This window comes from Alligator mississippiensis, chromosome 1, assembly GCF_030867095.1.
Source record: "Alligator mississippiensis isolate rAllMis1 chromosome 1, rAllMis1, whole genome shotgun sequence".
Classification (NCBI taxonomy): Eukaryota; Metazoa; Chordata; order Crocodylia; family Alligatoridae; genus Alligator; species Alligator mississippiensis.
Genome location: NC_081824.1, coordinates 264,504,633 through 264,648,811, shown reverse-complemented (window position 1 = coordinate 264,648,811; position 144,179 = coordinate 264,504,633). Strand labels below are relative to the sequence as shown.

At 42.1% G+C, this 144,179-nt stretch overlaps 1 long non-coding RNA gene across 1 annotated transcript; it reads left to right on the top strand.

Annotated features, from left to right (window-relative positions):
• The first annotated feature begins 45,271 nt into the window (after positions 1 to 45,271).
• On the top strand, positions 45,272 to 111,901 carry LOC102561150 (uncharacterized). The gene is made up of 4 exons (XR_002086637.2): positions 45,272 to 45,558; positions 102,330 to 102,500; positions 103,386 to 103,442; positions 111,763 to 111,901. It is a non-coding gene; the product is annotated as an uncharacterized LOC102561150 (long non-coding RNA).
• Positions 111,902 to 144,179: the final 32,278 nt, after the last annotated feature.

The following is a 144,179-nucleotide window of genomic DNA, read 5'->3' as shown; positions in this document are numbered from 1 at the left end:
GGGATGTGAGGAACAAACCACTTAGCTCCAAGAATTTCTCTATGGGAACATAGCTCTCTAGGAGATCAAATTTAGAAACTGCTGTGTACTGGTAAACAAGGAAAGTACATAGACATAAACAATACACATCTGTGTGTTTATCTGTATCTTGATTAATTAGCCTGCTTTATTATTAGCCTCTACACAAAAGCATGATCTACCATGCCAAGGTCCTAATTAAGAGAAATCAGTTCTTCTCTCCTTACAGACCCAGCTGAAGAAAGACATTTTTAATACTGATACTACCTAAGTAATTATTAGGCAGAAGTCAGGGCAGGGTGGCACCTTAGAGACTATGGGTACATGCAAGTGTTACATTTAGATTGACCTAACTTTGGTTAGGTCAATCTACATGCCTGCTGGGAACGTTTACACAAGGGCTTAAATAGCCCCCAAAATGGCACACCTGATCCAAGTTGGTTCACCTCAGGAGGTGATCTAACTTTAGACTGACCTGGCTTAATCTAATCTAAAGTGAATTAACCCAGTCTAGTGAATGCCCGAATGTATTCACAGTACAGCCCCAGGGCTGGGAAAGCCCAGCCACGCACCCCAACACTACAGCTGTGCTTTTCCTACATCCCCTGCACCCCTGATCCTTACTGGGCTATTTTTAGCTCCTAGACTAGCCTTCTCTGGACCAGACAACACCCCTACAGGCCCCCCTACACCACCCACCAGACCCCCCCTGATCCCACCAGCCCATTCCCCTGCTCACAGGGCGTGACTTATTTTGTGCTAACTGCATAGCTCCTGGCAGCTGTGAATGCCTGCATTTACCATTTCCAGTTTAGCTTTAGTCAGCTTAAAATAAAGCAAAGCCTAAACCTAAACAAGGTTCTGAAAACACTTGTTTCCACCCTGTGAAAAGCATCTTACAAAACAACCTATTGCCTACAAAACCGTATTACTCTCTGAACCAGTTAGTCTCTAAGGATGCCTATATATGAGCACAGAAGCTGCTCCAATTCTGCTGGAGAATGGCAATTGCCATGCTTCAGCAGCTTCCTGCATCTCTTGTATCAGAATTCTCATGCTTAAAAATGGTGGTGGGGCTGCTGGAACTAATGCTCATTCAATGTCATTTTTAAGTGTGGGGACACTGATACAGGACACACAGTGTCATTTTAATTAGAGCAGCTCTGAGAGCTGCTCTAATTGAAGCCCCCCCCTCCCCCCCAGCAACATACACACACATCCATGGAGCACGTATAAAAGTGCCCTAATTGACTTTAGAGTAACATAGCTACCTTTCTCTATGCAATGATTAAGAATTGAAAAATCTTACATTTTAAATGTCTGAAAAGATGAAGAGATGAACTCCCCTCTGTAAGGCAGATTGACTTCATCCCTGCTTCATGATATAGTTAACTTTTCACCATCCCATCAGTATTCCCTGCCATTCTTTTGCTTGGGTAAATTTCATATGTTTAGCCTCATCTAAGTACAATCTGGCAGTGATGAAGGAAAAATGGTGACTGCATCATTTGGATTCATTGAAAATTGATGAGTGCCTGAACCACTACTAAGATTATCACACTAGAAGGACAATTTGGAACAAATCAAGTTTTTGTAGGGAATTTCTGTATTGGAGGTGAGACATAAATAGCACTGATAATCTTTTCTCTGTCTTTCTTTGGACTTAAAATATTTCCCAGTGAGTGCATCTACAGGTGTGTATTTACTGCATAGTAACCAAAATTACTAGAGGTGCACCAGTACATTGGTTCGATGTTGGATTGGCACTGATATAAAGAAAATTGACTGTATTGGAAATCAGCCTGATATGGCTGATAATTTGGTCAATAAATGCCCGTGCATGTATGCATCCGCAAAACAGCACATAGGCAGCTAGGCGCACAGACCAACAGCATGGAGAGCTGTGTACAGCTGCTAAGGCTGTTGTGATGGAAGGCGAAGGGGGAGGGAAGGGGAATAGGTGGGTAGATCAATGCCCCTATGCAGTGATGGAGGGAGTAGGGCGGGGGGCTGGGGCAGGCATTGCCTAGCTGGGGTGGGGCATGGGATGGAGCTGCAGCTCATCTGGGAGGGGGGGTGGCTCCCGCCACTGCATGTGCATGGGGGGTGGGGGGGCGTGTGCCCCCAGATCTGCGCGGGGGTCTGGTGGGGGCTGCAACTGCAGGCTGGGGCTGTGGCTGTGCCGGGCTCTTCCCAGCAGATGGGAGCTGTGCTCAGGGCTGCGGGGCCACACTCAGGGATGCACTCCTGGCTCTTTGAATAAGAGTCTATTCAAAGATTCTAGCACATTATCTACTTACCTATTTTTCTTGGAAATGGACAAAGACTATTACATTCTTATGTACATGGGCACTAAAATATGGAACAAATTAAAAGGCATAGTTTTACTTAACACTGTCTAAATAACAGAAACCATTGTTCTTTCATAGGGAAAGGAAAAAGTCCATTAAGACATGGAATAATTAGTATGGGTTCCCTCAAGCACTTTTAGGATTTTCAGGAAAAATAAACTAATAGGCATTTTCTAAACATGCTATTATTAGAGTGGTATAAAAAGGCTACCCTCTATTGTCTACATTTTTTAAAGTTTGTGAAAATTTAAATATCTGTGATTAGGGAATAAGGGAGGATGTGTACATTATTGAATAATCTTTTCTCTGGGACTCCAGCATTGCGCACATTTTTAGCTTTTAATATCCTCCTTTTGGGTCAGAGTTTTCTGCATACAAAGTTTTTCCTACTCAGATTGTATGCACATAGACATTTGCAACCCAATGGAAATAACTTGCTTGCTAAATTACTTGCATGATTGTTTTGCACAGGAAATTGTGTGTGCAAATACCTTGATTAAATTCAGATTTCTCATGCTAAGTTCTGAAAATCTATCGTTGGAAAAAGTAAATTTACATTTAAATGTACTCCTGCTTGAAGTTAAATCCCAATTTAGCCCTGTCAACAAAAATTAAGCTTATATATACAAAGGACTAGTCTGATAGATTGACAATCAGGTATGATGCATATGACTTTGAATCTGATGTTAGTTAATGCTGTCTGAATAGGCAAATAATTATAAGTTATAGACTGAAGCCTTAGGAACCTGAATGCTATTATTTAAAAAGTTACTAAATTGAGTTTCCCAAGTTTGAGATGAAAAAGCTGCTTTTGATTAATAAGTGAATAAGGTGATGTTGGGGGAGGAAGAGTTATAAGGTACAAGAACCAGAGTATCAGCACCAAATACTTATGATGGTAATTCTGGAAAGCAAGCTAACAGATTAGAAAGTGTTATAAATTGTTTAAAAATATGCTTTAGCATTTCAGATTTCATTTGGGCATCACACCCAGCTTGATTACATTGTCACTGAATCAGCATGCTAAATATACCTAGACAACCTGCATTTTTTAAACAATAGCTTTAAAATCTGCTTCTCTTCCAGGGTTTTTTTTTCAACAGCTTTTAAAATCAGGGGTCAAACAGAGAAGTTCTGGGGAAGTGTTTTCTTAACTTAATCCTTGAAACCAAGCTTTGCCCACTTGCCAAAATAAGGTAGCAATACAAGGGGTGTCTCGGTGGATGCTCAAGATCATCAAAATATTAGGCTCTTCTTTTCATTTGCTTCAGTCAACAACAAAATTCTTGACTAAGTTGATACTTAAATCACAAACATTAAGCTTATCATATCTCTGAGACTGATGACATCATTAGTGTTAAGCTCTGTTGATATCTGTGCTTTCCTTTCTAATTGTGATGACTAGTGACTGTTATTTTTTTATTATTGAAATTTTAGATTCTGGAGTAGTCTAAGAAAAAGGGTGTTTTTTCACCAAACCACAGTGATTGGGTCTATTAAACAGCTGCTTAAAATGAAGATTTTTAAGTTTTTGAAAGGTTTATGCTGAGACTATTTTTATCTTTTTACTGATATTTAGACTACAGGCTGGATAATAATTTTAATATTAAATTGATCAGAATTAGAATGTATTGAAATCAGTGTTTCAGAAACAGTCTGTGAGAAAGTTTCATGATTTTTTTTCCAACAAAAAGGTGTGATTATTAATAGACCCACTGAATGCAAATAGATAAACTAGGTTTTATGTAGGCTGCTTTGCACAAATAGGTATTTAGGATCTGAGTGATCTACTTGTAAATTAGGTGCCTATCTTCCCACCTAACTCCTATTTTTGCTTTTTTGAAAACCTGCCAAGGTCCTGTTTCTTCAGTGTTGGCAAAGGCTAGGAAGAAATTTCTAGACCAATTACTGGTGGAAGTCATTAATGTTTCCTAAAGGAAGGTGAGCTAGCAGCAGCCTCTAAATATGTAGGAGTTAAGGCTTTTCTTAAGAAACACATTAATGCCTTTGTCAACTATCACCAAGTCTCTAATTTCTTTTCAGTGGCAAGAACTGGTAAGAAGGCATTGGTGAAACAAGTACAGTAAGGACTAGCATCCTCCATCTACTTAAGCATTAATGGACCAAGTATCTAACCAAGGTATGAAGCAGCAACAGCATTAAGCTTGCTGAAGGCAGGGCAGAGTGGCACCTTAGAAACTAACTCATACAGAATGGCATAAGTTTTTGTAGGCAACAGCATACTTCATCAGGTGCTATGTTGCTCAGAGTATCTGATGAAGTAGGCTGTTGCCTACAAAGTTTATGCCTTTCTAAATAAGTTACTCACTAAGGGCATCTATACATGTGCCAGACATCTGTTCCGATGCATGCTAATTAGCACACAATCAAGTCTGCTGAAGCGTGCTAATTAGCACACTCCTGCAGCCTCTATGTCACGTGTATTCAGCGTACCCACGCTTAAAAGTAGAAGTGGGAGCGCTTTAAATACAATCTCGTCAAACAAATACATGTGGTGCTGTCGGTGCTTTAATTAGAGCAGCTCCATTTAATTAAAGTGCCCCCCCCCAAGAATGTGTAGACATTCAAAGGTGTCATCTTGTCCAGCCTTTGTTTGACTTCTGACTAACATAGCTAATTACCTCATTAATCATTCTGTTAACAATTTCTTATGGTAATGAGAGAGAAATTTCTATTTTGATTTAAATCTCAAACCAAAAGACTGTGTTGTAGTTATGGGAGAGGTATGGTGCCACAGGGATGCCTGAAGAGTACCCAGTTTAAAGACTTGCCTGGATCAGTGACCCCAGGAGGCTGGGACTGAGACAGAGCAAGACAGGGGCAGGGGGTGAGCTGAGGCTGGGGCCTAGAAGCCAAGGTCTGTGGCAATGGACCTAGGCCAAAGAGGCATAGACAGAGGAAAGGGGCCAAAGCTGGGAAAGCTGAAGCCCAACAGAGGTGTGAGACCTGAGGGGTCAAGCACTGTGTTGGGGCCAGATGGCCCCTCCAAAGTGACTGTAAAGGAGGATGGGGACCACAATTATAGCCTCTAAGGCACAACTAGGGTCATCTTAAATAGAATTACCCCATGTAGAATCTGAGCAGAGGAGCCCTGCAGACTGGGGTTTGGAGGCAGAGGAATTTTTATTTTTCCCCTCTAATTCTTCACTTCATTCTTCACCTCAATCCCCCATACTTTGGTTACTTCTAGGATAAAACTCTAAACATTAAAGACATCAGCAAAGCTCAGTTTCTGCAGAAATGTCTCCTGAGAAGAGTAGACTATTAAGAATATATTTTACATGTATGGACTGGGTTACAAACACATGTAATCAGTAATTAGAAAATGTGTATATAGGAGACGCATACTTGCTAAAACTTGCAAAGAAACCAGATGCTAATTTAAATATACCTGCATAAAGCTGCTAGTCCTGAAGGTAGATGGGAGACCCCTGCACAGGGCAATGTTTCCCAATCTAGTAGGGCAATGTTTACTGGAGATATCTTCTGCTTTGGAGGTCAGTGACATCCACTGGCTGAAGACAGTAGAGAAGTGGCCATCAAACTCCCATTACACTGCTCAGGCAGAGATTCAGGTGGAGGCATGGAAGGAGTAGAGTTGTGGGTGCAGGTTTTGTCAATATTGACTCTTGGAAAGCGGACATGCTGATGGATGACATAGCAGCAGTGGGAGGAATGGGTCTGAGCAGTGATTCTAGGGACAAACAGTAGCAGTGTAAAAAATGGGACAAGCAGCAGCACCACAAGTAGGAGGTGGCCTTAGGGCAGGACAAACTGCAACAGCAGCATAGCTAGTAGAATAGCATGGCATGGGCATGAAAGGGACAGGGGAAATAGAAACCACTTCATTGAGAGTTAAACATTTCAGGAGAGCTTTGATTCAGTCTGCTCACTGAGGGCTAGAAAGAGAAGCTGGGACCTAGGCGTTTCACTGGGGCTTAACTCTGTTTAGAAGGTTTAAAATGGGGGGTGGCAGGAACTCTGCCTGCCACAAAGGCTAAAAAATCAGATACTCCATCAAACTGCATAGCAGTTCTAATTGGCTGTACTATATTTGGACCTGGAGGATACAAGATAAACAGAGGGGATGGCTTTTAGAACGTGGTCTTAAATCTTGCAGTTTGTGGGGAAATTCATAGGGTGGGAAGTTCTAGATAAAAGGAAGCCAGAATATATTTCACATATATATGTCTAGGATTTTCACGCATGGTTTCAGTCGGCACTCTATCCTGCTTTGAATAAATTGTACCAGGGCTGACCAGCTGGCAGCTTACATGAGGCCTAGTAAGGGTTAAGTTACAGCCCCAGGGCTCCCATTCAGCTGCTACCTCCCCTCCTCTCCCCTGCTCCCCATTCAGCCGCAACAGTACCCAGGGGCTCTAAGCATTCCCTCCTTCTCCCCTTCCTCTGCTGCTTCCTGCCACTGCCCTAGGAACAGGGCATTGTGCATTGTGGCATATAGTGTAGAATGAAGGGTGAGTACAGGGTCATACATAGGTGTGGTACAGTGGTGAGAGGGCCCTGTGTGGGTGCCCATGGCTTGCCTTAGTGTGGTCCATGGGCAGTGCCTGAAACTTGGACAGCCCTGAACTGTACATATCCAAGCCAAGTGTTTTTAAAGCATGGCTGACAAAGTTAAGCCCCTCAGACCTATACTTAGGCTCCACAGGAAACAATTTACATATTTAAAAGTACTGTTCCTCCAGCAGGTCTGGTTGGCAATTTTTGCTACTTGATGCATGTTTTGTTTTAGGATTAGGGTGTAATGAAAATATGGCCTATTGTGTTCCCCTCTAGAATGAATAGGCAAAAATTAGGGATCTGAACTCTAATTATGGACAGAGCAGATATACCCTGGGAGGTCCAAGCTTTGTTAGGCTGTTCTGGCAATATGCCCCAACTCCAGAACCCTGCTCCTGATGGGTTTGCTTCTAGGATGAGAGAGTTGTTCATTCTCTTACCACCATCTCAGTTCATATCGGCTCCCAAACAGCTATCAAAAATAGCTGTGAATCATTAATGATCTGGGTTGAATTTAAAATAATAATAGTTCATAGTGAAAGACTCCATTTACTTTTCTACAAGTCCAAGCAAGCAAAGCACAGTTTAGTTGCTGGTTCTCAGTTTTTCTGTTATCAGCCATAATAAAATTTTCTTTGAAAACATGAAAGTGGAAATGCACTGTAATTTGTCTGTTCCCAGTGCTATTAAATGCCTAAAGACTGGATCATATTTACACAAAGGAAGAACATTTATTTTTCATATAGTGTTTGAGTATTTTATACGCTGTATTTTTACTTGCATTTACGTTAGTGCCATTACTGCTTTTCAGGTACAAAACCTGCCTTTAAACTTGAAATGTATCATTGCACATTGTCAAGGTGTGGGGTCCCCAGGGATGGATGTGATGACCCTAGGGCTCCATGACAGTGCCTGTTCCACCCTGAGGGCACCTTCTAATCTTTCCTGCCACATCTTGTTGGTTGAAATAATAAGTTGGGAGGCTGCCCATGAGTTTGTGGTCATGGTCCTGCTGAACCCCATTAGATCCTGCTGATCTTGGATCCCTTACCAGGTCTTGCTCAAAGTCAGTGCCCCCTGAGACAGCCTCAGCCTTATGGCCAAGATGCGTGGCTCCAAAACCAGCCATTTACCCCATGCCTTGAAGATGGTATTCACAAGGTGTCTCTCGGAGGCCTTGATCTAGCTTGGTCTCCTCCCACCACAGGTCTCTCTGCAGCCCTGTCTGCATGCCCTCACTGGTGCTGGGCTCTGTGTAGCCCCAATGAGGCCTCTTCCTCCCCAGTAGCCTCAGCCCGGTCCACTGGATTCAAATAACAATGTACATACAAGCCCCTAGGCTATAATATAACAACAACAGTAGCATTGGAGGTCACACCCTGCCCCTTTAAGGAGTCAAGCTTCCCCCTCAACAATGTGTGCCTCCAAGCTCCAGATACTTTAGGAGCTCCTAGACCTTATTAGTTTTAACAGCAGCAGAATAGACAACCAAGCATCTTAGAGTAGCGTTTCGCAAAGATCTCTTTCCCCCTGGCTGATGACAGAAAACTAACCTTTAGCCAGCCCCCAGCCCTGGGGTTTATATATGCCCAGGGCCCTGTTTCCTTCTGATCAGCTGACTCAGTAGAGATGCAAGCTAATACCCTGATTAGCTCACTGCCAAGCCAACCTGCAGCTGTGGAGCCCTGCCTAGTTCTCAGGGCTCCCTAGCTAAGCTGCTTCTGCTCTTGAAGGAGCAGGCACACCTGAGTGCCCTGTGACACATGTATTTATTAAATGGAGAAGGAGAAGTTTCAGTTCTGTTGTTCTATTTGCCCTTTGAATGTTCATTTTGTTCAACATCATAAAATATAGGTATCATGATGTAAATTGACCAATAACAACATTTTTTATTCTAAATTGTAATGTCAATAAAATGGCTTAATTTCTACAATTCAGAAAATGCTATGGATGGCTATATTTTTGTGAATAAAATATTCAGTTGTAAACAGCACTTGGGATTGTCTTAATGTAGTTTATGTGCAGAATTCCATGCATTTAGGTTCTCAGATAGGAAAATAACTATCGATGGACAGCTACATAATTCACACACACAAAAAACTGTTAAATTTTGCCTTCAGTGTTTATAGAAATTTGTCACAAACAAAACATAAAATTCTTCAATATAGTTTTTTTTTTAAGCAAATAACTCTTGCTTTTCAGTTATGACTCTGGTTCTCATTTTGAAATTTACTGATTGTAAGAGTGGCTTTCTTTTTCCTGACCTGTTAAAAAAACAGAAGACACCACAGATAAATGGTGAATACATAAACAGAACTGAAATGGAATTCACCTTTTGTTAAATATTTGAGTTTGAATTTCTCTCTTTTTGTGTGACTATTCATCATAACAAGTTTTATGTACTTGATTGAGGACAGGAAATGTAAAACTAGAAACATGTTAATACAGAGCAAGAAAAACTTGCTTTCAAATTTGCCTGAAACCTGAACTTTTTCACAATTTTCTGAAGTCTGTGAGAAATATGTGGAAAATATAGCCTACGAATAAAAAAAACAATGTGTATGAGTGTATGTACTTATGCACACACACACCTGGCTTATTGGACATAGAAGTAATAACAAAAATGTTACTTTATTATAGAGAATAATAGGGGGAAATTATGCCTGATGAAATGGTCAGCACAATGTATTTGTTCTATGTACATTCTGTTACTATTTGAGCGTACATAGGACTCCTGTTACCCCTTTGCGTGGGTGAATTGTACTTTACATTAATACAAAACATTACTGAATGATGCACATTAAGATTTTAAAAGTGATCACTGTATAAAAGATAATGATTTAGGCTTGATACCATGTATACTATGATGATAGGTGCTTCTTACAGCCTTGGGGTAGACAACTAAAACTCTCTTAGGCAATGGTTTGGAACATTCCCACTGATACAATATTTTAGTAACTGTGATTAGTGTGAGGGAAAAATAACCAAGCCCAATAAATACCATAAAAAGACATATCACTAGGATGTCTTGGCTTGTGTTAAAGAAAATGTCTGAATAATGCACCTCTTGCTTGAGAGCAGCAAGGAGTGATGTATCAAGGTTATCAAGAGAAAAATGCCTAGGCAACTTATTTCAGATAAGGCATCTATAGCAGGAACCTGAGTAAAATTAAAATGTAACACAGAGTAATGGATACTATTTTCATTATTTTTATATTCGAATTTGGCATACAACGTTGTACACCATGCTGCTTATTTACGATACACCATTACTACCCCATCAAATGCACAGAATATTGTTGTAGAAGACTGTGGAGCAGGTGGAGCTGGACAGTTGGGGACAACATTTTGGTATATGACAATCACCATGAGAACATCAGGGGAATCTAATTATTCTAGAGGAAGCTTATATTAAATGAGAAGAACAGGCTATTAATCAGAATGTCAACATATGCAAAATCCTCCTCAAGAGAAATGTGTCCACAAGAAGAAGAGTTTGGGTTATTTTGTTAGTTTAACAAAATATGTTAAATTAACTAAACTAAATGAAAGAGAGAATATGATATTTGAAGAAGGACCCTGCCAGCATCAGAGAGAGAGGACAGACATAGAACTAGGAGCTTTGGAGACTAAGATTAGGGGATGGAGAAAGGTTGCCTCCATTCTCCAAGGGTTGTGCACTTTGTTTTCTAGATTCAGCTCAGCTCAGCAAGAACAGCGCCAATGATTGGCAGTACTGCTGGTAATCAAGATAAGTCTCTGATTGGTTGGGGCAAACTTTAACAGTTTATCTAACTCATCTGTGAATTAAAGTAAATGGCAGTGCACTGGCACCACCCAAGCTCTCTCTTTACTTCAGCTTCACTGGTGTTATCACTAGTGGAGCTGTCCTCAGTGAGGATAATAAGTCCGAAAAATTCTAATTTAGACAAACATTTTAATTCTTCCTTCTCACTCATTTCACTTGGCTAGTTAAGTTTAATGATGGGTGCAGGTTCTTAGTTATCCACTGAAACTGCTTTGCATTTCAATTCAGTAGATTCTGAAATAAGGGACAGCTTTCAACAACTTTTGAGTAAGTGTGCACTTTTAGGTAAGGATATTTTTTAGGGTGATATTTGTTATTGGACCAACTACATAGTTGGGAGAATTTTAGACAAACCTTAGAGCACAAAGTACTGTTCTTCAGATCTGTAGACCTTAAGCTTTTTTTAATATAACTTGTTAATTTATTTGCTTGTCTTTTCTCCCATTTAATAACTCCAAAAAGTGGGCACTTATTGAAACATGGCCTTCATTTTATATAATATAGAAAGTCCAGAATCATTTTTATATTCGTATTAAAAAAGTACTTCTTGCTATTCTCCTCTTGGGTGCTCTCAAAAGATAACTGATTGGACATTTCTAGCACCCATTATATGTGGGTCCCTGCTATAGTATGATGCATTACAGTTTCCATTACCCAATATAGCTTGGATGTAGCTATATGGTACTGTATTATGTTTTGTACACAAATACCGTGTTTGTCTTCTGCAGGTTTCAATTCATGCTGCTTCAGTTCTACTTCTCACTTTGCTGTCTAATGCCTCCTTGGAGGCAAATATGTGGATCCACTGGTTCAAAAGGTTGATGGTGATTTTTGTCAGCATCCATTGGTTTGATTTTCTGCAGGGGTTGGTTGATGCAGCAATGGAAAGTGGAAACAAAATCAGTGCTTCAGTAAAGAGACCTTGGTTCCTGTTTTTGCCCTTACATACACAGTCTCTTGGCATTTCAGAATAGGGATTTTAAGAACATCTTGACAAGTCATAAAAGCTCTGGGTTTTCCATATGCATTATAATTTCTGATTTCTAACTAAAAGGCCACGTAAGTAAAAAGTATAGTCCTAGTATATTCTTTTCATTCCTTGAATACATTTTGCATTATCAAACAACTACATATTTTTGTAGCTCCATTTGATCAAATTTGCCAAAAGAAAATTAATATATAAAAAATAATCCTTTGAACTCTGAAGGATCTGACAGGGGCTTAGTCTTTATAATATTGAATTTTTAATCTACTAATGCCAACATAAAAAGCAATCAATAAAGGCCTTCTCTATAAACCAAGAAGTTTGTTATGGTCCTTGTTTCCTTTCTGGAATTATACCAGCAGAGACATATTTTTGACAAATGTTCTCTAAGATAATGTTACTTACAACAGCCTACCACCAAATCTGGCCCTTGTATTTTTATAGGGGAGAGAAGAGATAAGGATATTTTATAGCAAGCAAATTCAGCCTTAGCAATTAATTCCAACTCTGAATCTGCCTTGTGACAAGTGTTTATAAAGCTGTCATTGTAGCACAGTCTTGGTGTACTACTTCAGTAATTCTTTTCCCTTTTTTATTAAGGTATGAAACATAATATGATGAAGTTATCACTTATTGAAATTCATCACAATTTGGATATTACAGTAGTATGCACTTGGAACCTGAATTCAGTCATCGTCAAGACAATTGTTGTGGTGCACTGTGACCAGTGGGGTTTCTCAAGGCTCTGTCCTTGGGCCTATACTATTCAACATTTTCATTAAAGATGTGGACACTGGTATCAGAAGTGGACTGGCCAGGTTTGCTGATGACACCAAACTTTGGTGTAAAGCATACACACCTGAGGAAAGGAGGGCAATCCAGGCTGACCTTGACAGGCTGAGGAAATGGGTGGATGAGAACTGGATGGTGTTTAACACCGAAAAATGCAAGGTTCTCCACCCTGGGAAGAAAAACCTGCAGCATGTTTATAGGCTCAGCAGTACTACGCTGGCTAGCACTACGGACGAAAAGGACTTGGGTGTCATGATTGACCACAAGATGAACATGAGCCTTCAATGTGATGCTGCAACTAGTAAGGTGAGCAAAACACTGGCTTGCATCCATGGATGCTTCTCAAGCAAATCCCAGGATGTCATTCTCCCATTGTACTCGGCCTTGGTGAGGCCGCAGCTGGAGTACTGCATCCAGTTTTGGGCTCCACAATTCAAAAAGGATGTGGAGAAGCCTGAAAGAATGCAGAGGAGAGCCACGCACATGATCAGAAGTCAGGAAAACAGGCCTTATGATGAGAAGCTGAGAGCTATGGGAGTCTTCAGCCTGGAAAAATGCAGGCTCAGGGGTGATCTGGTGCCCACCTATAAGTTTATCAGGGGTGCTCATCAGGACCTGGGGGAACATCTTTTCACCAGAGCACCCCAAGGGATGACAAGATTGAATGGTCACAAACTCCGCCGCGACCGATTCAGGCTGGACATAAGACAGAACTTCTTCACTGTCTGAGCCCCTAAGGTCAGGTATAGACTGCTGCTGGAGGTAGTTCAAGCACCTACTTTGAATGCCTTCAAGAGACATTTGTCTGTTTATCTTGCTGGGATCCTATGACACCAGCTGACTTCCTGCCCTTGGGGCAGGGGGCTGGACTCAAAGATCTTCCGAGGTCCCTTCCAGCCCTAATGTCTATGAAATCTATGAATTGCATGGAGATGTGAATCTTTTTTAAAGCTACAAATTCTGGGAAGCTTTGAAACTCAGATTACTTTTTAGGTAGGTGCCTAAATATGTATTTAGGATCCTAACTTTAAGTGTAAAAGTTTGCAGATCTTGACTTCATCATTTAAGATGGGAAGAGTGTGGTTTGGTTGTATTATCTTACATTAGGGGATCCTAACAAAGCCATGATTAAGCAAATGATCATGAAATGGCTATTTTCAAAAGTTTTAAGAGCAATTACTTTGATTCTACAAAATGTGCTAATGTATAAAATAGTTCAAGCACTTAAAAATGTAATACACTAGATAGCCATGCCTCTTCCCTATTTGTTACCCAAAGATTCTTCATGTATTTGAATTTTTAAAGTTTCCTTGACCAAGAAGAAAAAATTCTAGTTAATCTGTTTATAATTTCAGCAATTATTAAAATGAAGTTATCTCTATAACCACAAGTATTAATCTCTACTTTGGCACTGAGTCAGAACAATAGCACATTAAATTATACCATCTAAATGTACTTCTTTCTTAGCTGAATACAATGGAAATTTAACTTTCAAAATCATTCTCGCCAGCTCACTGGGATCTGGTAAATGAACAACATGTCTGGTTTGCCATAATGAATGACAAACTGACAAATTTCGCAAAACCTTTAATTTTGGTTTCAGTTACAGATGTGACATGCTATCTTTTGTTCCATCTTAAGAATATCTGACACTCTTAGATGATGATTATACTATCCACTATACTACACAGAGCACAATCCTAATGTCATAGTTTGTTTTTTTTTCACATTAGGAATGAGAGTTCTATACACTGAAGATTATGAAAATATTTCCTCTGTATTAGGGCTCCGAAGACTTTTCAGTTTCAGGGACCTCAATATCTCATAACTCTAATTCCCTGAATTGCTCCATCATTGGATTATTTGGACTTCAGGCCCTCTATTAGCTATCTGTCCATCTGTTTGTGTATGTTGTACAAGAGAGGGGAATAAAATCAAATCTAGGCATGCAGCAGATACAATAATCTATGCCATGTACAAAAGTTAGCAGGGGAAAATTTCTCTCTCTAGAAATGATTCAGGGAGAGGGAGCAATACAAGTGTTCTGCCTGTAACTAACCCCTCTACCCTTCCCCTTGTGTTTTCCTGAGACTAGGGTGATTCTCCATCCCAGGAGCTAAGTGGAGGGAGCAGCAGGGCAAAGCTGTCCACTGCTTCTTACACAGGAGACTCTGGCGTGTGAGGAGCTGGTGGGGAACATCTGGTAGGCTGCTCTTCCCTTCCCCTCCCATCCTGGTCTACAGGATGGGCAAATGCCTTCTCCAGACTGAGGTTACTGTGTTCTCAGGAAGGCATGGGAGCCTTTCTTGGTGGCTCCCTGTGGTCCTCCAGAGAAGTTAAGCACAGGGGGCATGTCCAGACAACTGTGCACATGCCGGTTGCAGTATCTCAAACTAGTGCCTGTTTCATTTCAATCATGGAAAAACACAGATTTTGTGGTATTTTAAAGAGTGAATTTGGGAGTTTTTATCAGAGAATTTGCAGTCTTCAAACAGGGAGCACCAAGATTCCTGCTAGTGGGCCAAATGGCAGGACTCAGGCAGAGCAAGCCTGCCCAGGACTGGCACTGGGGACTTAACTGGAGGGCAAACAAGGTGGCTGATTTCCTGGCCATTTGGGGCCAGGAGGATATGCTTTGACAGATGTGCCACCACACTGAGCACATCTTCCCAGTAATAGTTGCCCAGATGGCACACCGGGGGCACAAAGGCCAACTGTGCAGCCACAGCCCACTGGCACCTGGCCCAGAGGTGCAGACAGCTCTGCTGCAGTGCCCATACCACAGCCCAGGTGGCCATGTGGTCCCTGTCCCGGTCTGGCAGGCATGCAGACATGGGGCTGCAGATGGATGGTGTCTTAGGTGGCAGTAGGTCACAGCCATGCAGCAGCCCCTGCTGCCAGACTGCTGCAGTCAATAGTGGGTGCAGGAGCTACTACTCTAGGTCAGGGCTGCTGCAGCAGTCCAGATGGCACAAGGGGGATAGTTTACTTATATGTCAACTGGGTGGGTCTCAAAAGCTCCTGAAAGCAAGTAGTTCTGAGCTGATCACCAGGGAAGCATTTTATACTGCTGGGGCCAGTATAAAAAAAGTATACTGCTGGTGCTGGCCCCAGTCTTCAGCTCCTCCTGGCTGCAGATCCAGGAGAAGCTGGGCAGGGCCAGTGTGCCCCAAGTGGCACAACTTGCTCCACACTAAAGTGCATGTTCAGGCACATGTGGTGAGTTACAAATCTCCGACACAAATTTGTGCCGCTGCTATTTGAGCTGCTGCAAGCGCATGTGCCTGCAAGTGTACATGCCTGCAAGTGTGGACGCACCCAGGAAGTCCAAACACTCATTCTCCTAGGATAAATTCTCCTGGAAATGACTTATAACTAGTTAGAGTTGGATTATTTTTCTTCTAGAACTGTTGTTTTTGCTGTGGATGAAACAAATGGAACATCTGTACGCTCATGGTTTCTATGAGGAGCGTGGTGATTCTCTCTGTAGAAACAGAACATCTGTAAATGGCCTTAGTGTAACTGTTAGTTGTAAACCACTTAAGGTTTCAGTTCTCCAGCCGTGGAAAGTACTGTCTGGTTTCCAGATATGCCTGATGTGCACAAAAGCATGCCCAGAAACCATGCCTGAAACTTCAACATAGGTATTCAGAGGGTAAACAGACAAGCTGAGTTATGAGTTTTGCAGCTTCTTGGGCATGACAGTTTTACTAGATTTTCTCTCTGTGGAAGATGATAGGGACATCACAAGCATATAATTGTATGCCTTTCTGATGCTCATATCTTACCATTTTCTAGAATATGGAGCCAAGACTAGGAGTCCTGGAAGAGGGATGACCAGTGGAGGCAGTCTCTTTTTACCTACTTCTAAATCAACAGCAAGGTTCCAATTCTGCATTTCCAGAGGGTAGTTAGGAGGCAAGGAGTGTTAGTGGAGAGGCAATGCTCCTAAAGAAAGGAGCACAATGCCATAGTGAAGAAAAATGCCTCCATGTCACAGGCTCTGGTAGGGGAGTCAACAATTAATCGCAAAGGCAAGCCCCTGTTTGTAGGCATAGTTGATAGCAAATGCTGAGATGTGAATGTCTTAAAGCTGTTATTTAATAGGGCAAGTGAACACCCACTTGTGGGAGAAAAAAAATGATTTTACCTTCCTGAGCATGACGTTCTATTTTCTTTATGTTCAAGTATTTACTATTTATTTACACATTACTGGATGCCTAGCTCCAAGAAGGAATGGATACAGCAATGACAAAAAGGCAGTTGCATGGATTTATGTGTTGGATATATGAATTATTCATAAAATGTTTGAAATGGAACATGTATGATTAACTGCAACCAGAACAGCAGCAACTTGCAAGCTGTCAGTTTATACAAGTTTTATAGTTATTTACTATGCAGCTAGTACTGTTATTTACAAAATAGAGGTTTTTAGCAACTGTCACATTACATGGTACTTATGATCTCTTTAGCTATGTGATATGATTATGGGAGATAAAAACAGACCAATTCTTTTTTTTTCCCCAAATGGAAGTGTCGAATAATGTTAATCCACTTGGCAAGAGACTAAAGGTATAAAACAAGTTATTTTATAGAGTGCTTCCGAACACTCCCACAATTCAATCACTGTGCACTTAACATAGACATTTTACACAAACAAAATCTCAAATAGGGTATCACTGTTAACACTGAATTGTTAAATCATCACTTGTCCATTAGGAGTGATGCTCACTTCTATGCAGCAGGCCCTCATGTACCAATTCAACTGAGTCATTTAGTTGGATAAAAGTAGAGTATAGGCATTGTCCTCAAAGCACTTAAGCACATCCTCAAATTCTTTGTTGAAATGAGCCTAAAATATTTTCTGAGAAATAAACTACTGTATAAAGCACTTAAAAATAATAATCGGGGTTTTTTCCCCCCTAATATTTACATGCCTGAAGGACCAACAGGGATTTGTTTTAATTAAATAGTTGAATTCAATATTCACTTTTTTCTTTGATGGATATTATAGCATGTACATTTATCTGCTATAAGCTATGGCGATCCTAAATTTTACCAATTATGTTTCAATTGTCTTACAGAATTTCTCAGTTGCCTTCCGCCAAGATTCAGCATGATGTTCTTAGTTATTGTAGGATTTAGTAATTTCTGCATCTTTTCTACCGCATCTCTTCCATTTCTAGAATAATTTCAGTAAAGACTGGAGTTCTAATCCTGCAAAGTCTTGTGCACAAGCTTAACTTAACATCTGATTGACATTCATTGGACTACTCTGAAATGAAGCGCATGCTTAAGTCTTTGTAGGACTGAAATTAAAAAAAAAAAAAAACCTTCAGGTTTTTTATGATTGTATAAAATGATTATTTGTTCTGGTGCCTACACATTTCCTGGCTCACATTACTCACATCTTTACCTGAATGCACAATTTAGCTAATTTTACATTTCTGTGATGTACAGATACATTCAGACAGTTATCTAAAATATCCATATTGCTTTATTATTTGTACTAAAATTGTAACCCTATGTGGCCATGAAAGTTCATCAGTAAAACAAGGAGGCTATTCCTTACTGTTGCACTTTAAGTTGACTTTAATTCAGAAAAGGATTAATGAATGTGTTTAACATTGTGAGATTAGTTCTCTCTCTTTGAATCTTGATACAGCTCAGAAAAAAGCCTCAATTCTACAAATTTGGGCATGAGAATAGAAATCCAAAAGTAAAGGTAGTATGTTGAAATTCTTTATGAAGGAGAAAATAACTGAAAATACTTGTATTTATATCAAAATATATAAATTCAGGCACATAAAAATATACAAAGACAATAAAACAGTGGTTAAGAAACATTCATGTATTGAGTTTAGATACCATTGTCTAAATTCTAAATCCAAATTAGCATGGCAAAAGATAGTAAACTGTCACTTTCAAAATAGAACCAGTGACTGCATCCACACAAGATGCTGACTGCACAGTAGTCAGATACTACTGTGCAGTAGTGTTTTGTGGCAACAACCATGATGCAACACTGCTGTGCAGTAGCTTATACAAATTTATACAAGTACTAAATGACTGTGCAGTAATGACTGTGCAGTCAGCATCTTGTGTAGACATGGCCAGTGTAAAATAACTATATATTGGGAAATGAAGTATTGTAATTTGGAGCCCAAATCAGATCCGGGCTAAGTGTCTCATGTGAAGTGGTAGGGATCATCGGTATGAATCAACCATCCATTGTAGCTTGTTTTACAGAATATGCTTCAGATTCAGTAAGGGTTTCAATAATAAACCCTGCACAGATAATCTTCACATGTATGTCTTTTATAAACAGTCAAGAAGCAGCATAAAGTCTCTGTGACTTTTTCTGGGACTTCAGGAAAATAATCTCAAGCAGGAATTTTCTTCATTGCCAAGGTTTTTTTGGTTTTTTTTAAATGAAAAATAAATTCAAGGGAGGGCAAGCAGGTCAATAAACAAATAAGTGTTAAAAAAGTAACAAGGTCACAGCCCGTAGGCTACCTCCTACTGTCTTCAAGAACATTTAGCCTTGTGGAAGCATGAAAAGCCACCAAAAGTTAAGATCTTAAAATTAAGAAACATGGGGGGGTGGGGGGGGAATGGAAGGAAAAGCAGCAAAATAATATCCCACTAAGAATATTTTTGTACCCAATACATATGCACACCTTTAATACAGTGGACTTTTCTCCATAAAAAATAACTAGCATGGTTCATGTAATTTATCCCAAAATGTATCTGTTAGTGGCAGAATACATACCAAATGTGTCAGAAAGTATGGTTAGGATGCCACAAAATTCATCAAATCAGAATGTGTTTGTGAATTTCACTGAGGGAGGAATATTTTTAGAGTGAGTTAAGATGTATTTTTTTGCTATGGAAATTCTAGTTCAGTGTTTTCAACTAGTTCATATTTAGCAAGGTCTGGGGACAGAACTACAGGTATTTTAGATTACTATATTTCACATTTCCCTCAAAATGGTTAGCAGTAGGGGTGTGCGAAGTGGGCCCTATCCGATTCTGATTCGGCCCAAATCAAGGACAGTGATTCAATTAGTTGATTCAGATCACTGTCCTTCATTCAATTCAGCTAAATCTGAATCTGAAGATTTGATGCTGATTCAGAGAATCAGCAATTCAGACACAGACACAGCCTTTAAATTTTTTTTAAGTCCTTAAAAGTCCTTTGAAGTCCACTTCTGGGTCTGCCAGGGAGCATGCTGGGTGCCCCCCCCCCCACCCCTCCGACTTGGCAAATGGTGACAGGGGGACCCCAGGTGCCCACCCCCAGACCCAGGAGGCACTACTCACTGAGCCAGGGGGACGTGCCCCCCTTCCCCCCGTACACTCCCTGGGAGACCTGGAAGTGGACTGGAAGTGCTTTCGGTCCAGTTCCGGGTCTGCTGCCGAGTGTACTGGGGAGTCCAACTCCTGTGGTGTGCTCCATGCACCTCCACATCGCAACACTCATGAGCCCCTGCTACCTAGAGGTACATAGAAAAAAAAATTAAAGATGTGTCTATGTCCGAATCTCTGAATCTTTTTGAATCAATTTGAAGGATTCTGATTCAATTCTGAGAGATTAAAGGGTCCTTTGATTCAATTCTGATTCAGAGATTCAGCCACCGAATCAGGCCAAATCAAATCAAGGACCCAAGCTTCGCACAGCCCTAGTTAGCAGAGACTAGAGAGAGGTAGCTAGGCATATTAGTTTGAACTCAGATAGCAGGCAGAGTAAAGGTGTTTATTTATCCCCGATTCAGTCTGTAAGATTTAACTCTACCTTGCCTCCTCCTTAATTGTTACTAATGAAAGGACATCAGTTGAAGGACTATAGTAGAAAAATTCTGTCAACTTCAAGTTGATGACTTCCTCAATGCAGGAAGTGGGAGCCCTCATTACATAAAGCTGTATTCTAGCTCAATTTTAATGTTAACTGTGCAATTTTTGCTTTCAAGCTAATTCCTTTTCATTTTAGCCCCTTATTTTTTTTCAGTAATATGCATGTTATGGTGACTAATTATTTTGTTGTAACAGCATAATTTTTATTGAAGGTTCAAAGAATTTCATAAGCCTGAAGGCACCACAGAGAACAATTTTCCCCAGAGGTCATATTAATATTGAATAAACAGTATGAGAATTATTATAACTCTTTAAGGTAAAAATTAAAAAAAAAACCATGGACTGTACTTGGGATCTTGGGATTCAAGGCCCATTGAAGTAATTGAAAGGGCATCCATCAACTTCAGTGGGCTTTGTATCATGCTCTTGTTGACTAATATTAGTATTAAGATGTCCAACTGAGCTTTAGAGACTTGCAAATTCAAACATAAAATTAAAATCAATAATAGCAGAATAATTAGCATAGAGAATTAATAATTACAGAGACCTTTTTGTAACCTATTTTTAAATAGGTTAGTTAGTAAAGAAGTCATACTCCATAATGTGCTCCATAATGTAAAAGCAGCTAGGCCCACATAGAAGAAACTCAATGCACAGGAAACAGTGAAAGGAGAACACATGTAACATTAACTTTGCTAAGGAAGGCCATTTTGGACCATACTGGATCTTTTCAGAGAAGCCTACCAAACTTTGGGCCTCTTTCTCAAAACTGAAAAGACTAAAATGCTCTATTAGCTTGCCCTGGGCCATGAATGTGGCCCTCCACAAATTACCATTGAGGGAAAGACCCTGGAGGTAGTTGAACACTTCCCCTACCTTGGTAGCCGTCTCTCTCAGAAAGTGAACATTGAGGAATTCCAGCACAGGATCTGGTGTGCAAGTGCCTCCATTGGGAAGTTGCTTCAGTGTGTTTTTATTCATCATGATCTCTGGAAAGGCGTCAAGATCCAGATCTACAATATAGCCATTATCCCCACCACCCTTTACTGATGTGAAATGTGGGTGACCTACTATCATCATCTCAAAGTCCTAGAGAGGCATCACCAACAATACCTCCAGAACATCCTCCACATCAAATGGGAAGATCACTGCACGAACACCAGCATCCTTGATATACCCCCATGTGTGTTTGTACACAAGTTTGCACCATGGCAGTGAGTGCTTTTAAAAGTGTCCGGCAAAGCAGCACATGCATTTCTATAAATGGCGAAATGCACATCAGCGCCAAGAAAATGGCGGCAGCTTGCTTTAGAACTAAAACACATTGTAGGCATTTTAGTTCAAAAGCACGCTGCCACCATTTTCTTAGTGCTGATGTGCATTTGCCATTTATACAGGTGCATGAGATGTAGTGTCTATTTACTGAGTCTGCTCTGGCACATCAGAGCAGACAAATGCGTGTGTATAAATGCCCTATGCTACCAATATTTAGTCAGTGATCCTCAAGCACCAACTTCACTGTGCCTAATATTTTGTATAGAGGCCTGACTCAACTTCCAGAACCAAATCCTTTACTCCCAGCCTACTTATAGCATGAGATTTTGCGGAGGCCAGAAGAAATACTACAAGGACACACTGAAGGCATATCTCAAGAAAATGGATGCTGACATACACCAGTGCTGCCACAACTAAATGTCAACTCATTTCAAGTTAAAACATCATGTCCTTGAAGCAGAGAAGGGAGAATGAAGGAAGGAGAAAGAGAAAATCTTAGCCTAACCCCTACTCTCCCCTGCGCAAAGTCCTGCAACTTCTGCAGATGGGTCTGTGGCTCAAGGATTGTACTCTTAAGTCTCCTCAAGACCCATCAATGAGTTGCAGTAGAGATCATTCTCAAATTGAAGGATTACCAATGATGACAACTGCCCGTATGAATAATGGCACAGTAGTTCTATACTCATAATGTCATTCAACTTTCTGGAGACTTTTCTAGGAAGCTTCACTTAGGACACATTCAGAAGTTAATAGAAGCCACAGTATCAGTGTGGCAAATGTGGTAGCTCCCCAACTAGCCCCAGTGCTGGTTTCCCACTGCCTCTGGCATGCCACCCGTCTATCTCATCTGCCACACCTTGCTGTTAAGTAATTAAGATCTTAATTAGGCAGCAGGCTGCCCATTCTGGGCCCTAGTGTCTAGGGCCTTGAGTACACACTCCTGACTCCCTTTATGTGTCCCATGTCTCGAAGATGTTTCCAACAACTGTGTAAAGCCCTGGCCTGATATTACTAATGACCCACTAAATGGTGGGGGCAGGAGTTATTAAGGTGCCCCAACCCACCTTTCACCAGGGAGGTTCATGGTCCCAGCATTTGAGTGGGGCTGCTGTGCCACTGGCAGTCCCACCAAGCTTCCCTATCCTGGCAGAGTGCAGTTTTAGGTCATGCCCAGGACCAGAAGCCTCCAAACCACCCCATAGTTCTTGCCCTTACCTCTGTCTTGTTGCTGGAGCAGCAGCTCCACCAGAAGATGTTCCTTTCTCAGTGCCAGGCAGCAACTGCTGTCTCCAGCCCTGCTGGCTTAAGTCTTAAGATGGCCACTCATCAGGACTGGGCAGCACCTGCCAGCTTCCTGGCCCAGTTCTTAAAGTGGCAGAGCACCATGAGTGCTCTGACACATGCCTTCCTCCTTAAAATGTTTCTTGGGGAGGGCTTTCCTTGCTGCTCAGCCCACAAGCTCCCACAGGGCTTGCAACCTCTTAGTGGTGAGCACCCCACTAGTGCTCCACCCCAATCAGCAAAATGTGAAGAAAAACTGCAAGTGTTGTAGCTGTATTGCAGAATGTTCTAGGACCTTGTGCATCTGCTTCTACCCTTGGTATTTTCCAATAAAAAAGAAAACATTCTTCAATAAGAAATATGTCCCTTAAGTCACAGAATAAATTAACCATTAAAATCTTGTATTGGAAGTATTTCTATAAATGCTTCCATCAAATTAACAGTATTAGGGACCAAAAATATACCTTCATTTCTATTAATCTATGCATAGAATATATTAGTATACCTTTACCTTTAAAGACATTTTTGAATGTTGACCACAGGCATCAAAGTGCAAAGAAAACTTCACCTAGGCTACAAAGATACGTATAAGAATCAAATGAATCTCTTCTTGAAAGAAACTTTAGGAAGAAAGTTACAGCTTAGTAAATTGAAGTGAAATTTCTCTGATAGCTTAGGCCCCATGTACATGTTGCTCATGTTAATCAGTTAATTATACCTTAAGTAGTCACCCAGCCACAGGTTCAATCAATTAATGGTGTGATAAAAAGAGGAATAAGCTACAAAGTTATTCCACAAAATATGGTTAATATCTTAGTAGCTGTTTCCTATCATGCCATTAATTGAGTGTGGCCAGGCTCCCTTCTATTTAGAAGCCCTGTCAGCTGATCAGATCTCCCAACTGGGGGGAGGAGTCCACACACACTTCCAAACTTTGGGGATCCCAGTTGACTGGGATCCCAGTAACAAGGGGACCCCACACACCCCTGGAGGTAGGAGACCACAGCTACTGTGAGGGGGCTCCCATCCATGGGAGCTTGCTTCTTTCTGGTGTAGGGGGAGCCTGGGATCAGGCTCCCTCATGCCCTGACAATAAAGCATAATCCAGTTCATGGTCCCACAGTTGTACCTTCTGCCATGCATGTGTGGCATGGCAGGAGGTGCAATTGTGTGCATCAGGCATTAGATCCCATCTCGTGCACATGTAGAGGGGACATTACTGACATATTACTCACTAATAGAGAACTGATAAATGTCAACGTACATTTCCTCTAGGTCCATAAGTTTCACTGTTTTCTTAGGAGTTTCTCATCTTTGTTTCTTTCTGGGCTACTTTCTTTTGTATGTTCTGTAAGGAGATATATATAAACAATATCCATATATATATACATATACACACACACACACACAAACACACTCAAACTGTATTTACCCAAATAGAAAACCCAAATGCAAGAAAAGGCCTTTTATCTTATAGTAACATACAAGGAATTCTCATTAAATACATTGTCTATCGTTAAACTGCTATGAAAAGCAACATATGCTCAGTAATGGAAACCAACTATGAAGTTAATTAAATGCAGCCACTGTTGAGCATGAATTTAAAACACATGGCCCATATTAGGCAAACGTCCTGATGGGTACCCTTTAAAAAAAAATATATTATAAAGCAACTAAAAGAAACTACATTAACATAAAACTTGAAGACCTCCCCTATAACAATATCTTCTTCTTACAGCCTTTTTCACCATTAACATAATCACCTCTCATGAACCGTTCCCAACTCAGGAAGAAGTAACAACTTTCACCCTGTCCCTTTCTCCTTTTGAAATAAACACTGCCATTCTAATTTCCTTCTTATCTTCTATACCTTCTTCTTTCCCATCTCATCCACATCTTGATCCACATAGTATTTCAACTGATAAATTACCAACTCAAACTTATTTTCCTCTGGTGAAAGCCAGTCTCTTGACCAAAAGTGGGTTTCTCACCTTCCATATCACTACTGTTGCACAAAGTAGTATGATTTTCAGTCTCCACATCTCCAGTCCTTTGGGCATTAACCCATACAGCACCATTTCATATGTTAAGTCACAATGCATATTGATTGCCCTGAAAAAATGATGCACTTCCTCCCATACCCTTTGCACAAAAAGGCAGTACCAGAATACATGCAATACAAATTCATCCATCCCACATCCTTCTTTTGGGTACGCCACTTATCTTATCAAGTCCCATCTATGCTAAATGCCCCTCACAGGAAGAATATTCTGTATCATCATCCATGATATCTGTATGTTATTCTTTCACTCTATTATCTGCCATTCCTTTCCACACATTTGCCATCTGTTTTTCTGTCAGATCCCCAACTATTGTTATCTTATCTTTCTTTCTTATATTAATCACCTTCTTATGGTTTTTCAAACACTGTAATCCCACTCCAACTGTAATAAATCAAGTTTATTGACTGTTACAAACTCTCCATCTTCTCACAGTGGGCCAGTAGCTGCCGTGTCCATGGTTTTTTTTTTCTATTCTCCCCCATACATGCCCCATCTTCTTAAAATTCTTCCTACCAACTAACAGCAGAAACATGCAGTCTTCCTCACTCACTCCATTATTTCTTCACAGAACATAATTATAAAATAAGTATACATACAGCTTTCCAAATATGGCATTCTCCAACCTCCTAATTCCCTGGCTGTATATAGCTCCATTCTGGCTACCTTTTCTTTTTTACCCTCCCCCCACCGCAAATGCATATGTGCCTCTGTATCCTCCTTATCTGTTGCCATGATAGTGGATACACCACTCCCATGTAAAGGATGATTGTAAAAAGTACTTTTTTCACCACAGTCACTTTACTCTTGAAAGATAGTGTTCTACCACTTCGTGATCCCAATATCTGTCTCACTCTTATGTTCAACTTCTCCCAGGCCCTCATTCCTTTCCCTTTAGCATCCATTACAATTCCCAAGATCTTGATTACACCATCTACCACCCTGTGGCAGGTCCATGTCACAGGCATGGCCGTGATGCCCCCTGATGGCTATGTAGCCCCTGCCTGGCTCTGTCTCCAAAGGCTCTGTCTCTCTTAACTGCTTGCTTGCTTGCCACACCTTGTTGTTACTGAGGTTAAATCAGGGATGCTGCCCACAGGCCTTAGAGTGATCCTGAGTCCAATCAACTTACCAACAGGTCCTTCCCAATTTGCCCTTAAGGCATCTATAGCCTAAAGGGAAAATTGCATGACTTCTTTCCTTCCCTACACCAGGCCCCAAGCCTCATGGGTGTTAGCACTTTTGATGTTCCTTCCACCTGAAGTTCCTTTCTCTTAGCCCCTCTCAGGACCCTTCGACCCCTGGAGTCACTCACTCTACCCTTTCTCTCTGGGCCCTCAGACCCCTGGCCCCTCACTCAGTCCCTCTCAGGCTGCAGACTGTCTAATACCTTGGTCAGGCCCTCTCTGGCCAGTGGGTCCCCTGTTCCACTTTCAGCCCCCATCTGAGCTAGTGGGCTGTGTTCTCTCGCTCAGCCCCTGCCTGGGCTGGGAAACCCTCTGTACCCCCTGCTCAGCTCCTTCTCTGGACTGGTAGACATACTATGCCTCATTCAGCCCCTTCTCTGGGCTAGTGGGATCTCTATAGGCCTTGAACCTATCTCCAACAGGGCTCAAGGCTTGTAACTCAAACAGTAGTATCAACATAAAACAAAGACCACCAGCCTGCATAAAACTGGGCAATACTCTCTTGTTCCTAAGCCTGCTGAGTTACTATGCCACCCCTACCTTCCTTGGTGCTTCAGCCCTTTTGTCCTGCTGCAGAGAACTTCTTGGTGCTCTCATAGCTACACTATCTGACTGGCTTAGGCTCTGGGCTCATCTAGCTCCTGCCTGGCCCTCTTCTAGTCAGGTGAGTCTCTAATCAGCCTCCACACCACCTCTCAGGCAGCTACTACCCTTAAAGTGGCAGTCACATGGTGTGACTCATACTGTAGCAGAAAGCCCCCTTTTCCTCTTGCCTGCATTTGCTCTCCCCTCTTTGGATATGTTTCTCTTTTTCTACCTTTTCTTCCTTCCTCTCTCTTTCACTTTAAGATAAGGAATTGTGTTTTAAAATTTGTATGTGTGCATTTTGTATCTCCCCTTGTAGTTTGGTATTTTTTATCTATTTGTGTGCCATGGCATTGGTAGCTTATATTTTATACTCCTCACCTTTCATCTTTCAACTGAATATATTTAGTTTCATAAGTAAGTTATACATTCTAACAATGTTAACAAGGGCAGGAATCAAACTGTCCTTCCCTGTATCAGGCTGGCCCCTGAAAGAGCAAGTGAATCAGTGATTGAATGTGTAGCATGGTAGCAGACAGCAATTAACACCTGGGAAGCTGCAGATCAACCAACGGAAGAACTCAATAGAAGACAATGTAACAACCGGGAAATCTCTAAACATCACTGATCAAGGGCTAGAAGCCCTGGCCTGAGTTAATCAACGCTGGGGACCAACTTTTGGGCTGAATATCTCCAGATCGACCTCTCCCAGAGCCCTATTCAAAATTCATCAACAGACTTCCAAACCTGCACTTTCATGCGGATGACCCCTGGGGCTGACAGATGCCATCCAGTAGCCACCAACGGGGGGGAAGTCCCACGAGGGTCAATGACCCCTGGATTGGGCAAACCTGAAAACTGGGGAGTCACCAAAGTCTGCCAAGGACAGATAGAAGGCAGTGAAAAGTGACCCTCAGTGGCGCCCTCTTGATCTCCAACTTGACCAGACCTGGCCAGCCAGAAGGACCAGCCGGCAACCCCCTTCTGGAGGATAACACCACGCTGAAAGAAGCCTCGACTGGCCATCGACAGCAGACTCCAGCGCTTGTAGGATAGGTATACCTGACTCTGTAGCTTGCTATTGTGTGTGTGTATGTGTGTGCATATGTGTGTGTGTGTGTGGGGACCAGTCCCAAGGTTTATGATTTAACTCATTACAGTGTTTCAATCCGCCTAATAAACTAGAATTTTAAGGATCCCAAGTTGGACATTTGTAGCCAACACCACAGTGCCCTGCTACACACCCCCAGACTGGTGCCTTTACATCCCTTATCAGCTTGTCATCACAAATTCTCTGTGCCAATGGCTTCATTATGCACACAAAAAGATAGGGGGACAGTGGGCATCCCTGTCTTCCCCCTGTTTGTATGGGAATGCTTTGCTCAAGTAAGCATTTACCAGTACTCGACTTCCTGCTTTACTGTATAGCACTTTGACCCATCTGATCCTCTTTGACAGAAACCCCATTCACTGCAAAACTTCAAATATGAAATCATATTCAACCCTATCATAAGTTTTTTCCCGGTCTAAATTCATTATTACTGTGTTTCTGTTTTTCTCTTGTATATCTGATATGACATCTTTCATTAGCCATAGGGTCTGGCATATCCTCCTCTCAGGAATGGTACATGTTTGTTCTCCTTATATCACATCTACTAAACAGTCACACATTCTTTTGGACAGTACTTTTGCCACCACTTTGCCTGTATCTCGACTGCTGCTTTTTTCGGAGCACAGACGTGTCTGTTCACAGCGCTCCAGGTGCTATCTTCATCTTCTCTCAATAGGCCTGGGCTAGCCACCCAGTGCTTCTATTGAGCAACTGCTGCTGGTAACTATAGTATCTGAACGGAATGGTTGTTTTGTGTTTGTGTATGTCTGTGTGTAATGATGTGTAGGATGATTTGTGTGTTTCTGTATGACTGGTATGTCCGAACCTTTATGTCTGATTCATGTAATCAATCAATAAACACGGCATTTTGCCTTATCCCCCTCTATAAGGTCTTGCTCTTGATTCAATATATAGGATTTAAAGTAACATTTTGGTGGAGAATGCACGTGGGGGTGAATAAGGACATATGGAGCAGTTATTGGTTGATTCTGTGTTAATTGTTTAGTGAGTTTTGGTTGCCTGTCTAAAGGTGTGCACACCACCCGGTGGTAGATGTGCTGGGTATAGTGGTCTTGGGTTAGACCGACCACAACACAGAAATAGAGGATTGCCTGTAAATAGGCGATTTGTTTGATTTGGAGCCTACTTTGTGTGTTGTGGACTGCCTGTAGAGGGGTCCATTGCATAGTTTTCAAGAGTGTATAAATTTATTTATTCAATGTCTAGCTTCTGAATTAATTTTTATATGTTGTATTTGATTCAAAGGAGAGATGAACGAACCCATATCAAAAATCCTGATCCAAACACCTTCGAGATGTAGATATATAACAAGCACATCATCAAATGCCGCAGCATAGTCCATCTCTAATTATTACCATCTCTAATTGTAGCAGAAACTATGAGGATAAGATTTTAAAAACAATTAAAGAGCACTTTTAATGAAAATGCTGCAGAGAATAGAGCCCTGCTGGCATTTATTGTACCCCAACACTTCAATGCAAACCATTACCCCTTTTGCCAGCATCTGAAATACCCTTCATGAGATCTTATTTCTTTTCTGTGTTGCTGGAAATGAGATGTCAGAGGAGACTAAATCAGAAAAGCTGGGCTTAGGTACCTCTGGATCCAGCTTTCCACAGAGTGTAGCTTCAGTTTAAAAAACAAAATCAAAAAGCAAACAAAAAAACCCCTATTAAATAATATTCTTTGAATGTGCTTCAATCCTGCCCTGATAGACAATTTCATATGTATTAATTCATTAAGCAGGATGCCAGCTGGTGTCCATAGCAGTGATGTATTTTTGCAAATTGGACATTTCTGTATTCCAGATCTGACTGGGAATGTCAATTCATTACATGTACCATTAGCTAACAGTTGTTAGAACGTAAAGGTTTTAATCAGTACAAACCATATATGCTTGTTTATTGATGACCTAGAGACAAAGTACAATGTATTCTATTACCATGTACCCTGAGCTAACTCCTGCTCCACTTTCAATGTGATATGGAAACAGATGGAAATAAAGCTATCTAATTTATCTTGTTAGCATTATACAACTGGCATGAAATTGCTATATGTTTACAATGCAATTAATGTTTCTGAAGGAAACTATCATACTATTTCAACTCGTCTATATTTTTCTGCTTAGGTAATATTTTGTAGTTAATAACATTTACAATTTTAAAAAATACCATATTTAGAAAGCTATTCTCTCCATATTTAGAAACTGAAAATACTTTAATGGTTTTGTATTTACAAAGTGAAGGCAATACATGCCTGTAGCTTTGCTTTGTGTCCTCCTTTCTGAATATAAGCTTCTCAAGTTGAATCAATCCTAGGTAATCATAAAATGTAACGGCATGTCATATTTTCTTATATACCACATGCCCCCAAATAAGATAAGCACTTTGTTTTTGAAAGGCAAAATGAATCTTTCTTTGAAAATACTGATAAATATGGTAGTATCTGGGGAAAAACACAGTCAGCAGTAGTAGGAATGGGGAAAGAGATCGAAACACTATGACTGTTCTATTAAATTGTAGTATGCTGTGGCTGCTATTTTCTGAAGCAAACTGCCTGACCTTTGTTTTCTTCTGAAGCTGAGCAGGTGGGGCAGCCAGCAACACCAGCCAGGTCAACTGAGGGCCTGATTCCAACCACCTGCAGTTAGACAGTCAGCTGTGTGCTCACTCAGCTGATTCAGCAGGAGTCTCTGCCCCAACACCTGGGGCTTGGCTCCACTTTAGAAATACTCTGGAGCTGAGCTCCAGGTGCTGAGGCAAAGGATTTTGCTGAGTTAATAGCAGCTTTTGCAACACAAGACTCTGCTGGGAGAAAGGGAAAGTAATGCTTCACATGGGGATCACAGTGAGTACACAGGGCTCCTATTGTCCATGGCCAGCTGGTAGGGCAGGAGTGGGCAAAATCTGGTCCACAGGCAAGCTTGGGCCAATGGTAACTCCATTTCCCAGCAGCCCCTGCCTGTGTCACTGCAGCCGGTTCCCATGGAGTCCCCAGGAGCAGCCAGGCCATGACAGCGCAGGGCCAAGGTTTCCATGGAGCGTCTCAAGCAGTGCTGGCAGGGCATGGAGTTAATTAAGGAGCTGCTCCAGGCCTGGGGCTGGGATCTTGTGTGACGGTGCGGGCTAGAGCTGGAGCTGGAGCTACTTGGCCCCACTGCACCATTTCAGGGCTGCTACTGTCGCCTACACCCCCATCCTGCTGGCCAGACCCAAGCAGGGATGCTGATGATGGGCTCCAGGATGCCACAACTGGAGCCATCCTTGCCCTCCTGGGCCTCCAGCAGCCCCACCACCTCTGGGCCCACCAGGCCAGGCAGGACTAGGGGCTTCACATTGTCCAACACACTTGGGACAATGAGCACTGGCTGGAGGTGTTCAGGATGATCCAGGCCACCTTTCTGGACTTTCTAGAGCAGCTCTACCTGCAGTATCCCACCCCATACTGGTGAACAAGCTAAGAGGCTGTGATGTGGATGACTGCACAGTCCGGTGGGTGGCGAATTGGCTAGAGGGTCACACTCAAAGAGTCGTGGTGGATGGGTCGGTCTCGACCTGGAAGGGTGTGGGCAGTGGGGTCCTGCAGGTCTCGGTCCTTGGACCGATACTCTTTAATGTCTTCATCAGCAACTTGGACAAGGGAGTCAAATGTACTCTGTCCAAGTTTGCAGATGACACAAAGCTAAGGGGAGAAGTGGACACGCCAGAGGACAGGGAACAGCTGCAGGCAGACCTGGATAGGTTGGACAAGTGGGCAGAAAACAACAGGATGCAGTTCAACAGGGAGAAATGCAAAGTGCTGCACCTGGGGAGGAAAAATGTCCAGCACACCTACAGCCTAGGGAATGACCTGCTGGGTGGCACAGAGGTGGAAAGGGATCTTGGAGTCCTAGTGGACTCCAAGATGAACATGAGCTGGCAGTGTGACGAAGCCATCAGAAAAGCCAATGGCACTTTATCGTGCATCAGCAGATGCATGACGAATAGGTCCAGGGAGGTGATACTTCCCCTCTATAGGGCGCTGGTCAGACTGCAGTTGGAGTACTGCGTGCAATTCTGGGCGCCACACTTCAAGAAGGATGCGGATAACCTGGAGAGGGTCCAGAGAAGGGCAACACGTATGGTCAAGGGCCTGCAGACCAAGCCCTACGAGGAGAGACTAGAGAAACTGGACCTTTTCAGCCTCCGCAAGAGAAGGTTGAGAGGCGACCTTGTGGCTGCCTTTAAGTTCATCACGGGGGCACAGAAGGGAATTGGTGAGTATTTATTCACCAAGGCGCCCCCGGGGGTTACAAGAAACAATGGCCACAAGCTAGCAGAGAGCAGATTTAGATTGGACATTAGGAAGAACTTCTTCACAGTTCAAGTGGCCAAGGTCTGGAACGGGCTCCCAAGGGATGTGGTGCTCTCCCCTACCCTGGGGGTCTTCAAGAGGAGGTTAGATGAGTATCTAGCTGGGGTCATCTAGACCCAGCACTCTTTCCTGCTTATGCAGGGGGTCGGACTCGATGATCTATTGAGGTCCCTTCCGACCCTAACATTTATGAATCTATGAATCTATGCACCTGGAGTGGTAGGACACTACCATGTGGCTGCCTCTCCCTGCAGACACCTGGCTGGTCATCACCCTACTGATGGTGGCCATGCCCACCAGCCTCTGCTATGTGGGCCATGTGTTTGGTGTGAGCAAGGAGACCACTAGGGAGGTCATCCTGGAGGTGTGTAGCACCCTCCAGGACATGCTGGGGCACACCGTGCTCCATGTACACAATTCCCTGGAGCTGGTGGCAGGGTTTCATGGCCTGGGTTTCCCCCTGTGCATCAGGACCCTGGATGGGACCCACATCCCCATCACCTGCCCTCCCACCCTGCATGCCAACTACCATTACTACAGCCAGATAGGCTTTCACTCCACTTTGCTCCAGGCCATCATCATCCACCACAGTGCCTTCACCAATGTGAGACCCAGCTGCGCAGGCAGTGCCCACAATGTCCACATTTAAGAACTGTGCCCGCAAGGCCTTGACTAGTTGTGCCCACACTTCCACATCTGGTCTGACAGCCCTTCATAGATGTGGGTTTTGAAGTGCCTGCCCCACGCAAACGGCTGCTGCACCTCCACCTCATCTCACAGTGCCACAAGATCACCAGTCTCCTCCTGTGACTGGTTGGGGGCCTGGGTGGCAGCGTATGGTGTCAGAGGTGACATCATCAGGGCTCTCACGTCAGCTGTCTGGGCCTCCATGTGGCTGTCCCTGTGTTGCCATGCCTGGGCAGCTGTCTGCAATTCCCAGTGCAGGGGCATGGCATGGGACTAAGAGGTGAGCAGAGAGGCAATGCCTTGCAGAACCTTCAGGGTCTGTTAGGCTGATGGGGGTTGGCCCTGGCCGCCAGGAGCTGGCTGCAGCTGAGCTCAGGTGCTGGCAGGCCTGGAGAAGCCTGAAGCACCCTGCAGGGCCAGATGGCATGGGTCTGGCAGCTGAGCAGCACTGCATTGCCAGGCAGCAGCACCAAAGTTCAGGCAGGCTGGCACAAGTAGCCCATGGCCTGTGCAAGGGCAGCAGAGGCCAAGAACTCCCCCCAATGCCAGGCTCCTTGCTATTGTGCCCCAGGGCTACAAATGCCTGCAGGTTTTTAAAGGGCCTATAACTGGGCCTACCATAGAGGTAGCCCCGCTCTGGGGCAGGAAAGGCTCCCCAAGCCCATGGCCCTGGAGCTGAGCTCAGGCTGGACACTTAGTAGCAGGGCTGACCAGGAGCAACTCTGCTCCTGGCTGGTGTCTATATGTGTGTTACTAAGCATTTGCAGGTAGCAAGCTTAATCATGAGTAGAGAACTTTACTGCATGATAAGTGTATACATGAGTAGACGTGCATACTTACTGTGCAGTAAACTATGCTATTGTGCAGTAAAGTGTCTTGTGTAGACAAACTGTCGCAGGGCCTGCTCCTTTAAGGGCATAAGCTGCCTAGGGAGAGGGCCCTAGTGTTACTTAAAATTGCTAATTGCTCGAATTAAGAGCAAGACCTTAGAAAGGGGGATAAGCCAAATGCCGTGTTTATTGGTTACATGAAACAGATACATAAGCTTGGACTTACCAGTCATATAAACAGACATACACAAGCAGATATATAGACAGACAGAAACAGACATACAGACAAAACTACTCCAGTAAGATGTTATAGTTACCAGCAGATGTTACTCAATATTAGCACTGGATGGCCGGGTCCAGGCTTATTGAGGATATGAGCAGGGGTATACGGGCATGCATGCCTGTGCTCCATGAGGTTGCAAAGATTGGATTCCCCATCTTGGCTTGTCTGCATCTCACTTTTATAGGGATTTCAAGTCTTTGTTTACCATTGGGGTTTTTCTGTGCTCAGTCTTTAATTAGAGGTTGTTTCTTCTGGTTATCTCAATTTGAGGTGATTTCAGTAAAGGTGGTATCTTCATTGGTATCTTTGCCTTGAAGCATTGTGTAGTTCAAATGGCAGAATATGCAGAATTCCTTCTTCTCACTATCTTCTTTGGAGTTCTTCAACCATCCATTAATTAGCTTAATTAGTTTACTGTCTGGTAACTTATACATTGGTGCCTTGTTGCTTACACAATCAGTTAAATCTTCTTCTGTTTTCAAGCAAATAGTTACCATTCTTTCACCATTCACCCTCTCACACAGACACCCATATGTTCACAGGGCATATGAAGTTCATCTACTCACGTCAAGTAGGGAATAAGCACAAAATGGAGTTTTAGTTGTTCATACAATCATAGAGGTTGATCAATTCAATGCTATTATAATTTAAACATGATAACTAATGCAAAAATTCATATTACACTAGGAGCCAGGCAACCCCCACAGGTGCAGGTTGCTCTGGCAGCAGGCAAATGAGAGAATTAGCCTGCATCTGCACTCTGTCAGCTGACTGGAAGAAGGCAGGGCCCTGGGCACATATAAGCCCCAGGGCTGAGACTGGAGGTAGTTAGTGCTCTGGCAGCAACCAAGGGGAAGGAGCTCTTGCAGGAGCTCTGTTCAGAGATGATTGTTGGCCATTCCGCTCCTGAAGACTGAGGGGCTCTAGGAGCTCCTAAAGTATCTAGGTCTAGGGGGTACACATTGTTCAGGGAGCAGTTTGACCCTTAAAGGGGCAGAATGTGACCTCCAATGTTATTGTTGTTGTTATGTTATAGCCCAGGGGCTTGTATTTACCTTATTAGTGGTTTAATTTGGTGGACCAGACGGAGGGTATTGAGGAGGAGGCCTCATTGGGACACATTACAGTGTGGAGAGCCCAGCACTAGTGAGGGCAAGCAGACAGGGGTGGAGAGAGCCCAGCACCAGTGAGGGCATGCAGACAGGGGAGCAGAGAGCCCAGTGCCAGTGTGGGTGCACAGACAGGGGTCAAGGACCGAGTGATGACAGGAGGCCGAGCTAGATTAAGGCCTCAGAGGGACAATGTTTGAATACCACCTATGAGGCATGGAGCCTGGTAAAGGGACAGTTTGGAGCCACACATCTAGCCCATAAGGCTTGGGGTGTCTCGCAAGGCACTTACTTAGAGCAGGACCCAGCCAGGGGTCTAAGAACATACATGGTTTAATGGGGTCCATCAGGACTGTGACTGCGTAGCAACTTGAGGGCAACTATGTACTACCTATTATCTTAACCATCAAGACGTGGCAAGTAAGACTAGAAGGCACCCACAGGGCAAAGCTGGCATGGTCATAGGGGCCTAGGGGCATCATGGCTGTCTCTAGGGACCCCACCCTGTGACACACACCCAGTGATAGCAGGTCAATCAATTCTGTGACTGTTTCAAAAGCTGGTTGATTACAAAACTGATACTTTAAGCCTTCCAGGCAGCTTAAGTGAGTCCTATGAAGCCCCCTCTCCTTTTAAAAAAAAACTTTGTTACAATACCTCGGGATGATCATCATGATAGGTACTTCTATAAACGTATGTTGAATTGTAAAACACTGAAGCAATTTGTCAATCATATCTTTACTTGAAACATATTTTAAACTTGAATTAGGTTTTTTGCATTTGACTAATATGGTAGCTCATTAGCTACAACCAAAATAAGCACACAATATTAAAGAATTAATGCAGTTCTTTATTATGAACAGGAATCAGTTGGTTGATACGCTTTGGAGGGGAAGGGAGGAAATAGCTGTATTGAGGAATGCAGGTATTGTAAAGCTGCCGTCCCTTCCACAGCTGATTTTCTGATGTTAATACTTCAAAACCTATCATATTAAATGACATATACTCCCAATCTCTCCTCCCAAAAGTTCCAGTAGTAAAAAGCATATTTTATTTCCTAAGATGCCTAGTTAACAAGACTTTATTGATCTCAAATGTCAATCTCTACTATGAACCAGCAGATTATAATGTGCTATGATTTAGAACTTGAAGAACAAAAGGGATGTGTAATATCCCTGGAGAATTGCAACAAAGGAGCATTTTGAAATGGCAAAGTAAAAGGCCCTTCTGGTCAATTTTTCTTTAAACTTCCCTCCCCACAAAGTAAGCCTTTTACTGAGGGTATTCCCAATGGGATGACAAGTAAAGAAATATAGTAGGCATAAAAAGAAGATAAAGAGCTGGTTCACTGACAGAGATTGATCTGCCCCTATATACGGTATGTTGTTCTGGTCAATATACTTGACCACCTTTCGCATCTGGAGAACAGAGGTGCCTTAAGACATTTATCATGCAAAATGGTGACCCAATCTAACATGTAACAAGAGGTGGAAAAAGATTCCTGCCAGCCTCTCTGCAGTTACACAACACAACAATCCTTACCTCCCTTACAATTATTCCAGTTAAGCCCCATATGAATCATAGGAATTCATTATCTTTGCCCCAAAGAATATACAGTTTACAATCTCCATGTAGCTTTATGGTAAATACATTGTGGGCTTTCTTTTTAATCTTTGTACATAATAAAATCATATTCAAAAGCAAATGATTTCCAACCATGCTTTGTAATAAGTCCTAAAATACGTTTTTAGTATCTCGTAAAACATTTTTACAAGCTAAAGGAAAACTTGATTTTTAAAGTAGCTCTGTTGTAGGAACTTCAAATTTAGTGAGTTGTTGGGTTTGATTTAGAATGAGGGGATTCTCCTGGGCCAGGTGACCCACTTCTGGACCATGGGGCTTTTTGCCAGGGACCCAGATCCATGGGGCCAGGATGGTATATCCTGCTCTGTTGTTATTCCAAATGCTAATATGAACAATCGTTGAACCAGTTATACTTCTGTAAATCTAGAATAATCCAGATCTCTGTGATATTTTTATTGGTGGAACTGGGATTGTTCTCTGCATCAGTTGGCTATATTATCTTCTTAGAGTCAATTTCAGCTGCTGTAATTGACGTTGATCCATCAACATCAAAAGAACCATCTATGTCCATGGCCCAGAGAATTCTGATGTGCATAAGCGTGTAAATTCCAGCCAAGTTTGTTCTTGTAGAGGGTGATATTAGCAGAATAGCCTAATGAGTTTAATCCCATAATGCTAGTATTTAATCATGTCATGTTCTGCTGTTCATTATATCCTATCACTAGTTAATGTACATCATGAAGTAATGAAACTGTCAAGTTTAAAAATATAACAGTGATAAATTCTAATGGATGACTTCCTGGTTTTAGAGCAAGTTCATTTCTTCTAAAAGAGGAAAAAGTATATATTCTACAGAATGTGTGCAGTTTAGGTGTAATGTTGTGTGTACATCTCTTATTTGGCCAAAATTCTCTGGTTCACCAAACCAGGGTGAGGTTCTCAATAGCACTTAATCTCCAAGGTAAACTACATTTACCAGGTTATTGAAATACTGTAAGGAGAGTGTTATCTGCACCTACTACATGATCCTTTACCATGGCTGCTGTGCTGTGCAGCTCAGCAGAGTGACAAAAACTTGCATTTTACTGAGCCAGTTATCTTAACACCCATTCTAATTAGCATACGGTCATAGGTTACTAACCCATGATTATTTGATGGCTTGTCCTAGGGCATTATAGTGTGTGCCTGCAATCTGGTTCAAAATTGTATCTCTGTAAATAAATAACTATATGGTGTGACTTGTAGTTCATGGATAACTGAGCCCAGTTAGTGTTGTTTTATCTACACATATGGTATATTCTTCTTCAAAGATAGCTGTAACACGTGGAAGCTCCTACTTTCCAAAGTATCACAGAGTACATAGCTGTATGTTTTAAGTAAAACTGACACCTCAATTACTGTTCCTATTTGCAGACTTTTTAACAATTATACAACTAAGTAAGTGAACCAACTTGCTAGTTTGCAGAATACAAGTAGACAAATTGATTGAAAGAAATGGTCTGGTTTCACTTTTCCCAATGGAGGTCAGACCTACTAAATATGAACCTTATCCTACAGGGTTCTGATTGTACATAGCTGCTCTCAATTTCAGGTAAGATGATGATGCCCAATACAATGCCAAAAGACACTTAGCACCTATTAACTTTGGGCCCCAAAGTCTCTAATCCCAAATGTGAGGGTTTATCTATTAATCCCAGTGTAAAAAGAATCATGAAAGACCATTTCCATTCTTTAGGTTCTTTGCTGTAGGTATTGAAGCTCCCTGATTATTATATCTCCTTTTCTAATAGCGTAAAAAAAATCTAATGTTCTTGGCACAACTGAGAAATGATTTACAATATTTGTATGCACCTAATGTTTCCATGGTTATGACATATGATATACTGAAGTTTTTAATGACCAGTTTATACAAGCATAATGGCAAGAAGATGATAAAATATGAGACATCTTGAAGTTACCAATACCCTTAGCATATATATATATATATATAAATGATCTGATGATCTGATCTGCTTCTGGGCCCTCCACAGCTTCAAATTCTTCACATTAAATGAGGGGAAAGAGTTGCTGTTGCTGTGCAAGTACTCTCTATCCTTTGTCACATCAAAGAGTTCTCTTGATGAAATGAAATGACCTCCTCCTTATAGTCCTGTAGTCCCAACACCATAATTTATACCTGACCACATTATATGTTCATTAATCATTTCCTTTTCTTTTTCTTTCTTCTTTTACCCCTTTTTCCCCCTCACAGATGTCTTAAACATATAGTGGAGCTGGCAAATATTTCATGGCTCAGCCAGGGAATAAAATGCATTAGTCTAGAATGTAGAGTGAAACTGTTGTAATTACCTCAATTTACAGCTTTTGCAATGTCTTAGACTATACAGGTTCCAAGAACTACCACAAAGTATTTTTCTCTCTAGATTGTGCTAACCGCTCAGCTTTACTGTAGGCCAAATATATCACAACCTACCACATTGTGTGAGCATATCAGGTACACCCTGAGTTGTCAGAGCATGATAATGTCTACTGCTGTATTCTGGTTCCTATAAGTTGAAAAGGCTGAAATACTGGAAATGAAATCTTTCCTTTATGGTGCAAGCACTTAAGGGAGTTGGAAAATTGCCATGCATCATCTAGATAACCTACTTGGCAATATTCTTCTATCTGTAATTTCTATATTAGTCAGATTCTGTCATTAACAGTTAATTCTTAAATAGGGGGCTTTGTGCAGCAATACCACAACATGAGACTAGATTCACTGTGTGACAGCTTTAGGACAGATGGGAAACCATAGGGAATGTGAATGTGACCAGCCCTTGAGGATAGGGCACAACAGGGAAAAGATGACATTTATTATAACTTTTTTCATTTCAAATAAACAAGAATAATTTCTGCCCAGAATAATATAGCTTCATGAAATCTGCGAGATGCCAAGGTTCTCCATATTCAAAACTATTTTCAAGATTTTCTACACCTAACAAGAACTCTTTTCTCCTTCTGCTCCACTGGGACAAAGGAGAACAAATGCCTACATTTGTTTTAGTAGGTTTCAAGGAGGATGACTGGTGACCAAGGCATCTTCTACTGAGATTTGAAATACATTTTTCCATTCACTGGTGCAGTAGCCCAATCCTTCTGACCTTCAGAATGTTGTTTGTTTTTTTTAACATAGAAAACAAGAACTGGTAAAGAAGGAGATTGGCTCATACTATGGAAGGCTTCATAGAACTGATAATGCTCATCATGTTATCTGTTTTCTTTTAATTGTATAAATGTTTTAGCTGTCTCTGTTTATTAAAAAAAAAGGTATACAAGGTAGTCCCTTAGTTTCATTAAAGGTATGTAAGGATTTAATTGAGTTTGAGATCTGAAGAAATCTGAAAGCTAAATTTGGAAAGGGCTTAAAGATACATTTTTATTCATGGCATTTTAAATGGCAGGGTTTTGTTTTTTTTTACTTTTTAAATAATTTAAATAAGCCATGCTTCTATTGTAAAATTGAAGAAATCTTGGGTCTCACTCCTGCAACTATCCCATGGTCCCTCCTTCACCATAAGTTTTAAAAAGTAGTTAAAGAAATACCTATCAGGGATAAGGTTGCTGCACTTGATCTGGCATCTTTGCAGGAATGTATGTCCTCTTCCACTTCTACATTGCTATGGGCACTTTTCTATATGCTCCGGGGAGGGTGGGAGTGGTGGGGGGGAGGCAGCGCTTTAATTAGAGCAACTCTAAAATCCACTGTAATTGAAGTGCTGCAGCATCTCATGTATCAGAATCCCCAAGCTTCAAAATGGCGGTAGGAGTGCTTGAAATAAAGCTTCAGTTCAAGTGCCCCTGCCACCATTTTGAAATGTGGGGATGCTGATACACAAAACACGGGACGCTGATGGAGTGCGGTAATCGCTGCTGCTGGAGCATGATAATCACTATTCTCCAACAGATTCGATTAATCAATTACTTACTCGTGTACAAGCACCCTTTGATTCTAAGTAGAGTTAGACAACCTGTATAACAACTCAGACTGTTCTCACCAGTAAGGCCTAGAATCACTGCATTCATAGAACCCCGAAATCAACAATGATATTCAGTGACAAATGATCTGGAAATATTAGCACTTGAAGTAAATTAAGGGAAATTATTTGGTAATATTTAACAAATACAAAATACTTTGGATGACAAAGCTTACTAAAATCATATAAGTATACACGTGAGATCATGGCCATAAATTTCTATAGTTTTTTTTTACTATAAATAAATCTTATCTCCATATATATTGAATAAAAAATCAAAAGTTCTTTTAACTAAACCACATTAGTCAATGAACAAGCTTATAAACATCAAGAATAGAAGCAGAAATACTGTTCTATGTTTTTCTACAAGATTGGTTAACAACATCCTACTAGAAGACATATATTGTCTCTGTTTTGATAATATATCTGTATATTTTCTCTTATTTTTGCTCTTGAAAACTGAAAATAAGAACAATTTTGTGTCATGTTTAAGGATCATTGCTTGACTTGCAGAAAGAAAAAGAAATGCTTCAACAGACTAAATGCTGTTGAACAGTTATTCAACATTCAAATGTAAAGGTTTCAAGTATTGGGAGGGATAATTAGGAGAGTATATATCTAGTTTCATTCAGAATGTTTTCTTCCTGCACAACTATATAACTAAGAGTTGAGAATGGGCACATTAGCATGGCCTTCAATAAAAGTCACTACTGCTCTATTATGTCTTTAATACAGTTGTGAGAGGATAGAGAAAATGGCTAGCCCCTGGATTCTTCTCTGCTCCAAAGCCTTAGACTGCTTTTCTCTATGTGCTTTGGAACAACCTACAAAAGAGGTTTTCATGGGGAGCATGGTAGAAGGAACCCCTATAAGCATAACTTCTGTTAGCTTCAAACTATCTCTAGACCCAAGAAAGCAAGCAGAGCTGAAAAGAAATTAATTGAAATAGGACTGTCCTACACTGCAATCTCTGCACATTGAGGAGCTGACAGTGGGTAGCGGGGAGGGATTCATGACTGACTGAAAAGAGGCAATTCTTTCTCCTGGAAGAATGAGAAGACAGCTGTGTATGTCTTCAAGCTTCATCTACATGTTAAGGTATGGGAATCTGATTAAAAAACAAACAAACAACCTTGAAATTTGGCCCTTCAAGTATAAGGTTACTGCACAATCAAACACTGGCACTGGCTCCCAATAAATACAAAAGGTTTTTCAAGTCCATGTGCTCAGGCCATATGCTCTCAAGCATAAAAAGAACACACGCTTAAACTTTGTCTATTGTTGATTTCTTTTTTTTTTGTTGATACATGTCACTCAGCAAGAAATTTGCTTTTACTTTCTTGATTTCCTGCTCTGTGAAAATGTGTAAGGGGTCTACCCTGTTTAGTACAATGCAAGAAAGCAATCAAAAGTCTGCTCAAATCTAGAGGCCCATTACGTTAGTGCAGTTAAGGTATGTTTGTTTCTGTAACCAAACACCTGCATAAGAGGGATATGGATAGCGCCAGAGTTGCCATTCATTCCTCAAGCAGGAACCTATCCATTAAGATGTTAGTTAACTGGTGCGTAGGCTTCAGCATAACCAGTGAGAGGCCAGAACTCTCCTTTCTAGACCTCTTTTATTAGACCAACTAAATAGTTGGAAAAAAAATTCTTAGCAAGCATTTGGGTTTAAAAAAACCTTTGGCAGGCTGAGGAAGCATCTGCAGTTGGTGTGGTCTCTTCTTGGATGGAGTGAATAGTAAAGAGGCCAGAGGCTGGTATTCACGCAAGAAAGCCAGTCAGTGAAAATGTAAATTGATGAGTCAGTGGGTAAGAGAGAGGTTGAGCGGAAGAAGGGGGATGAATGTAGCAGGTGAATAGTAGAGAGGTACCTAGGGAATCAGATGTTAGGCAGGTTATGGTGTGTTATAAATCCAATGTCTATATTTAGTCCATGGTTTTTGTATCCAGAAGTTTGATGAAGTGAAGTTCATAGGCCCATCTGTGACAAGTGTTTTGTAAATTCCCTTTGAGGATCAGGACTGAGAGATCGGAGAGAAAGTGGTTTTCTTGTGAGAAATGTACCCCACCAGTAATTAGGTATTGTTGTCTTTAATAGATTTCTGGTGTGCATTCATTTTGGTGCGCAGTTGTTAATTGGTCTCTCCTACATATTTTCCATCGGGACATTTACATTTTCACTGACTGGCTTTCTTGCATGCAGACCAGCCTCTGGCCTCTTTACTATTCATTCCATCCAGACAGAGCACACACCAACCGCAGATGCTTCCTCAGCCTGACGAAGGGTTTTTAAACCCGAAAGCTTGCTAAGAATTTTTTTTTTCAAACTCTCTAATTGGTCTAATAAAAGATATTAGATTTCCCCAAAGAACCTTGTCTGCCTATGTCCTGAGATCAACATGGCTACAACCTACACCCCTTTCTAGATGTGAGAGATGGCTTAACTATTGTGCCCCTGCATTTTTTGGAAAAAGCAAGAAGCACTGTATATTGTCATTTAAAAAATCTAAATATTAAGCCTTTCAAAAACTGCATGGAACAGACAATGTCTAAAAATTCTGTATTTGCACTTGGTAGTTTTGCTTTAGGACAAAGGTGTGGAATGTTTTTATCTTTCATGATATAAAATACATTCAAATACATGCATTTAAATAATACACGACAGCTAGAGATGCTATCATTTTCTGCTCTTCTGTTTTAATTGGCAACCATACTTTGAACAGTAGGAGCAATAAACCACTTATTCAAGATTTTTGGTCTTTTCTGTGTTTAATGTCATCTTTGGTTTGAACTGTAATGTGACACAGACACTGTTTATCAGCAGTATTATTGTAGATAAAGAATTTAAAGAAGTGGAGTGACTTTTTAAATGAATGGGTTAGCAAGAATTATTTATGCATTCTAAAACACTTAAAATACCAAAGCTAAGTTGGGACTCCTGTGGACTTATATGGGCCCTGCATCACATCCTTTTGTTTCATCACCAGCTATCATGGCCAATCTCTTCACAAACAAATAGTAGTAAAACTCTTCTTTCTCTAATGTATAGTGTTGTTACTATTATACTTACCAGCATGCACTTTTGTGGAGTACAATTTACATGGCTAGAGGATACTTTTCCAACATGGGAATACTTTTTCTTTAGTAATGTCCAATCTTCAGCATTTAGCCTAGGAGGAATGCAACAACAGCCAGGTATGTAAGCTGCCATCATGTTCGTATTTATTCAGCCCACATCATCAGAAGCACTAACAATCCTAACTGACTGCTAAGCAACTCTAAATACTGAGAATGTAAAACAACTGACATTTTCAAAGGTGAACATTGAGACTTTTCATCAGGATCCTCTTCTATCTACTAAGACCTGTATCTGCTGCAGATTCAGATGTCACTTCTGACAGTGACAAAGATGACTGGTGCATTTCTTGACAGTTATGATGGGGGTAAAAGCAGAAGATGAAATCTGCTGGATTTACTCAACTGCTGTGACAACTTATTATTTGACTCAAAAGAATCAACTGACTGGAACAAACAACCAGATAAACTTCAATAGAGCTAGAGCTCATATGTGCGTGGCTCATTCACACCTTGAAAGCTAAATTCTAAGGGATTTTTTTTTTTTTTATTTCCTGAACAACGTTTGTGAAAGTTGCATTTACTGGCAAGTGGAATGCATAAATAGGCTGACGGTGAGGTATCAAATAGGAGGTGAATGGGATGGATTTTACAAAGGAATTATGTGGTAAGGGACAGAATCTAATTCCCCAGGGTCTTTTCCAACTGCCTAAATCACAAAACCAATCTTTATCTACCTGAAGACCCTTGCTCATTCACCCACACAGCTTCCATGATCAGCAACAAATGGGAGGAGAAATCCTGCAGAAAAAGTTTCTTTCACTGCATGACCTACATTCATTCCCAAAGCAGGTCTGTCCTGTAAGCAGAATGTGACAGGGGTCCTCAGAAAAACATAGTAGGTATTAATGTAATTAGACTCACAGTGAGAGCTGACATCATTTGGATAGGCAACCTTGTTTCAGGCATTTGCTAAATTTTGAGTTCTCAATGTTTCAACTTTAACCTTTTCCCCCTGTATTTTTTGACAAGCACACTGCATACACTCTCATTAACATGGCAGCTATCAATAACAGCAGTCTTTTCCTTATACCCATCATTGAATAATTTATCCTCTCCATTGTTTTATCCCATGTATCTTTTTTGCTTCAGCCCTTTCAGTTAGACATAGGAAAGGTTTGGCTGGATTTCTGTCATACTCAGGTGTTGCAAGCTCAGCAATAGGCAGCATTTTCAAGGTGACTGTGTTTATAGCATAAACTCTTATTTTGATTTTTGGAGGAATTGCTGCTGCTTTCTAGTAGTAGAAAACATAATGTATATGTGAGGAGGTATCTCAAGCTCACATAACAATACTCTAGAAAGTTAGAGTATTGTTAAATGAATAGCTCTAGGAGGTAATTACCTAGGCAGCTGTGACCAAGATGCTGATTTGAAACAGCTGTTATGAAAGATTGCAGCCCAGTCAGAGTTGGGTAGGAGCTAGAGGGATTGGAGAGTGGTAAGAAGAGAAAGATAGGCAAACAAGGAAGGTAGGAAGTAGGTCAGAAAAGTGGTGAAGGGTAATTATTAGCTGCTTGCTGTGGAGTCCTTGGACTGGAAGCTAGAGAAGGGAAGGAAGAGGGGTAACTTTCCCTGCTACTTCTCAGGCTGAGGAGAACCTTAACCCTGGATATGCAGTCTCTGGAGTTAAGATCAAGCTTTGCAACCCATGAGAAGAGGAAGACCACAAACTACATCACCCAGAGGTAGGGTGATTTCCCCCCCCCCCTTCCATCCCCCCAAAAAGAGAAATACCTGGTAAGATAGATGTGTTACAGAGCCTCACTGAGGCCTGGGAAAGTGGGAAAAAAAAACTTTTCTAGGACCAAGGGGAAAAAAAACCAAATGGTTGTCCTTCTAAATGACCCTTTTGATGAGACAACTGTCTCATCTGCTCAAATTAAACTACTTTGCTTGCATTGCTGCCTGCCGGTGTGGAGAAGGGGAAGGGAGATGTGAGAAAATGAGTGGAAGAAGCCAGAAATCATGCAGCCCAAACAATGACTCCAAAATGATTAGAGCTGCAGTCTGTGTGGCCAGATTCTGACCTAAACTACTCTGAATGTCCAGCAACATAATTTGATCAGAATCTGACAAAAATGACTCCAGCCACAAAACAGGTTTATGCATTATAATATGTAGTTCTGGTGACCAAAGTTGCTCACCAATGAGGACTGTAGAAGTGAATGCTTTAAAAATGGACTTTTTGCATGGTAGGAAGCATTAAGAACAGATTGTAGAAGCACAGTGTGTAGAAGCACACTGCTACTGAGAAATGCAAAACATCTGGCAATTTGGAAAATGAACCTGCCACAATTTTATCAAGCAGGCTCTTGCTGCAACCTGCATTGCTTGGAAATAAGTCTGATGATGACTTAGACATTAAAATGTTTCGCTGCTTTTGCCCCTTCTTTTGTTTTTTGCCTTATTTTGCTGCTCAGTTTAAATTTATGCTTTGTCATGTGAATTTGGTAGTATGGATGGGAGAGCATTTGATGTTTGCTCTGGTTCTTTGGTTTTCTACTACTTCAAGTGTGTATGTATGTGTGTAAAAATTACTGGCTTCAAAATATTAGTAATCTAAGTTAAAACCAAATACATTCCAAATAAATGTGAAGATGTTAACTTTCAAGTACACATGGCTCTCCTATATCTATCTATATATACTTATATGTCTATACATACAGACAGTTGTTCAGAAATGTACAGTAATGTTGACTGACTCATGTAAGCTAGGATATCCATGAGTACTGCTGATATCACCACGATCTCTATTTTGTCCTCTGCTTTTTTTTTCCCCCTGCATAAATAAGAGACTATCAGTAAATTAATATAAAAGCTGACAACCCTTACAAGCCATGGGCCTGAGCAACTTGGCTGTGGTCTGATGTAGGCTGGGTGGCTTTGGTAGTGTGTCAGTAGTGGGGGGGGGGGGGGGGGGTTCCTCTGTGCCCATGTTAGAGCCAGGAAGTTGGGAGATGTGCTTGTGCTGCTGCTATTTCTCCTTTCCCCTCTCCCTTCCCCACTGCCACACTTATGCCCACCTCCTGGCTGGAAGATGCCAGCCCCAGTGTAGCTCCCCACCAGCTGAAAGCTGTGCCCGTACCACAGCTAGGGAAAGGGGACAGGGGCAGAGAGAATGTCAGTGACATATGCAAAGCTGGAAGCTCTTCATCCCCATGTGACTCCTCATGGCCTGGTGTGGATGCAGGCACTGGCACAGGCAAAACTTTCCAGGTCCAGTCGCATCCAGCCCATAGGCAATATGTTGTTGACTTCTGCCTTAGTATATTATCTTAAGAATATTTTTGTTGTTTATAAAGTGCAGATTTCTCTTGGGTGGCAAAATTGTGGGGTTTTTTTCTCTTAAAAATAATGCACTTCAGCTGTGGATTTGAAAATATTTACAAACTCAACTATATCTGCAAGTGAGCAGAACATATTTACGCCTAATGAGCATAACACATCTCTGCTATTAGATGTTGATTACTGCTTTTGTAAAATGTTTCAACGTTTTCCATTTAGGGGTGTAAACACGTTGCCGAATGAAGTGGGTCAGCGGTGCTGGGATGTGTCTTGTAGATGTGTCCCAGCACCACTGATCTGCTTCACTGGGTGAAACATATCATCCCCCCCCCCCCCCCCCGACCCACAGGCTTGGGCCCCTACCACATCCAGGAGTGGGACAACACTTGGGAAACCTAGAGTGTGCCTCTGCTAGCAGAGAAACCTGGTGTTTCCCCACTTGTAGAGATGCACCCCAAGTTGGATTTCATGGGGGCATGTCCGCTAGCAGAGGATCCTGTAGTTTCTCCATTTGATCTGGACTGCCTGTGCTGTCCTGCCTTAAAGGAAATGGACTAGCAACACAGATCAATGCCACCTATGTCATAGCCACAATTTTTTGGCATTGACAATAAGGATTGTGGATGTCTGTTTGCTTGTCCTTTGTGCTACCATAAAAATGGTTTCTACAGTGCCACGCTGAGGCTAGGAGTCAAGGATGAAGGTTATATTTTGCTATTTGTAATGCATGACATGTATCAAAGTAATAGTCTTTGCATCTAATCACTCCTAATACTTCTAAAACCTTCAGGTTCTCTTGGCCTGTCTTTCAGTCTCCCCACTTTCCAGAGAGCTGGAGTCTTGCTGTTACTGAAGGACAATAGAGGTTTATTCCAAAAAAAAGAACAAACCTTCCCCCCCCCCCCAAAGAATATTCTGGAAAAAGGCATTTTGGTGTAGGGATGGAGTAAGCAAACATGACAAAGGAATATGAAAGGGGATGAAAGACAGTTTTATTGTAAAGGCACTGAACTGGTATTTAATTCTGTAGGCTTTCTTTGATACCTTGAGCAAGTAAGTTGATCTCTGTGCCACAGTGACCAATCTATAAATTAGGCTAATATTACCTTTATGTTCTCTGTCCATCTCATACATCCAAGCTATAAGATCTATGTGCTTATCCATACATTTCATACAGTGCCTCTAAGACCATAATGACATGTACTTAACAACAAAGAGAGAGAGGGTATGGCATACTCCATTATAGTAGATAGTGTTTCTAAGAACGTAGTGAAAACCAATTGTGATGCAAAATGCTTTCATTAAAACTAACTTTAAAGTAAGAATGCAGTATTATAACTTTTGAACTATTCAGCTTTGGATTTTTAAATGTGCTTTTAGGAACTGTGAAGTTCATGAACTAATAAATACATTTTAATCACATCTCCTCTAGCTTTCCCATAAATTCCTGTTACGTCTCTTTACATTTCTGAGTAAACTGTACAAAAATATACAAGGAGCAGATGATATTTTCCTACCATGCCTTAACTCTATATTGTGTTTTTGAAGTAAAAGTATGACAAACAGGGTTGAAAACTGGAGTTCCATTGAATAGCAAGGGTTTCTTTTTTTTTTACATATATTCTTTTCTTTCTGGAGGCTTAGAAGGGCTCTAGTTCAAGCACGTGCTTTCTTATCGTAACAGTGGATGTTCACTTCTATCTCTACAAGGCAACAGCTATCTCATCCTATTATATTCATGAATATTAAAGTGTGTTACCAGTAAGATTCTTGGCATTTGAGAAAATGTCAGCTAAACAAAATGTTTCAAGTATCAAAAGTTTGGATATTTAAATGGTTCTCCTGAACAAAACTACAGTGTTGTGTGAACCCACTAATAAAAATAGACAAAATGACAGGCAGATCTCAAAAGGCTTTGCAGTTCAGTTTGAATAAGCAATCCGAAGTTGCTATATATTGTGAATGTTAATTTTTTTGTGGATAGATTCTTGTGTGCCATTGAGAAGAACAGGGTCTCTTGTGAGACCTGTATTTCACACTGTATCTTTTTTTTTTATTGTTAAAATATGATTATTTTATTTATTTAACTACCACTGTTCAGATTAACTTCCTAATGATGAAATTTAGCATTACTTTACTTGCAGTGAAGTATCTGACCCTGCATGTTTATGACAGAGATATAAGTTTTACCACATTGGCTTTTTTAAACCACTTTATCTGCATCAAACATGAGTATAATAAATGTTTTTATATTACAGTAGTATACAGAGACCTCAATCAAGATTTGGATACTATAGTGGCATATGCTTTGGGGAATGATTTTGTCAGTGTTCTGTGTCTAATAGCTGATTCATAACATAAGTATGCTCATTGATGTGCATATGATCCATTGAATTGATACAGCAAAATGCATACAATTAATTGTTGGCCCATCTGAAAATGTTTTAAGATTCAGGGGGAAGATGCATCTAACTCGGTGGATGCTTAAAGTGTTTTGACTGGGGTGTTAAGATGGGCATTTTTTAATACATTCCATAACCAGAATTGTCATTTGTATATAATATTTGCCAACTTTATTTTGGTTCTTTTGAGTTTTACTCATATGACAAATTTCTCTTATCTCAAATCTTGCAGTAAAGTTTCTGAAAGACCTATTTCACTGAAAGTCACTGCTCAGTTTTTCTGTAATATACTTTCTAACAGATGCATATAACTGAATACTATTTGTATTTCTGGGGTATGCAACTGCCCAAGTATGATACTTTTCTTTGGACTACAGTAATCTGCAAATAGTTTGAGAGAGTCACTGCTTATTTTGTTTTTGCAGCTTTCAGTATGAATGTGTTACATGTCTATTTCACCTATTCTTCTTTATAATGCAATGCTGAAGCTCTTCCAATTTGGAATTTCAGGTTTCTTGCACATTTTTGCAAGAGTTCAAATATGTGCAGTTCTATATTACACATGCATCAAATCCCAGCTGCCTTGTGAATTGAAGTGCATATATCTTTGTGGTGAGGGTTTCTTTTTTTTTTCTTTGTGATGTCTTTTATTGGACAACTGTATACTTGGAGGAGAACTTAGGTAAGTTTCAAATACAATCTGCCCTTTCTCAGATCTCAGGGGAGAAGCAGACGTAGCTTGAGCTTAATAGCAGATGGAACACAACCATGTGTATCAATCACCCCATATGTAGCTGAGAACAGTTTGCTTGAAGGAATGGAGGGGAGCTGTGAACTCAGAAGAAAGAGATGTTATCAAGAATGGTTACAAGGCACAAGAATTACAGTAGGATAGGCACTAATTAGCGGAAATACAAGACCATTCGGGAAGGAAGATAGTTGTTATTACCTGTGTAATGCAAGAAGGCTAGTAGAAATAATTGATAGTTTATAATAAGCCTTTAAGCCATTATCCCGATTTAGTTCAGATGTTTAGGGTCCAGTAAGGTTATACATTTCTGTTCCCAGTTCCATCTCCTGAAGGTGTTTTGTAGGTTCCCTTTGAGCACAAGCATTGTGAGGTGAGACTGGAAGTGGCTGTTCGATGAAAAGTGTTCCCCTACTGGTGTTTAAGTTACTTTTTCTGGGAGTTTTTTTTTTATTTATTTATTTTTTTTTGGTGTGCAGTTTCTGTCTAGTTTCAGCTGCAGTTTCTAGACCAGCACAACTACCAAATACAACCCTGTAGCATGGAGGATGCCAAATTTTAGCCAATTTTAGATTTAAACGTCATTGCTGAACAATGAGAGAGATTTCTACACCTCTCTGCCATCTGACACCACCAGGGAACATAAGTTAAAAGCAAATACATTCCAAATAAATGTGAAGATGTTAACTTTGCAATGTACAGTAATGTTGACTCATGTAAGCTACGATATCCATGAGTACTGCTGATATCACCACGATCTCTATTTTGTCCTCTGCTTTTTTTTTCCCCGCATAAATAAGAGACTATCAGTAAATTAATATAGAAGATGACAACCCTTACAAGCCATGGGCCTGAGCAACTTGGCTGTGGTCTGATGTAGGCTGGATGGATTGCAACTCCCCAAACCCCCCAGGGGCTGGGGGGGGGGGGGGCAAGGGGAAAAAAGAGCAGGAAGCTTGAGGCTGGAGGAAGGGGAGGAGAGATCAGCATATACATGGATCATGGTCAGCCCTACACAGAACAGTGCACAGTGGAGCTGGAGATCTTGCTGGCTCAGTCAGCCAGGACTGTGGAATTAAGCACAGCTTCAGGCTGCTGTTTGAGTACTCTAGGGACTGCAGAGTTGGGGACATTTCTGTATGTGTGTGGGGCTGGGGGGGGAGGGATGAAGGTGCTAAGTGTATGTTACCACAGTGCTGATGTTACCTTTTACCTGTTCCCTCTCTTTGACCCATTGGCTTCTGACTATAACACCTATGACTTTCTGTATAAAACATGGAAACTCCCCCTTGCTGCTTGTGCCCATTCCTGGGGTTGGCACAACAGGTTTTTCATTTCTGATTAAGGCAAGGTTGCAACCTGTTAGGTGCCTATCAATGAGGAGAGTTTTTGCTTCTGATGATAAGCTGATCCAAGTTGAAGGCCAAGTTGTTTGAAGGCCAGGAGAAAATAGGTTTGGAACATTTCTCTCAAGGGCTAAAGACAGACATTCAAAAAGCCTGAGCCTGAATTGATTCAATCTTTGAAGGTTAGTCTAACCTGCCTAAGTTGAACCAGTTTCCAACTGAAAAGGCATTCATTCTGGACTGAAGAAATGCAGTGGCTCAGGCTAGAAGCTGGGGGGCACTAGAGCAGCCCTCCCTTCCCTTCTAGTGCTGAGCTGAGGGGGTGTGTGGCCAGACCCCGATGGGATGATTTGATTAGGGAGGGGTCATCTTCCCCCCTCCCCAGCAGGGACTTGATAACCGTGTTTATCACCCCATTAAGAAAACAAAGGGAGATTACCAGCTACTTGTTGACTCTCCCTTTGTCCTACAACAGCATGGACTGTAGCCAGCATGTGGTCTGTTAGCTAATGCTCAGGTGTCTGTAAGGCGAAGGGGAGGGGAGAGCAGGTAAATGCCTGCTGTCTGTGCTACAGCTCTGGTCAGGAAGCAGAGGGGAGGAGCCAGCCCAGAAAGGATGCTGGGGGAGTCTGGTTTAGCTTAAACCAGCAAAGGGTCTGGGACAGACATTGCATACACTGGTTTGACCCAAATCAGTTAAGTGTGATACTACATTCAACCAGGTTTATCTCAAGCCGGTTTTCAAAATGGTTTATGTGCACTGAACATCTGTTTTGTTACAAATTTAAACCAGTTTCTGATCACTTAAACTAGTTTATATGTAATGTCTGTCCCTAACCAAGGTCAGATCTTTCTTGAGTATAGACAGCAATTGTTTATTGATCCTTCTTATGGGTTCCAGTGTGGGATGCTATATAACAACCAGGGGCTTGTGGTCATGTAGTTGTTTGTTTTTTTTCCACTTTATGAGATTATTTGAATACTAGGTGTTTGAGTGACTCAGAGTGGAGGATTGCATGCATAGTTTTTTCACAAGGTGGTGTGGGAAGGATTTGATGTGTTTTAGTTCATGGGTGAAAATTGGTGTGGAGTCCTCCACTAGTTCTTTATAATAGTTTGTGTCAGAAAGTAAAATGCCTCCCTTGAGAGTAAAATGAGAGACACTAAAAGTGTCCTGGTGAAATCCTTACTTTACACCAATATTACCCATTATCAAAAGTGAATCGGTCATCTTTATTCGCTGGCCTCAGTCATTTCTCTTAAGCTAGAAGGGTAACACATATTTTTGCGTGTGTGTGTGTGTGTGTATGTAAAATATGCTTTTGTTTCCACCCCCCAAAACAATTTATGCGCATCCCAATAATTTTACATAACACATCATAACTTACATAACTGTGTTCATTTTGAAGCAGTTGATTAGATGATGTTATAGTAAAGTACCAAACTCTTAAATGGAAGCTTCTCACTAAAGGATCTCCTCATCCCCCACTTCTCCCCCCCCACAATTCATGCACTTAAATTATTAATTCCCCATCCTTGCACTGACAAGATTAAAGATGTTATAAAATGAAAAAGGACTAGCACATGAGCATTTTATTTTGGCTCATGTATTACTGCAGTGGTCAGTACAGTCAGAAACATAAGTTAATTGATTCTGAAGGTTGCATCAATGAAACTTGTGTTTATGCCACTTTTAACTTTGGTGTCTACTTAAATTGCCTCAACTGACAGCAGAAGTCTTGGGAATGTGGGCTAAATATCGACCAGGTCAGCTATAATTATAAGAGAGTGTTTTAAGCTGTGAAATTAGCCTTACAATGTATATTCACTAAGTTATTACATAAATGAATGTATTAGTGAATCCTTTAAACTTGGTAATATTTTCAGATCATTCCCACACCCAGTCCACTAAGATGATTCATTTGTGGGAGAAGAGTACATTAATTCCTATTACATATTCAGTACTTAAGCACTGTTTTCAGTATCCTTATGTTGTGTTCTCTGGAGTATAATAATATCTATTGAACTGAATCAGACTATAGAATAGATCAGCCCTGGGTAAATAAAATGCAGGGCTTGTGCCCAGGGCAGACAGGATTAAGTACTTCATATGTTTGCCCCATTTCCTGTAGAACATCTTTGCCTACTTTTCCATTTATTTGTCAAAATAGCTAAGCAGTTGAAATGAATGTGGTAATTCCTATTTGATTGGATAGCAGAGTTAATTGGAAGCAAATGCAGACAATAAACGCACTGAACCATTAGTTAACTATTCATCCAAGAAATGCAGACTAACGGAAATAAACACTTCACTCACCTTTTGTCCCACACATCCCATTCCCAATTCCAAAGAGTGCAGGTTGCTGAAGTGTTTGAGCGGTAAAATATTACATAGGTCCCAGTTCAGCCAGGTAGTTAGGTAAAGTGCGTAGTTCACAGACTCCAGTGCTTTAAAAATTATCTAGTTAAAAATATAAAACCAAATGTAACTTTGTGAATATAGAATGCTATCAGAAGAATCAAACATACTGACACAAGGCTGTTGCTAATCCTTTCACTAGTCTCCTGTCTTCTCCTTTCAACTCAGAAAGTACAGAGCAGACTCTGGCTACCAAAAAACATGCCCATGTTTGCTGTTTCTCAAAGCTTCTTAGCATGCAAGATGGAAGCTTCCATTTCCTCTTTTTGAAATAAAGGCTTTTGCTTCCCACTTATTTTTTAGGAGATTTAGGAAAAATGACAAGAGTTAAGTTTTTGGGTTTTTTTTTTTTTGTTTTTTTTTTTTTTTTTATACCCTGATAAGACACCCTACTAGTCTACTAAGATGAGCCCTTAGGCTATGTACAGATGGTCAAAAAGCCTGAGGCTGAATTGACTCACTCTTTGCAGTATAGTCTAAGCTACATAGATAGAACTGATAAACAAGTGAACAGACATTCATTTTTGATTCCAGAAATGCAGCCACATGCCTGCAGTGGCTCAGGCCAGAAGCCAGGGGGGTGCTAGAGTGGGAAGCTTGGCCCAGGACTAGCCCACCCACCCTGCAAGAGTGGGGGGGTGGGAGGTTGCAGGGGAGGTGCAAAGCATCTTGGGATGCTGGGGGACTATGATTTAACTTGAATCTGGAGGGGATCTGGGACAGTAAGTTCAATAAACTGATTTAGGTTAAATCAGTTTAAGTCTGATACTATATCCATCCAGGTTTATCTTAAACAGGTTTCAGCCATTTTGAAAGCAGTATATATGCACTGAACTTCTGTTGTGTTACAGATTTGAACTGGTTTCCAATCATTTATACCACTTTATGTGTAATTTCTGTCCCTAGCCTTTGGGTATTCTGGAACTCCTTTAAGGAGTGCCATAACAGACAAGGGGTATGACATGTATTTGCCTAAGATTAAAAGATCTAATTTTGGACACAGGGATAGAATCAATTTCAAGTTTGTGTCTGGTCCCCCTCCATTTCTCCCCCCCCCCCCCCCAATTCAGGCTCAATCTTTTCTCCTCTGGTCTTTTTGGTAGACTATTCCAGCTACCTGTGCTGTCAATTCTTAACCGTGGGTCATGCTAAAAATCATAATTAAGGGATGAAAGAAAGCTATCATGGAGCCCAGGATAGTGTGTGTTCATTAGAAATGGCAAAACAGGGCTTCAGTTTCAGGAAATTTTCCTCCTGTGAGGCACAAAAGAGGCTGCAGTAGGCAGGTGACGGGGAGAGAAGGGACACCAAATCGGTCTACAGAAAATAATGGAGGGAGAAGGAGAAACATGGAAATAAGTAACTTTCTCAGCTCTGTCTGCTTCTTAACTCTGGCCATTTTTGGCTATCTGTAACAGTGATATCCTGGAGGGGAGCTAAATAACAGCCTAACCCTTTAAGGTATACGCTCCCTCACAAAGAGGAATATTGTCTATACTTGCCAAAAGAATAAGTTTGGATAACGCTTTCTGGCAGCTGAAGTAAGTGGATGAGGCTTGCCATGCTAGAGACCTAGGTCTAATTTTCTTGATTGTGCCAGAAATGCTGAATAAGACAACTGAGGCTGTACAAGGCAAGGTAGGTCAGTTATAACTTGCCAGCTTCCTAAGACAGAGTAAAAAGTTTGTTCTGCAATCAGGGCTGTGAAGTGCACAAAATTGAGAACAACTGTTAAAAAAGGTGAGACTAAGATTCAAGCTTTTCTGATTCCCCAGTAACTTTCCTGCATCAAAGAGGGAACCCACTTCCCTTCTCATTCACTCCTGCAGCATTTTGCTTCAGTGTGGTTGGGTCAATGGAGACTGCAAATAGAGCTTGCTCAGAATTTCTATTTTGTGGGAAATTTTGGTACTATAAATTTTGGTTCTGTTATGAAAAAAAATCATTTTGGAAATACTGGCATGCTTCGATTAAGATAAAGTAATAGGAAAGACAAGGCAGCTATAAGTTTTGACATAGATTTGAGCTAAAGACTGTCTTCCATGACAAAAAGAGTGTTCTGTGGCTTGATATTTAGTATACATTTGTGTATAACAAAGACATAGCAGCTGTAATTTCTTGTGGTTCTCTCACGCTCATTTATTTGCACTACCTAATTGAAGTTAATAATGAATCCTGTACGGTTGACTGTTTTTGGTTTTTTTTGTTTTTTTTACCTAATGATCACAAAGCCATTGTGGCATTGTATGGGTGAGGAAGAATTTTCAGTATTAGGACTTAATAACATCTTCTAATCCATTGTTGTGCATTTACTTTCATACGGACAGTTTCCACAATGATTTCTCTTCATGAGTCAAGAGTATGCCCAGTCATCTTGGTGAGCACTTAGCATCCAGATTTGATTTCCTCCTGCAGAATTTCTGCAACACAATTCCTGCAATCATTCAGTTCCTTCCACTGTCTAAGTACAAGTTTGCCTTTTGTCCTTTAGGTCACATGATTGTCACCTGATTTTTACCCTGCAAGGGTTTCCTGGCCATGCATTTCAAATGTAAGGTGTAAAAACACTCTTAAAATTCCTTGCTTAATATATTATCTAAACTAGAGCTACCACTTGGGTCTTAAAGGCTCTGGGTTGCTCATTTGATCCTATGAAATACCCCTGTGTGTTCCCCAGGGCCTTCATAAGTAAACTACTCCCACTGCAAGTGTAGGAAAGAGTGGCAGGCACAGAATATATTGTGAGCATAAAATAAAACTACATGTGTAATGGTATTAGCAGATTCAGCAAAAAAACCCAACAATCCTAGATTCACAAATGCAGATTCAACACAATCACGCATCTCTCAGAGGTAATCAAATAACTGAAGTATGACATTTTTTCCTATTTTTAAGTTACATAAGCTGAAACATTTCAACTAGAACATATGGTGTATATCCCAGAAATAAGCAATTTAACAGCAGAGAGATTCTTTTCTTTCTCATGTCTTTGTGACAAAGTATTTAGCAGAATTTGCACATCTTTTGGAATCTGGCAGGGCCACACCATGAGTGTTTCTGCTATGCCCTTGAACTTGTGACTTTTGGGCTGTTAGCCATACATCTTAGAACCCACACCACCCCAGCCTCCAGAGGTAGATAATAGATGCAGATGTAAGAACAGTCTCTGAAAGGTGCTTGTAATGTCTTAAAGCTCACAAGTGTCTTAAATGATTTCGCTCGGTATTTAAAAAAAACCCTTGGGGTAAATCCAGTGACTGGGGGGGGAGGGGTAAGTCTCAATGAAATTTGTCTGAGGAACTGGCTTAAAACATTTTTAATGGAAGCTGTCATGTAGCCTACCTGTTCACCATCAATACTCACTATAACAATACATTTACTATGTCCTCTTGGTCCACAGTTTGTAGAAAAATAATACGTTTCCCAAATATGTAGCTTTTAGAATAGTAAAAGATGATTTAGAATCCCTTTAGTAGGGCTGGATTCTATCAGAATAACAAAATATACCAGCAAGTTGTGTGTGTCAGATTTAAGAGGCATAATGAAAATCAATGAGAACACTTTCAGTTGCAGTGTGCCAAGTTGGTGCAGTCTTTGATTTTACTTCTATTTAGCTGAATATAAGATGATCCTGAATATAATATGACCCCTCCAATAAGTAGATTCTATACCTGGAAAATGTATAAATTTTGTTTACTTTTTCCAGACATAGAATCTAAATTTTGGAGGGTGATCTTGATCCTCACCTCCCTCCAAAACTGCTACACCAGGCCATCAGTGGCTGGGTGGGGGTCAGGTGGCCCCTTTGCCCCTTGCTCCACAGACCTTTTCCCCCCTGCAACCTTCCTGCCACCTGCACCTTATCACCACCTGCCCTCCCCAGTTTCTGCCCCTTCCAGCCACAACTCCCCAGTCTCTGCCTTCTGACGCCCAACCCCAAAGTGTCAGACACTGCTCAGTCTGGTCCGTTCCAGAGCACAGCACATGAAAACTGTCCTTGCCTGGACATGAAGCAGTGTTGGTACTCTTGACTGGGTGGCAGACAATGCAGTAGTGTCAGTGCTCCTGATTGGGTAGACAGGGGAAAGAGTTTCCATGTGCTCTGTGCTCATGACACACTGAAGCCAGCTGCACCTCCTAGTAAGGAAAAGGGGGCTGAAGCTGCAGAGGGGGAGGGGCGGGGGGGGGGCAAGAGGCTGCTGTGCGTCTGACTCTGGCTCCAACACAGGATAAGGCCACAGTCAGAGCCGTAGTAGCCACCCGCTCAGTATGTAAATAGGAGGAGCTTTTTTCCCCATGCTGATTTGTGGGGGGAGGGGGGAGCACCCCATTTTATATTTGAGCAAATATGGTATATTTACTCCATGATTTCTTCCTTCTCTAGTGCTGCTTCTGGCAGTCTTTCCTTTGTAGTCCTAGATGTCTCTTCCAGCACGTAATTGATGAAGTCCCCATGGCGGAGGATGTTTTGGAGACTTGCCACCTCTTCTTGCAGGTCTCTTGCCTGCTTCCTAAGGGACACCCCCAGGAGGCACTCGCATGATGGGCACTTTCCCATCTGGATGACACTGGAAGGAAGCTGTAGTTTCCACAGTGCCAGACCAGGACCTTGATGGTGTGTGGTCCTGCCTGGACAGATCTCACAAGTGCAAGCAGAGGAAGAGCTGGAAGTGGTAATGGCTCTGGCATTATAACATCCTCCAGCCATTTCTCTGAGACTGTTAATCCACTGCCTCTCTCTCTTCCTGCCCTTATTTCCAAACGGACCTTCCCTAGCAAGTCCCATGTAAGCTGCCCTTTTTACTGCTTCCTGGTCTCAAATGGTTCCCTTTTCCCTGCTTCCACTCAACAAGCTTACAGTGGACAAAGGTGAGAGAGTTCCCAAGCAAACTCCCCCTCCCTCAGGGTTCAAGTGAAGCAAGGGGTTTAAGTATTGTTTAACTGCTGAGTTTTAACTACTTACACTAAATATACACTTAAGAGGTTATCTACTCTTAATAAAAGATGGGGGCAGCAAACTGACCTATGGACTGACTTGTGAACTGCTTGCAAACTGCCCCATTTGCTCATTCCCCAGTTGCTCAGGAGGTCTCCTTTTATACCCTGCTGGGCCTGGTTCCACCCCATTGTTAGGGCTTTTGGCAGACACAGGCAGCAATCACTCAGCTAGAGCATCAGGGAATTTCAAACATTATACAAAAGGATGCAGTTAACTCCCTCACCACAGCAAATATGAGAATGTACTATATATATTTATACTGTAAAACCTCCGTCACTCAGAGAAAGATACAGTGGAGTTGGTGGAAATATATCTCTTTACTTAGCACTAAATCACTGTAATCTGCACTCCAATCTGTTCCCCTGCTGTGTTCTGTCACAGCAATGGAAAATGAACAATTTTCAGTGGGACCTAGAGTTTCAAATTTGTTCATAAACAAGCCACAGTGATGCAGTGAGATTCACGTGGCCATAATCCTCTGCCAAGGTGAAGAGCAAGTGGAGCTCCATGGTGCTCTTTGAGTCCTGACTAACAGTTGTGGTCCTCTCATTGAAGTAACAAATAGTATACACATATTGTAAACGAAGATAAAAAATGAGCTAAACTCTTGGAGCAGGGAGTATACTTGTAACAAAAGTTACAAGTATAACTAAAGGGAATACTACCCTACTTTCTCACCCCCCCAGGTGTGGATACAGTAATACTGGTAATATTTGCTGTTTCCGCATAGAGATAAGAACAAACTATACCAATATTGCTGCAGCCAGCTTTGGAATTCTAAATGTATAACTGCATTTTTCAGGGGTGGTTTTTTAATATCCTAACAACCCTAAATTAACATAGTTATGCAACTGGAAAAAATTAGCAAAAACCTGGGTTAAAAATGGGACTGCTATTTTATTATGGCTAATAGTTAGTAAAGTGATTAATTCCTTAATAAATGAATCAGTGTTGCAATGGATACTGAAACATCCCCAAATGTAAACACCCCATGGAAGTATTCCCAAAGACCAATGCCGAGACACATTAGCACATCGCTGAGTCTCTCTTTTTCCACTTCATCATTCAGAAGCTCTCTGAAGTTTTAATTCATGTTCTCAGACTACTGGACAACAACAACATGGTTCAGATAGCCAGCATGGTAATACTTTTATTGTGCAATTTATCACTCTCTTCTTTCTGATATATACAGGTTCGATTATGGATAAATAAGCTATGTACCGTCTGCTTGAAAAGTACATCTCTGCAAGTGCGCTTTGCCTACTGTCACTGTAATTCATTTTGCAGACCTTGTTCAGGAGAATGGATGACAGCAACAGAACAAAGGCTATGCGAGTACTTCAGTCATTTTAAGATGCAGAAAGCAAATGCTACTCTATTGGAATTAAAGGAGGAACAGTGAAACTTGGGCAAGAGATGTCAGATTTGTGGTTGGGGTCCTCAGTGACATGCAGTCAGCTACGTAATTTTATTAAAAACAGATTTAGTAACCATCAGGTGTACTTTTAGTTTCACTTTCTATATAACCTCAAACTGAGACCTCCTTTGTGTAGGGTCCAATCCTCTTTCCTTTTCTTGGAAACAGCTAGCTGATACTAGACAATATAATAAACTAACATATAATATTGGTCACCAAAATATGTTTAAATTTTTCTCTCTCTCCAACTCCCCCCCCCCAATAAATTCCAACATTAAATGCATCATCATTCCACTAAATAAATAGGACTCCGATTAAAATAATTATTGGGCTACAGGTTTGGTATCTCAATAAAAGAAATACAAGCAAGTGATTGATTCATATTCGGCGCTCCAGAGCCCAACAGTAAGGGTCAAATTCAGACCTTGCCTGAAGGAGGATTGCTTTATGGAGTGATGGTCTAGTGGCCTTTGCTTATTTCTGGTCTAAATTTGACATTAAGAAATCTGCCATACTGCCATTATTAAATAACATTAACATGTAATGATCCAAAGTGATCTCTAATGAGTGCAGACAAGTAGCAGGTACAAGATGCATGTTTTCTATTGTAATGGAGGATCAAATGTGCCTGGTAGAAATAAGCTTGTGTGAAGAAGCAAGCAAATGCCCTACCCCCTGAAGGGGTGCTTTAATCTCTCTTGCAACCACAGCCCTTTCTAGTACAGCTTGAAATGAGCTTCTTCTAGCAGAAGCTCATCTCTTGCACCATGATTTACTGTGGCTCTGCCTTTTTTCTTATCTCATTATCCAGATTTACTATGGAAAGAAAAGACTGAGGGTTTTAGCAGGATACAGCCTCCTGTAACTTATGTGCACTCTAAGGACTGTGACTTGACCACGAGCCTATTCTGACATGAAAAATGAGTTTTCCCATGACTTCAGTGGGCTCCTGATAGGGTTTTCTAACTGTTGGGCTTCTGTATGACAGGAATAGGCAGGAAAAATTGCTTGCATATATATACATACACAAACATGCACTATATTGTCCTTTGTAAACTCAGCAGCATTCTGGTATGAATTGACTGGTAATAAATATATGTGAAGGGAAAACATTTTTATCATGAATATTTACTATTAAATATCAAGGAATTATGGATGGAAGTTGAAATGTGACAGTCATAGCTCACAGTTTATTTAATTCTTGTGATTAAATGATGTGAATAGTACAGGATTCTATTTGATATTGAAAGCCATTTTTCCTATATAATTTCAGTCTTGTGATAGCACTAAGCAAACAAATGATTCTATTAAATGGAAATCATGGAGATCTGCACCTCAAAAATCACAAAGCTATCAGCTGAGTGTTTGCTTTGTAACAAGTATTGTAGACAGAAAAATTTCCCTCCAGGTAAACAGACCTAAGCTAAATTTACAATCTAGAATTCCATGCAAGATGGGTAACCACCACACTCACTTACAGTGTAATGGTACATGTTGTCCATATACGATAAATGATACAAACACATTTAAAAAAAAAAAAAAACAAGGTCGTAAGCAGCGCCACAAGTGCCTTTGGCTCCTCAGTCTGAATGACTAGACACCTATTCACAGATATTTAACTTATCATTGTATTCGGTTCTTCTTCTCATGAACTATTGTGTGGTTGTTGATGCACAATGGCATCCCCTTGTTAAAAGAACACGTTGTAATAGGACCCTGCCACAGTGCAGGGAAACTGAAGACTAACCCTGCTGTGCTAGCTGAAGGAGCTCCCTGTGCTGAGTGGGAGAGCAATATGGGAGACTGGGAACTACGGGCTCTCCTGAGTCAGCTCAAAGTGGAAGAAGCCAGCAGAGTGGAGGACAAGCTTGGGGTGAGAGCTTAGAGAAAGGCATCCTAGTTGTTATTGATTGTGTTTCTATTTGGCTTTATGTTTGCTGTTTAGGCTGTAAGGCATGGAATTGGCTGAAAGGGAAGAAAGGAGGCCACTGAAGCTGACTCGGAGAGGTGTTTAAATTATTGGGCTGGATTGCTGGGCTACAGAGGCCCAACAAATGGTGATCAGGATGTCATAGTCCTGAGAGGCAGGGTGGAGCGGTAAGAACCCTGAAAAAATGGTACACCACAGTGCATCTAGGACCATGTTCTGGTTCTCTGGAGGCACATTTTTAGAGTATAATAATAATGGTGAAGGTGTGGCAGGTGATGATGGAGTGGAGAGGTGAATCCTGTTACAATATGTATGGGTATTTTCCTTTAATAGCAGTTCCTATGGTAATGGGCAGTTGGTGACAGGGGCTAATGATCCAGCATGCTCGCCCACTCTGGAGAGGGGGCTAGAAAAGGTGTCCTAAATGTAGTCTGTGTTGCATCTCACCTGACTTTAAAATCTCACTCTCTATGGTCTAAATGAAGTAATGAAGTTCACAACTTGGAGTGCCTACACCCTGATAGACAACCCTAAAAGTGACCAACTGGGGAAAAAAAGGACAGCAGTTATGGCCAGAGAACTTACACACTTTGAAATTGACATTGCTACACTTAGATCAGCTGCATAGGTGAGGGGCACCTCACAGAGCAGGGTGGTGGCTACATCTCTTTTTGTAAAAGAAAAGATGAAAAAGACAGATACAAGATGAAAAATCCATGGTATTGGTTTTGTTATCAAGATCAAGATTGTTACTCACATACTAGAATACCCAGCTGGCATCAACAAGCATCTTGTGACCCTTCATCTTCAACTGACCAACAGACAACGTGCAACAGTCATTAGTGCATATGCCTCAACCCTTGAGGCAGATGATGAAACCAAAAAAAAAAATCTATTCTAAATTTGACCAACTCTATTCATCTGTCCCCAAAGAAGATAAGATAATTCTTCTTGGTGGTTTTAATGTTAGAGTGGGTGGGGATCCTGAGCTATGGAAGGAAGGGGTGAAGAAAGTTAACTCAAATGGTATTCTCCTCCTAAGTGTTTGAAACATGATCACATCTTTACAAATTCCTTAGTTCACCAAAGCAACAAATGGAAGATATCATGGATCATTATCACTGGCAATCCTTTGCAATCAAGGATGATTGTCTTCCACGATTGCCTTATCTGCGAGTCCAAAGCTGACTGAAAAAGCCAATCCAGGATTGATGTGCAACTTGGGCACATGTTTCCACTTGAGCTGGGTGGCCCTGGATTCTTGGTTTTGTCTACAGCACACTGTTCCTTCTGCTTCCATTTTTTTGTCTTTGTGCTGTTGTTGTGAGGTTTCAGAGTGCTCAGATCCTTGCAGCAAATTCTTGCTCCATTTGGGGTAGTCCTGGGTGATAGTCTCCCATGAATTGATGTCAGTGTTGCATTTTTTAAGTTATCTTTGAGGATGTCCTTGAAGGGTTTTCTCTGCTCTTCTCTGAAGCATATGCCTTGACTGACCCGGGAGAATAAAACTTGCTTTGGGACTCTGGAGTCAGACATCTGAATGACGTGGCCAGCCCACTGAAGTTGATATAAAATGGTCATTGCCTTGAGGCTCGTGGTGGTTGCTTGCAAGGGGATGCTGACAGTGGTGTGCCTGTCTTCCCACTGGTTTTGAAGGATTTTTACAGGAAGTATTGATTAGTATGTCTCCAGCAACTTGAGGTGTCTTGTGTACGTTGTCCATGTCTTGGCTTTGTACAGTAAGGAGTCATGGATCATGACTGCTTGATAAGCCATGAGCTTGTTTGAAGATCATGACAGATTCATAACCACCTGTTTCCTCACACATCCGAAGGCTGGCTGCACTTGCACATTTGAGGCAATGTTGGATTTCTTCATCAATATCAGCTTTTTGCAAGAAATGGATTCCAAGGTACATGAAATATTCAAGCATCCTATTCAAAACACTGCCATCTGATTGATTACGTGACAGTATGTACTCAGGACTTTCACAACATCTGTATTGCTGCATGAATGGTATAGGTATGGGGTATGAGGAGGGACTAAAGAGGCTAGGCCTATTCAGCTTAGAAAAGAGAGATTTAAGGAGAGACATGGCAAGAGTTTATAGGATGGGAAAGAGAAAGTAAATGGGGATTTATTATTTATTCTCTCAATACAAGAATGAGGTGTCAGAAAATGAAACTAATAGGTAGTAAATTTAAAACTAACAAAAGAAAGTTCTTTTTTACAATTGCATGCAATTAAAGTGTGAAACTCATTGCTACCAGATGTTGTGTTAGCTGACAGCTTTAGTGAGATTCAAAAGGGATTGTACAAATTCTTGGAGGAAAAGGTTATCAGTAGCTATTGAACATAGGAGTTAGGGATACAGCTGCTGAATTAGAACTTCCTAGACCTTAGAAGTGTGTGTGGCCGGGGGAAGGGGCGTGCTTCAAGGAAGAGAGGAACAGTGGAAAAAGCCCTGGTCATAGCCAGTTCTTTCTCTCCCTTTCAACATCCACTCTCTGCCACTGTGTGACACGTGATGTAAACTAGATGGACCTGTGGTCTTACCCAGTAAATGTCAATTCTTATGGTCTTATCACCAGAGTTATGCCCAGCACAGGCAGCTGTTGGATAGATCATTGTTTGCTACAGATGTTCATGTCCACTTGCATCACCTTAAAATTAAGCTAATGAAAGCAACTATTTAAAAAGAGGTTCAATATTGAGTGTTTGAAATATCACTGCTAAAAGTGGTTATCTCCAGTAGTATCGCTGAGAAACTTTCCAGCCTCCCTGATGATCTTGAGTCTGATCACTCAAGAAAGGCATCCATGAGGTGTGTGAAGAATCCTTAGGCTTTTTCACAAAAGCCTCAAGATTAGTTCAATGAGAACTTGAATTTTCCTATCACTCTTGTTGACAGAAAAAGGAGAACCTTCAAAGCTTGGCAAAATGACATCATCTCCAAACAAAAGCAATTTATTGCCTCATTAAAGCCTAGACCCAGAGGAAGATTTGAGAGTGAAAGAACAAGTGGTGGGAAGACACAGCAAAAGAAAATCAAGTTTGCTAATCATGATGTGTAGTTTCTTCAGCACAGCAAAATCTGTCTGAGCTCAGCACACAAGAAGTTTGTCCCTCTGAGGGCTGAGGATGCAATAACACTCTTTAAGACATCTCTGCCATTAACACAAGTTGGAAGGAGCACTTTTAATAGCTCCTGAATGAAGAGTCTAACACTGAAACGTGCCATCTGTCATTCCACAACACTCTACTAAGGACTACCTTGAAGAGGCCTTGAAGACCATTAAGCAGATGGAAAATAATAGAGCAGTCCTGATAGAATACCAGCTGAAATTTATAAGCAAGGTGGAGAGAAGCTTTCTCACTAACTGTACATTGTTGTTATGAAAATCTGGAAACACAAACAGATTTCCAGTGATCTGTGGAATGTTAAAATCTGTATTATAGTCAAGAAGGGAGACCGAACAGATGCAGTAATTATGGTATTGTACTCCTGTTCGTTGCTGGGAAGATATGTCCCCAAATCCTACTCAATAGACTCGCCTTTCTCACTGAGGAGATTCTAAGTCCAAGTGTGGTTTCAGATCATTCAGAGGTAAAATAAACATGTTTTTTGTTGTTAATCAGCTGCAGGAGAAGTGCCATGAGCAACACCTAGATCTTTATCTGGCCTTCATTGATGCAACTAAAATCTTCATTCAATCAAAAGAGAGGCCCTATGGAAGATCTTGATGAGATATGGATACCTGTTAATTTGTTACTTTCATCAGACTCCTTCATGACAATATGACAGCAAGCATCCTAAGCAATGGCTTGGAAATGCTCCCTTCATTATTAGAAAAGAAGTCAAGCAAGGGTGTGTGATTGCACCCATATTCTTCTTCATCTTTTTCACATTTCTGCTGATAGACTTCCATCTGGAGTCAGCATCCAGTATTATATGAATAAGAGTCTCTTTAACACCAAACATTTATGTCCCAAATCCAAGATAAGGAACACTTGCATTCATGATCTTCAGTATGCTGATGATTGTGTCATTGTGTACCCACTTAATTGAAGAGCTCCAGATCACTTCTGACTGCTTCTTTGAAATGTACAAGATTCTTGGACTCACTGCCAACTTCATGAAAATTTCCAACCCAACCCAAGCCAACCAGCTTCTCCACATTCTGCAAGCAGAGGACAGTCTTTGGAGGATGTTGAGTGTGTCCCTTATCTGGGTAGCCAACTTGCTCAAAAACTAAATAGTGGGCACGTTTACACATTGCCATATGGTGACGTTGCTATGGTGCCAGGCTTTAGTACTTCCTTTTGGTACCTCTTGCAAGTACTGCAAAGTGCAGTATGGGTGGCTAGATTTTGCCGCTACATCCCCATAGCTGCTGATCACATGTACACACGCTTGATTGCTACATCACCTTAGCATGCTGTATAGCAACATAGTGTGTCAGTACATCATTGTAGGGTGACATGTAGATGCACTCATAAATGATGAAATGCCTGGAAGCTTTGGAAAATTACGATCAACAATGTCTTTGGAAAATCCTCCACATCATTTGGAAGGACAAGAATTAATGTCCACATTCTGGCAACACTACAAGCATTGAAGCTGTTTATAAAGTACCAGTTTTGTTTGAAAAGATATGTCATATGTTTGCCAGGCATGCATGTCATATACCCCCAACTTATCGAAGGTCACTTCTCTAATGGTGGGAATCCTGAAGGCCAGTCTAGAGAAGAGGTATATTAACATCAAAACCTGGAAGACATGAACACTGAATTGACCCAATGGTGCTGTGTCGTGGTGTTGATCACTTTGAGCAACCTTATCTCGTTGTGGAGGTGAATAAATGAGAGGGACAAAGGGAAAGAGCTGTGACTTAACATTATCTGTATCCTTTCCTTCTTCTCAAAACTATTTGTCATGTCTGCAGCTGAACATGCAGATCTTGGATTGGCCTTCTCAGACACCCCCCCAGATTCACTGATAACTCCCATATGTATCGGAAGACTGTCCTCCTCATATAGAGGGACTGCTGCTGCTGACTTATAGCTGGTACAAATATGGACTAAGTTTATGAACAATAGGATGACTCCTTAAATGAATGCATTAAATGAATGAATAATCTACTACAATTCTCCTTGGTATATAACTGTACAAATGAATATAAATAGTCCTTAAATAATGAAAGCATGACCTGTTTAGATCAAGTTACAAAACAACCAAGAGGGTGGACTGGGGACTTCCTATGGGAAGAAAATAAGGCACTAATTTTCATGAATGGTCATTTAATTTTTTTTTATATTCTTGTAATTTTATGTTGAATCTGATTAGCACAGATATAAACAAATCCACTGGTAAGGTTGGAGGAATGTGTCCCCCAAAGGTAAACCTGTCCCCCAAAGGTAAGCGCGTGTTTTCTACTAGGTTGGCGGATCTCCTCCGGCGGGCTTTAAACTAGGCTCATCAGGGGGAGGGGAGTACGAGGGCAGGGGAAGCTGTGGACCACCAAACCATGTGGCACCCACAAGGACAGCCCAGCCTGAAGAAGGAGAACATTGGAAACCTGAAAGCCATGGGGAGACCAGCACTACAGAGCAGGTAAGAAACAAGAAAGTAAGAAACAATGGGCCCCTTGGGACTCGGAGCGGGGGGGCAGCAAAGGCATCAGTCGCAGGGCTCAAGTGCCTATATACTAATGCTAGGAGCATGGGAAACAAGCAGCATGAATTAGCGCTCCTGCTTGCACTAAACACCTATGACTTAGTGGGGCTAACAGAGACCTGGTGGGATTTATCCCACGACTGGGCGGTACATATTGAGGGCTATAGATTGTATAGAAAGGACAGGTCGGGGAAGAAAGGGGGGGGGTTGCACTTTGTCAGTGAGCAATATACATCAACCCTCATCAAGACAGAATCCAAGGATGAGGAAGTAGAAGGATTGTGGGTTAGGCTACATGGGGGGCAAGGAGACAGGGATTTGGTGGTAGGGGTCTGCTACAGACCCCCACACCAAGGGGAAGAAATAGATGTGGGGCTCCTGAGGCAACTCTCGGAGACCATAAAAGCTAAAGAGGCGGTAGTCATGGGGGACCTAAACTACCCGGACATCTGCTGGGAGACACAAACAGCAAGGTCCCATCGCTCACGCAGGTTTCTAACCTGTGTACAGGACCTCCACCTGACACAGGAGGTACATGGTCCCACTAGGGGGAATGCCATACTGGATCTGGTATTGGCAACGGGAGATGACATGATAGGGGACCTCCAGATGGGTAGCCATTTGGGAGACAGTGATCACCTAATAATAGAATTCAACATAAGACGGCGAGTGGGTAAGGTAACTAGTAGGGTGAAAGTGCTAGACTTTAGGAAAGCTGATCTCAAAGCACTCAGGCGATTAGTCAAGGAAGCACTGCAGAGTAGGAGTTTTGAAGGGATGGGAGCCCAAGAAGGGTGGCTGTGCCTAAAGGAAACGATCCTTCGGGCACAAAGCAAGACGATCCCCGAGCGAGGCAAAAGAGGGAAAGGGGCCAGGAGGCTTCCATGGCTGACCAGAGAAATCCAGGGCAGCCTAAGGGCCAAAAGGGGAGCACATAAAAAGTGGAAACAGGGTGAGATCACTAAAGATGAATATACCTCCTCTGCTCGTGCTTGTAGGGAGGCAGTTAGGTGGGCCAAAGCTACCATGGAGCTGAGGATGGCAACCTAAGTAAAAGACAACAAGAAATTGTTTTTTAGATATATTGGGAGTAAAAGGAAGGCCCAGGGAGGAATAGGACCCCTGCTAAATGGGCAGAAACAATTGGTGACAGATAGGGGGGACAAGGCTGAACTCCTCAACGAATTCTTTGCCTCACTGTTCCTAAGTGAGGGGCACGACAAGTCTCTCACTGGGGTTGTAGAGAGGCAGCAGCAAGGTGCCAGACATCCATACGTAGATCCTGAGGTGGTGCAGAGTCATTTGGAAGAACTGGATGCCTTTAAATCGGCAGGCCCGGATGGGCTCCATCCGAGGGTGCTGAAGGCACTGGCCAACATCGTTGCAGAGCCACTGGAAGGAATATTCGAACGCTCGTGGTGCACGGGCCAAGTCCCGGAGGACTGGAAAAGGGCTAACGTGGTCCCCATTTTCAAGAAGGGGAGGAAGGAGGACCTGGGCAACAATAGGCCAGTCAGTCTCACCTCCATCCTTGGTAAAGTCTTTGTGAGAGCCCGGCAGGGCAAATTATGCTGAGGGGAAACCAGCATGGGTTTGTGGCGGGCAGATCGTGCCTGACCAATCTAGTCTCTTTCTATGACCAGCTTACGAAACCCCTGGACGCAGGAGGAGGGGTGGATGTCGTATACTTGGACTTCAGGAAGGCCTTCGATACGGTATCCCACCCCATACTGGTGAACAAGCTAAGAGGCTGTGATGTGGATGACTGCACAGTCTGGTGGGTGGCGAATTGGCTAGAGGGTCGCACCCAAAGAGTCGTGGTGGATGGATCGGTCTCGACCTGGAAGGGTGTGGGCAGTGGGGTCCCGCAGGGCTCGGTCCTTGGACCGATACTCTTTAATGTCTTCATCAGCGACTTGGACGAGGGAGTCAAATGTACTCTGTCCAAGTTTGCAGATGACACAAAGCTGTGGGGAGAAGTGGACATGCCGGAGGGCAGGGAACAGCTGCAGGCAGACCTGGATAGGTTGGACAAGTGGGCAGAAAACAACAGGATGCAGTTCAACAAGGAGAAATGCAAAGTGCTGCACCTAGGCAGGAAAAATGTCCAGCACACCTACAGCCTAGGGAATGACCTGCTGGGTGGCACAGAGATGGAAAGGGATCTTGGAGTCCTAGTGGACTCCAAGATGAACATGAGCCGGCAGTGTGACGAAGCCATCAGAAAAGCCAATGGCACTTTATCGTGCATCAGCAGATGCATGACGAATAGGTTCAGGGAGGTAATACTTCCCCTCTATCGGGTGCTGGTCAGACCGCAGTTGCAGTACTGCGTGCAGTTCTGGGCGCCACACTTCAAGAAGGATGCGGATAACCTGGAGAGGGTCCAGAGAAGGGCAACTCGTATGGTCAAGGGCCTGCAGATCAAGCCCTACGAGGAGAGACTAGAGAAACTGAACCATTTTAGCCTCCGCAAGAGAAGGTTGAGGGGTGACCTTGTGGCTGCCTATAAGTTCATCACGGGGGCACAGAAGGGAATTGGTGAGTATTTATTCACCAAGGCGCCCCCGGGGGTTACAAGAAACAATGGCCACAAGCTAGCAGAGAGCAGATTTAGATTGGACATTAGGAAGAACTTCTTCACAGTTCAAGTGGCCAAGGTCTGGAATGGGCTCTCAAGGGAGGTGGTGCTCTCCCCGACCCTGGGGGTCTTCAAGAGGAGGTTAGATGAGTATCTAGCTGGGGTCATCTAGACCCAGCACTCTTTCCTGCTTATGCAGGGGGTCGGACTCGATGATCTATTGAGGTCCCTTCCGACCCTAACATCTACGAATCTATGAATTTATCAGTCACAGCAGCTCACTTCCTGGAAGAGCAGCAGTGATGGCTTCTATATTTGCATCTGTCCCAAGTCAATGCCCAAGGCTGGTACTCGAGTAACCCCCCTTCATTACACTCATGTGGAAAACTAGCAAGGAACTGACATGTTTAGAATTCCTTCATTCCAAGAAATTGTACTGCAAAAGAAGGAAAGTCTTGTCATTTGGGCAGTGGCCTAGAACTCTGGTAAACTGGATGTGGTTTCTTGCCATGCTATAAACTTCCTGTGGCACCTTAAACAAGACATTTTAGCATAATTTTGATTAACTTTCTTTCCCATTTTCTAAAATATGTATGATATTCACCTGTATGAAGTAGAGCTGAAAGGTACCTCAGAGGTCATCAAGTCCAACCCCCTGCCTGAGGCCGGATCATTCCTATCATAACAACCCCATACAAACCATTTTCTAAACTCTACATAGGACTGTCTCCAACCCTGATGCAACATAGACCTAATGGCCTAACCTGCCACAAGTAAGGAAGGGGGAAACGAGTAGATAATGTCCTAATTCTATAAAAGGTTGTCAGTATACGCTCAAGAGGTCCTGGGGACATGGCTAGACCCCCTTCTACAGAAGAAGGCAGAACCCCTCCACAGTTCTAAGCAATCTAACTATAGGATAAAATTACTTCCTGATCCCGAATATGGTGATTGGTTTGACCCTGAGCAGGGGGGCAAGGCTCTCTAGCCAAGAACCTCCTGTTTTGCTCCTAGCAGGAGAGTTGGCACACCCCAGTTGAAGTCCCCAGCATTAGCTGTAGCCAACATCCAGTTCCCCTGGAAAGGCTTAGAAACATCCTGACACAAATAGCAAAAAAAAGAGGGGGTGGGTAGGGGGAAGAGCAACCAGAAAAGCCTAGAAGCATGGGAAATACCTGTGGTAGAAAACAGACATAGTTATGCTTAGATTGTCCCCAACCAGTGGCTGTCCAACCTCTTCTTGAACATGCCCAGTGGTGAAGAGTCCACAACTTCCCAAGCCAGTCTATTTCACTGCCTCACTAATCTAACGGTGAAGAAGTTTTTCCAGATATCCAATGTAAATTTACTTTGCTGCCACTTCTAACCATTGTTCCATGTCCTTCATCCTGTTAGCTGTGTTTGGACTTTAAGTTCTTCAGGGAACGGATCATTCCGTATTGGGCTTTGTAAAATAACTATAGAGAGGCATATATGATTGCTGACCAAATAAAACTGCTTCTACTTTTTTAAGAATGTTTGATTCTGCAGAGTCTTGGACTAAGTGATTTCATAAAAATCTCTTCAGGGTTGGAGTTCTAAAAAATCTTTGAGGAATGTAATGGTTGCAGATCATAGTCTTTTTATTTGTATCCCATTCTTTCCACTCTCCATGTCTTGCAAATGGTTTTATGAAAAGATTTTCTCACAGTTTGCTGGTAGTCCATTGTCAGATCTTTCTTTTTGGGCAGCTAATGGCTATCTTTAGACATGTTCTCTTTTAATATTAGCATATCTAGGATACTTGTCAACTGGAAAAGGTGTTTGTCAGAGTTGATTTGGAAAAACAGTATTGAATGTCTATAGCTCTAGGCATTATGATTCAAGACCTTGAAAAAGAGTATGGAACATAAGTAATTCCCTTTTAAAGGTGGACAATAAAGTAAGATACCATTATTCAAAAATATATTACATTAGAGAATATCTGAGAACACATTTTCTTGGGAAAAAGACTTTCTTTTTAAAATTCTAGTAGCTGAAACATTAAACTGACAAGAATAAATAGCTTATTTGTCTCAAGTGTCCAAATGAACTATGTAAAAAATCTGTTTTGGCTAAACAAAGAACAGATGGTAAATAATGTGATTGCATTAAAATGACTATGATAGTAGTCACCACATAAAAATGAGCAGAGAGTTGCATTTTCTGAAGTCTCAATGTTGTAGTCTGGGGAAAAGAAATCTCTCAAGAGGATGAGAGTAAGTCCCATATCATTTCTTTTTATTACCTTCATAGAAATTGGCCTTATTGTAAGCAGAGAGTAAAAGAGAGTCTACAATAAGTCATAACAGGCAAGGATCATTTAGAGAAAACATTGCCATTGTCATTTTCTTTGAAGTCCTAGAATGCAAATGAACACAAAGGATGCTTAATAAAATATTTTAAATGAAAATGTTATTAAGTTACATGAACACACAAGGTCTATTATTCAATGGCTTAATTAACTGACTTTTTAAAAACAATTTTGCACATTGCTGCCAGCACTTGGTGCACTATTCAAATTGTATTTGGGATTGTCTGTTGATTTGCATCCATCCCTTTACTACTCTAAGCGAAGATATTAGCATAATTTCTTGAAGGGGTTTGATAGAACAAAGGACAAAACATCCTGACACCTTCTTAAACCTTCCTAATTTCAGATCCTATTTTATTCCATTTTCAATTTCTGGTGACTTTGTAGGCAACAGTGGATTTTCTTTTTCTGTACCACCCTAAGCTTTAATTGATGAGCATTCTAGTCATTTTTTTTCAGTTAAATGAGTATATTAAATTTACATAAAAGGGGAATGGGAAGGAAGTGTGCTTTATCCTTTTGATCCCAATTTAGAAAGATACTCTTTAGGCATGTGATTAATCAGGCTAAATTGAATGGGATTACTCAACTCTGTTGGTGTGATGAGTTACTTGGGAGGAAGTGATCACAATGAAATAGAATTCCAGGTTGTCTTGAGATGGGGAAAGCATGATGTCAGCAGAATTCAGATGCTAGATTGCAACAAAGTTGGATTTTATCCAACTCAGGGAGTCAATAGGCATTGTGTCATGGGAAGATCAACTGAAGGATAAAGATGCCCAAGAGGGCTGGGAGCTTTTAAAGGCCATAGTATTAGAAGCCCAAGAAGAAACTGTTTCAACATGATGGAGGCAGAGTAAGAATGGCAAAAGATCAATGTGGCTGCATGAGGAGCTTCTAAAATGCCTCAAATGAAAAAGGAAAGCATACAGGCAATGGAAGAATGGGCAGGTCATGAAGGAAGCCTGTGGGAACAGCCTGTGGGACCAAAAATCAGGAAGGCAAAGAAAAAGAATGAGCTGCACCTGGCAAAGGAAGTTAAGGATAACAAGAAAAGGTTCTATAAGTATGTTGGCCAGAAAAGCTGAGGAATGAGCTAAAAAAAAGAGATGGTCAGAGAGCTTTTGTTGGGTCTGGAGGAGGAAAACCTGATCACAAGGAGCCAGAATGGATTTATTAAAAATTAAGTGACAAACAAACTTGATCTCCTTCTTTGACAAAGTAACTACTTGGGTGGATGAAGGGAATGCTGTAGATATAGTGCATCTGGAATTCAGCAAGGCTTTGACAGAGTCCTGCATGACCTTCTCATAAGCAAATTGGAGAAACGTGGGCTAGATAAAACTGTCATAAGGTGGATAGATAAATGGCTCAATAGCTGTTAAGCCAGTGGTCACCAACCAGCTGATAGCGATTGACCGGTTGATCAGGGAGCCCCTAACAGTCAATCTCAGTCTGGGGGGGCTAGCTCCCCCAGACTGGTTTGGACTGTCAGAGGCTCTGCAATTGGAAGTAGTGGGATGCATATGGAGAGTGGCCAGGATGCAGTCCAGGAAGTAGAAGCAGCAGGACCCACGTGACTGGGTAGAGCCATGCCTGGGCCCAGCCAGGTGAGTGGGTCGATTCCCCCTCTATGGCCTGGGAGCAGCAGCTCAGCCCAGGGCGTGGTGGTGCTGAGAGGGTGGGTTGGGTGGGCTGTAGTGAATTTACTGTGAATTTTGTCTGCTGCCGTTCCTGGGCAGCTACTCCATCCCAGTCCTGCCTTCATTCCCAGTGCTGTGTGGTTGATACAGGCTGCCCCCAGCTCAGGACCAGCAGCTCAGAGCAATAAAGCAGCAGTGGGACAGCGGCGGTACTTGGCAGTGGTGTCTTCTGTCCAGCACGCAGCGCAGCTGGGGCCTGCAGCACAAACAGGCCTCGGCTTGTGGCACAGCTCGGGCAAGCCACCTGGGAACAGCCCAAAGCCAACCCTGGCCCAGTCAGCATGCAGATCTGGGGGTACATGCCACCTGTGCTCTCCCAGGCTTCATGTGCCCCCCACCCCCGGTACCCCCAGACAAGTGGCTTGTGACTCTGTCCCACACCCCACCTGTGCAGGGCCTTCCCCTGCTCCAGCCCCGCTCCATCTCTCACCATGGGGTGGGGGGGCGGAGGCAGATGGAGGCCCCAGTGTTGAGGGAGGGAGCAAGGCAGAAGCAGGAGCAATGGCTGGGGAGTGGGGAACAAGCGGAAGCCTGGGGGGCATGTGCCCTGCAGGCCTCCTTTTGTCCCACCACCCAGTCTGGCCAGGGCCCCACCCATTACAGCCCCTGCTCCTGCCTGTGCCCTGCTCCCTCCTTCATGGCTGGGGCCTCAATCTGTATGCCCCAAAGCCCTTCTCCCACAGACTTACCTGCTGGTGGGGGGGGGGGTGCAGCCAGCCTCCAATAATTTTTTTTCTCCCCCTGCCTAGATCTGCCCCCACCCCTTCTTTCCCCACAGACTGACCTGTGTGTTTGGGGGGGAAGGAGGGTGCAATAGGTCTTTGGTTTCTTTTTAATTAAAAAAGTGATCTACTTAAAAAGGTTTGGAGACCACTGCTGTAAACAAAGGGTAATTATTAATGGGTCCATGTCAAGATTGCAGAAGGTTTCAAGTAGAGTACCACAGAGAACTATCCTGGGCCCAGTGCTTTTCAACTTGCTTATTAATGATTTGGATGCTGGCAAAGAAAGCTGCTTGAACAAGTTTGCAGATGACATGAACCTGGGAAGGATTTTGAATTTGTTGGAGGATGAGAGTGCAATTCAGAAGGATCTCGGCCAACTGGAATGTTGGGCTACAGTTAACAGGATAAAGTTCAATACAGACAAATGCAAAGTGTTGTACCTTAAGAGGAATAATAAAAAAACCCACAAATATCCTGTGACACCTGGCAGTACAATTGAAAAGGTTTGGGAACCTTGATATCACAGACTGAATATGAGTCTGCAGTGCGATGCAGCTGTACAAAAGGCAAATGTGGTTTTGGGCTGCAACAATTGAAACAATAGGTGTAATATACGAGAGGTGAATAGTACGTCTCTACTAGGTATTGGTTAGGCCTCATCACTGTATGCAGATGAGGGCTCCACATTTTAAAAATGATGTGGAGAAGATTATAGAAGGTCCAGAAGTGGGCAACAAAGATTAATCAAGGGCTTGGAAGATGAGTCATGTGAGGAGAGGCTGAAAGAGCTAGGCATGTTCAGCTTGTGGAAAAGGCACTTAAGAGGGGACATGATAGCAGTCTTCAAATACTTGATGGCTGCCATAAAGAAGAGGGAAAGCATGTTTTTGCTCTTGCTGCAGAGAAGATGTGGACCAATGGTTTGAAGTTGCATCAAAGTAAGTTTTTATTTGGATATCTGATAATGCTTTCTCACTATTAGAACATGTAGGCAGTGGAATTGAGGGTGCCTTTACATGAGTAGTGATGCTGCTCCAATGTGCTGTAATTATATCATGTCAGAGCAGTCTCAGTTAATTGAGTCTGCTGGAGCTTGGTAATTACTGTGCTCCAGCAGGCTCTGGTGTCTTGCATATCAGCATCCCTGCACTTAAAAATGGCAGCAGGGGTGCTTTAACTAAAGCTCATAAAGCTTTAGTTAGAGCACCCCCACCACTACTTTTAAGTGCAGGGATGCTGATACACGAGATGCTGGGGTCTGGAGCATGATAATTACCATGCTTCAGCAGACTTGATTAAATTGAGTCTGCTCCAATGTGCTGTAATTACAGTGCAGCAAAGCAACTTCACTGCTCATGTATAGGTACTCAGAGTGCCTAATATCCAGGTTATAGCTGTAGTAGTCTAAAGAAAAAGGCAATCGGTACTTGTAGTAGAGATGATATCTTTTATAAGACCAACAAGATTGTTGCAAAAAAAAATTATTTAATTGCAAGCTTTTGGGCACAATCGCCCTTCATCAGGCATTGGAGAAAAGATTGTAAAAGTTCTCCTGGGTACTTTTGGACTCTCATTGCTAGAGGTGCTGAAGAAGAGGTTGGATAATCACTGATCAGGGATGACCTAGGTGGGCCACTGGGTATTGGCCACAGCCAAGGCTGGGGACTTTGACTGGGGTATGCCCATGCTCCTTCTTGGATCAAAGCTGGAGGTTCCTGGATAAAGGGTATTGCTCCTCCAGTCAGGAAGTAATTTTATCCCATGGTAAGATTAGTTTAGACTGTGTTTTCCATTCTTCTCTAGCAGGGGGCATGGCCCTCTAACTGAGATCTCTTGAGCATATATGATAGCATTTCCATAGAAGTAGAGCATTGGCTGCTATGCTTCCCTTGCTTTACTTGTGACAGGTTAGTGTGTTAGGTTTGTGTTGTCACCATGTGGGTTGACAGTAATCTCATGTAGAGTTTAGATTATGGTTTTTGTAGAATGGTTTGGGTAGGGATGATCCTGGCTGAGGTAGGGGTTGGACTAAATAAACTCTGCCGATTCCTTCCATCCCCACGTCTATGTGATTCTATGATTTGTGTGCTTTAAAATAAGGCACCTGCCTACACAAATTTATCAAACAGAGTACAGCCACATTCTTTGTTCTTTAATTTAGCTTCTATACTATAGTTGAAGTCAGTGAAAGGTTTAACAAAATAAGGGCAGGGGGAAAATGAGAAGGGACATCAGGATTTAACTGTAAATGTTTAGTCAAATTTTGCTATTTTTAAAAATTGTCTGTAATTTAATGCAGTTACTTAAATATAAGATGAGGCTTTTCCCCAATCAGCATTGGGGGGGGGGGGGGAGGAAGCTCCTCATCTTACATTTGCATAAAATGAGACCTCATATATTGTCTGTCATTAAACTGTTGCCAAAAGTAACATGTGTTTAGTCATGGAAACCAAATATGAAGTTGATTTAAATCGAGTCAACACTGAGCATGAGTAAAACACAGCCAAAATTTGGCAAACATACTGATAAGAATCTACTTCAAGGATAGGTTAGTGCACCCCCATCTAATTAATATGCATTGTAGTGTCCATTACACTTGTTTCCCCTCAGTACCAGCTCTTTTCCAAGTCATGGTGGGCCCCTACATTGAATATATTTCACCCTCCTCTTCACTTGCATAGCCTAGCTGTGCCATTCTCATTTCCAATGATTCCTATTTCTTCACCAGATTTAAATGTCTGGAAAACATCACCAAATGGTGCCCCAAAGAGTTTGGCCAGAATCCCTCTGTTGCCCCCTCTGACCCTCCATGAAGTGGAGACAGACCCAGTTGACCTGCATCTCATCTACATTAAGTTTTCAGAGGATCCCAGGACTTATGATGACAAGAATACCCAGTTTCAGTTATGGATGGGGGACTAATTGGCACATGGATCCTTTATGTAGGATATCTGGAGTACATACATGCTGAGTAGTGCTGAGTTGTGGGGTCACTGTGGCTTGAAAGGCTGACTCTGCTAGGGCCCAGCTCAATGGACTATATGGTAAATTATGAGCCTTGTGGCTTTGGACTAATATCGTGCATAGTGGGTGTGTCTACACAGGATGTTTGCTGTGGTGTTGCCTAGTTAGCTCCTCATTAAACATCTTTGTGTCTATGCGTGTGTGCCTACTAGACTGCATGAATCTACGAAACTCTACAGCAGGGTAGTACTTGTATGAAAAATTCCACAACAGTGTATATACATGTCAGCATCTACACATGCTGACATGGCTAGCTGGGGCACAAGGGGGCTTCAGTGCAGGGGCTGCCTGCTGGCTAGTCCCACATTGGAGCACCATGGTGTCCCAGCCAGCCCCTCCGCAGTACATTGAACTGAGTCAGAGCAGCTGTGGGCTGGCAGGCTGACCCCCTGGCCTCCTGCCAGCCAGGCCACTTTGACCTGACTCAACATGCTGTGGTCCCAGGTACACATTCAAACAGCATGCCTGGGAGCAATAATCTCTGGCATGATAAATGCTGAAGCTGAAGTTTATTGCTTCAAATTAACTGCATGTGTAGATATATGCCCAGTTTGTACTATACACAGGCAGGTACAAAAATACTGCTTAAAAGTGTGTGTATGGAGTGTCTGTGCTAAAACTTTTAGCAATTTAAAAAAAATGGTAAATGTACCAGTTCTGGACAAACCAAGTCTATGGGTGCCCATAGTAATGTGCCTATATGTAAATTGTTACGGCTAATTTTATTTCAAAGTTAGTGCTTTCTAATTTGCCCCTCACTTCCCAGGGCTCAGGGAGAGAAGGGTCTAAGAGTAAAAGGCGGGGAGGGGCTAAAGGGGGAAGAATTTGTTGGGGCAGGGAGAAAAGGGCAGGGGAGGCATCTGACCCCCCAGATTCATTTTCTCTGCTACAGCAGTGGAGGGGAACAAATTCAAGGCAAAACTCTAATAATTAGATTTTGTTTGTGGAAAATTTATAAATGAGTTATAATGTTCCAGGTATAGAAGCCAATTATTGTGGGTTGTCTTGTATTCGGGTAAATTCTATAGAATAGAGAGAACCTGTAATTGTTACTCAATATATTTTGTCAGAAATAAGGAGTTTGGAACTGCATTTTCAAAAGTTATTAATGATTTTTCGTTCCTCACCTGGACATGCATTAAAGGAACCTCCTGTTCAGAAACATTCTGAACTTCCACTTTTTGACAATCTGACCCTTTAAGGCAGTGGTCTCCAACCTTTTTGACTAGAAGATTACCTTTGGTATTTAAAAACAACCCAAGATGTACTGTATGCTACTGTGCCTCCCCTTCCTTCCCCCCCCCCAAGTAGGTAAGTCGGGGGGGGGGGGCAGATCAAAACAGAGGCAGAAAAAAAAATTTCGGGGCACACCTCCCCAGCATACAAATCCCACCAAGCCAGGGCCCCACTCAATTTACCCCTGCTCCTGTCTCTACGGCATTGTCCCTTACTGTGGGAGCCTTGATCTAGCCCCTGCCCCTTCCCACCCCCACGGACTGACCTGCTGAGCTGGGGCGCATGCATGCATGCACATAAGCATGCATGCACATAGGCACTCAGCCCACCCCCCACCACAGCTTTTGATCAACTTCAAGAAGCTCCAAAATCTACCACAAGAGGCTCCGAGACCTATCGGTGAATCAAGATCCACTGTTTGGTGACCACTGCTTTAAGGTCAAACAGGGTACACAGAAATTCAGCTTCCAAAGACCTCACACAAGGAACTTTATAAAATCCATTAGTTGCATGATTCTTTCTGTCCATTTCCCTTGTAATCAGTTTTTTCCTACTCAAACAAAAGTATTGAGACGTGTATATTCTTTTGGGGGAAAACCACTTTATTTCATTGCTATTTTAGTTGAAAAAGCATTTAAATACTTCTTATTGGAAGGCAGTGTGCTGTGAAGAATCAGGTTATATCAGTCATTTTGCATTATGTTTGCTCCATTACACATCTCTATTCTTTTACCTTGCCTGTGGCCAAAATGATGCTAGAAATGATGGTAATGGAAATCTTAATCATTTGATATGGGATATGCATGGAAGAAAATTCAAGTTCATGTACCAGATTCTCTTCTCTGATACACTGCTGACACAAACAGTACAAATAATATCCATTTGTCTCAAAAGTATAAATTACACCAAAAAGAATATTACTTCATATCACTCATGAAGGGTATATGAAATGAAGAATGAAGAAATTGTTATAGACAAGGCTTGCTCCCTTTAGAGAGACACTTTTTTTGAAAAATTACATTCCAAAATGGAGAAAAATTTTATCAATATTTTTCCCCCCCCCTTAATAGCAACCTTAAACAAGGAACATCACACAGAACTAACCACACAGTCCCCACCAATGCTTCTGGATGTTGTGTTTCCCTTGCTGAAGGTACCCACAGTTTATCATAATGCTACTGCAAACATTTGTCTAGATCCTACAACAAGAGCCTTGATTAATTTTGCCTGTTTAGGCAAATGCTACATGTCTGCCCAACATCTCAGTTGGGTTTTTGTTTGTTTGTTTTTGTTTTTTGTTTTCCCCGAAGAAGGCAGACATTGGCCAGATCCATATCTAGGAAGGTGACTGCTTTATTGTATTTGATTTTTCAAATCAAACATGCTTTCTCATGTCATGTACAAAGAGTATTCTGACTGTTTAAAAAAATATAGTTTCAATATGAGGCCCAAATGAAATGTTCTGAAACCACAGGACTCTTATCCAAAATCTTACATACATTATAGCCACTAATGTATCCAAATAAAACATACCTGTCTAAATTCTACAATATATATGCAGATGCCTTTTGCTGGATTATGTAGGATTGTTCTCAAGGACTTTATTGTAAGGAAGTGACTAAAAGGGGAAATATCAAGTTGGGAAGAAGTTATTATTGGGATTGGTTTTGTTCAATATTTTCATTAATGATGTTAGCACAAAAAGGAGCATGTTGATGAAATTTAGTGATGGAAAAAAATCTCGAAGGCACAGTTAATACAGAAGATCAGAATATCATACAGAAAGACCAGGATTACCTCAAGGACTAGTGTAACGTAAAGGATAATAGGAAGTCAGTAGCAGAAAAGGCAAGATCATGCATTTGGATATCAATAACAATGTAAGTTGTGTGGTTACCAGGTAGAAATGATTGATGATAAAAGGGATCTCGGTGTACTATTTGAAGACAGAATGTATATGAGTGAGCAGTGTGATGCCAGTCAAGATAACCTCTAGTGGAAATAGGAAAGTATTAATGACATTTTACAAGGCACTGGTGAGAGTTGATCAGGAATACTGTGCACAGCTCCAGTTACCCATGGTCAAAAAAGATTAATTCAAATTGAAACAGGTTCAGAGAAGTGCTGCTAGGATGAATAGGAGGCCTGGAGAGCCTACCATAACAAAAAGGACTAGGAGTTCAGCTTGTTTTATTTGGCAAAATGAAGGCTCAAGGGGATTTATCTGTCTCCAGGACAGAGAGGAGTTCATGAAGGTAAAGGATAACAATAAATTGGCATTTCAGCAGGGATAGAGGATTTAGTGCACTACTGTACATTAATAAATTTAATTTGCCTCTTAATTGGTATCAGGATGAGCAGCAGTTTTATTGTGGAGATGCTGGCTATGAGGCAAACTGGAGTTAGCTAACAAAGTATGATTCACTTTGAAGTCAGACAGTGCAAATAGTACACAAGGACATGGAGCAAGAGTAAAAGGAACCAGGTTGCGGGGGGGGGGTGGGGAGGAAGATGCCAACAGGAGGATAGATTACAAAACGACAAATCGGAGTGATCCTTTCACAAGCAGGAAGTTTCAGATACTTACTTAATTCTTTTAATATCTATGCCACAGAAATTTAAGCCACTGGGCCAGATTTTGCGCTCATTAAGGCAATATAAATCTAAAGTAACTCTTCTTAAATCAATGAGCCAGATGATTGCCCACTAGGGCTCCTTTATACTTCTCTCGCATAGCAAAGGAGCCATAAAGTTGCCCTAATTGACCCTTGAGGATTCTCCCTAGGTAGGCAGATGGACTGAATGGCAAAGTAAGCATTAAGCAAGTGAGTGCCAATATGAAATAGAGAATGGATGTAGTGCAGCCGTTCTGTGGCTGTCCCTGTTACTTACTTACAATGAATACTTGCGACTGTGAGCAGTCAGATGCAACTTCAACAGACTTGAAGGCACACAACTACTTCGTAGGACAAGGTAGAGATGCTTTAAATTAACTAGCTCTGGAACCAGAAGTGGTAGAGCCCAGGAATGTAAAGCTCAGTATTGGCTATTTACCTCGCTTTTCAGTCTGCAATGTAGACAAATCCTTTTTATTCCTGCTTACGCTGAATTGATCCTCAACTAATACTTGGATCAGGGAAAGGTGGTTTGAAAACCACTTTTCTCAGGCTATGAGCACATTTCAGTCAAGGGGATGTATGTGAAGGGTTGAAAATAATAGAATTTTCTAGTAAAGGGCAATATATGTTGTTCTTTTTAAAAGATGTAATAGACTAAATACAAATATGAGGCAGAAGCCACTTAACCAGGATGATATTTTCTGATTAAAATGTCCACATAAGCTAGAACATAGTAAGACAAATGGCACCAAATCTGAAAACGTTTTTGTTCCTATCACATGGTAGAAATTTTGGAATATACTTTATTACATAAGCTATGTACAGCCATTTGGTGAAGTTAGCGAGCGGTTAGATCTATTTTAAAATAGCTACCCAATCTAAAGTAAGTCAGGATGGGGGACTTGGGGGGAATTAGGGGACAAGCAGGCTCTGGGGAGGGAATTAGCAGATTCACAGTGGGGATCAGAGGGGCAGGAGGCATCTGCAGAGAGAAGATTGGAGGGGCAAACGGGGTCCACAGGAGAGGGAGGGGCAAGTGGGGTCTGTGAAGTTGAATGGGGGGGGTGGGTAGTGGGGTCTGCAAGGGGATCAGGGGAGCAGGCAGGGTCCAAAGGAGGGATTGAGGGGAACATGGGGGACTAGCAGGGTCTGCAGTGGGATCGGGGGGGGGGGATTGTTTGGGTCCAGGAGGGTTTGGCACAATCACAAGGTCTGCAGGGTGCCTTGAGGTGACAAGGGGCTCTTTCCCTCTTCCACCCCCCTAGGAACAGGGGCTATTTCTCCCCCCCCCCCAGCCAACAACTCCCCATGAAGAACCAAGCTGCTTATCACTCCTACTGCCTCCCCCACCCAACTTCCTAAGCTCCCCACCTCAGTGAACACCACTAAAACTGGTACTGGGAGCTGCATGCTGTATCAGGGGGTTGATGGCTTCATGGGGACTTCCTGGTCCACAGGAGGGAATTGTCCATCTGGGATGGGGTGAGTGGTTAGGGGGCTAAAAGTAGCCTGCTAGGGTACCAGGTAAGAAAAGAAAAGCACAGTCTTGGTGCTGGGGCCAGCAGCTGGGCTTTCCCGGAGCTGTACTGGGAACTGGACAGAAGCTCAGTTAGATCAGTTTTGCCAGACTCAATCTAAGTTAGACTTCCTCAAATATAGGGTTAACTTGGATCAGGTTAACCATTTATAGACTGATCTAACTGTCCTGAACTTCTGTACAGTTTGTTCTTAGATTGATCTAACTAGGGATCTAAGAATAAGGTCTGCATGTAGGTGAACTAAGTCCGATCAGGTGGCCATTTTTAACATGATCTAACCTCTCTGAACATCTATATCAAGGATAGGCAATTATTGCCACTGGAGGGATGCTTAACAAGTTTTGGTAAGCTGTTGAAGGCCACAAAGGTAGCACTGCCCTTTGACAGATGCCCTACCCCCTGGTTGCTATCTTAGGACCTGAATTCCTGCCCCTAACCTTTGCCACCAGGAGTCCCTCCTCTTGCTCCAGAAGTACTCCTTTTTGGAGTGGGGGTTGCCATCTTGAAACCAGAAAAAAAACCAAATCGTACACTAAAAAAGAAAACATTCATAGATTCATAAATGTTAGGGTCGGAAGGGACCTCAATAGATCGAGTCCGACCCCCTGCATACGCAGGAAAGAGTGCTGGGTCTAGATGACCCCAGCTAGATGCATATTCAACCGCCTCTTGAAGACCCCCAGGGTAGGGGAGAGCACCACCTCCCTTGGGAGCCCGTTCTAGACCTTGGCCACTCGAACTGTGAAGAAGTTCTTCCTAATGTCCAGTCTAAATCTGCTCTCTGCTAGCTTGTGGCCGTTATTTCTTGTAACCCCAGGGGGCGCCTTGGTGAATAAAACCTCACCAATTCCCTTCTGTGCCCCCATGATGAACTTATAGGCAACCACAAGGTCGCCTCTCAACCTTCCCTTGCGGAGGCTGAAGAGGTCCAGGTTCTCTAGTCTCTCCTCGTAGGGATTGGCCTGCAAGCCCTTAACCATACGAGTGGCCATTCTCTGGTCCCTCTCCAGGTTATCCGCATCCCTCTTGAAGTGCGGTGCCCAGAATTGCACACAGTACTCCAACTGCGGTCTGACCAGCGCCTGATAGAGGGGAAGTATCACCTCTTTGGATCTATTCGTCATGCATCTGCTGATGCACGATAAGGTGCCATTAGCTTTTCGATTGGCTTCGTCACACTGCTGACTCATGTTCATCTTGGAGTCCACTAGGACTCCAAGATCCCTTTCCACTTCTGTGCCACCCAGCAGGTCATTTCCTAGGCAGTAGGTATGCTGGGCATTTTTCCTGCCTAGGTGCAGCACTTTGCATTTCTCCTTGTTGAATTGCATTCTGTTGTTTTCTGCCCATATGTCCAACCTGTCCAGGTCTGCTTGTAGTTGTTCCCTGCCCTCCGGCGTGTGCACTTCTCCCCACAGTTTTGTGTCATCTGCAGTCTTGGACAGAGTACACTTCACTCCCTCATCCAAGTTGCTGATGAAAACATTAAAGAGTATTGGTCCAAGGACCGAGCCCTGCGGGACCCCACTGCCCACACCCTTCCAGGTCAAAACCGACCCATCCACCACAACTCTCTGGGTGCGACCCTCTAGCCAATTTGCAACATCTACTATAGCTTATTCTAATTATATTTTTAAAAATATTTTTTTCCCGATTCATACGCATGATAGCTTCTTTTTGTATAATATGTGGGGAGGTAATGGCTTGTATGTGAAGGTGTTGTGAGGGAGTGGAGGTATGTGTGGTGGGTGTGGGGCATGGTGGTTGGAGGGTAGGGGGAGGGTGGATGTGAAGGGGTGTGGGGTATGTGGTTGGGGTGATGGTATGTGTGAGGGTGTGTGTATGGGTATGATGGGGTGAGGGTGGGAGTGTGTGGGGGATGTGGGAGGGTGTGGGTGTCTTTTGGGGGTATGGTGTGGGGTGTGCAGGAGGGTGTTGGTGTGTATGTGTAGGGGTATACTGGGGGTGGAGGGGTGGGATGTATGGAGGCTGTGGGTGTGTGGGGGGTTATGGTGGGAGGGTGGGAGTGTGTGTAGGGGCTGTGGAAAGGTGTGGGTGTGTTTGGGGGTATGATGGGGGTGGGATGTGTGTGTGGGGAGGGGTCCTCAGAGTCTCCAGAGTGTGCAAGTCCCTGGCCGCACATAGTGGCAGGGTGTGGAGCCAGCTCCACCTGACCCCATAGCGTGCAACTCCTGCCACACCAGTCCCTGGCTGGAGGTGGTGGCAGCATGTGGCACCAGCCCCATCTGGCCCCATAGCATGCAGCTGCCACCCAAGTCCCTAGCTGCACATCGAGGCAGTGTGCAGGACCCGTCCCACTTGACTCCATAGTGCACAGCTCCCACCTCAGTCCCCAGCCGCATGTGGTTGCAGGGTACACGGCCAGCCCCACCTGGCACCATAACACAGCTCCCATGCTTCTGCCCCAGTCCCCAATTGCACATGGTGGCACTGTGCGGGGTCAGCCCCACCTGGCCCCATATGCTGCAAGAGTGCAGAAGCTGTATGCTGTGGGGCCAGCCCAGCCCCGTAGCACACAGCTCCCCAAGCTCCCACCCTCTTTCCCCCAGCAGGAGGCCCTGGCTCTGGCCCAGTGGGGCCATTAACTGAATTCCCATGCTTACAGACAGGGAGGGCTGGAAAGAGTCATGGGGCGGCCAGTCACAAGCTCTGCCAGGCAGAGACTTCTTGTCTTCAGTGCTCCCTAGCTCAGGGCTGGGGTGGGGTGGGCCAGGCTAGGCTGGTATGGGAGGGTAGTTGCTGAGCAACTGGAGCTGCACCTGCTGCATGGAGGTACAGCTTGTGAGGGGCAGCTCAGGGCCAGGGCTTACAGAGGGGCCTTACAGGCCAGATGGAATTACCTGGTGGGCTGGATGTGGCCTGTGGGCTGTATTTTGCCCACCCCTGGTCTATATGTACCCTAAGCATTAGTAAATGACTCATTGGATATTATGCTGAGTTCTTTAAGTGGATATATACATTCAGCTATTTGTGCCTTAGTTTCCTCATCTACAAAATGGGGATAATGGCACTGCTCTACTTTGTAAAGCAACTGGATCTACTGATGATGGGCTATTGAAAGCTAGCTATTGTAATTATGTTTTATTCCATTATTAAATAATGTTAATGGCATATGGGCTCACTGTATGCGAGGTTGAATTAAATGAAAAGGAAAATATTGCCACGAGCCCAATTTCCACATAATGTTATTCATTTACATAATTGTTTTTTCAGAGCAATTCCAAAGGAAGCAATCTAAAAGTTACTAACACTGAGTTGACAGAGTTGAATATACTCCTCTTCCTATTCTGACTCCTACTCCCTTTTGCTGTTAAAGAAACATGTAGCTATTGTAATCGTCTTTCCCTCCCCTTTTGCTATTGTTCTTGTCTCACAGCCAGACTAAGACTGGTATGATGAGTTTCACAATGCTATTCACAAGTTTAAGGATGCTTGACAACGTATAGTAATTAAAGTCATAGTCACAAGAATACAAATTTATGCCTCTCAAAAATGAGCTGTTAAAACCATAAAACCAGTTGCATCATTTCTACAGAAATATAATTCAATGATTTTTTTTTTTTTAAATCAAGAAACATTATAGAGCTCCTCCTCTGAATTACAGCTGTGCAAATCCACTGAAGTCAGTGAAGCTATACTGCTTTAAAAATCTTGTAAACATTTGGGACTCCAGCTTTATGGGTTCCTGTACACATGCAGGGAGCCTGCTCCAATGCTCTGGAAATCTAGCACATTGAAGCAGACTTGATTAATCAAATCTGCTGGAGCACCAAAATTCATGTGCTGCATCAGCCTTCCGCGTCATATGCATCAGTGTCTCCGTGCATCTCCATGCTGAAAAAATGGCAGTGAGCTGCTTTGAAATAAAACATGTTCAATGAGCTTTAGTTCAAATCACCGCACTGCCATTTTTTTAGCACAGGGATGCTGATACATGTGATGTGCTGGCACTTTTAATTGGTGTGGCTTGCTAATTAAAGGACCCAGTGCCATGCCCCAGAGTATGTATAAAAATGCTGTATGATTCTCAAATCGGGTGAAAGATCATTAAAATGAATATTTTTTTCTCTATCTTGGCTGAAAGTCTCTGAGATTATTTGGGCACTTTCCTAGATTGTTCTAAAAATTGTTGTAAGTTAGTAGTAAAATATAAAATATTCATTATTGGGGGGAGGAGGGGACACCAAAACAATTCATAAAGTCGCTGGCCACAAAGTGCCAGGCCTGTTACTTTCGGGTTGTAGGTTGTAGCCGTGTTGGTGTAAGGACATAGGCAGACAAGGTTCTTTGGGTTAATCTGATACCTTTTATCATTAGACTAACTAAATAGAGCAACATTCCACCTCCCCTTTCTGTCTCACACCTATCGTCTTCCACCCCTCTGAGCCTCACTGACTCACATTTGCATTTTCACAGACCTGCATTTTGCGCTTTGGCTTCTATTCTACCCAGGAGAGCGCACAATTCACCAGCAGACTCTATCTGCCTGAAGAAGGGTTTGTGTGTGCCCAAAGGCTTGGAAAGAAGAATTTTTTTCCAACTATTTAGTTGGTCTAATAAAGGAGATCACATTTACCCAAAGAACCTTGTAGGCCTGTTACTTTGTTTTTAAATGAGAAAAATCACTAATGTTTTAAGTGTCTCAAGTAAGATTTTCAATGAGTAATTAACTGACCTCGACGTACCCAGTTATATCACAATTATCTGATCCTTATTCTTATATGAAACACCTTATTTAAAGTAACTGAAGTTTAGTGTCATAGGTAATCACCAAGAGTTCCAAGTACAAATGTGATGGCTTCTAAAAATGAATATAGTTAGGCATCCTTTAGTGTAAGCATTAAGCATTAATTGGATAGTACAACACACATATTGTAATACACTCCAGAATCTGTTCATAGCAATAAGCCAAATACCTAATGTAAGCCCTGCTAATCACTTGGGTAATGCTGAGGTTAAATTTAGCTCAGTGTGCTCCAAATTTTGCTGATTCTGATCTCATTAATGCATGTCTTTACCAGATATAACCACTGACCACTGAAATTAGTGTAAAGAAAGTTGGAAACAGGCCCTTCTATTGAAGTGAAGACCACAATAATCAGACAGACAAGATTCTATTCTATGATAGTCAACTCCATTGACTTTAGTGTGATTACTTTGATGTATAGTAGTGCAAATGAGAGCAGAATATAGCCTGTGAGTCACCACACAAGACTAGTGTATAAAGAATAGGATACAAAGCCCACTGACCTTGATTCAAGTCTCTCCTTTGATGTCTATAGGCTTTTGATTAGCACTCGTTGATGAAAGCACTTATCGTTTTAGGAAGGATAATTTTCAGAGAGAATTTTTATCATTCTAATCAGAATCATTTACAACCATAATTTCCATGGTATTTGAGAGCTTCCAGAAGTACATTAAACAATGTGACCAGATCATCACATAAAACTGAATCTCTTTCTCTCTAGTTTTCCTACCTTCCTATAGGGAAAATGTTGAGGCTTTTGAAAGATTTATTATTCAGTTATTTGATGCCTTATGCAATGTGTTTGTATTATTGAAAGCAAGGTCAGGGAAGTTCTTCATGCTTTTGGAACAGAAACAGGTAATTTTATTTTAGGTAATTTGTAGATTCTATGGGTATTTTTTTGGAATAGTTTTGAACTGGACTCGGAGAAAATTAATCTGCAATAATCTTTACCTTTCCACAAACAGCTCTGTTTTCCCTAGGGGATCAAGTTGCTGACCATGGTTCTCATCCCAATATTTTAGGTTTCTTGGGCTCTTTCCATTGACTTGATAGTCTGTGAAGAGTAAGTGAAAGAATGGAGAAGTACTGTAATAGTGTATTTAGTGACTTTGGGTAATACAGTTTTCAAAGTGATGGCCCACAATGCTTGTAATTACAAGATGAATAAGAAGTCGCGTTCTGTCCTTAATCTCACAAAATCATCATTGATTTACACTTGCTTATCTGAGGACACCATTTAGCCCTTGCTGTTTCCTGTAGTATTTTATGAAATGGAAGTAAAATAACCATTTTGCTGACTGAGCTCGTAGTGACTGAGCCAAAGAATGATTTGTAAAATCATCATATGCTCTAGTTCTAAATCTAGATCTAGAGCATATGACGATTTTACAAATCATTCATTGGCTCCATATATTGTTTTGGAAATAATATGGGATGAAAATCTCTTTAGACGGTTTTTTTGTTTGTTTGTTTTTGATAGTGTACATGTCGTTGTTATCCATTGCTAGGGATGTCCTTATATCCATAAATATCCTCATATCCAGTGGATTCCTACTGGCATGAAAATAGTATGTGTTTTGTCAGTCATACCCTTAATTGCAAGAGTAACTCTGCAACAAACTCCAAAGGTATCAACATTAAATCAAACATGACTTTATGAACTGTGCATTTTGGTAGAATTTGGGTTTGCTTGAAACATGTAATTAGAAGCCTTATTTGCCACTACAATACATAAACATACATTTTAAAATGGAATTAGAATCTCATACTCATGAACAGGCAGTTTTCAACACTAAGATTAGACTTCTAATACCCAGCAACATCTGAAGTACTGTGCCCTACTTCACCAGATGCTACAGCAGTAAAGCCTTGCATTAAAGGTCTGGATAGCTTATGAAACTGTTCAATATCATTAACCTTTTGGTTTCTGGCTGTAGTTGATACTAGAAAATTTTGTCCTTTTGACAACTTTTTAAAAAGAGCTTGTTCAGTGAAATGAAATTACTACTGTATGAACTCAGCAGCATCAGACATAGGTGAAAATTATAGACCTCCTTACCAGAGGTTTAATCAGGAGTGAGAAAAATGACCTTAATCCAAATTGGTGTCTGGCTTTGAAATATTCTGTGACTGGGAAAGGGAAAGGATAATCTATGAGGAGGACAGATATCTACTGATGATGATAACTTCATACTACCTTTACTAATCTGGTTACCATACACCATTGTTAGCTTGCAGCCCCATCAGCTTTCATTTCTGATTTATAGCAAACAGCTGCCGATAGCAGCAAAGGTAAAGATAGTCTTTCCTATTGGCCTTACACATCCTACCATGACAATCATTTCTCTACGGGTGAGAGAATGTCTGAACATCTATCTTGAGCCCTTTAGCAAACTCAACATCTGATTTTGGGCAGAATGGAAACCTGAGATCCTCCTGGAAAGTACCAGAGTGAATTTTGGAGGTTAGGCTGTCCTAGGTAGAGAGAAAAAAAGTGCTCCTTTTTAATAGTAATACAAAGCAGGTAGTTTAGCACCTGGAGAAATGTCTAGACAAATGTGTGATTCTAATCGATAAATATTTTTGAATCTTGAAGAAGGAATATTAAAGCTACTTTAAAAAACATAACTTCAAGAGGTTCTCCCATGATTCCCTGCACAACTTAAGATCTAGTATCTGTTTATTCCATTTAGTGAATTATATGGAATAGAAGTCATTTAGTTCCTTAAAAAAAAATAAAAAAATCCTAGTTTTATTTTGTTTTTATTTTCCTGCCTTCCCTTATTTTTAATATCATATGATGGATTTAACTGTTTCAAATCATTATAATTAAAAGTTGGTCAACAAATAAAAATCTTCTCTTATTTATATACTACAGATCATACTTGGGCAAAATGAACTTCGAAATAATACAGAAAACTTAAAAAACAAAGGTTAAGACTGGAGTAAAAGCGAAGTGGGTATCTGATTAAAAGCTGATGCAATTAATTATGGGTGAAATGGGGGGCAATATTAGCTAAAAATGAATTGGAAAGGCAACAAATATGAATCTGATGCTTGGAAACATTTCTTTATATAACACATAATTAACCTGTAGAATTCATTGCAACAAGATATCATGCTGGCCAAGAGCTTAGTAGGATTAAAAAGAGATTAGACATTTATATGGATAATTAGAACATCCACACTTGCATTTGATAGTATAAGGGATGTAAGGGCATGAGCCAAACAGTAAAAGAGGGATATCTGGAGGAAAATTAGCATTTGCGTAATATGCTGTAAAAATCTGCTAAAGGGATTTTTTTCAGCCACCGTTCTTCTAGCATTTACGGTTATTCTGAGAGGCAAGATACTGCATTGAATGGCCCACTGGTCTGATTTATTAGGGAAATGTTTATGATCCTATTAAAAAGAAAGGAGGAAAAGTATGCATGCATACTTAGCCCCCAGTGGTCCTGTTAGGAAACGTATCAGGGCTGTGTGAAATTTCACCACCAGTTTCGTTTTGATGATGTTTCAACTTGTTTTGAGCTCAAAACAGCTAAATTGAAACAAAACACAGAGCTTCAAAACAGCCTCAAAACGAAAGGAGGCAAGTCAAAATGTTTCAGAATTTTCAAAACGTTTTGAGTTTCAAAGCTCAAGCTGGGCTTGCCTGCACTAGGGAAACAATAAAGTAAGGAGAGGGAGGGGGAAGAGGGAGGAAGGAGTGCTTTCATTATTAACTGTGTAGCTGGCCAGTGACTGTCATCCTTCCCTGAGGTCCCTTCCAAGCCAGTGTTCTGGGGGAGGGATAGAAAAACTGCATAAAAGGCAGCATTGTTTGAATTGCCCTGTTTTCTGCCTTGGTGTCAGTTAGTGAGTTGTATGTTCCAGCAGCTCAGACAACTACGGCTAGCAGCACTGATCTTCTAAATGATTCCCTACTTGCTAGCAAGAGGGATTTCAGATTCAGAATACCTTTCTTTGAAACGCTTTTATTTTATTATATTCATTGATTCATTCTTTTGACTTCTATAATTATATTGGATAGGATTACTGTAGCATTTAACTTATATAGGAAGCAAAATACACTTATATTTTATTTCTATACATGTAAAGCTTTGCAGCATACATTATAGAATGTATATAGGGACAAAGCCATATTTCTGTTTGCTTTTATACATTTCTTACTTGCAGTACACACCTACCTATGCTCTTGCCCCCACAGTTTTGAATTTATACAGGGGCTAAGCCAGTATTTGCTATTTTGTTTCACGTTTCTTATTTGCACCAGACACCTACTCTTTTATTTTATATAGGAATGCAAATACATTTATATATTTGTAGAAAAGGAAGACATAAAAACACACCATGAAGCATGGTGGAAAGGCAGGTGGTCACACTGGCCAGCCTTCAGGGAGGGCGTAGAGGGAGAGCTGTAAGTTTGTTTCCCCCTCCCCCCCCCAACTGCGACAGCCTCTTTCCTTCAGCTAAAAGGGATGAGGCTGCTACAAGCAGCAAGGAGAAGGGAGCAGTGCCACTGCCATTGCCTGTGCCCAAGACTGCATCCCCTCCACGAACACCAGCCATAAGCCCCCCCCCCCCCCCAAACAGCAACAACAAGCAGCAGCACCAGCACAGCAGCCTACTCCACCCCTATTTCACTTCCCATGCTGAGCCTTCTAGTGCCAGAGGAGGAGCTGGCACTGGATCTAGATCGCAGTGCCCTAGCAAGGGAAATTCTGGGGAAGGAGGGGGAATCAGTTGAGTTTGTGCTAATCACCCCTCAATTTTCCCCTAGAGCCAGTTCTCCTTCCCCAGAAGGCATTTCGGAGAAGGTTAATGTACAGGTGGAGGCAAGTAGCTCAGCTGAGTCTGCTTCTCCTCTTGCTGTACCTATGCCTGCTGAGGAGGAGGAAAGTGCTGCAGCATCCACAGCTGCACCCACACCCCAGAAACGAGCAGGTAGTGTGGTCTGGGATAATTTTGAGCTGGCAGATGATCCCACATACTCTATCTGCCTGCACTGCCAAGCCAAAACCAGATGGGGCAAGGGAACAAAACATATGAGCACCACAGGGATGCTGATGTATCTTCTCAGGCACTACCCCCTTGCCCTTGCTCTTCTTCTTCCTCAGCCTTGCACCAGTGGGAGCATGCCCAAAGGGATGTCCCCCTTTCATTCTAAAGCAGAGGCAGGTCACCCTGGAATAGTGGGGGAAAGGGGACAGAAAAGGGGGTGTGTTCCAAAGGTGAGAGAACTCGCCTAGAGCATTGGGGAGATGCTTGCTGTTGATGGCCAGCCAATCTCCCTAGTTGAGCAGCCAGGGTGCAGGTGGCTTATGGTGCTCGTGGCCCTATCATACCAAGTTCCCACATGCACCACTTTCAGTAGGACAGTGGTGTGATCCCTGTATGAGACATGCAGGGAGTACTTGAGGGAGGAGCTGCACAAGGCAGGTCTGCAGGTGGCCTTACACTTCACCTTGGACATCTGGAGCAACTGGGGTGGAGATCATGCCTACCTCTCCCTCTACAGGGCACTGGTGTGACCAGTCCAGCTGTTGGTGGGCTCTCCTTCAAGCCTAAGTGACTGATTTGTCCCACATGGCAACAGAAATAATGGGGGTCATAAACTGCTTGGTGCAGGTATGGCTTGCTGGGCAGGGCGAGCTCACCCATGGGTTCATGGTCACTGATGATGAGGCCAATATGACCAAGGCAGTCTGTGATGCCAACTTTGTTGGCATCCACTTGGTGGCACACAAGTTCCACTTTGTTGGCAGGGACACCTTGGAAGGGGGTAGGGCTGCTGGTGATAGTGCCAGCACCACCAGCAAGCTAATTTCCAAATGCAGGAAGGTGACAGGCTACTTCCACTGAAGCATCAAGGGAGGCAAGATGCTGTGGGATAAACAAGCAGAACTGAACATCCTGCAGCACAAAATCATGCATGTTGTGGAGACTTAGTAGAACTCCACATTCCTGATGCTTGAGAGGCTGGTGGAGCAACAGAACACCATCCATGAGATGGCCTTGCTCAGGGAGATTGCGATCAGCAGCCCCCTAAAAAGAGCTGAGTGAGATACCATCTCCCAGATCTTGGTGGTCCTCAAGCCCTTCCTCAAGGCCACTGAGAGCATCAGCACTGCTTAGCCAGGTGATTCCTGTAGTGAGGGAACTTCAGAGCCAAATGGGGAGCTTCCAGGGATCAGTGTTCCTGGCTAAGGCAAGCCACTGTCACCAGACATGCAGGCACTGATGAAGCAGCTGTAGGAAGGCACCAGGAAATGGCTTGATCCCTTGCAGTCCAGTACAGTCCATGTGCTGGCCACCATGTATGACTCAAGAGTGAGGGGCATCGTATGCAGCAGCCAAACACTGACTCAGTGGACAGAGGCGCTGATAAAGTCAGGGAGGCAGAATGGTAGAGGCAGGGGGATGTGGAACAGGGGGATCCACTTTCCCATGCTAGCACGCCATCCACCAGCCAGTCTTGTTCTCCACCATGGGTGCTGCCGATATGGCCTAAGGGCATGGCTTCTATGGTGGGGTCCAGAGCCACCAAACCCCACTATTAGGCAGGTAGCACTAATGCCTTGGTGGCTGCCTATCTTGCCAAAGGACATGGGGTCGCACAGCAGCAGCTCCATGTCCTTGGCCTACTGGGCAAGCAGCTGCCATATATGGCTGGATCTGGCCACAGTTGCCTGTGAACACTTGTCCTGTCCACCAACCAGTGTTCCGAGAAAGAGGGTGTTCAGCATCACTGGGGATGTAGTGACAACCCTACCATACCTGCTTAGATCCTGGTTTGGTGGAGCAGCTGGTGTTTCTGAAGATGAACCTCTCACTGCTGGGGTTCCCCAAGCTCCAGTTGCGGACAGACTGAATGCCACCCTCCTCACTCCATCCACACCTATTTCCTTCTTTCATTTTTTAAAAACCAGTTACTGCCTCGCTATCAACTGGAGGGGGCACTCATTGCATCACCAGCCAGCAGGGGAAGAACATGTCCCTGCTGAGCTCTTTCCCCTGCCAGGATGAACTATGAGGTATGGGCAGAAAGCACCTGTAGTTGGTGCGTCTCCTGATCCTGAATAGAAAGAATAGTAAAGAAGCCAGAGGCTGGCCTGGCACGTAGTGTAGACAAGAAAGCCAGTCAGTGAAATGGGAGGCATTGGGGTGAGGGACAGGCCCGGGGGGGGGGGGGGGGGGGCTGGAAGGGGGATGCAGCAGCACAGGCAAAAGTGCAGAGGTACCTGGGAAATCAGATGTCCGATAGGTTCCAGTGTGTCAGAATTGCACTGCCTATATTGAGTCTGAGTTTCTGTACCTACGCAGCTGAAGAGGTGAAGTTCATAGGCCTGGCTTTGAAAAGTGGTTTGTAAATTGTTCCTTTTTGGGATCAGGCCTCAGAGACTGGAGGCAGTGGTTTTTTTTGGTGAGGAACGTGCCCCTACAGGTAGTTGGGTTTTGTTGTCTTCGATAGATTTTGGTGTGACATTTGTGGGGGTACTGGAGATAGTTGGCAGGTTTTGTGTTTTGAGTTGTAGGAAGTTGGCTTTAGTTCTAGTGATGATGAACGTACAAACCACTTTTCAGATATGAACTGCACTTCATCAGCCTCCTAGGTAGTAGGTACAGAAACTCATGGACTCAGTATACACAGTGGAATTCTGGCACACGGCACCTGGCCGGACATCTGACTCCCCAGGTACCTCTGTGCTTTTACCTGCACTATTACATTCCCATTTCTGCTCCCACCCCCACCCCAGCCAGTCCTTCACCCCCTGATGCCTCCATTTCCATTTTCACTGACAGGCTTTCTTGCCTCCATTGCATGCCAGGCCAGCCTCTGGCTTCTTTGCTATCCTTTCCATCCAGGACCAGGAGACACACCAACTGCAGGTACTTCCTCAGCCTGACAAAGGATTTTTCAACCTGAAAGCTTCCTAAGATATATTTCTCTCTTCCATTTTTTCCATAATAAACATAAAAACACAAGATAAGCTATCACATACCACGAGTAACATATATCCACCACATCTTTACTTCTTGCTGCCATTTCCTGTATAAAAAGAAAGACTCTGTAACAGTCCAGTTTGGCTACCTTAGATGCTGCTGGTGCTATTGGTGCGGAGTGCTGAGTCACTATGTGATTTTCACCTGCCGTCGCTTAGTGGTGGACTGAGATGAATCTATAGGGGAGGAGGAGGCCTCACTGGGGCACACTGCCATGTTGTGCAGAGACCCCAGTGCCAGGAAGGGTGCACCTGAACATACACACAGTATCATCCACCCATGTCACGAATTTTACCTGCCTGTGGCCAGAGGTGCAGGGCCCCAGAACTACCCTGCACTTATCTCCTTGACAGCTGGCAGGCTTTGTGGCTGCAGCAGGGCCTAGCAGGCCTGCAGTAGTTTTTCTGACCCCCCTGCACGCTAAGAGAGAGACAGTTGCACAAGCACCCATGTCATGAGTTTTGCCTGTTAACAGCCAGAGGTACAGGGCCCCAGAACCCCCCTGCACCTATCTCCTTGACAGCTGGCAGCTGGCATGTTGTGGAGAGGCCCCAGAACCAGGAAGGGCACACCTGAACACAAATACACATACACACACAGTCACACAGTGAGGGTGCACCTAACAGACATGCACTAGATGCTCCTTCTTGAGAGGAAAGAAGGGCCTGACTTCCATTTCGCTACCCTGCCCCAAGACAGACACAGCTGCATAAGTGCCAATGATATGGGTTTTGCCTGTCAGCAGCTAGGGGTGCAGGGCCCCAGAACCCAAACTCCCCCTGGACCAATCTCTTTGAGAGCTGGTAGGCTTTGTGGCCTCAGCAGGGGCAAGCATGCCTGCAGCTTTCACCATGCTGCACCTTAACACACACAGGGTCACCCATGTCATGAGTTTTGCTTGTCTGCAGATTGAGGTGCAGTTTCCCCAAAACCCCTGAACCTGTCTCCTTGAAACTTGGCAGGATTTGTGGCCTCAGCAGGGGCTAGCATGCCTGCATGTTTCATCCAAATTAGGCCAGAAATGACAGTTATAGGCTGTTTTGACCTTCCCCATTATAGCCTATGGGCAAAACGTTGAAACAGCGAAACTGTTTCGACAAAATGAAATGGAAAAGCAGTTTTGAATTGAAATGAAATGCAGTTCTGTCAAAATGACGAAATGCAAGTCAAAATGGAATGGTGCCATTTTGTACAGCCCTAAAACGTATATATGCATAGATGAGTGGCTCATGTTCCACTAAGTCTACGAATCTGACCCAAAATGCTCCTCTGCAATCTCCTTAGTACATTATTTTCATATGGACTTGGAGGTTAAAATTATAGAGGTTAAAAAAAAAATTGCACATTTTCACAGAAGTTTTCTACCTGCAAATTTCCCTACAGAAGGGAATTTAGCATTTCAGTCTAAAGGAGACAATTGAATTTTGCTATGATTCATTCCTATATGATTTAGGAAATGTACTTCTAGTCATAAGACAGAAATAAATTTTGACTAATCTTTGTCATGACTCTCCTGAGTCAGTGAAAACCTCATAATTAAAAGCAATCCTGCTCATTTTATTTATTTATAAAGCAAGTATTGAATTAAAGTGTATTTCCATAAAATATTTTTTCTTTAGTTCCAGTTGTAATACCTGTTTTAATTAATGCTGGTACTCCATATAGCAGCAAGCAGCTTTTGAACTGCACTGCTAGTGGATTCTAATCCCAAAGATATCAATTGTGTATGTCCTCAGGAGGCAACCTTCCTCTGCAGTGTGATTCATCAGTGGCTTAAAACTGGCAGTGCAGTTTTACATTCATGAACATGAGTTTTCCTGGAAAGATGGGCTATAGGAATAGTCTTTTTGGGGTATTGGTGGGAGCCCAATTGCCTGGCACATTATTTTTAAAGTAGCAGTTGTTAAACCATCCTCTCCTGGCAGGGGAATGGACTCAACTAATGCCTCTTTTCTATGTTTCTTTTTTTACAATTTTTAGTGGGGCAGGGAAGGTTCTAAAATCTGAAAAAAGAACATGTTTTTTTCCTCATGCTTCGCTTCTGAAATTGACTTTAATTTATTTTTTAACTAATATTTTCCGACTGTATAGCTTTTTCTTATGTAGTATACTAATGAACAGAACACACATTCACCATTTGGTAGAGAGGGCAAATGTTAGACCGAGTTTTACCATTTTTAAGCCAATCTGTGTGCATCGTACTCCTGTATTGTTTCAAGTATAGATCACTTTCCAATCACTTGTACCAGTAAAAGTGTAATGTTGTACCTACCCTAAATGTTAATACTTTTGTGTTGATATAAATCAAAATAAAGGACTTGTCGAGGCTTTGCTAGATGTATGCCATCCCTGTCAAATTATTAAAAAAGTTAAATGCTTCTGTGAAGCAAAAGACAGCTCTAATGTATATTTATCCATTACTGCACAAGGGATCATCAGCTTATTAATACAATAAAATGCTTACATTGTCCCCAGAGCTTTAGGAAACTAATTCAAATGCAACTTTGATGTTCTAGTATAACCAGTTGGGTTACACAAGGGATGTATTCGACTCAATTGATCTCTGACAGAAGAACTCTTAAAACCATTTCTGCATTAAATCATTCATGTGACAGACTTGTTCAATGTATTGTAGAAAATGGGCACAACTTGCTCATCTTCTCTAGTTAGCTAAGTTATGATCCTCTTTTCAGAATGAAAAACGGTAGCAACAGTGAAATAAAATAAATCCTTTACTATACACTCAGGGGCATCAGTTATCATAGATTATTTTTTTTTAACTCTGGAGGCGTACACAGTACAGCCATTGATGAAATATAAAAGCTAAATCAGAAGAAAGCATCATTACTCCCCAAGTGCCATTCTACTTCATGCTTGTTTCCTTCTCTACTTGAGGTCTTGAGAGGTAATGTAAGAAAAATTTATAGCTAGAAGTGAGCAAACTCCTGTTATTGTATAGGATCCCAAAGAAGGGTTCACAATAGTATTACTTGATGACAACTGAGGGAATCAGTTCTATACACAGTTCAAGAGTTTGAATGGGATATGGTAAATAAGGCCTCTGACCAGATGGTTTGTAAAAAAAAAAAAAAAAAAAATATATATATATATATATATATATATATATATATATATATATATATATATATATAATAGAGAGAGAAAGAAATACTGAATGACTAGTTATTCACTAACTTAGACAGAAGGTTAATAAAAAATACTATGTAGTCATCTGGAAAAAATGTATCCTAATGCATATGAATAAAAGTTGTACATGGCAAATTTAATTCTGGCATTTTTTAACTTTAGAGCTTTTCTTTCTTTTTTTTTTTTTTTGAAGTGTTAATTGTTTAATATTCTCTTTTTTTGCCTTCAGTATAAACAATAATAAAATAATAATGATGTGCAACTCTAAGATTGCCCTTTTCTTAGAATTATTGTCCTTTTCACATGTGGCCTCCACAGATCATCTCCACTTCCAGGTTGCCATTTTATTCTGACCATGTCTGTCTCAGCATAAGTTCTTTAAATTTTAGCAGATCCAGGAATCTGTAGTCCAAAAGTGAACAGTTTGCAACTGGCTGTTGATTGCTGTCTCATCTGTTTTCTGCCTGTCAATCTCTTTTAGCTCTATTTTTTTTCAAGTACTTTCTCCCTGAAAGGATCATTTTTGTTTTTGAATAAAAAATGGGAGAGAAATCCAGAGCTATATCTAGCTCTGGATAGACATAGATGTGCAATTACCCTTGTTACAGAGTAACTTTTAATTAACTGTGAATCAAAGCTAGCTTAAAATTATTTTAGGTCAGATTACTGTGTTGCTTTACTGATGTATATTGGACTACAAAAATGAGGACTAGAAAAATGTTATACACTAAAGTTATAGGGTTTTGTAATGGAAGCTGGAAGCAACTCTAGCCATGGAAAGATTCCCATTATTTCACATTTGTGCAGTTACTTTTAATACTTATTTAACAATATTAAATTGTTCTTTAGAACAATTTTAAACCTATCACTTTGGCTAGATACAATTAAATATAGTGGGAATTCAATTTCTGTGCTATGTTCTGAAATCCCCAAATGCAGAGTCCAGAATATTAAATTGAAAAGCACAGCACTGGAGCCAGAGAAATGTTTCAGAAAACAAATAATCAGTCATAGGTAATTAATTACAAATAGAAGGAAAACAGAATATCATAATCTTAAATATAGCATTACTTATGTTGTCTTATCCATGTAATTGGATTCTATAAAAGGAGTCTTCTTTTTCTTCCTTCTCCAAAAAAGTCGGTGTAAATCATGATAGATTGTCAGATTGCTGGTATCTATTAAGTGAAGTAGGGACACTTACTCTAGTTATTTCCTAATTGTGTGACAAATACATCCCTTGGACATATTTTATATATTCAACAATCTGGATGGCTGCTATAAAAAAAGTGGACAAACACCTCTTATTTTGTGGTGAAGAAAGTATGATGTGGACCAATGGCTTGAACTTGCAGAAGAGTAGGTTTAGACTAGGTATCAGGAAAAACTTATTTTTTGTTAGAAAAGTAAGGCAGTGGAATAGACTGCCAGTGGAAGTTGTGGAATCTCCATTAGTGGAGGTTTCAAGAAGAGTTTGGATAAGCATTTGTTGGGGATGATCTAGGTGCAACTATTCCCATGTTCTTCTATGGGTATTTCACACGCTTCTAGGCTTTGTTGGTAGCCAGATGGGGCCAGAATGGACTTTTTTTCCCTCTCCTGCTGCTACATGTGTCAGGGTTGGGGTGTTTTAGTATTTTTTTTTTTGTTTATCCATTCCCCCCTCCCCCATCCCCCCCATCTTCCTCAGAAGCATTGGGTGTTAGCTGTACCTGAGGTTAAGGCTTTTGACTAAGGTCCTGCTGGAGCTTAAATGTTCCTGGGTAGGGGAACTTGCCTCTCCATGCAGGGTCAGAATGGTGACCATATTTGAAGTCAGTAAGGTGTTTTACCCCATGGTCACATTGGTATGGACTGTGGAGGTTTCTGCCTTCCTCTGGAGCAGGGTTGTGGCCCTCTTCCTTGGATCTTAAGTGCATCTAACAACCTGGTTGCTGTAAGACATTGGCTACTGTGGTCCCTCTGCTTTACCTCTGTGGCAGGTTAAAGTGTTATGTCTTGTGCTTCCATTTGTGGATGACTGTAGTTTTGCTATACAATGGATTAGGATGGTTTGGATAGGGATGATCCTACCTCATGCAGTGGATTAAACTAAATGACCTCTGACATCCCTTCTAGCCTTACTTTTCTATGATCTTTGCCAAGTTGCTTATTCAGGAAATGTAATCTGATGTGTTCACAATAATATGTAAATTGCAAGAGCTATCCAAACAAAATCAAGGCTCTTAAATTCTAAAATAATCAGATTTAACTAGGTACGAATGGTTGGGACTGGAGTTTACCTAATTTAACAACTGTAAAGAATGCTTTAAAGCACACAGGGAGGCTCTATTTTAAGACACAAGAATAGAAATTAAAATATGCTTCCCATTTTTAGGGATAAAATACACTTCCCTTTTTTAGGGACAATAACAAAAACTGATACAGAGTACTGGTCTCCAGAAAATTGGTAGGGATATTGTCTTCCTGATTATCAGATAAGTCTCAGAAAAGAAGAACTAGACATGTACCATGAAAAATGTGGAAGAATTAACGTGCTGACTTTCTATAGGATTTCTACTTGTGACTACCAAGAGAAAAGCCTAGGAGGTGATCCACTAGCATCCAGATATTTCAACTGCATAATAATAAGTACAAGGGGCACATCTATTCAGGGCCCTGGCTGAAAAGTGCTTAGTCTGAAGATTGTTGAGATCAGTGAGGCAAGAAGACAACTGAAAACGTGAGTGCTTCTGAGAAAGGAGACCTTTCTCAGAGGAACATGATTTCCTTTTGTGTTTCCTTTTTTCTCTTCCCCCTGGCTCTCTCAGTAGTTTAGACTGAAGGATAAGCTCATTATTCATCTGCCTGAGGGAAATTAAACCATTCAACAGCAGGCAGACAAGAAAAACCCAGAAGAGCAAATAGTACTCTTTCTGTGGCGGGATGGAGAAGGGAGTGTGTTGGGCCAGTTTTCTTGAAATATCTTGCAGGATTTTTATTTTGAATCATATAATTCCTCTCCAGAAGGAAGGCTCCAATGACCTGGTTTTCTTTAGTTTTTCAGTTCTGGACAACCTTGGCAGTTTTAAAAAGCAATGCTAACTGCATATGAAATGTAAAATATCAAGACAGTGTAGATTCTAAAGTAAGGCATATTTTTTGCCAAATTTCTATATTATAGAAGTGAGTCTATAAATAAATGCAGATTTATGATGTTGGAATATCTGCAGTATTCCAGTTGGTCTGAAAAGAAAATCTACCTGGGATCTTGTAGATGTCTATGCGTTTCTCTAGCTGGATGTATATTTCTCACAGCACAGTGCCCTACTCCCTCACCCTTATGATTGGACAGTTTGACCTGATAGCCTGAATGTGTAATACTCTCTCCTGCTATGTCTTGATGTTTACTTTTGTATTGAGAGGAAGGAAGGTCTTATGTTTCCTTGCACTGCCACTCAGCTAGGTCAGGCGATGTGTCTTGGGGCTCCACCTCCCCAACACCCTGGCCTAGCACCAACCTGATGTTGAGGTCACAGTCAGGAAGGTAGGTTCAGTTACGTATCTTCGAAGGGCTCATCTCTCACTTCCCCTTTCACTCATGGTTATGTACTCTCTCTTTCAACAGGGTCATCGCTGTCTGGAGACCACCTGATGCTTCGGATCTTCAACAGTGACCCTCCAGGTAAGTCAGCAGGGTCCTCCCAGCCTCTATTCATGGGAGTCAGCCTTGGTTTTCCCATTCTCCCCTCCCAGGGCAAGTTTTGCCTGAATACTGATTCCTTTAGCTCCAGGCTTCCACTTCTGTTCCCCTTTCCTCTTTTGTCTGTGCTGCCTTTATACTGACATCCAGGCTTCACCCAGCCAGTCAGAACCAGCATGCACTGATAAAATGGTCCAGAGCCAGAGCTTCTCTCTGTGGTGCAAGCATTGGACATGCTGCCTTGTCTCGCTGCCTCCATGGCAGCTGGTCTCTCGCTGCCACAGATCTATGCCACCTGAGAGCTCCTCAGGTGGTGGAAAGATAAAGTTTAATTCATCTACAATCTGATGCCTTTGTAAAATGGATGACTCTGAAGAGACTGGTCGGCACTAAAATAATGAAACAAAAAAGCCGTATTTTTTAATAGATGTGCTTTTAATTTATTCAATTATCATTAAGCACCTTGAAGAATCTAATTCCTGCCTTGCTGCCTAAAAGCACATTTAAATTTCAGTTTGAGAGTTAAATTCCCTCCGTTGTCTCTGTCTCTTCATATACTTTAACTTTCCTCCATTTAATATATTGGACATGGGGATATTTTTTGAGAGCAACAGTGTCTCATCTATGATGCAACAGCATTACATTTAAAGGGCCAAAGAGCCAGAAAACAACTTTGTACCAATTACGTTGTGCTTTGGTCTGGTGCAGCTTGTTGAAACTGGTCACATGATATTATACTGGTTTCTTATTGGTTAAAACCATTTTATGTGGTCAACTGACAGACTGTCTCTCAAATATGAGTATGACTACCCCTGATACTGAAATCAGTTTCCACATGTAGTGTTCAGGAAATGTGCCAGAACAAGTTGGTGTCCACATTCCCTCCTACTGTCGCCCAAGTTGTGATGTTGTTCTATAGCTCATTCTGCTTCCTTCATAGCGGAATGCTAAACTCACCTATCATAGGCCATATCCCGTCAGGACATGAAGTCCAGACCAGCAGACTGTATATGATGCTTAATACAATCCTTCTAGTGGAGTTTGGAATGGCCAAGCTTCCTACTGCCTTTTTCAAATACACTGTACAGAATTCTCTTAGGCAGTCAATTTTTGTCCATATGTATCATGCAGCCAACCAAGATGATTTGCCTCTGTGCTAGCATGGCTTCCACACTTGGCATGGCTAACAATAGTAGTCCTTCATTGTTGGTGATTTTGTCAGACCATTTAATCCTGTTATGCTGTGCTGGTGGCATTGTTGCAGGCAGTTACTTTTTTTGATATGGTGATGATAAAAATTTCTAAAGAGTATAGGAGGCAAGAGAGTGCAATAGGTTTGTAAACTTGGGATTTGGTAGACACTTAGACCTGACTTGCCCCCTCCCCCCCACCTTTTTTTTTCCATGGTCCTTTTTGTAGGCAACCAAAAGCTAAGGCAGATGACTTAAAGTGATCTGAAAGTTCTTTGTCAATGCTGGTGTCATTGGTAATTGTGCTACCTAAGTAGCAAAAGTACTTGACATTGTTTGATTGGCTACCATTCAATTTTATTTCTGATGGTGATTGAGGTGATAGGTTTCTGCCAGGAGGTGGTTGGTACAGGATTTTGGTTTTCATTACATTAATACAGAAGCCAAAAAAGGGATGCGCCATGAGTGAATGAACTTAGTAAATGTGCCAGGTCATTCTTAGCAAGGGTGACAAATAAATGCTGAATCATTGGCATACAGTACATACTTTACTTCATTGTGATTTGTTTTTGGCCTTGAATTGGTGGAGGTTTAGAAGTCTGTCATTAAATCATGTCGTTAGGGTGACACTAGTAGTGGTAGTAGTGCAGCAACTTCTAGCACTTCAGCAAGAACAGAGTAAATAATGTAGGGGTGAGCATACAACCTTGTTTAACCCCATGAGCTACAGGAAAGGCATCAGATGAATCAGCACTCACTGATACATGGGCCTGCATGTTGTCATGGAAGAAGCATATGAGGTTAATTAGTTTGTGTCAGCAGCTGAACTTTGCAAGAAGGCACCAGAGAGCAGAGCACTCAACAGAGTTGAATGCACTCAACAAATGCAACGTGCAAGGGTATTTTGTTTGGCAGCTGTCTCCTGTAGCTGGCTAGTGTAAATATCATGTCAGCAGTGCTGAGTGATGAATGAGAACCACACTGGGATTCAGGGAGTACATTATCTGTAATATCCTGGAGCCTTTTCAGCAACAGCTAATCAAGGAACTTTCCAGTGATGGAGACGAACAAAATGCCGTGATAATTTCTGCAGCCATGTCTGTTTCCTTTGTGCTTGTAGATTGTTACGATTTTGGCATCATTGAAATCCTGAGGTAAAGCCTTATTTTCCTAGCAGAAAGTAAATAGGCCTAACAAAGCTTTGTAAAGTGTAGGATCATTGTATATAAGCACTTCAGCTAGTATTTCATCAGCTTCAGCAGCCTCCCTGTTTGCCATTTCCATAAATGTATTCTTAGTCTCCTCCAGAGTTGGTGGATCTTTGAGTTCATGTTGAACTGGTCTTTGCTTAACTGAGTCTACGATTTGATCGTTTGTGCTTGACTCACAATTGATGAGGGTGTCAAAATGTGCTTTCCATCTTTCCAGTATCCTACTGTGCTCAGTCAGGAGGGTGGTGCCATCAGTGGACAAGATTGGACAGGTATTAGCTATTCATGGTCCATAAATGGACTTTAACTCCTGAAAAAACTTCAGGTGTTATGAGTATTAGCAAGAGTTGTAGGTCTGTTGCTTTTTTTTCTCCACCAAGTGCTTTGAGTCTCCTGCAGCTTTTTCTGCACTGTAGATTTTGATTTCTTGACGTCTTCTGCAGCCATGATAGGAGGAGCTGTTCAGTTTAACTTGGTGCATGGCTCAATGGGCCATAAGAAGTGCTTGAATACTGTTGCCATTTGCATCAAACCAGACTACATTTTGTTGAGTTGGAACACCAAGGATTTCATTAGCTGTTCATTTGCACTACAGTTTAAAAAGCGCACCACCTTTCACCAACAGTTCTGCTTGCTCTTGCATTGGCACAGTTTGATAGTGCAGCATGAATGGAAGTTGCTAACTAGGTTCTCCCCTTTTCCATGCAAAGTTTCAAAACATCAACACATTGGTTCAGTTTTTAAGAAAACTTCTGTCTAGGAGTATGAATCCTGATATTCAGCTTAGTATGGATAATATGGTGCTCCAAACAGCATTCTGTGCTTCTCATAGCCTTGGTAATGTAAGCATCCCTCATTGCAATGAGTGATGCCATAGCCTAGAAGGTGCCATCATTTTGACCAAGAGTACTGCCAAGAGTAGAATCACTTTTCTGGCATATTGAAAAAGGTATTCATAAAAGCAAGGTCAAACTGTACAGAGTGTTAGGATTAATTCTCCATTTGTGTTTAAAGACCCATTTCTGAATTTCCCCATGACTTTGTTCCAAGTGCTGCAGTCATCTCCAATTCATGTATGGAAGACACCCTCTAGTGGGATTTTATCATTGTTGAGCTGGTGTGGCTGATTGAAATTGGTCACATGATATTATACTTGTTTCTTATTGTGTAATACCATTTTATGTAGTCAACAGAAAGAGCTAAACTCATTTCTCAGATGGATTAACAAAAACAAGTTTTGGTTCTGTGTTTTTGTTAGTTACAAAATATGAGTTATTTGTTCAGTTTTTCAAGGCTGCAAATAATTGACAGTAATTCCACAAGTTGAAGTGGCCATCCAAGGTGTTTGCTGAATGTCATTAGATAAAATTGATAAATAGCTTTGTGACTAGGGGACAAAACTCAGGAGTGACTCCCTCCTTCCCCCCCAGGACAGCGCCCATCCTCTTAGCTGTGCAGTTAGACATCCTCTTGCATACTCTTCTCCTTACCCTATTACTTTTCCATTCTTTCTGCCTAATGGCCTAGCTTGGACAGAAAAGATGGAGGGTCCCCTAGTGCAGGGGTGGGCAAAATGACAGCTCTGGCCAGTGACCAGACTCCATTTCCCAGCAGCCCCTGCCCACATCGCTGTAGTCAGTTTCTTTGGAGACCCCAGGAATGGTGGAGCCATGACAGTGCAGGCCCAGGGTTTCCATGGAGACCAGCCCCAGCAGTGCTGGCAGGGTGTGTAGCTGGGCAGGGGCTGGGATCCTGCAGCAGTGACCACACTGTCACAACCACAAGATCCTTACCCCAGAGTAGCTCTCCACCCTGCCGCACACCCTGCCAACACTGCTAGGGCCAGTTTCCATGGAAACCCTGGCCCCAAGCTGTCACAGCTCTGCTGCTCTTATGGTCTCCATGGAAACCAGTTACAGTGATGTGGGCAGGGGTTCTGGGAAATAGAGTTTGCTGTGGTCCCAATCTGGCTCACAGGCCAGATTTTGCCTACCTCTGCTCTAGTGGTTAGGGTAGTTTGCTGGGAAGTGGGAGCAACAAGTTGAAACCCCCTCTTGTTGAGTGGGACCTAGAACCTCGTTCTCCTACTTCTTATACAAGGGCCGTAACCACCTGAGCTTATAGGGAAGGGATTTGAAATGCTGCTCTATGTCCACCATTTCCTTTTAGCTAGCTCAAGGCAGATCCTCATTCAGCCTGCAGTTTTTTAAAACTCAGAATTCTGGACTATACACAGGCAGACTTGTGACTGAAAACATTGTAGTACCTACCTAACTCTTATTGGATATAGTCCTTCATGCCCTCAGAGCTTACAGGTGTCAAAGCCCTGGAATGGAATCAAGTTTTAGCAAGGCATTTAATGTCTTTGCCCTGGTCACATTTAACTGAAGATGAGGGGAAGGCATTAAAAATTGGATACATATCTAAAATAAGCCTAAACTACAGATACTTTCAGCATTTGGTTATGAGTATTAACTAGAGTTGCGCAGAAGACTGAATATATGAAAAGGGAAAATCGACAATTTTAAGTGCAAATATTTGTGAAAAATAGTCCCCCTTTTCAGCCAACTTCTACTGGTCAAGTAGTCAACACTAATACAGTAGGCATAGTGCTGTTTATAAGAGCACAAAAGTGCTCTACAAAATTATACATTTTATTAAACTAAACGAGTCAGAGGAGTGTTACTGTTGGATCTCCTTCCAAAAGGAGTTTTGGCAGTGTGAGCATCCTGTACATTTTTATAATTATTAAATTGGGTCATATTGGGCTTCCTGAGATACAGAATGTAGTCCTATGGAGAGAAGATAAATGCAAGGTAAAGCTTAGGGAGCAGGATGCATTTTCAGCCTGGTTACTCCTTTAAACTAGATGCAGCTATGGAATGAACAGCAAATAGAGGGTAAAGGTGATCTAGTAGAGGTGGGTGATTTTTCTCAATGAAACTTTTTATCAAAAAGTACTATTCTGGGTCAATTGTTATGTTTTGTGAATTCACATCATTTTGACAGTCCCCTCCCCACAAACACTTGAAGCCTTTTCAACAGGGGAACATTGCAAAAGAGCAGCAGCTGGTATGTTCTAATTGTCATATGTGAGCAAGCTGAGTACAATTCAAATGAAGCAAATCCACTCGAACTTTAACTGCTTCAACTTTAACTCACTCCAACTCCTGCTGCTGCTCTTTTGAAACATTCTGCTTTTGAAAGGGCTATAAGCATACATGCGTCTCCAGCCTCTCTCCTTTTCAAAATGAAACATTTCAATTTGAATCAATGTCTTGTTTGAATATTGTTTGAAAACCTAAAAAGATCTAAGAACGCATTTCATTTAGCTCCCATATGATTTTCCCCCAACTTTTGGTTCGCTCTAAAATTAAAACAAACAAAATTTTCACTGTTCTGAGGTGAAAATTATATTTTGACTCTCTTTTTGCATATCTATAATATAAGTGCTGTTTAGGTCATTTGCATATGTGAGATATGGTATTATTATATATTTCTTCAGCTCTTTTTTCCCACCTTTTTTGTAAGCTTGTCCAAAATTAGCTATCAAAACCAATTTGTTATATCAACAACACATTATTACAAAGAATGTTTTTGGTGATAGTAACTTTGAACTGAGTTTTCCATTCGTTCATTGCAATCACATGTATGTGCTTGTGCATGTGCATACACAATGCACACCAACACCTATCGCCTATCTTAATGAGATGGATATGAGTGACACACACAAAATGCTTATAGGCAATTGCATTCTCTTCTCTACTGTGCAAAAGAGTCTGTACAGTAACATGATGATACTTAACTGTATAAAATGTGAGATGTGATCAGCAGGGATCCTGGTTTTCTCTGATTAAAAACAAACAAACAAACGAACCAATTTTTGGATTAAAAAAGTAACCCGAAATCCACACTTCCACTGGTGTTTCATTTTAATCATGAAAAAAGGGGATTTTAGGTTACTTTCCTTAATCTGAAAATTGGGGATTCTTTTACCAGAGAAAACCAGAATCCCTGGTGATCAGCAGTGTAACAAGGTGTGAGGAGTGAGCAAGACATCAGCCCTGGTCACCAGTTTACAGAAGGTACAAGTATGGACCCCTCCTTCCAGGTGTCTTGACTGCAGGCAGGGGTAGCCCTGTGCCACCCAACCGCAAAAGTCAGGCAGGCACAGCTCCATGCACAGTAGTGTATCTGGGGGAAGAAGAGGGGGTGCAATGATGCCCTGCAAGAGGCTTTGCCATGAGAGGCATAACTCTCTGCCTGGAAGGTGTGGGGAAATAAACAGGGTACCAGGACTGGCTCCTGAGGAGTCCATGCTTCTTTCTGTCTCTCAGTAACAGCAGCCCAAGCCTCTGCTTCTACAGCCACAGCTGCAGCAGTAGCAGCTGCCACTGAAGTGAGGAGAGCCAGCAATGTAAGACTCCTTTTCTACTTCTGCCTCCACTTTCCACTGGTGAGCATAATTCACTGCACCCTCATCTCTGCGTCAAGAACTGAAAGAGCTTACTATGCCATTTGCCTTGGAACTCAGGTGAAAAAGTGTTTCTTGAAAAGAAACAAAAACCTGCCAGGTGCTGTGGATATCAAAGTATCCAACAATAAATTAGCAAACACACTAACTTTTTTTACATTGCTTACCAATATTTCTAGCTTTAGGAGCATTGCTCATTAAGTATTAATAGGCCATTTTACATAAGCACTAATCAGAATTGACTATTTTTCTGAATATGCAAACAACTGCTCTCAGATGTGTTATCAGTCTGCTCTTCTCTTCTGTGCTAAACTGTGCCTCTTAAGTGAGCTATTAACTTGGTGGTGGAAGTTTCATGATATGAATTTATTTAGCCTTTTTATGTAATCTGTTTCTTTGAAAATTAACAAAATAACTCAGTTATCGCCCAGGCATACCTGAAATATTTTTTCAGCACCAAATACAGTTAATAATTGCCATTGCTAATAATTATATTCTATTTCCTTCAAATGGTAAAATCTACCCTCTAGCAATGGCTTTGTGATTAGATAATATAATTGCATTTTGAACCTATAAATCCAGGAAAAAGACTAATTTACAACCTTGGTTTGTCTTGCATCAGTTATCACCTATGTGGCTGCTGTATAATGACATATATCCTTCCATTTAAAATAAAACAGTTTGAGCTCTTTTTTTCTGAAGATTCCTCTCACTTGACTCATGCACTCAGATTATTCTGATACTAGATTTCTTTTAGTTCCATTAGCCATGTGATGGGTGCTTTTTAAAAAAAATAATTTCCCTTCTTAAATAATTTCTAATTCTAATAGCTGTTGATGATTTTTATGAAATCATAATTTATGGCATGTAGAATGTGGCTATGTCCAATTTCCATATAGACACATGGAACTTATTATTGCCCTTCCTTTATTTCCAAACCGTGTCTCTGGCAGCAAGACAAAGAGTATGGATTTAGCCATCCAGTAAGGAACCCTTCTATAAGTGCTAAAAAGGTTATATTTCACCTAGTTGCTCTCCTTCAGAACTGGTGATGGGCCCATCCAAAAATCTGGTGTGATAAATTAAGTCCCCTGGAGGAAGTGTAGAACCAGGGAGAAATCACAATTTAGTCAAAAAGTGGTACAATGTCCCTAGTACGCTTAGTATAAATGTACGATTATGTTATGAGAAAAGGAATAAACTGTACTGCTACAAGGTACCTTTATAAAAGCATCAATTCATGCAAAAAGGTGGTGGTTTTGGTATAACTATATTGGTTTAAAACAAATAAATTGCATCTGAAAATAAAATAAGTACCTTAGTATAAATACTCATTGTAGACTAGGCCATTGCCACCTTTTCCCCCCAAGAGTCTTCTGGATTAGTGACAAGTCAGTGATGGCTATTTTTTTTTCATTTTAATTTAGGTTAAATTTGAGGGTTCAAGATGGTCTTCAGTGTTTTTTGGAGGAGTATCAGGATATTTTTAATCTTCAAAGCTGCTGGGTGAGCTTTTCAACATGTACTTGCATCTGTATCTTGCTAATAAGTGCTCTTTGTGACTAATAAAGCTATATTAAAATGTTAATAAAAGTGAACAGTTCTCAGGGGAAGAAAGGGATGGGAGGGTCTTATATGATTAAGGATTATTACAGTATTCTGTTCTGGAACAGAAACTCCAGAACGTGCTTTAACTTTGGAGGAGGATTAGCAAGGAGACTGATTGGTGTTACTGTGTTGTCAGGGTAACACCTTAAGAAGAAACCAGGTACCAAAATTACAGTAGATTTCATGGGCTGTAGCTGGACAGTGATGATAAAGTATGTAATGTATAATAAGAGACTGGGACTTGCTGAGGAAATGTGTGTGTGTGTGTGTGTGTGGGATATCAGAGCCTGTTTGCCAGGGTCTCAAGATTCATAGATTCATAGATGTTGGGGTCGGAAGGGACCTCAATAGATCATCGAGTCCGACCCCCTGCATAAGCAGGAAAGAGTGCTGGGTCTAGATGACCCCAGCTAGATACTCATCTAACCTCCTCTTGAAGACCCCCGGGGTAGGGGAGAGCACCACCTCCCTTGGGAGCCCGTTCCAGACCTTGGCCACTTGAACTGTGAAGAAGTTCTTCCTAATGTCCAATCTAAATCTGCTCTCTGCTAGCTTGTGGCCATTGTTTCTTGTAACCCCCGGGGGCGCCTTGGGCACCCAAAGATAGAGTGTCTAGGGTTGGTACTAGTATAAGCTGTCATTATATGACTGTTCATATGTGCTATTCTAGCCATGCAGGTGTAGCAAAACCATTGTAACTTTAATCCAGGCCAAAGTTATAGCACTTTGGTTACTTAAAATGTAAGAGGAGCATGGCAATATATCAGTTGAATCATAACAAACAATGCACATTCCTTTTCGTTTTACAGCAGTTGAAAGTTGTATTTGTCCACAGCCTGTGACACAAAACTATTGTAGGTATTGATCCTTCAGATTCCAGTGATTTCTGAAGTACTTTTATTTATGTTTAACCTCTCAGTCATGCAAACATGCAAGTATTCAGGTGCTATTTTAAGTATGCGAGTAATTTTATTTCAGTGGTGAAATAAATTTCATGCTTAAAATTAAGCAGGTGTGCACAGAGGCACAACTACTAGAGTCTGCACCCTGGGCCACAGGAGCAGCAGCTGCCATTTGTGCACCTCTCTAAATGAGCTCCCAGAACCTCTCCCGATTGCCTACCCCTCATGCTACTATGCATTAGGGGTGTGCAAAGCAGGCCATATTCGATTTGGATTTGGATTCAGATTCAGCCCGATTCAGGGGACAGTGATTTGATTTGTTGATTTGGATCAGTGGTCCGATTCGATTCAGCTAAATCCAGATCTGAAGATTTGATGCTGATTCAGAGAATCAGCAATCAGGCCATAGACACAGCTTTATATGTTTTTTCTACGTGCCTCTACGTACCAGGTGCGGCTCATGAACACTAAGATAGTGGGGCAGATGTAGCATCTCACAGCAGTACAGAGGCTCGGCAGTTGGCCACAGGGGGACCCTGGCTGCCCCGCAAGATCCAGAAGGCACCAGTTACTGAGCTGGGGAATGGGGGGGAAGGAGGTCCCCCCACATGCTCCGTGGTTGACCCAGTAGTGGACTGGAAGTGCTTCTGGTCCACTTCTGGGTCTGCTGCCGAGCGCACTGGGGACCCCCCTGCACTCCCATGGGACGCTTCATTCGTCCTAGCATCTCAGCATTCATGAGCCACCTGGTATCTTGAAGTATATAGAAAAAACATATACAGCTATGTCTATGTCCGAATCATTGGAAGCTTCCGATTCTGTTTGAAGAGATTAATGGGTATCCTGATTCAATTCAGATTCAGAGATTCACTGGCCGAATCGGGCCAAATCTCCGCCAAATCAAATCAGCACTGAAGCTTTACACAGCCCTACTATGCATGTGTTTTCTCAATCTTAGTTGGAGTAAAAGTTTAGAATTCAAACACTAGATAACTAGGGTTGAAATTGTGGCTATGACAAATGGGTCAGTTACAAACCACTACACTAGAACCTGATTTTGAAAATTGCAACTCATGTAAGTAGATCTTAGCCAGAATCCATTGTAGTTAATAGAATGACTCATATAAGTAAGGGACTGTTCACATCAACAAGGATTTGCAGAGCTGGAGCCATTCTGTGTAGTAAAGGTTAATTTCTACTGGCTTATGCTGAGGTTAATTTAAATATTATCAGTTATGGGGTTTTTTTTTATTCTAGTGTTGTATTTGTCCTCCTATGAAGCAAGGTGCTCCCCGATGTACACTCTGTCCTGCAAATTGTTCAAAATACACCAAAAGACTGAAGAGTAGTTGTTAGGTCCTATTATAATTACAAAGCATTTTCAGTACTACTTTGTGTGTATTAGCACCTGTGTGGTTAACCTTATAAAGGACATTTTATAGCCATATTTCCTGCTGCGTATTGCAAAATGTTCAACAATCATGATTGATGCTGTAATTATAAAATAAACTGTTATGTAAGTCATTGCAAAGTCATCCTTCAGTCAAGCGCTAAGTTTAAGTTTAGGAAAAAGTGCAGGAAGTTATTTGTACTTTCAGCTTGGCAGGTAATGCTGGTCTTAAAAAAAAAAAAAAGATTATTGATATGGTTGCCAGGATTAGGAGTGTCATCTCTTCATAGAATATGTAGATGGTCTTGTCAGTCTTTCACATCATCACTTTTGCTATTTCTTCCACATAGTCCCCTTACGTAATTTAAGTTCCCTGCATTAAGTGTCAAAGATCCTAGTCTCTCGAGGAAGTACCTCTTAAACCCACTTTTTTCCTACTGTCCTTAGTAGATTTTTGGGGAGGGGATGGCTGTATACCTGCCATTAAAGTGTTATTTCCTCTCCCCTCTTTATTCAGTGTCTGGAAAGCATCTAATGCTGTGTTGGGTTCTACCAGAAAATAATTAATATCTTTTTTTTTAATTCCAGTGGTACTATTAATAGAAATATGCTAAGCTAAATCACAAATTAATAAGTGTTTTTTCCTAAGTTGACTAGGGTAATGCTGCCAAACATTTTCCAGTCTCAGTAACAGGATGATAGTTAGTTGGGTTATATTTTTTGTAGATTAGCCAACACATAGTACAATTGAGGAATTTCAGTGTGCAGAGGATAGCATTTTCAGAACACTCAGGGTTGGGTACTAGACCATACTAAATCCATGAAATGCTAAGCAGTGTTAAAGTTGGAACATACTGTGCGCAGTTGCATATTAAAGGTGTTTCTTGCCTGCACAGTTCAGACTTGCCACTAGGGGGCTGGTGAGCAGGGTTATGGCTAGGAACCAGAACACCTGAGCTCAATTCTTGCTGTGGGGGGTAGGGGAAACTGCATTATGTGATGCTAGAGGACTGTAAATTGCCTTTTTTTTATCTTCATGAAGCAGGCTGAAGTTACCTTTAGCACGAGCTAGGTAGCATGGCCCAAGGTTAATTCTTATCTGCAGTGGCATAATGTTGAGATGTTCAGAGGGCCCTTAGTACAAGTTTAATGAGTTTTAACGTGTGGATGCTTGCACTTTAAGTGCCCCTAGTATGGTCTAAGTGTCATGTGTAACTACCTTCAGAAATAGTCTCACTTTGCTCCCACCTAAGTAAACAGGTATGTCTATGCTGAAAAAAGGTGTGTTTGTAACATGTATTGCTTTTCCCATGTTATCCCACAATCCACAATTCAAAAAAGATGTGGAGAAGCTTGAGAGAGTCCAGAGAAGAGCCACGCGTATGATCAGAGGTCAGGAAAACAGACCTTACGATGACAGGCTGCGAGCTATGGTGCTCTTTAGCCTGGAAAAGCACAGGCTTGGGGGTGATCTGATGGCCACCTATAAGTTTATCAGGGTTGACCACCAGTATCTGAGGGAACGTTTGTTCACCAGAGCACTCCAAGGGATGATAAGGTCGAACAGTTATAAACTGCTGCAAGACCGTTTCAGGCTGGACATAAGGAAGAATTTCTTTACTGTCCGAGCCCCCAAGGTCTGGAACAGCCCGCCGCCGGAGGTGGTTCAAGCGCCTATATTGAACACCTTCAAGAGCAAACTGGATGCTTAACTTGCTGGGATCCTATGACCCCAGCTGACTTCCTGCCCTTTGGGCAGGGGGCTGGACTCGATGATCTTCCGAGGTCCCTTCCAGCCCTAATGTCTATGAAATCTATGAACTTGATCAAGCTAGTATGGGTAACAATAACAGGAAGAGGTATTGTTACAGACTTAGTTTATGCTAGGAACCTAAATACATACACAAGGTCCTCAGATAACTTGTATTCTGGTTGCTAGTAAGTGGCTTAAGTGCTGCAACTCCCCTCATTTTATTACCAGAGTTTCCTAAATTAAACTTTCACGAGTAAAATGATGTGTTACAATTGTACCTTCATTTTCCATTGTAGACGTATCCATTATTAAAATCTTATTGATTTAAGTGTAAGCTGGTAGGCCAAACCTGATCATCTTTGAAAATTACTCTCATGTATGTTCCCTCATAAATTTTTTGACTCAAATAGCAAACATTTGTAGTTTTCACTTTATAATATTACTTTTAAAATAGTATTCTAAGTGTACACATGAAATAATTGTGTAATTTCTCAGTGACTTCTTGTCAGTGTTCAGGAAGTTTGCCCTTGTTTTGTCATTTCTGTTTTGGCTTTGTCCCAGGGAAAGAACATTTTCCCTAACCTGTTACATTTATCTGTTCCTGCCTAATTCAAAGTGAGGGTGATTTTGTGGTTAAGACAGGTGAAAGGGATTGTTTTTTTTGTTTGTTGGGAGGGTTGGGGGGTTCCTTTAACACAGACTGCTTTCTATAGCATTGACAAGTCACCTAAAATCTGCACCTCAGCTTATCATATACAAAATGGGCACAAAGTATCTCTTTCTTTTTTTCAATACTTTATTTATACTGTAAGCCGTTGGAGCAAAGAGTGTCTGTTACCTGGAGGACACAACCACACGTATAGTGTCCACATAATGGGTACGTCTCCACGTCACCCTATGGCAATACTGTTACTGTGCCGTGCTTTAGAACTTTCTTTTGAAAGTACTAAATTGTGGCTCAGTAACTGCCCATAGTTTGCCGTGCATGCAACACATGGTAAGTTTTTCCCACTACTTCACCATTGTGGTGTGCTAAAATTAGGGGAGTGTGCCACTAGTGCGAAATAGCTGTCAGTCATGTGTAGACTCACGTGATCATTGTCACTGTAGTGCATTACATGGTGAAATAGCGCATCACTACAACCTAGGGCAATGTGTAAACAGAACCAATGAGGCCTTAATTAGTGCTTTTAGACTTTAATACTAATAAAGGAAAATATCTATCTAGTCTTATTTCTAAGAGGTCTGTTTTCTTAAGTAAACCTTCTTAAGTAAGTCCTTTCAATACCTTCAATACCTTTCAATACCTTCTCATATATGCCATCCTCATTCACACTTTTCTTGCTTCCTTGCCTTGGGACTGTCTTCTAAAGAAAGGAAAGTCTGCTGCCTAAACTAGTTTCAGTTCTCTGACTTCAGCAGTTGTTCCAGAATTTTCCTTGAAGCACTTCAAGAGCAAAAGCAATGTATTGAAGTTTTCTATCAAGTGTTTTCATTGTTAAATAAGTTGTGTGGGATCCTGTGGGTTTATGTTAGACTGTTTTTTGTTAGATTCTTGTCAATTTGTTGTCTTGAAATTGTTTTTGAAATGTTTTATATGAGCCCAGAGGTTATAATAAATGTACCCTAACTTATCTGTAAAAAACCAACCCCCCCCAAAAAAAACCCAAAATATGTATTACTAATATTTGAAGGCTTTCATCAAAGAGAAAGAAGCATTGTGTAGTATGATACCAAGAAGTGTAACTAGGAGTAAAAGCCCATTTAAAAAAAAAATCTGTGGCAATTTTTTACAGTGTTTTATTAATCTTCAAAATAATGCAGTCTTTGGAAAACTAAAAATAGTTTTTGTAATCCAAGGTAAGGTTTTTTACCCCAGAAATATGTTTGTGTTCTCCTATTTTCAAGAAACAGGTTTGTTTTAGAAGAAAATAGCACCATATGATTCAGTTGGCCATTAAAAAGGACAATATTTCTTCCTTTTCCTCTCCTCCCAAAAAAATTATTTGACTTCTAATGAAAACCAATTTTCTATAAAAGAAAAAAGTTTTAAAATATTTCCAATGAAATTTCCCCCTAAGAATTATGCATTTCTTCAAGCTATTTCTGTTTTGACATGCCAGGTGAACTTCCTCTCTTCAGGTTTTTTATACCTCTTTCACACTGAAAGACAGGTTTGCGCAAATATGCATGGGCAGAAAAAGCCCTTTGTCTTATTTCATTTGTGAGGTGATAATATTAGAGTTCTGGTTTGGAGCTATTTTCTGTTACTTTAAAACTTATTTGCAAGCAAGATGAATACTATCAAAAAGGAGAAAAAATAAATAAAGTTGGCAGTGAAAACAAGATGCTCTCATTAAGGCTTTCTTTGGCAGCTGATAATCTTATTTTTCTATATTTATGTTATGAAACAGTTTGACTTGAGACTCTGTTTTGCTACTTAATAAGAAATAGTAGTCAATTTATTCTAAGTGGTGTCTAATTTTCTCCACATAAATCCCACACATAGGTATGGGAAATTACGTTCACAAATCTGATAATTGTGAGTTACAACACAACTTACCAGGGCTGGCCCACAATTTTTTGGGGCCCCCTGCAAGATATAATTTTGGGCCTCCTCATCTATTGAAAAATCAAAATTGTGGTTAAATGCAGTATAAACTCAATGAAGTAAAATAGTCGGGGCCGGGCTGTATGTATGTGGGCTGCACTGTGGGAAGAGTGGGATGCGGGTAGCACGTGCAGGGGATGCCTGGGTTCCCTCCCCAGGGCCAGGGCCAAAGCAGGGGCAGAGCAGGAGTGGGAATGAAGCTGGGAACTCCTCCCCTGCTCAGCTGGGAAGGGGCTCCCTGTCTGCAGTGAACCCTTTAAACATGGCTCAGGTGGCAGAGGGCAAGCAGGACATAGCCCCTTGGCTGTGGGGCCCTTTGCAGATTCAGGTTCCACAGGATAAGACAGGCCAGCCCTGCAACTTACGCATACAAATAGCTTTTGGCATACAGAAATATGGGTTTGTGTGTTAAATTTGAGACTTACAGACCAGTTTATGCTGAATCGAACATTTCACTGTAATTTTTTATTTGTGCCATAAAAGCAATGTTTGCACTGCAAATAGAACTGAGTCCGTTGAGATCTTTGCATATATGAAGCTAAAATAAAAACTGAAAAAGGCTGTCAGAACTTGATCTTTTGAAATACATGCTTTAGTTTTTGTAAACTTATAAAATTTTAATTTGACTGTTGTTAAATGAGAGAGACTTGGTGAAACAGATTTTTGGGCTAATCGTTTTATGCAATAAATCTGAGCATGGATGCAGATTAAGCTTGATATTTCCTATATAGATTTTGTTTATCTTGTTAATGTGTTTTTTTAAAAGTACTAGCATAGTTGCCAGCAAAAGTTCCAAATGTAACCAAACAGATAGATGGCTAGTTAACTTTGTTAATCTGGTGATGTACCCTGTGGTTTATAAATAGTTACATAACGGTTTGTTCCTGTCATTTAATTCCTCATTCTAAATATACACTTTTAAAGATTTGAGAACCTCACAATAGTCAAGCTAAAAATGTATTTCACAAGACTTGGAGAGATGATTATTTTATATTGAATACTTAGTGTATATGTACTTAGTATATTATATATTGAATGCTTAGTGTCGCAACAAATACTACCATAACGTGGCCTGGAGATTTAAGCATTAGTTGTAGGAGGAAGGCTTGGCCAGTCTCAGCCATGCCCTTATCCCCCTGAGATAGAGATATGGCTTCTCTGAGCCCCATAGAGGGCATTGGACTATATCTTAATCAGAAAACTTAAACTGATACAGAAATTAACATGCCAGGCAATAAGAAGTTTCTATCAATGGGTGTGTTGCATACTTGTATTCCCTGACCTGTAATGGATATCCAATTGTTTCTTGGTGCTGTTTAAATATACACTTTTAATACAACTCTAAATAGCTTCTACCCTTGCAAATTGAGCCACCCTCTGTCCTTGGAATTTAGAGGACTGCCACAGTTGAGAGAGTGAGCCTCCTTTGTTGGGTGTACTTGCTTGCGTTTAGGGGGCAAGTATCCTTTTGTTGATTCTGTGATATGCTTAAATAAGCTTCATAGTGTGCGTGTCTAATTGCCTAATTAGCTCTGCAGTAAACATTTTGGTGTCTACATGTGTGGTCCTTTAGATCTCAGGAAATTAATAAACTTCATCAGGGTAGAACTTGTAAATACAAGTACTACACTGCTGCAGAGTTTTTTACTTTGCAGCACACATGTGTAGATGCTGATGCAGTTGGCTGGGGCATGAGGGTGTTTTTGTGTGGGGCCTACCTGCCAGGTAGGATGACCCCCTGGGCCCCCTCCCAGCTGGGGCTGCTCTAACCTGGCTCAATGTCCTATGGTCCCAGGTAAGTATGTAACTGCAGTGCCCAGGAGCAATAAACTCTGGTGCAATATGCACTGGAGTTTGTATCATATGATTATGCACATGGAGACACGTCCACTGAGGCTAAGCATCTAATTTCCTCTTCAGTTTAGACTCCTTTGCGATGCCTTTCCTTTAGTTCTCAAAGGCTACCCCCTTCCTGAAATTTAGTGATCCTGTTCTAATTTTGGCACCATTCTTCCCCTAGAAATACTGAAATAAATTCCCCCAGGAATACTGAAATAAAGACAGGGATAGATATGATTATCGTAGTCCCACATGGGAACTATTATCTAAGCTCTGCTCTCAGTACCAGGGTGACTCCCAGGTTTGTGCACCTGGAGAGGCTGGCTTATGGCATAAAAGCACTTTTCCATCTCTCATCCCCTGGGTAGTCACTGTATTGACTACTTAGGGCAACCACTAACCTCTTCTGGCCCTTCCCCCCACACTCCTGAAATGGTGTTCCCATCCTGACCCCAGACTGGACTCCCTCCCACCCCCCCACCCACTAACTGAACCCCTGAAAGCACAGCAACCCTCCCCCCACTGCCACCTAGCTTATCTATAGTGGAAAAATGGTGTTGGAAGTCCAAGGGCAATGCACAACAGGATTCTTCTAAGGCAGACAGGGTCTGAGGAAATCCTGTCTGGTTCAGGGTGTGGCCTGAACATTACATTAATAGCAGTGTCGACCGTGAATTCTTCCAGGGATGTCAGCTCTTCATAGCAGACCCACAGTTAGCAATCAAGATGCCTTCTCATGTTGAGTGGCAATGCATGGTTCCCTAGTGTGCCATTACAGCAGATGAGCTCTCACCAGCTGTTAAGCACCTCCCAGGGGACCATGTCAAGCACCATGGCTTATTGGCTGGGGATCCCCTGGAAGAAACAGAGAAGTGCATCCCTCTGGGTTGAGCCAACTCTCATCAGGGGAAGTTGGGAGTGTAGGCCCAGATCCTCCAGGACTCAGGGCCAAAATGCATATCCTAAAAGGGAAGCACAGGGGTGGGTGGCAGTGTTTACCCAGGCTAGGGCCATCTGTGAGGGCATGGCCTTGAGTTATAATTCCCACACCAATTCCCATGCTCCTCCCTGACAACTTGGTCTAATCTACTGCCAGGTATTTGGAGCCTCCTGCCCCAGGATGGGCTCCCCTCTACTTACCTGCCACTTCTTGTTCATCATAAGTCACTAGTAGGAAGGGAGGTTCCTCTAGAAATAGGGGGGAATTCTCCACCCTCAGGCTGACTTGGTGCTGAGGTGGGTGACTTGGGCCTCTGCTTCCCCTACACCCCATCCACTTGGTAACTGGGTCCAGTCACAGCTGCCATGAGGTAATAGGCTCTTTCACTGCATGCTCTCACTCAATTTTACAATTGTGTGAAGGACGACACTTCCATAAAAACCCTTCAGAAGTCTATACTGTCTGGATTTCACCCCTTGGCATCCCAGTACTCATCTGTTCCCCTTAGTCGGGGATGGAACAGCCAAGTGGTGGGGCCTTTCCCATGCTGGCTGTCACCCTTGAATTAAATTGAGGATGCTCAGCTCTCCTTGCTGAGTCTCTATGGGCCATGCCAGGACTTTTCCACATTGGCTTTCCCTTCTCACAAAATGAAATAAAGGAAACCCTGGAGCGCTTCAAGTGGCGCTGTGCTGGGACAAGGATTCATGTGCCTGTTGTCTGGGCTCAGTCCTGAGGCGGGTCCCACCAGTTGGATACACACTTCACAACTTCTCTCTTCAGGGGCAGGAACCCTTCCAGGTTCCCTTTGGTCTATCTTGGTGTCAGTTCTCTGTTGTCCCTGTCAGGCCTTGCTGGGTCAGTGGAGGAGCTTCCTTCTGCCCATGAAGCTTCTGCTGTCTCCTCAGCAGCTGCTGCTCGCTGAAGCTGCAGATATCTTTTTATGGCGTCATCTTCAGCACGCCCTCCAACACACAGGGAGAGAGCATGCTCTTAAACTGATGCAACAGAAATGCATGTGCCTCTGCTTCTGAGGCTTGGCTAACTGTGGGTAAGTAAAGCTGACCCTCAGCCCTTTCTAGGCCTTGATTCCCCTATCAACCAGGGGGAGGGGACCTACCCTGCTCCCAGGGTACCCAGGAGCCTTGTTGCCCTGTGGGGTGACACAGAATAAGAACCTTGCCATCCAAGCCACATCTCACCCTGGCAATGTCAGGACCTAGGTGCCACTCCTGCAGCGATCCAGTGCTGAAATGATTTTTCTTGCAAGGGAAGGACAGGAGAGGGGAGTATTGCAAGAGCCCCACTGGCATTTCCCAGTGTAGTCAGTCCCTGCCTGCTCAAGGGAAGGTCCAAGTCCCTGCAGCAACCAGGGTCCACTGAAGGTTATTGCCCACCACAGTGCCTGCAGAGGGACTGAGGCCCTACATCCCCAGGAACCTTTTCTGCCCCACTGCATGTGGGCAGCAGCACAGCCAGGACCCATAGTCTCCACTGCCAGGTGGAGGGCAGCTGCATGGCTCCCAGCCCCAGGCAGAGGAAGGTCTAAACAGGGAACTCACCATAGCTCCTTTGGTGTGTCTGCCTGAGTGCCCAGACAAGTGATGAGAGTATCTGAAACACTTCTCTATACCTCACTTTTATTGCCAAAAGTTGCACATAGACTCTGTGTCTCCATTGTCTGCAGACTTCACATCTGTGCATGGGAGCTTAGCACTTGGCCGCCAGAATTGTGGCTTAATGCCAAACTGCTAAACACCTACAGAGTGCATAAAAGATGTGAGTAGGAGTTGCTGTTGAAGTAAGGAAGAAATGCTACAAGTTTTGGTCACAGCCTCTGAGCTGTGGATGTGCACTGCAGACTCCAGGGACCACGAGCTGAGGGACTGGCATGAGGAATGACTTGAGATGTGGAGGGGGGAAATGGATAGGTTGAAGTATGCCTACGCGCATGCGCTGAGACAGGAACAGGGTGTCATTGCCTAGGTATGAGCTGCCAAGGCACATGAATACTGGGGGTCCAGATGCCCATCCAGTGTTTGGAGAGAGAACCCGCATCACTACAAAACTGAGAGTGTACAACATCATGGCCTGTGACTATGAGGGCACATGCCATGGTGAGCCGCTGTTGCATCAGGGCTAGGTTGTCATGTGTGATGTCCAGCTGTCTCTAGCAAGAGTCAAGCAGGGTGACCAGGGAGACCTGCCACAGCTCCTGGGTCTCCCTGCTTGCATGTGGGTGATGGAATGCCTTGGCAGAGCATGGGCAAGCCAGGACACAGACATGTGCAACTCACAACATTGGGTGCTTATGCTCCCCCTGGGGCTCTCCTGGAAGCCTGGAGCTGCTCATGGGGGAGAGTCTGCAATCATGCAGCAGAAGTTTGGGGACATGGTGGCCCATGCACAGCAGGCAGTTAGGGGTGGCTTGCCCATTCAGCTCTGCTTAGGAGTCTTTGGCATCCTGGGCAGCATACAAGAAATGCAGGGAGGCATGGGAGAGTGCCTACCTGCTGGCCTTGGACCTGCTGGCTGAACCCCCACAAGGTCTGTTATGTTCAGTCCTGACCTAACCTAGTGTTCTGTTAGTACAGTGTGATACTTAAAGAACTTCTGCCTTGGGCTTCTTGAATGTCTGTACTTGGCCTATATTTCCAGGAAGACTTACTTTGAGTTCTCTATACTAGTCCAAGGCTAAGTACAGATGTTACACATAATCTGGAATAAGTGATTGGAAATCAAACCAAACCTGTAACCATACAGAAGTTCAGACATAGTCTGGTCTAAAAATGACAGAAACCAGTCTAAGGCAGTTTTGGATCAATGTGCGCTCAGCCTAATTTGAATTAGGTTTGTCCTTTGCATTGAACTTCTGCACCAGATCCCCTATCAAATCATGTTAGATCACTGTCTGCTGGCATCTCAGGTACCTTTGCAGCCCTCACTTACCTTTAGGCATGTTAGCCTCAGCCCATGCTCAGCTGCTCTGGCTGAGCACCAAGGTGGCCTCACCCCCAGGCTTTCACAGAGTGGAGTTAGCACAGAGGAGTGGGTGGGAGGGGTGCTCTGCAGCTCAGTCAAGCTCCGTGGGTCTGTGCCCACTCACAGGGAGTACAGGGGTCCCTGGGTGGGTGTGCAGGAGCCCACCCAAGGACTCCCATGCCACCACAAGGAGTCTTAGTGCTGGGGAGCAGACCCAGCTGCAGGGGATGGGCAAGCACAGTTGCCTCTGCTGCCTGCTTGCAGTTGACAGGTGCTGGCAGTGGGAGGAGATGTGCTTGCCCAGCAGCCTGTGCCCAGCAGCCAATCAGGGGTAGATACTAGGCTGTGCTCAGCAACATCTAGCAGCCCAGTGAGTCTGCAGGGCATGCTGGGAGGCATGTGGGAGTGCCCTAAACCTGATACAGTGCAAGCAGCCTGTATGCTCCCTCAACCCCCCATGAAAGGGTGAACTTGTGTTCTGTTTGCTCCTGAGCTAACCTTTTTACAGAAACCCAGGTAAGTTTCATTGGTTCAGCCTCCTGCTTCTTAAATGTCTGTACCTAGTAGGCCTGTGCAAAGCAGCTAGTGTTTGCTTTGGATTTGGCTGATTTGAGGGACAGAGATTCGATTCAGTGATTTGAATCAGTGTCCTAAATTGATTCAGCCAAACCTCCAAATTGCACAGGCCCGTCCCCCACCCATTCTCCCAGCCCCAGCTCCCAGAGCTTTGGGGGGAAAAAAGCCCCCATTCATCAGCTACTGCCAGGCAAAGGGATGATCCCTGCTGCCCCATGCTGTGTGTGTGTGGGGGGGGGCTCTGTCATGAGCCCCCAGAAGCACTGAGGCCACTGCAGCAGCCGGTGAGTTTGGGGTTTTTTGTGTTATTCTATTTGGCCAAGGGCAGCCATGGGGGGCGGGGTCTGGGAGAGCAGGTGGAGAGTCAGAGGGCACTCAGAAGGGCTGGGGGAGCAGGCAGGGAATAGGTCCTGGCAAGGGTCCCCCCATGGTCTCCTCCTCCAGCCTCCCCTCCCCTGCCCCCTACCTAACAGTATGGAGTCTGGGGCCAGCTCCCTGCTGCAGCCAATGAGGACTCTCCAAATCACTGAAGCTCTCTGAATTGATTTGGAAAGCTTTGAATCAATTCAGATCTCCAGATCCAATTCGATGTGGATTCGGAGATTCAGCTGCCAAATTGGGCCGAATCTGCTCTGAATCGAATCAGCATTCGAAGCTTCGCGCAGCCCTAGTACCTAGCCCACAATACTACCAGTAGCCCGCTTGCTGCTTCAAGCACAAGCTACAGTGTTTAGCCAATATTTATGGCTTTGCAAGTGTTAACACAGGACTCTGCCATCCTGGCAGTTGCATGGCATTCACAGTATCTCCAGGCTTGCTTCTTGTCCAGTGAAGAAAACAGTTGCTAACCTTTAAATGCTCACTCAAATTTAAGGGAGCTGTTTTTAAGGGAAAGGGTTTGTGCCCTATGTGAGAAAATATGGTATAACCCCAAACTTCATAGAACTTCAGCTTCATGTGGGTTAGGAACCTAACCTTGTACATTATTTATATGTATGGTTTAGCGTGAGTTACTCCTTGAATTAAGTTCTTTGTTACTTAATACTACTAGGCACAACTACATGTTTAATGAATACTGCTGAATAAGCTACAGCACAGTTAACACCAGAATGTACTGCTTCTGAGCATTGTTTGCATGTACATCTGGAACTGCAGCACACTGAGTCAGAGTGGAGCAGCCCTGACTGGCAGGGGCTCAAGGGGTCATCTTGCCAGCCTGGTGCTGCTCTGACCTGGCTCAATGTGCTGCAGAGGGGCTGGTTGGGGCATAAGGATGCCTCAGTGTGAGGGCTAGCCAGCAGGCAGTCCCCACACTGAAACAGCTTTGTACCCCAGCCAGGCTCATACTGCCCTATGGTGGAGTTAATTACTTTTACTCCATCTTAATAGCATCATGCATGTAGACGGTAATGTTTTATTGCAGAGCTAATTAGTCAACTCCACAGTAAACTTCTCTTGTAGACATGCCCACTGAAGATTAGTTTAATCTCTACAATGTTCTAGTATTCCATTAAGCAGTCAAGAAATTTTGATCTGTAAGCCATGCCAAGCTGTGAATCTTCAGCACTTTGTGAAAGCAAAGTCAACTTTTACTGTTTGTTTGACCTAATTGACTCTCTAATTTCTTTAAGCATTCTGCTCAAATTCCTTTTCCCACATAATGTAGGATACTTTTATTTGTGTTAGTTGGAATTGTATTCCTATGTTATGAAAGATGATTTGGATCATATAGTCTCCACAGGTTATGTTGGTTTGTGTATATTAAAGGTATTTGGGAATTGAAACTTGCCTTCCCTATAAGATTGTTCATTTTGCCAGGGGAGAGGGGAAAGAAGCATGGGGAATATTCAGTTATGCACTTCTTTTTTTTATGCCAAAGGAATGAGAATTCCAGTTTTGGAAGAACTGAAAGGGACAAACCTTCCAGCAGATGCATGCAGCCCCTGGCTAGCCAATCTGTAGGGGAGCTTGGAAGCTGGGACTTCCTAGCTCCCTGACTCTCCATGTGAGGTGTAGCCAGTTTTCCCCGGTAACAAGTTATGGTAGCCCAAGGTATGACCCTGAACACCAAGAGAATCTGGGAACCTTAGTTCCCTGGAAAACTATATAGGTAGGCTAACAAAGAAATAGGCAAGCTGGTAGGAAACCAGGTGGGCTTCCATAAAAAAAACCCAACCAAATGTGTTTCTACAGACTGTTTGGATTTGAATAAATTGACATTTTCTGGTCATGGAAAAAACGAACATGTTCAGGGATGCATTCTTGAGGTATCTATTGTAGAGCTGAGTGGCAAAACAAGTTTTCTTTTTTTACCATGGAGAAGTCAAAGCATTAGTAATGCTATGCTGTATTCCCTTGTTTCATGTTTTCTGTGCTGTCATGGTGAATGCAATGATCCATCAAAATTATTTAGATCAAACAACTGTTGTTCTAACAGTTTCATAACCGTTCTTTATGTCATTTATAACCAAGGCCATTTTGTCATCAGCTTTTCAATTTCAGAGCCAGTACCCATCATTTATCTGCATAACTGAAACCAATAGTAAGCAAATTTCTGCCAGAGTGAGACTGATAATGACTTCTGTTAAAGTCTTTTCTAATGATTCAATTTGGAGTGGCTCTACCCAATGAAAGGAAATTCCATTTGTTTTTTGGTTCTCCCACTCTACTCCAGACAATCTAATTATTGCTATGAAAAACAAAACAGAAAAATACCTGCTTTATTTATAATATCTTTGGCTTGGAAAATCAATTTGTATGTACAATAAAAGGATAATGTTTCAGTTATTAAAATAAATATGGTAATTGAAAAACACGTCTTTTACAGGTAATTCATATATAAGCAGTTCTTAATCCATGCAATTTCAATTAAATGTATCAATAAAGTAGCACCATATACAATGATTTTACTAATTTAAATTATTATTACCCTAGAGGACTATGTCTTTAACTGGGTCAAGAAATCCTGAACAGAAGATTAGTGTTTTAACTGGCTCAGTATATGTATATTTATTGCACTCATTAGCCTAGTGTTTGAATGATATGCATATTCAAAGGTTTATATTCAGTAGTATCAAATATTTATATTAAAAGGTTCAATGTTCATAAATTAAAAGGCTGGTACACTTTCTCTCTCCACCTTTTAAAACTTTTAGCATATTATTTTTATTCTGCCTCGGTTATTGTGATTCAGGGACTCGGTTTATACAGTGATCAAAATTAATGGCATAATCTTGTGGGTTCTGCTTATATTCCCATAGTGCCAGTGAATGGCCTTCTGTTGTGGCACTCCACACGTTGCAAGTTTATCCAATGCAAAGGAAACATTTTGTCAGGATGCCCAGTGGCTTTGATGTTCTTGTATTCAAGGCATTGGACTGTGTTAAGGAAATCTGGTTTAAATTTCCAGCTCTGGCTCTGACTTTTTATCACTTTTCTAATGCAATTAAAAAGTCATTTAATGTTGTATATTATATGTCATGCTTATAGTTATGCTTGTAGACTATAGCATTCTCAGAAAAGGAGTTGTGGAGTCACAATAGTTAACCAACTCACATAAGCTCCTAATACAGTGAAGTGCCTAAAATATATGACAGGGGGACTATGACAGTCTTATACAGAGGGGTTGTGGTCTCTGATTAATTTAATTATAAGCATGGGAGTAGTGTGTGGAATTAGGGAGGTGATGTTACTATAGTAAATAGAATTGATGAGTCAATTACCATAACAGTATGTTCACTGATGGTGTCAATACTTCAAAAGAAGTTGAAAAATTGGAAAGGTTTCAGAACAGACCTGCAAAATGATTTGAGGTCTAGAACACTTGCTCTTGTAAAAAGACTTTTAATGCAATCTACTCAATGCATTCCAAAGACATTTGAAGTGACAGACTGGCAGTTAAGTACCTGCATAAAGAGAAGATTTCTAAGAGTAGAAAGCTATTTAGAGATGCACCTTCCAATGGCTACGGTTATGCCTATGCCCTGTTCCTGCCACTGCCAGCTGTACACACTACCACTTATGTTCTGCTCATCCACGCCAAACATGGAAATATAAATCGGGTGCAGATTTCAAAAACTGAGGGATATTAAGCATTGGGACAATTTGCCTAGGGATCTGGTGGATTCTCTATCATATCTAAATTGCAACCAGATGAATTCCTAACAGATATGTAATAGTTAAAGCTGAAGTTATAGGAATGGTTTGTTACTTTCTAAATCAGACTAGATGAGGATAATGGTCCTATCTTGGCTTAGAATCTATGAATCCCTCTGGGTCTCAGTCTTCCTTCAGAAGGTCCATAAAGACTTTCTGATCAAAATAGACAAATACACTTCTTTTATTTATTGTTCAACCTTACGAAGAATGGATGGACGTAGGAGCAGATCCAAGGGTAGGTGCAGAGGTACTCTTCCATTGTCTAGCACAGTGAGCGACTCCCCTCCCTCCCCCACTTCAAGAGAAAAATAGAAGACATAAAGGCATCCGATTTCATATCAATAGAGGAGAGAAGACAACCAGACTGTCCTCTATGATGGCCACCCAAACTCCAGGTGAAGACTGTGGGGATCACCTGAGCAGGGTGGCAGGGACAGCAGCAGAGGCAGGCAGCCTCTCCTTGTCCCTGCTCCCTGCCTCCTCTCCTCAGCATCCCCCATAGTTCGGGGAGGGGCCTCAGGCTGAGCCTTGCCCCTGTCCCCTTTATGGTCAATCTGCAGCACCTGTCTCATTGACCAAGCCCCTTTTAAAAATCTTGGATCCACCTATGGATAGACAAAAGGAATTTTAATGGAACATGAAGGAATAGATGTGTCAGCTTATTCTTGTAAATATGAGGGTATATTGGCTTGCAAAACTGATAGCCAGGAAATTATTCAAAATAAGAATGAACACAAACATGCTGTTCTGGTTTTAACATCCTCTATAATAACATGTTAATGCATTTGAAAACCATACATTTTTTTTTTAAGAAGTAGTTATATCTAAGGTATGAAGAATTAACAGGAACTTGCACATCATTTGTTATGCAAGCTTCCATTATATTTATGGGGCTTTGCAGCTCCAGTTTGTCTGAGATTTAAATGTGTGTTTTCTGGTAGTTTCTATTACATTGCTCTGTGGCAGATCCTCACACCGTCCATTTTATCTTTTAATACCTACTTTCAAACTACTTTGCCATGTGCTTTCTCTGCAATTCACCAGCAGTTGTGATGTACATTGCATACATGACAGCAAACAGCTCCCACATAAAATTAGTCACAGGTTCATTGCTTCTTGTTTGTGACAGTATTACCATGTGTTCTCACCTCCGATTAGACAGTATTATACTGCAATATAAATATCCTTTGGTGTTTTTCTGCTTCACCCAGTCTGCTGCTGTAGATCAACTTTCTGTATTTCATTTCCTTTGGGTTTTGTTTTTCTTAATTTGGTGGCCTGGTCTGAGCCCTGACCTCACCTTGCTTGCTGCATTAGACACTGTCAGGATTCTCAGTGCTTCTTCATGTCTCATCAGTGCACACCCACAGTTAAAGAGACTAAGCAATGTGGCACCAATTGATTTTTTTTCTTTCTGTACCCCTCATGATTTCACCTTTGGATGCTAAGATATTTTACAGTAGAACCATTGTACAATGCAGAGAGACTATGGGGCCTTTATCTTTAATGACCCAGTGTTGAGCTTTTGCAGGTGTTACTAGTAAATCCGACATGAAAACAATACTGAGTCCAATTATCTGCGCTTTTGCTTCCATGTTATCACACAAGGTCAGCTGTCTTTTTTGGAATTCTTCCCAGTTCAAACAGATTTTCTATTTCTATACAACATCAGGCCATCTTTGGCTCTTTTTATGTGCTCTTTGTGTGGTTTTCTAAGATATTAGTCTTTTGTTTTAGCAACTTATTTTTCAAGTTCTATGCTTTTAGATGGCTTGCTCGACTTATACTTGTTCCTCTCAGCTACTTTTGGTTAATGTTCCTTTTCCCTGCAATTTGTCTAGTTCTGTTGTTGATATATAAAGATATTCCGTGTGTGTGTGTGTGTGTGTGTGTGTGTGTGTGTGTGTAAGCATCTACAGCTAACTATAGAGAGAGTGCAAGCAATTTTGGTAAGAAAAGACCATTCAAGCGTCTCCTATAGCCAATTACGATTCTATATTTCGACATATTGTCTTCCTTATTGTACTTGCATAATTAAGCAATAAGACATGACAGGGCAAGAATTGTGGTGCATTAATTTACACCTACAATGTTGTTAGGCATGAGTCTAGAGTCTTCTGTCAGCAGAGCTATGTGCGAATAAACACAACATGATTCTTGCACAAGCAGATCTTGCCACAATTTAAAAACTTACTTTTAAATGTAAACTGTGTCCGCATATTTACATTTCATAGGCGACTGACTAGTCATTGCAACCAACTCTTTTTGTTGTTGTTGTTCTTGTTCTATGTGTTTATTATTAAACGTCTTTGGAATCTATTCCTGCCAGCACAATTTTCAGCTGTAAGTAGTGAAATGAGCAACTGAGTCACAACTCAGAATTATGACCAAACCGTCATGCCTCTAGATTTCTCCTGTCTGTTTTATAACGAGAAATATTTTGGTGATCTCCACTGTTACTGACAGCTTTGTTGTGAGCATTCTAACCATAATAAAAAAGCCCCTTCAGCACAACAGCTAATTCAAGATTTATGAACCAGATGGAATTCCTCCTGCTATAAGGCTGAGCATATACTTAATCAGGAAGCAGAATCTCTGAGTACTGTGACACCGAGGAGGGCATTGTTCTTTATTCTGTCCAATACACTATAAACTACCTGTTTATGAGAATCACCAAGGAAGTCAGAGCTGTCTCACTCCGCTAAGTTATTTTCAATCATAGGTATAACCAGTGAGGAGGTATGAGCCATGCGGGATATGCATGGCATTTCCAAACTTTTTACAGTCTTTTAAAGTGCTTTCTCCATGCAGCTGCAGGTCCTGTGCATTTATTGCTCTGGCTTTTCCTTCTACCACTACTTTTTACTGTAGTTTCAAATTCATGCTCTCTTAACTGATCTTTAGTTTTTTGAATATTAGTATATTTATCTTAACCTAATTTGAAGACTAAGGTTAAGACTCCTAGATGTACCTAATGAGTTAAGAGTCCAAGACCCAATGCTTTTTGATGATCCTATATCTCTTTGATTTTTTTTTTTTTTTGTAATTCCACCTTAAATGGTCAACAGATCTAAGATTAAAAACAACAGACTATTTGAAAGGAAAGGGGTAAATGTCTACTTTTTAAAGAGACATTAAAAGAAGTTTAAAATGATTAAAAGAAAAAATAAAAACATTAAAAGAAAAGTACTCATATACAGGGGGAAAAACATGAGAATTAGGGTTGTTTGTACCTTACATTTCTACATTCTGCATATACCTTGCAATATTTTAAAATTACATTATGTCCAATTATTCTTTTATACAAGACCTCTGTCCCAAGTAGTGTATTGGATGGAGGGTACTCTCTTGGAGAAAGAACATTTCAAGTTTTGTTTTTCATCCTCCCCACTGAATGCATAGCCTGAAGCCATACCTTCAGTACAACATACAAACCCCACATTTAATAAAAAAAAATATTAATTTCTTCATGGGTTTTCTGTGCTCTCACCCTAATCTTTGAATAATTCATAAATGTTAATGAATTTATTTCTAGAGCACCCCTGTGAGATGGCTCCTCATCTGTAATATGGGAACAGAGCTGAGGAGCAGATAGAATTCCATTTTCCTCTGTCTGCTGAAATTATCAGTTTTCTTGCCATGTACCTGGGCATTTTTGCCTTAACTCTGCACTGTGGGTACATGAGCATGAGTAGTAGACTACTCATTGTCCAGGCATGCACACAGTTATGGTTGTGTGCATATGCTCATTCAAATGTTTGAACTCCAAACATTGATTCTTCATCCTTCTCCGCTGTGGTGATTTCCACAGCATCAGCTGCTTTCTGAAAAAGTGCCTTACCCACTCAGCTTCTGGGGGCTGAAACATGAGCAGATCACACTTCCTCCTCCATCTAACACCTCTTGATCACAAGTTTCTGACTGACTGTGACCTATGTATGCATCCAGAGAAGGACATGCAGACATAGCTGCATACCTGCCTGGCCACTGTGGAACATACCGTGCTCAGTTTACGCGCACATGCTTATGTACCAAAAATTGGCACTTCCGCAGCAATTTGGAAGTGCAAAGAAAATGGAATTATGTCCAAAACTGTAGTGTCTTCTAATTTTGACCACTCAGTGTCAGATACTTCTGGACTGATTTTTTTCCAGTATTTAACGTGATCTATCCACTATGTGTTGAAAGCACAATTCCCACTGACTTTGGTAGCAGCTCTGCTGGCTAAAGACTAAAGACCTATGTCATCCAACCCTGCTTCTTGAGTTGGAAGCCCAGAAAAATGATGAATATGGTAACTGACAACATACTAATAAAGTATGAATATAAGTGACTGGTCCTGTGTCTCTCTCTCTCACAAACTCATGAGGTAGGGATGTAATTAATTTTCCCAAAGTGGTATTTAAATCTGTTATATATGTTAATGTTCTATTATTCTTGGATTCTCAACCTTGCTCACCATATACCCTCTTCATGAAATAAAGTAAAAATCCTACAAATGGCTTACACAATCTTTTTATTAATTTCCAGAGCACCATCCACTCTGTGGACTGAAGGAGAAAGATGTTTGGTGAGAGGGTCATGTTTTCTTTTTAATCAGGAAATAAAAACAGATATCCCATCTGGTGGGACTGTATGAACCTCCAACTTGGTAATCAAGTCAGCACAGATTTCTTTTACTTAAATAAAGTGGGGACCTCATGGCAATAGTAAGCTTCTGTCAATTCTCCCAGTCTGTCTACTTATCTAGTTTCTAAATGAGAATTAGAAAGACCTTGTAACCAAACTTCAGTGCTATTGGCTCAGGAGCAGAGGAAGGATGAGATTATTAGAGACCTCTCTAAAAATTTCCAATTAAAAAAATATCCCCATAAACCCAACTGGCCTGGGAATTTTTTTAGGCTAAGTAGGTAAAGTTTGGTAAAATTATAAAGCACTGAAAATCCAGACATAGAATTGAAAATATTTGGCCAACTTTATTACGGGTGTAACGTCCAGTTCCACCAATAGCAAATTTTATGTTCATTCACTAAAATAATCCCAAACTTTTATTTATTTTTTTTGGTAAAATTTCAGCCCTTGTTTAACTCTAACTAAGCAGTAGGTACTTTTCTGAGAAAATCACTGAAGGAAAGAAAATAAGGATGTAAAACCCCAGTACTGCTGTCTGCTTTGCATGGTAAACATCTCATTGATTTTACTGGGGCTACCTACTGTGGTAGGAATCTGCAAGCACAAATCAATTTGTAGGACTGTAACATGGCAATGGAATTGTAACAATGAAATTGGTCTTATGGGTCTAACAAAAGAAATGCGTACTGCTGTGGGAAATATTTACTGAATGCATACTAACTCCGAAGATCAGTTGTCATATTGTGACAGTTGCAAAAAAAAGAAAGCACCCAGCCAATGCGTATGGCTCTAGTCAATTGAGATTTTCCTTAAGAATGTTATAAGGGGTTGAAATCAAGGATTTACCAGGAGACAAATTCTTGCAGTTCCTTAATGGTGAAGTCATAGTGGAACTTAAATCCAAACAATGCTTATGGGGTGTGAACCTCAAGAAATTCAAATGGAAAATGGTTTTCACAACCCCATGTATGTGGAAACTGCTCTAGTTTTTATAGTATACCCATTGCCCTTTACAAGGTTCAGGGCAATAATTTGGAAGTGTAAGAGCTGAGTTCCTGTTCCAGACTACATAAAATTAAATGTTGCAGACAGGTACTAGAATATATATTCAAGTAGTTTAATGCGCTGATTTCTAGTAATGTGTCCAAGCTCAAGTGTAGATGCTGACTGGGAACAGATTGTAGAAGGGGGGCCACAGAGGGTAGGGAGAGCTGGCCCTGCTTGGTGGGATGTTGCCTACCAGCTAGGACAGCTCTTCCCAAACTTGTGGAAATTAGAACCAGCCTCTGTGCCTCCTGCCAGCCAAGGGCTGGCACCTGGGGGAGCCTAGGGCTCCCCCTGCCTGCTGAAGTGGGGGCAGAGCAGTGCAGGAGTAGCCCCACCTGAACTGCACCTGTCTTTCTGTCTTCCTGTCTCCTGCTTTTTTCTTTCTGCACAAAAAATTAAGGTGTATTAATTGCACATGTAGACATGCCCAGTGTTTCCCCATTGGCTGGCATAGACAACTTCTTACTCAGTATGCTATCTTTATGGGAGGGGTTCCCACTTTTAGTCACCTGACTCTTTCTATATGTAACATAGGGAGCCTGGGTACCTAACAAAAGGTTTACAGTTATTCTAAGCAGAGACCAACTGCTCAAGAGCTAGGCATGGAAGTGAACAGCACTGGCACAGAAATAGGTCTACCTTTTCAGGATGTGGGTCTCTATGTTAAATGCCTAAGGCTTTGAGTTTCCCAAGTTGGCAGTGTGAACTGGGCAGGGATGTTCTTGAGAATACTCTATCCATCTACTTCCATTCTCCACAGATATCCCAGTAAGATCACCCTGAATTCATCCTCATTTAGATTATCCACACACACACATGTGCACGCACACACTTACGTGTGTGTGTGTGTGTGTGTGGGTGTGTATATATGTATACTTGTATGCATGTATGTATGTGTATGTGTATATATATGTGTGTGTGTGTGTGTGTGTGTGTATATATGCACACACACACCAGTAGACTAATACTACAGTAAAAGCTGTCTTATTCAGCACTTTACTAACCGGCATGCCCTGTTAGCTGGCATGCTGATCAATGCGGCAAAAGCGAAACCAGACGTCCCACCATGGCACTTCTGGTTTTGCTGAGTCCCACTTCCCTGACTTTGGACCATGGCCTGGGCAAAGCAGCCTGACTGGGGCCCCCCTCCCTGTCCCCTAGCACACTGACGCCAGGGAGTGAAAGCCCTGGTGCACCAGACACAGCAGGAGGGATGGCAGCCCAAACAGGCAAAGATGCCTCTCGGGTAACCAGCAGATTTGATTAACTGGCACTTCCCATTCCCCATGGATGGCAGTTAACACAGCTTTGACTGTACATATATTATAGTAATAATAATTTATATTAACCAAAGTTTTTTAATTTCTTGTGCGTGCGTGTGTGTGTAATGAAGTACTAGAAATACTTTGGTATTTCAAATCAAAATGTTGCCCCCCTATACCTAGACTGTGTGCGCAGAGAATAGTAAATATAACTTATTAGTATTCGGAAACTAAATCTTACTGCTTTTGTAGAAAGGGATTTTTTTTTTTAATTTTAGTTAATGAATACTTAAGTTAGTCAAAAATAAATTTTAACACTTATTTCTATTACTAATGGAATACAGAAAAGGCTCCAAAAGATTTTTCTGTCCACTGCTAAAGCAAGCAGATTAATATTAAAATGTGGATGCAAAACTGATTTCAGCTCTTAAATATCTGTATAATGGATGGAATTTGGTGTTATTCTGTAAGCTGTGTACATGACCATGTGGATAATTCATATTTTAATATTGATGGCAAACATTTTCACACTAAAATATGTATAGAAAAAAGGAAATTGACTATTAAAGATGTATGTAAAGAGAAAAATGTAAATGATATTTGGGAAATTACATGCCAAGTATGATCTACTCTGACAGCTTTTCTTTTTAAATTTGCAAATTAGAATGAATGAAATCAGAGTACAAGAAAAACTATCACCTAACAATAGTACTGTACAAAAAATTATTCAGCTCAGTTGTAAAAAAAAAAAGCCTTTGTTACTTAACATTTGTTAAATTAAATAATAAATGAAAAAGCATAAAGCAGTTACCTTGCAAACAGAAAGTGAAAGATTTGAAACCTGACTTAAATCTAAAAATAGTCCTCCATTCTTGCAGAAATTGCTATGGAGAGATGCTTCTGGAAACACATAAGTGACTGCTTTTAAATTATTTCCTTTTTGCAACGTACTTCTTCAGCTTTGGTTCCAGTTAAGGTAACTGTGTACAGCAAGAAGAGCCTACTCTGTGGCAAACCATGGTCCCAAAGAAATATTGAAGATTTTGACTCTCCTTCACTCTTGATGGGTATGTACAGACAGTTGGAGAGGTTAGGGGGAAGTTAGACTGAGTAAAAAATGGCCACCTTATCTAAGATAAGTAGGGATGGTGGGGCAAGCAGAATCCAGAGGGGGTCGGGGAGTAAGAGGGGTCCACAGGGGGATCAGGGGAGGGCTGGTAGATTCTGTGGGGGATCATGAGGGCCTGTGGGGGGGGAATCTGGAGGTTCAGGGGGGCAATTGGAGTCTGCAAGGGGGGAGTCATAGGGGCTAGCATAGTTTGTTGGGGAGCTTGAGGGATCCCAGGAGCAAACAGGGTCCCTGGAAGGTTGCTGGGGTCTGAAAAGTTTTGGTGGATGAGAAGGACCAGTGGGAGTGGGGTTTGGAGGGATGCGGGGGGGGGAGGGGGCTCTTTCTCCCTGAACCAGGAGCTATTTTTAGCCCTCTGATCCCCCTCAAACTTTAGATGAAAGACCCACCCCATTCCTCCTACCCCTTCCTGCACCATTGACTTGCTTCCTTGGGTCCCAGCACTGGAGAACACTGGTTAAACTGGGAGTAGGAGCAGCTTGTGGGATGGGGTATGTGGCTGGCTGGTTTCGGGGGGGCAGGGGGGTGGTTGTCTGCATGGAGGAGGGTCAAGGGGTTGAGGAGCTAAAAAAAAAAAAAAAAAAAGCTCAGTGCCAAGGAAGGGGGTAGGAAAAGCTCAGCCCTGGGGTTAGGGCCAGTGGCTTGGCTTTCCAAGGCCTGGGGCTCTTCTGGAACTGTACAGAAATTCAATTAGATCAGTCTCGCATGACCCAATTCAAATTAGACTACCTCAGACTTGCAATTAACTCAGATCACATCAGCCATTTTTACACAAGTCTATCTATCATGAGCTTTTGTACAGTTTGCACTTAGATCCACCTAAATAGAACTTTTAAGTATAAGGTCCACACATGGGCCAACTAAGGTAGATTGGGTGGCCATGTTTAAAAAAATTCTAACCTCCCCTTAACTTTCTTGAATCTCTGTCTGTACCCAATATGTACGTTACTATACGGGCATGTGCAGCACTGGGGTCTTGGAAGCCATACTACAATATGACATGCACAAAGTATACGCAGTTTCTAAATTATCAGAGCCTTGTTATGTTGTAGTCTCTCTTTATCAGTGGGAAGTTTTGCATATACTAATCACATGCTTGCACAGTTTTTGCTTACAGCTGGTATATGATAAAATTTGCATGTAGGTACCTCTTTTGCACATAAAAGTGTAAACACTAAATTTCATATTCAGAAATAGACATGGGTTACAATCATTTTTAAACTTTGCTTGTGTCTACATTGAGACTTCATAACAGAGTAAAATGTTCCTTCTAATATTGACTAAACTAATCTGTTGTTCTCCGATAAGATTCTCATCAGACTTTTCTCTTGTGCTCGGAAATTCTAATTGGAGAAAAAAGAGGGATCTGAAAAAGGCCTTCTTAGGGATAGAGGACTTCAGGAGTTGGCCTTGTGCATCCAGGTGGCTGGTTAAGTCCACTGGTGTAACTAGGAATGAAAATTCAAGTGAGGTCTAGCTTATAGTGATTAGGCAACAGCTAAAGTTCTGACACCTCAGGAAATAATTTTTATTGCTTGTTAACATTTATTTAAACTGGGCATTCACACAGGCTCAGATTTTTGGCACTCTGGTAATGTCTACATGTTCATTCACGTGCTTTAGGTTATGTGCATTACGTTTAGTACCTCCATTGTGAGGTACTTGAAGAAGGTCCATTAGCCTATTTTAATATACTTTAGTTAAAGAGCTTGTTTTTTTGTGATCCTTTAATGCCCATTAAAATAGGCTAATGCACATTAAAGTGCATGTGTAGACATGCCCCTTGAGTGGTATACATGGGGAGTGATCCACTTAAGCCATCTCTTGCTTACTCCCTGGCTAAAATTCTGATTTGGCAAAACACTGAAGCATATGCTTATATCTTTCCTTGGCTAGCAGAGTACTTCATTTGGTCTTATAAGCATGTTTAAATGCTATGCTGAACAGGGACAGAACTACCCATATTTTTATGCACATATTTAAAGTTAACTTTTTTTGCTGTGAAAGGTCACCAACAAGACACACCTAGGAGGCTTGCTGGCATGGACTACAAATGGAGGGATGCAGCTCATTAGCCTGTCTCCACAACCCACAGCATGATCTTGCACTGAGCTGCTCAGCCTGCAACTAGATGGATAAAGCTGATAAATAGATGAATCTAAACATTTTAATTAGTGCTACATTGTAATTTATTCACTCGGAAATATCTGAGGTGAATTTTATTATAAAAGTAGTCCTTTTCCTTTCAAATATCAATAACTTTCTCTTATCTTCTGTGTTGTCACTGACCACCACAGGACAGCCATCCTAAGTATTGCTGCTTAATTACTCTTTCCTCTCCCACAAGTTAAATACAATTATTGTACCTAGAAGATAGTGTCATAGAAACTGATTAAAAAAGAAATAAGCTGGAGAGGAAATTTAATGTCCAGTATCGTATTTGGTATTAAATTTGAATGGTTAATTCAATGTCAGATGCCATGCCCACAGTAACCTGCGTATAGTTCAGTGGCACTGGGTAGGGTAAACTTAATAAAGATAAGCAAGGTAGATGTCTTGCTGAAAGGTCTACAACCAATCACCTTGGCTCAAAAAATATTTGGTGATGGGTCGAGTTGAGTTTCCAGCCTCTGAATTGATTAAGAGCGTTTCTTAGGCAATTATTATCAGAGGAGTTTATATGGGCTTTTCGGCAGTGTTTAATACTTCACAAATAGTGCAGACGGAAAGCTCCCAGCTGTAACTCAGAACTATTTTTGCACAGCATTTTGAGTTACAATGTGACCCCAGACCAAACAGAAGTTCACTGTTGGTTCCAGGGGGAGGGGAATCTAGCTGCAGCTCGGAGCCTGCAGCCAGGATCCCATAGTAAGGGCCACAACTCTCTGCCAGTGCTCATGGTTTTCAGAATGGTAGCGGGGAAAAGGCAATGGAGGTTCCCCAGCTCCTGCTGAAGGGTGGGGTGGGTGAATTGGAGATCCTTGCCTTGGGGGAGAGAGGGCTGCAATGCGCCCACCCCATCTTCTGGGGGACTGAAACCCCCCCAGACTGAACTCCTGCTGTTCCCTTTCCCCCCTCCCATTCTGAAAACAGCGAGAGGCTAGGAGCTCTGCAGATGAGTTACAAAAGATGCTGTATTTTGTAACATCTTTATCTGATCCTTCATGCAATGAGGGATCAGATTTTCATCCAATTGGCCATTGTTTAAGCTGTTTGCAACTGTGCACTTGTGTTTGGTCCCAGCTATAATTTTTTTTTCTGACCAGATCAGGTAAAAATTGCCACTCCTCTCTGCACCCTAAGGGTAACATAAATGGAATAATTCTGGCAGGAAAGAGGCAAAATAAGAATGAACTATTCCCAAGAAATTTTAAGCCAAAAGGAAGAACCAGCGCGACAATCTCATTTTCTGCTGTCCATGAGGAAGCTAGGAATTAAAATGAAAATACTGATGTTGCAGTTGAGGCAGAGGCACACATTATGAAAATATTTGAAGAAATAGGAGATGCATAACGTAAGAGAGATTTTGAGGACTGTCTTCAATGGCAGGAATTTTGGGAATATAAGGCATGAAATGAGCAGAAAGGAGAGAGTTTTATCTTAATGTGTGTTTTTTCAGGATATAGCTTCAAATCTGGGGTCTCAGCCTGATAAGCTCAGCCTTTTGTCCCAGTCAGCCACCCTACAGCTGGCCACCCAAGCTAGTAGGGCTAGCCCTTTGCCTGCTCACTGGCACTGGAGTGGCTGGCCAGGGTTAGCTAACCCTTCAGTTTCTCCATATAAGCCTCCTACGTGGAAGAAGTGTCCAGGCAAAAAGGCTCAATGTGGTCTCAGACTGCCGTGCTGTTTCCTTCAGCTTGTGCTCTTACTGTGCTATCTGCTTGATCTCCTGGCTTTTCAACCCAGCTTGCTCTCCCATCTGCCCGATTCCCCAGTTTTCTGACTTGGCCTGTTTCTAGGCACTCTTTTCAGATTCATCTTCTGGCTTCCTGAACTAGCTAGTTCCTCCAATCTGCTTGTATCTCCCTACCCTGGTCAGCACCTGGATCCCCAAGTGGCCCTGATCACCCTGACCATCTGTAACCCAACGTGACAGTTTGCCCCAACCACCAATGAAGAGGCTATATGGAGCCCAGTCCCCTGCCAGTACCTCAGACCTATCTGACTTGGATGCCACAACTCAGGGAGACCAGCAGGCTGGGCCAGCTGAATCAGCTGCTTCTACTCATCAAGTATTGAAAATCTGGGTGCAGCAGTTGCTGGTGGAAAACCAATCCCTCCAGTCCCAGGTGGCCTACCATCAGGACAAGAGCCAGCACTAGTGTAAGAAGGCACACCAACTTTGCAGTGAAGTTGTGGTGCTCCAGGTTCAGTTTGTAAAGCCCCTGCCACTATCTGACAGGTTTCATGGGGCTGGCAGCACTTCAGGAGATTACTTATCCAATGCTACCTTGGATGCCCAACCTGGAACCTATGAATCTTGTTAAGACAGCAGTCCAAGTCAGAGACCATTGAGACTACAGATTGTTCATCTTTGGCATCCTGCCCAATGGAGTGGTAGATTATTGCTCACTGCTCATACTAGGGCATCGTGGAATGCTATGCTTTGGGGCAGTCTGTTTCCACGTTATCTCTTGATTCTGGGCTTTTCCTGATTCATCTGCCATGGTCAGGTGGAAATCCCAAAAGGTTTGCTTTGATTCCAGCTTCTGTCAGTAGCACTGCAGGAAACCCAAGATGGATGCCTGCCTGACATTTCAATCATGGAACATGCCTACTGTTACTCCCCAGGGGACACAGCCTACTCCCCAGGGGACACAGCCTACTCCCCAGAGGCTTACTCAGCCTGCATAAAAATACCAGGAATATGCCAACATATTTAAGAAGAAGAATGCAGAGGTCCTCCTACCACAGTGATCCCAGTGTATGACTGCTGTATCAACCTACAGCCAAGAGCAAAAAATCCTTGTAGGATGTATCTATGACATGACAGAGCCTGAACTTTCTGCTCTCCATGAATATCTGTAGGAAAACCTGTCCGGGGGAAGCCTAAGGAAGTCCACTTCACCCTCTGCAGCCCCCATCTGATTTGGCACGAAGAAAGATGGAAGTCTTTGCCTCTGTGAACTATTGGGCCCTGAACCAGGGCATCGTTTTCAATTAGTACCTTTCATTCCAGAGATGATCAATCAACTAAAAACTGCCCACATATACACCAAGTGCAAGCTTTGGGCAGCATATAACCCAATGTGAATCAGAGCTAATGATGAATGAAAAACTACCTTCCAGGCTTAGTATAGGTATGAAAGGTTACTTTAAGAGAAGAAGCTGCCTGAGAAGCAGCCTGCAGATGGTGAAAGGGTGCTGATTGATTAGAGTCACCTGATGAGAAGGGGGCTGGACTTGAAACATATAAGCCCAAGGCCTGAGCTAGTTAAGCAGTCTAGCCCTGAAAACCATAGGAAGAGGAGCTTCTGGCAGCAGGGCTGTAATAAAGCTCCTGGGATAACACTAGAGCTGGCCTGGGAATAGGGAAATATTACCTGGGGTAAAGAGAATCCTGGTTAGGCATGCAGGTAGCCATTATTTAGGTATGGACCAGACAAGGGTTATTGGTGTCTGCCAAAGGGTTTACTACTGGGTTTACAGTTTTAATTGGATGTTTGTAGAAGGGACTAAGGGGAGGTAAGGAGATCCCAGCTGCACCAGAGATAGAGAGGTGGGGCAGAGGAATAGACGGCCTGGGATATGAAGCCTGGCAAGGGTGGAGGTGGAAGGGCTAAGAAAAGGGTGAGTGTGAGGAGGGCCTGAGAGGCTGGAGCCCAGAAGGGGCTGAGTAGGTAAGACCAGGAGGTCTAAGGTCAGAGCCTAGGAGGGGCAGGTGTCAGCAGAACTAGGAGGCCCAGAAGGCTGTAGCCAGGAGGGGTGGTTGTGAGCAGGGCCTGTAGATTGCACTGGCTCAGGAGCAAGGACAAGGCCTAGAGATAGGGACAAAAGGCTGAGGAGGGCCACAGGCAAAGACTGGAGGGACCAGAGGACCCCAGGAATCTTGACTGGCCGAGGAGTGGGGCCAAGGCCCAGAAACAGGAGCCAAAGACTGAGGCTCACAGCTGGAGACCAAGGGAACCAAGGAGCCTATAGCCGATCTGGCAGATCTGGTCAGCTTCTGGACTTCATTTCTCAGCAGCACCTGTCTGCATCAGTTTCCATGGAAACACCAATAGTGACGGTGCTGTGACAGTATAGGACCAGTGTTTCCATGGAGACCAGCCCCAGCAGCACTGGCAGTGTCCACAACTGGGCAGGGAGCTGCTCTGGGGCCAGGGCTGGGATCTTGCAGTGGTGACAGCATGATTTGGAGCCAGGGCAGATCCACTGCCTGAATGCCTCTGCCCAGGGTGTGCAGGCAGTGGATCACAGCTGTGCCCCAGCTGTGAACCACACTGTCACCACTGCTAGATCTCACCCCTGGAGCAGCTCCCCACCTAGCTGTGCACTCTACCAGAGTTTCCATGGAAACCCTGGCCCCATGCTATCATGGCACCACAGCTACTGGGATCTCCCTGGAAACCAGCAATGCAGGCAGGGGATCCTGGGTAATAGATTCCACTGGGGGCCTGATGTGGTTCATGAAAGAGAGTTTGCCTGACCCTGCTGTAGACCAAGAGGGGCAAGAACTGGGGCTGGGAGCCCATAGCCCAGGAAAAGTGCATGTCAACAGGAAGGAGTATCATCTGCAAGGTATGGATGTGGTATAAGGGGTGGTCAGAGCCACATAATTGGCCCTGAAGACAATGACCATGGACACCTGTGGTCATCAGAATAAGATCAGGCTTAGGAATCCCTGGGGAAGCCTCCCTTTATCTAAAAGATAAATACATCAAGCCATGGCAGGAAAGTGAAGGTGTAACTGTACAAAGAAAGCAAAGTGAATAAGGCCTGAGAGGACTCCAGGGGCATCACAGCTACCCCTGGAGTAGAACCCTGTTACAATGTGCACTTTGACTATTTAGTT